This window comes from Polyodon spathula, chromosome 14 (assembly GCF_017654505.1).
Source record: "Polyodon spathula isolate WHYD16114869_AA chromosome 14, ASM1765450v1, whole genome shotgun sequence".
Taxonomy (NCBI): Eukaryota; Metazoa; Chordata; class Actinopteri; order Acipenseriformes; family Polyodontidae; genus Polyodon; species Polyodon spathula.
Window position 1 is genome coordinate 6,119,399 of NC_054547.1, and position 130,794 is coordinate 6,250,192.

Genomic DNA, 130,794 nt, shown 5'->3' on the forward strand with positions numbered 1-130,794 from the left:
TCTGAGAGAAAAAAATGACACCAGTTTGGTGCTGCTTTTATTTGTTTGGTGTGCAAGGTAATCAACCAAATAATCTTCAGGTGTGAAAAAGTTATTGGCCCCCCCATTTATCGCAACCTAGTTAAAGGGATAATTAGGGTCAGCTGTTTGAATACTTTGGTTAACAATCAGGCCTGATTTGGGCCAGCCCTGCCCAATATAAATCTGACTAACTTTGGCCCTTACCATCAGAGTGAAGTTGTCAGCACACAGTCTGGAAAGGGTTACAGAGCCATTTCTAAGACTGAGGCTCCACCAAACCACAATCGGAGCCATATTGTCCAAATGGAGAAAGTTTGGGACAATAGTGAATCTTCCCAGGCGTGGCCGTCCTGCCAAAGTCCCTCGAAGAGCAAGGCGTAAAATCGTCCAGTAAGTCCCAAAGAACCCTAGAACAACATCCAAGGATCTGCAGGCCTCTCGCCTCGGCTAAGGTCAATGTTCATGACTCCACCATCAGAAAGACATTGGGCAAAAGTGGAATTCATGGCAGAGTAGCAAGGCAGAAACCACTGCTCACTAGAACATGAATGCTCGGCTCAAGTTTGCCAAAAATCACCTGGATGATCCTCAAGAGTTCTGGAACAATGTTCTATGGACAGATGAGTCAAGTGTGGAACTTTTTGGAACATGGGTCCCGTTGTGTATGGCGAAAAGCAAACACTGCATTGCACAGTAAGAACCTCATACCAACGGTCAAGCATGGTGGTGGTAGTGTCATGATTTGGGGATGTTTGGCTGCATCAGGACCTGGACAGCTTGCCGTCATTGAAGGAACCATGAATTCTGTTCTGTATCAGAGAATTCTACAGGAGAAAGTCAGGCCATCCGTCCTTGATCTGAGGCTGAAGCGCAGCTGGGTCATGCAGCAAGATAATGATCCGAAGCAAATAAGCAAGTCTACATCATAATGGTTGAAAAACAAGAAATTCAAAGTTTTGGAATGGCCTAGTCAGTCCAGACCCCATAGTTAGTCCTAAACCCCATTGAAATGTTGTGGCAGGACCTGAAATGAGCCGTTTATGCTCGAAAAACCCACAAATGTCATTGAGTTGAAGCAGTTCTGCATGAAGAAGTGGACCAAAATTACTTTTTCCCAATAAATAAAGGAAATAAATATCAAAATTGAGTTATTTGTTCACTCAGGGTTCCGTTTATCTAATATTAGATATTGGTGGAAGATCTGATAACATTCAGTGTCAAAAATATGCAAACGGCCCTTCAGGTGAGAAGTGGAAACTGAGGCAAAAGAAAAGGTTCTCTTACAGGTCAGTTCAGCCTCAGAAAATTAAACTTCTGATGAAGTCTGATGAAATACTGAGACTATAATAATGCGTAAATATCCTCCCCTTGTTCACCACCCCCACCTTTTCAAAATACTTAAGTGATTTGCAGAGTTACTATTGGAAATGTGAGAAGGCTACTTAGCAAAAATGAGTCAAGATGTGAAAAGAAATCATTAAGTGTTGGTGGTGCCCCTTAAAGCCATTTTCAGCTCCAATTGAATTTTATTTCCCATGTTGCCCTTTTGTATCCTTCAAGTTATACATTATAAATATGATTGAAATAGTTGGTGCTGTGGAAAGTGGCCTACTTGCACATAATTGTACAATGTATGAAACAGAATACAAACTGCAAATAAACCTTTCTTGTTTTCAAGAGTAACTTCTATATTTCTAAATTTGACTTGCAGGCAAGTTGCTGTTTTCTTTCATCCCCCTTGCAGGTTCTGCATGGATGCAAGCATGTCAAGCTGTCGGCTTCCTCTACACACAGAGGTGTATTGTGTTCAGCCCACTGAGCACGGTTCAGACAGCCCTCCTATTGGATCAAGGTTGTCAGCAAGGTGCTCTATCCGGTTACATTCTGTCCTTTACCCTTGTAAAGAGCAGCCAAAACTAAAAAGGTGAGACAGAAAAATATTCAATAAATAATAGAAAGTGGCATCTATCAGATATATTGCATGGACACATTGCTTCTAAGCCTTTTCCTTAGTGCCAGGTAGAAATCCTTTGGGATGACTTTTGAGAACTATCAACCAGCAACAAATAACTTCTAATGATTTCACAAAGCATCCCACTGAGACAGGTAGGTAGCTGGAACCAGCTTTTAATTCAAAGCTCTTATTTGATGATCATAGCAGCCGCTGAAGGAAAAAAATAAAAAGGATATTTGTCGAGGAATTTAAGAAATAAAAATGAAATATTTGCGGCTTTCATTGCTGTTGAAATGTTTGTCTACTAGACTAAGAAGTTTTCTTTGATTTTTCTCATATTGTATGATAAAATGGATCGTTGCTGCAGAAGTTAACACTACCACAACAGTGTTAACACTAAAAACTTAGAGTCCAGTTGGCTAAAGCAGAAGGAGCTAGCCCAAGTTGGAAACACATAATCTATTATTACCACTCTCCTGTAGTGAAGCCTGCAATAGCTCCTGTGGAAATATTTGAAGCTTTGCCTGATTTGAATGTCAGATTTGGGGTGGTATTGAAAGCATGTAACATAATCTCTTCGGTCTTCCTCTGTTGACCAGACCTTGCTCAGCTTTAGCCTCTGATTGGCTGCACAGCCACGTCTCTCTGTACTGTCTCATCCTACACTCACACTCAAGGGGCAGCAGAGCACACTGACAGGCTGCTGCCGCTGGCTATGTATTGAACTCCACACCCACCAAGAAGAGGGTCCAAGCTTCAGAAAACGCTTCCTAGAGGAGGGAGGGAAGTCAGTGTGCAGGCTGGATACCATCAGGCAACTGGAATCAAAATCTGCGCACTGAGAACAGTGGAGAATTTGACTTTCCTAAGCAATTTTCTGACATGATTCTGGGATCAGTAAGTTACTAACAACCAAATGAACAAGATGGGCAGAATGGCCTCCTCTCGTTTGTAAGCTTTCTTATGTTCTTGTGGTGCGATTGTCAGAATCATCTGGAACTGCGTGCACCTGTACAGGCAGCGGGTTTGAAGTTTCCTTTCAACACACAGCGTTGGATTGTGCATTCGTAAGTGCTTTAGTTCATTCTACTTACTTAAGTAAAAGCTTGAGGGACTCCTGTCTGGGGTTGGTGATTGTTTTTTTTTTTTATTTTTTTTTTTTTAAATCATTAAGTTGGTGCTGCTGATCCTGGTGTGAATAGTGTTTTTGTGAATGTTAAGGTTCACAGTGCTGGGGAGCAGTGAATGCAGAGTTCCAGTGCCAGGAGAAGCTCTCTGATTTCAGTGTTTCTGTTAAATATGTGGCATGACAGTGCTCAATAACTGAGAATGTGGTGTTTGAGTGCCTAATATGAAGTTGGGTGCAGGAGACATAAAATGCTTTAATACTCATCAGGGCTGGGCGACACTGGGGACTGACAATGGTGTCAAGCAGTTCTGTATGTTGATAATAGTGCTGGATGAGATGACAGAGTGCTCTTCTACTCATTTTGATGTGTGGTAATATGGAAAACAATATGGAGTTGAAAAGTGTTTCCCCATAGGGTTAAACAACTGACAGACATATCTGGCCCCTTTTTAAACGCAAGGGGTAATACAACACACTATGACCAGTACCATGTTTCTTAATTCAGCATGGCCAGCCTTTGTTAGTACTGCTTCTTCTATCCAACACATACATAAAATAGATGCTTCACATTTTTTTAGGAATAAAACATTGAAAGAAAAATAATTATAATAACAGTAGCATATACTAAACAGTAAACATGTTTTATGTTTATATTTGGGGAAAATGACATTTTTGTTTAGAAATTTAAGAGGCGATAAACGTCAGCACAAACAGATTAGGCACATTAATCTAACCTACCCTACCTGATGTGTAATGTTCTTTATACAATTATCAGTAACTTTTTAAATTAACCAACTATGCTATAAGTGAACCAACATTTCCTTGGTCGTTTTGTAAATTGACCCATCAGCTGGTAACTTTATACATGTATTAAATTCTAGAGTAGTTAAGTTTACTATACCTATACTGTAAACATGTTATTTCTTGAAAAGATCAAATACATGCTGTTACTATTTAAAATATATTACTTTGTCCTTTCAAACATTATCAGGAATCTTCATTGACACTGGGAATAAAGATTAGGGCTTCTGTTATCTGATTCTGTTACCGGTATATGTACAGCTGCTAGTAAAGATTTTTTCTGAAGCGCACAGTGCCATAGTTTGAGCTTCTGTGCGAAGAGTGTGTGATTGTGTGACTCAGATTTGATTGATGTTACAGCTGTAACTGGATTGTGGCATTTGTCATATATGGAGATAGTAATTATAGGCCTGGTCTGACTCTTATTTCCAGTAAATCTATGCAGAGTTTGGATACTGATGGTGAAAACAAGACACCCAAACTGACTATTTGCAACCTAAATGGATGGTATAATTTATCATGAGTGAATCTTAATATTAATGAAATACCTTTCGGATGACAGAAGACAGGAGTTTATATTACAATAATCATTTTCTATATATAACAGAAATTAATTAGAACCTGGCAGAAATAAATGGGAGTGGAAAGCATAGGACGTGTTAATACGTTAAGTTAGATATTGATTTGAAATAATGAGTATTGGAAAATGCTTACGATAGTGTTTCATATTAATCAACCCTAAAACTGGCAAAAAACAGAGGTTGTCTTAAAACCTGCTTTAATTGGATTTTGTATGAACATTGAAGAAGGTCAGACTTATTTCAGTCACTATAACACTATGGCATTCTAATATATTAATGATAGCCTGTATTTAGATATAAATAACTGGACCTTCCATTAAAAACTTAAAATATTTATCAATGAAGTAAAATAATATTACAATTTCTAGGAGCAACTGTTATACAGAAGTAACTTAATTAGAAATACATCTTATAATGCCATTTAAAGTTAAACTGTTGAAAGAACATAGTAAAGGTTTATTATAATAGAAGCATGGCACTGACAATATTGCAAACATATTGGTAAGACATTTGAGATAATGTTCATTTAATTAAATCAATTTGAGAATTAGTTCAGTTTCTTTAAACAAAAAGTATTTTAGACATTACAATATCAATTAAACTAAAGAATAGAAATGTTTAGCTTATATAGTATAAAGGTATTTATTTATAGGGAAACTGTAGAGTTTAAAAGTGAAAGAATTAAATGTCTCAGACACACAGTAGAATTCTGGAAGGGCGTTAGACCTTCAAAAGATAAGGCTTGGTCATTGGCACTTCAAAGCAGGATTCAGTGTTGGCTCTTAAAAGTGGGATTTGTCAACCTTGAATGATAACCAACAGAAGGTGAAAGACAGGAGTATGCATCGAATAATGAGAGGTGAGTTATAAAAATTAGGATGTAAGCAGGCTTTTTTTATATATATATAATTATCTGAAAAGAGACCGGTCAGGGTGTCTCTTGAATCGGTCAAAAACTGACTTCATGCAGTGAATTTGGAAAAGTGCTTACAGTGGAGTTTCATATTAATTAAAACACAAGGCTTTGCAAGTAAAGGAGGAGCTTGGAAACCTGCTGGTGCAAGCAAATTTTGAGAAACAGAGAGAGGTCAGGCTTGGTCCAAGCATGGTACAAGTTAATATAAGGCTATTATATTTAACATGTTTATTATAGCTGAAAGGCTTGTGATAAACCCCTACAGTCTTTTTTGTTCCACACTTTGTTAATATACCTGTATCTGAAAGTAAACTAAACTGAAAAGGTGATGAGATGCGTTGCTCAGAGGGAATATATTAGAAAGATGATGTTATATATATATATATATATATATATATATATATATATATATATATATATATATATATATATATATATATACACAGAAACTCAAAGATAAGAACTATCAAGGCAGATTGATGATCAGATTTAATTGGGGCTCCTGATCATACATGAGCTACAAGTTGTGTAGTCCATGCTCTGAAAATCTCTGAAAAATGGATTGCTGTTTGGTTGAAGTCAAGTCTCTGAGAGTGATATATAGAACGTTCTAGAACGTAGCGGTGGGCGCTTTAGGTTTTTGCATTGTATAGCCTGAAGGCTAAGCATATGATAACAATTTGTATTACTGTATTGAAGTATTAATGCCTTTAAACCTGTAAAGGCACTGGAAACGTCCAGGCTCCCTAATAGCAGGGATCCAAAGTGGCTTGCAACCACTTGATCAATTTTTAAAGCATTTAATAAACCGAAAAGAGCACTGCTACTGCTCTGATTCGTTAAAACGTCAAACTAAATGAGTCTGTGTCATTTTCTTGATGATTAAAAAGTTGTCTGGACATATAGCACTCCCATTGCACGAACAAAACCACTGCAGGAGTTGAAAACATCTCTGTCCTCCTAAAAATCTCCCCTGGGTTTAAGAGTGTGCTGATATATATATATATATATGAATGTTGTGTTATCCTTGGCAGCAGATTTGCATGTTACTTACATACCTAGGTCAGTCGCTGAATCTCATTTCTTTTCATCTGTAAAATCTTAGATTCCATGATAGAAATGCTTTTTTTTGTTTTTTTTAAATTATTATTACAGTATGCCTTTTGTAGAATCTGCAGGATTTTTGAAATACACAGCTAACCTTTGCAATTATAGATATAGATCATATTTATACTATGTGTAATGTAATAAATGAGTACTGGACTACTCAAGATCGAAGAGATGAATGGATAGGTATATTCATTGAAAGTGTTACAAACACAAATACAGATGCAAAAGTAAAAACAAACAAAATCCAAACCACAATAAAATAAGTAATAATTGTGGAATAACTGTATAAAAACTGGACTATATCCAAAGAATTAAGCCATTTGTTACCTTCAAACCCAAGGACTTGCTTTTCACATTCACAAAGAAATGCATGAAAATAATTATCTGTTGAGGATGATTCTTTGCACAATTGGTAACCCAACACGTACGGTATAATAGCAGATCTAGCTGAAAAACTGATTCACTCACGGGTTAAGAAATTACCTAGCTATGTTTTCAGATCATCTCTGAAAATATTTCCTTAAATAAAAAAAAACTCTTCCAGACAACCAATGTTGTAACTCCAGCGTTACTGGAAAAGAAACGTCAGAAGATGTGAAAGCACCAACTATGATTCATGTCATTTTCAAAAGCAGTTATTTTACATTTGGGATTAAAATTTACGAATAAAATGATCGTTCAGCAATGGGATAAAAAGTGAGGTATGCATTTTGTCACCACCTGTACGGGTACATGGGAAGAAATATTATTTAGCACATTAGATTAAAAAAAAAAAAAAAAAAAAAACACACATATTTCGAATCTGGACATGGAGAAGAAACTATTTTCCAGTTTCATAAAATAGCAAACAATATCCATTTCTCTAATCCCATTCATGGAAAATGATTATAAAAAACATAAAAGTCAAATCCTAAAAAAGAGAATAATGACATACTCAAGATTCTTAAATTATTAAAAAAATAATTTGGAAACACCTATGACTTCTTTACAATTCAAAAAAAATAAGAAGATATTTCCTTAAAGCTCCAATCATTTTAAAAGATATGCTAATTTAGCAAATATTTACTTTGTAGTAAACACAACTGCAAAAAAAGTTTGTAAATATAATTGTACAGATAAATATGCACAGCCTGAATTGTGCTCAGGCCTTGGGTTAATGTTGGTAAGTGACTGTCTTTAGTGCTGATAGTTTAATTTTAAGTTTTTGGGGTTTTTTTGGGTTTTTTTTTCATAAGAGCACATCCTTGTATTCAAGCTGTCATGTCCCACCATCATGTTCAGTATTACATTTGTTGATGTCTGTTTGCAAAATTTGTACCAATGTCTTCATACTGGGAAAGACTTCTAGTCTTAACTTTTGTATTTTAATTTATAAAGTTTCTTTTACTATTTTCTAACCTCAATAAATGTCATGTTTTAGCAAACAAAGTACAACTTAAATCACATGGGTCATGATGGGATGAAGCTACTTTGCCCCATCACATTTTGGGCACTAAATCACTAAAATATACAGAATCTGTATATAAGAATGTGCAGAGAAAACAGAACATATGTTATGTGCCAAGCTATCTTCAGCAAATGCAATAGCAATGCTTTCTGTAAGCTAACATATAATGTAATAGTATGAGCCATGACAAACTGGGCCACTAAGAATGATATCCTGTTACATCAGCAGTCTTGTAAAGCCTGTAGTCCTACATCAGTGTAAGCTACCACTTAGAATCAGTGATCTGGGTCAGAGACAATACAACAGTCTAATGCTATTACGATAAAGTATAGGAAGAAACATTTTCCTTCATTCCGAGTGAACTTAATAGGGATTAGGGATTTTTATCAGTTCAGTTCCTGGTTCTTCTGTTCTTATATAACATCCCATATGAAAAAATATTTTCTGTAGGTTTATTTTTGGTCATATATATATATATATATATATATATAAATATATATATATATATATATATATATATATATATATATATATATACACTATTCTTATCTGACGTAAAGTATTTCATTCATTTTGCTTAAAATATCCTTGTGGCTTTCATATCTCAGCCCCTGAGATGTTGGTTAATCCTTTAGGCTTATAAATGGATTTTACATATTTCAGCCTGCAGTGTGATTATCACAAGAGACTCACATGCTGCGGTGACTGGGGCTCGCTTGCTCGCAAAGATCAAACTAACTTCACACGCACAGTCTACCATGAGGCCAGCGTTTATTATTTCGAAGTATCATTATACACTGTTTATGTTTTATATAAGGTACAGAATCTCCACAAATGAGGGAAGGCATGTGATGTAAATATCAAAAACTGTAACAGCTAGGTAAATCGTAAAAGTTATCCTTTGGAATTGGGACTAATAACATCATGCGTTTTATTTAGAGTGGAGTAGAGCTCCTTTCCAGTGACTGGTCAAACGGGCAGGACTGTGTACATTTCTGTACAGCCGTGTAAAGATTTACTGGGGTATAACATTGTAAAAGCAAACTACTGTAAACCCACACAGTAAACTAGAGCACTAGCAATTTAAAACAATGGGATGCAAGTCATTTGATGCAGGAATAAGGAGGCAGCCATCCCATCAAAGGGAACCTCACTGGATGGAGGTGGGCCAAGAAGACGCTGCATGACAACTGTGTCTTCACCTCAGAGTAAAACTGGGACAGAAAACAATGCACTCCATTACCTCCCCAGTGCACTCCACTACCTTATATTTTATCTTCATCTTTAATTATATCTTTGTTGTATTTTACTGGATTTTGCTGTATATTTTACTTTTTGCGTTTTTTTTGGGTGGCGGGGGTTTGCAATTTTTTGTGGTAAATAGTGAGACTGTGCAGTTCAAAATGCTTCCTCCATTTTTCACCTGACGAAAACGCAGCCAAAACAACATTTTCTGAGTTTTGCAAGAGAATAGCTGAAATAAATAATTATAGTCATTTATTTTTTGTAACTTTTTTTCCTCATCCAGAAAAGCAAAACTTTTGCTACAAAGATTTTTTTCTAAAGTTCATTGTTTTTGAGAAATTTGTAGAAATTAGAAATTTCCATTGGGGTATGTAAACTTTTGACTACAACTGTATGGTAGCCGTATATGCTTAATAAGCCTGAATAATACATATAAAATAGCACAGTCATACTTACATTGACCTGAGTATTCCTTAAGGGCAGCATGGTTTGGGTAGGAATACTCAGATAGATCAGAGTTTTCAAAATATTATTCTGTATGTCTGCCTGGCTGTCTGTCAAAAAACCTTGTGTCTTGTGTCTACCTTGCTTCATTCCTATCTGTTTTGATACAGAGTATCTGTCTGTATGTTTGTATTTATCTTTCTCTGCTACTGTCTTCTCATCTTTCATTTCATAATATCTTTGTCATCCCCTCCTGTCATGTCCTATCCACATCGTTCTCTCTCTCTCTCCCTGCCCCCCAGTGTCTGTGTTCCTTCAGCTCCCTCTCCACCCCTGTCCCCCTCCTGTCTGTCTGTGGCTACAGGGTTTGATTGAAGAGTTAAGTCAATGCTGAGTGACGCAGAAGGGCTCCAGGACTGGTGCAGGAACACTTCCTAGCAGCGGATTAAAGATTCATTAGCGGAAGACACAGGGACACAAAGGATGAATAGTTTCCCTTTCCCCCTGTGCATTGCTGATTACTCTTCTGGTAAGAGGCAAGAATGTGGAAACAACTGAACACATAGATAACACAAGGATATAGGGTCTGCATAAACAGATACAGTACAGCTAGAACAATACACACACGGTACACAGTGCATGCTCAGAACACACACATGCAGCCATACATTCTTGAATATGATATGATTTTTTCATGAAGCTTGTTATGGTGACGCGCACATGGCAACTTGCTGATACGATTACTGTGGTGTATTCTGTGATGTCAAAGGGCATTTTATTCCTTTATCTCAAGAATGATTATTTAAAGTTTGTCTGTATACTATAATGATCCCCTCCAGAATATCTGTTCTTCAGTGGTGACTGTGTGACGCACAGAGCTGAAAAGGACAGCCCCACTCCACAGTCTCCATCTCCGACACGCAGATCAACTCATTTCACTGCCTCATGAAGTGGCACTTGTGTTCAAAACTGCAGCTTGTCAGAACGCCAGGGAGGCGATTTCACAACGCAGAGCCTCTTCCTATATTACTGGACAGTAGGGAAAGCAGCTTCTTAAACAGAAACACTCAAGCAAAAAATAACTTCAGCTGCTGCTTCATACTGTAATTATTTCTGAAAACAAAACAGTAGTTCCACGCATTGCTTGATTTTTTAATTTATTTTTTAATTAGTTATTTAGCAAGTTGAAATGTAGATGAAGTGTTAATGAAATACTACATTAGTTTGCACGCAAGTCTAAATAACGTTAATTTTGCTTCCTAGATTTGATTCTGTTTAGAGCTTGTAAGCTTTTGCTGAGTTCAAATAATCTTTGTTTAGTGATCAGTGATAATTAGTGGGCTAAATATCCCCTTTCTATGTATTAAACTGGAACATTTGCTCTCTTTGTGCCAAGTATCTTTATGGTTGAAAATAAAAGCACAACACCAGCTAGAATAAAAAGTGAGCAGTGTGTGCTAGTTGGTTCTTTAAAGGCATTTATGGGTCTGGGTCAAGAGGGAATTGAAGCTGCCTTCTGGTTCTTTCTAATCCAAGGCTTCTGGTTTTTAAGATGGATTCTGAGGATCAGTACATTCTAATTCAGTAATGGGATGAGATAGAACACAAGCCCCACCCCCAGCGAGGCCTCAGATTCCTAATGGACCTTTCTGGATTGGCAGAGGATGTGAGCCACAGTTGTAACAAACTCAATGGAAAGGCATCAGTGCAGCTTGATCTTTAAAGTGCCCAATTGTGGGTGTCCTGGAGTGCAGAGGCTGAAAAGAAACTAAGTATACAGAAAATTCAATAGATCTATTCCAAGATCTGTCTGTAAAAAATATATCAACTGCCAGGTTGAGTTCTATTTGAATGACCCGAGTGACAGTGGTATTTAGATCCACGCACATAAAGATAAAGGTAATAAACATTGTGCAATCAGCCTATGTGGCAAGAGATTGCTTGTTAGCCTCTCTCAGCTCAGTAACAAAGCTCCGTGCTCAGGGACTCAGGCAGAGAAGCAGACACAGGGTGTATTGAAATCCATTGCTCCCCCTGTTGAACAGAACTTTGAAATGAATGGCTTCTGTAGCAGATGATACTGAATGAATAATAATTAAAAAAAAAAAAAAAAAAAAAAAGCTTTGAACAGCATTTTGTACTCAAAACAGCTGCAGAAAGGGAACATGAAAACTATGTCTTAGTACCCAAGGAATGCCATGATCTCCTCCATCAGCTTTCATTTTGTTTTGTGATATTACTGGTGTTGGTGAATTTAGTGCTGTGAACGACAAGGGGATCACAAAACTCCAGCTTTATAGTCCTTCGCAAAGTAGCAGCAATAGTACCAAGGCACTGTAATCTTCATCTGAAAGGACACCCATGTTCTGAGTGATTGTTTCACAGTGGTGGTTTTGTGGTGTTTGTCGTTATGGCTGCTGTCTATGTGCAATGTTATAACTGCTGTGCTGAACACATAATGATGCTGCAGTGCGATAAAAACCCAGGGGACTGCATAGAACACAGAACACTCTGAAGAAGACTGCATAGAACACAGAACACTCAGTATGTTTTTAAGGCATGCAAGCACTTTTAATGATTAATTTTTCATACAAACACAAATAACAGAAAGAACACCACTGGTATTAAACACAGAGCCTGAAAGTATTTGGCTAAAGGATGTTCTGTGTTTTTGTAAGTGCATGTGCCTTATATCCTTTAATCAATATGTGAGAATTAAAAATAAATAATAATTAAAAAAAGATGGTCTGCATCATTTTTCATTGACAGTAGTTAGGAACTAAATAATGTAGTTACTGCTTTACAGTTGCCAACTTTTCTTGGGTTTCGTTTTCATAAAGTGGATTGTTTTCAACATGCATGCTTGTGTGTGTGTATGTGTGCATGTGCGGAGGACTTGTACTGTAGAAATAGCTGTTCTCTAGTGTTGACTTCTAGGATAAAACTGCGTTATTTTCAGGAGCAAACCCAAGTGAGTACTGCATCATTCTATTCTGAGTATTATGAGGTCGTATAATTAAAACATTAGCATGCCAGGAACACAAGATAGTTTTGTGGTTCTTATCCTAGGCACGCTAATGCCTGCCTGCCATGTAGGTGGATTCTGTTTGCATTTGTTTTTCAGTCCTGTTCATCTTAAGTCATGAGATAAATGCAGAAAGTATTTAATTTAAAATTATGTTAGTTTGTGGGCCAGATTCTTCAGTTGTGGAGCACTGGAGCCATTACTTTCAAATTTAAATTCAAATTAAATTTTTGCAGTGCTGCAGAAGTCCAGAACAGAGGTAGCAGCATAATGCATTTTTTAACATATACATTTGTCACTCCCTGCCTCAGACTAAACACCTGCTTGAATGAAAATGTTATAAATTGTGCATTTATATTGTAGCAAACAGCTTCATCTGTGTTTAACTATTCTGGGAATACAATGCATTTTGCTTAAAACAGGTTGTACTGTATTTTGGTGAGATTATTTTACATGTGAATGGAAGATAGACAGCATGACATAACCGTGTTAGCAATTTTAATACAATGTTATGGTAAATCTGGTCTCCTGGGCACATTTGGGAGACAATCCGTCTCAAGCATTATAAATTTGATGCCGCTCTATCTTTAATAACAGCAAATAATCTGATGCCAGTCTGTTGAAACATGAGTCTGATATATCTGGAAACCTTTTTTTTTATTAAAACATTCATAAATGTGTGATGCCAGATTATTGCAGATATATATTCTTTATTAAAGGAGCAGTGTGCCCTAATGTAAATGACGTTGTCATTTCTGAGTGTTTTTTATGTCTGCAGACAGATGGACTGAAGTTTCCATATGCCCCCGATTTTTAGTAGTGTCAATAGTTTGGGCTAAAGAATGTCCTAACTTAAGTTTTATAGTATTTGAATAAGCCCTTCTCTAGATATGGCCTTACAATGACACTGATAGATTACCTCTATTTGCAAACATTTGTAATAAATATATGTCAAGCCTCACAGATAAGAATTAAACTTTAAGCCCACCGTAAATCCCCCTGTCGTGAGAGTTTAATTACACTGGAAGCCAGCTGTGCACAAAGTATAATCAGCAGTCTTTTTACTTAACTTACTCCAGGACTGTTGAGTATAATCTAAAATATACATTTAACATGAACTCCTTAAAAGTTATTGATAAGTAACAACAATCATGAAGTAACAGTTCACTAGTGGTTGATCTGTACCTCTGTCAAAGACATGAAGAGTTCTATGTAATCTAGCTGTTATGTTATATGTTATGCATCAAAATAGTCCCAGGCCCTAACCTAAGACCTCAGAACGACCTTTAGATTGATATTCTTTTCTATGGCTGTTCTCTGATAAACGTCTAATCAAATAAACTCTCAGCTGAAACATCTTAAGCTTAAGCCCTTGCATCTATGGTGTGCCCTGCGTGAATGATAATTTTTTGTTGCCTCATGCACATCTTACACCTTTACTGAATGCGATCCAGTGAACCTAAGTGACCCCAACTGACTTTAATTTACACAGTTTTTAATCTCAGCTCAGCCGTTCACTTACAGTGTGTGAGTGTGTGTGTGTGTGTGTGTGTTTTGTGTGTGTGCGTGTGTGTGTGTGTGAGAAAGAGTAAGCTATTTTGCAGGTGAAAAGGGTCTCCATCATCTGTCTCAAGGCATTTACTCCATGTTGTTGTTGGCTACACTCATAGGTCTGTACCATGACTTCTAATTACTGGTCTGGCTTGCATCTTATTCATCTGAATGGACCCTATTGACTTCCCTCTGTTCCCCAGAGGCATAAATGCAAACAGAGCCTCCAAGGATGGGTGGAACTCAAGACTGGCCCTTTCAGTGCTCAATACCAGCATACACAAACATATTAATTTTAAACATAAAAAGGCTAATTCAATTATTACACAGCTTGATTGTGTGGGAATGATGCCCTGTAGAGAATGTCTTCTAACAAAAATGCAGCAGTAGCTCTTTTAGTTATAAACTATTCTCCGGTAAATAAAAATAAAATAAAAATAAAAAAAAAAAACCATAGAAATCTATGAAGTTGACTGAAAATTAGCAGTATCTTTAACATATAATGTTGCCAACAAAGCAGGAACCAAGAAACAATGATAATTCTAACAACTTTTTCTGTTTGTTTTTCATCAAGGTCTTAGCAACTGTGTAGGAGTCAGGAAGTAACCGAGCAGCAAGCAAGCCACGTTATATTTACTCTTTTTGTGAAAGGAGAGTCCGTGTAAATAGACTGAGCAGCTGTGTTGTAAAAACCAGTGTTGCCAGGTCCGCGGTTTCCCCCCCCGGAATTCCGGAATTGGGCTACTTCCGCGGGAAATATTTAGGAGTCGCTGGTTGCTACTTTTTGGGCTAGTTTCAAGAGGTCTCGTTTTGGGATTATATATATATATATATATATATATATATATATATATATATATATATATATATATATATATATATATATATATATATAGCTCAAAGAGCCAGCTGCCCAACGTTTCGATATGTTGTACATATCTTTCTCAAGGGATCCTGTTTTATATAATATATAATATTAACTTTATTAAAATTAACAAACTTTTGCAGCCTAACCGCTGCAGTGCACACAAACAAGGTAAAACTGTGTCTGCCTATAAATAACATGACATAACCGCCACTGCGCATGACCATGCGTGTGGACAGGAGAGACGAACGATTGTGTTAATTGCCAGTGAAAAAACAGCCATTTTAAGAAACGGTAAAAATATCCAAACCGCTAAAAAGCAGGAAAAGTAAAGAAGTTTAAGAAAAGTAAAGAACCAGAGATGCCTGGGAGAAGGAAAAGGGTTAAAAGAGTGGATTAGCGGTGTGCCTGGCTATGACTCAAAAGCAGCGTGCAGGTACTGTAAATGTGAAGTCCGAGCACATCACAGCGACCTGTTAGCTCACTGTAAGACAGTGAAACACATCAGAAATGCGGCTCAATTTTCAAATGCAAGAAGTTTATTTGACACGGGATTAAGAAAAAAGTTGACAATTCCGTTAAAATATGAGTTGAAGCTGGCAGCCCATATTGCTTGCCATTGCAGCATCCTCACTGTAGATCATTTGGGATGCAGTCAGGGAAGTTGCACAGAAGGATATTAGTCTTCATAGAACAAAATGCTCAGCATTTATAAAATCTGTCATCGGGCCCGTTGTGCATCAGGAGATGCTTGGACATCGACAACGAGCCATACTCTAATTGTAGACGAAAGCACAGACATCAGTGCAAACAGGCGACTCTGTGGTGTTAAGGTACTTCTGCAGAAAACTTTGACGTATGGTGACATCGTTTGCCAGGATTGTTAGCTTGCTAGCCAGTGATTCTCACAGCATTGCAACAGCCTTATTCAAATTCTTAAAGGAAAACCAATTGGAAGTGGAAAGATGCATTGGTCTGGCAACAGACTGTTGCAGTACAATGTGTGGGAAGAATAATTCGGTACTAACAAAGTTTAGGTCCCACAGCACTCAGCGTCAAAATAAGTACCGCGATCTCTATACCACGATTAATGTTAGAGAAGCCCCACTGAAGATTTTGCAACTTTCTGACACAAGATGACTCGCAATTATCCAGTGTGTTGAAAAAGTGCTTTCTCACTATGAAGAGCGAAAGTTGCACTTTCAGCTTTCAAAGGACACTGAAATGAACTACAATGCTGAACTACTGTACCAGATGTATTCAGCTAATTAGTCGGTAAAACAAGGCTTAGAAACAGTACGAGAGAACGGGTCCCATTCAAATGCAGTATCGCAACAGTAAGACTGGGATTGTGCTATGCACTAAGGAAAAACTACACAAATTTCCATCGTGAAATGGAGGAACTTGGCTTAGAGAACCCACACAGTCACAAGTTCTATTCAGGGTAAGATGATTTGTTTATATTATTTTTGTCTTTTTTTCCTCTCATTATCTCCGATAATTTGCTTGTTTTCTGTGGCAACGACATGGAGGATAGCGTGCAGGCCTTCGACTTGAAGTGAGTCCTCGGAATTTCCTGCGAACCCAAGCAGAAATATGGGCTGGTGTTGGTTTTAAAGTAAGGCTACATTTGGGTGCGTAAAAACGGCAGTTGTAAACTATTTAAAATACCAAATCAAATAAACAAAAAAGGACACAGATTATTGACAAATAATAGCTATTGTGTTTATTAATATTAGCTTGCTAGTTTAGTTTTAGGAAGGTGTACACTACCCTAATAATCTATAGCCTAAAGTGGTAAATAGAAAAGGGGTTTTAAAAATCGAATCACAATTTTGGAATAATTATATGATTATTTGTTTGTCAGATTTGGTATTTACAAGCATCTGAAGCTGCGGCATATAGTTAACAAATATAACGGAATTTCAAAAGGTTGCAGTGCTGGTTAATTCCGCTAGAGGGCAAACTAACAGTCGTTTCTACCTTTATGAATTGTATTTAAGACACAGACATATCATTTATTTTTTTTCTTCTAATGACCCATCAGCATGCTCAGTATTAGCTTTATATTTTATGCAGCTCGATTAACAGTTAGCAATCGCTGTTTAGCAATAAACAAGTGTGGTACGTGTAGCTAGATACTGAAGTACTGTTTCTTTTTTTCCTGCAGTTTAAAATGTTGACTTAGTCATCTCTTTGTAGTTGTACAGTGTGGGCTATTGGATATATAATGTATAGTCATCGTGGCACAAAAATAAGCTGGTGTATATGGAACGTTTGTAATAAAGTGCCGCCCCCAGTACATGATTAAAATCTATTTTGCTGGCTCGTTACCTGCATTTGGTGTTTGTGTAATTCTGTGTCAATTATTGGTGTCTTAAAGTTCTGCAGCCATGGCCTTCCCTATTGTTCATCATCAGTTTCTTCTGACCCAGTGATGCTTCCTAGGATACAGTACAGTGAGCTGGTAACAACAATACCCAAACTAAAACTTCAGACTGGTAACCTGTTTACTGCCAGAGGGTGTTAGTGCTCTAATAGAAAACCAGGGCTAGCCGTGTCCAGAAACAGAGATGACTCTAAAACCTTGATTCCATGCGCCACTGGGAATCGAGTTAGAAGAGGTTTGAACTCAGCTTTGTGTGTCTCCATCAGCAGCAGAGCAATGTAAGCCCAGATTGAGCTGGCACTCAGAAGTGGCAGCTGCCCCAGTTTGATGTAATGAGATTTAGATGGAGTTTCACAGAACGGCTTCATGTTGCAGATGGAATAGTGCGCAGTTAGCACCATTATTTATTTGAAGAATCAATCAGTACCTTTTTATATGCTAAAATATTTCAAATGATCGTACATGACATGCATGGTATTATTGTAAAGAATTGGAAATAGCTGCATACTGGAATATACATGTCTATTGCAATTATATCTGTTGCAAGAAGCCTTTAATGTACACAAGTCAAACCAGTACACTTCACACTCTAATTCTGATACTGTAGATGGAAATGACCTAATTTGGAACACAGGCGTCATTCTCTGTCAGTCTTGTTCTGAATGTCCCTGGCTGCAGTACTGTTGTTCATTCAGTTCTGGAATGAAGTGCTGATGAGAGTCCTGCTGCATCTGATTGCAAGTACCGTAGTGAATTTGAGTAGCTAGAGCTTTTTTTATAGAACAGTCCGGACTTTGTTTGCCGCAATATGTTGGCAAAGCTTGACAGATGTCCAGAATACAGAAAATGTGATTTACAGTGCTGCTGTTGTAAAACTGTAGTAATATGAGAAGGCTCTGATGAAGAATCACTTGCCAACAAAGGACCCTGGATCGAACCTCTATCACAGTTTGTCCGATCTGCTGCCTTGCCTTTTAAGTCATAAGTCCTTGGTCAAATAAGTCTTGAAATACTGTCTGCGGAATCTGTAATCACTGTACTGTAATGCCAACGCTGTAGGTGTGTTTGACAACCGCTGTCCTCATTTTCTGGAAAATAAAGTATGACTGTAGGCAAACCTTTAGGTAGATGACCTAATTTCCTGTCTTCTGACTAGAGGCAGTCAGACTGATTATGCCCAGATAAAAGGAAAACAAGGGTCTGTGTCAGAATTAGACTTCATTACATCAGAGCTCAAAGCACACCAGGAGACCTGGTCAGTGTTCTATGTAGCAGACTAGTATAGTATGTGTACTTGCTCCTGAACAGATCTTAAAAATCTTAAAATTGGTTTGTAATGTTTTATATAGGGTGTTTCTGCGTTATGTGTTTTATTTTATTAGTTAGTTGTGTATTTGAAATATTTGTAATTTTTCATTTGCTTTTATATGTCTGCTATTTCTCTGAGTATCTTTTTCTTTTTCTATTTTCTTTTTCCTTATATAAAAAACATTTTAAAATTATTATTTTCATATTTTGTTTAATTTTTATAATTTGCTTCGAATGAAAGTATCTGTTAAATAATTATATATTTTTGTGGTGTGTGTTACACCTACATAAGTTATGTTAGCGAGTTCCTTGTTTTAATGTGTTTGAGATACAGTCCTGTTCTGTTCCCTCCCCACTCTAGGTGATGTAGTGTGGATGGTACCATGTGAAAAATGAGTATCCTGATCTTTGCACGAAACCTGCTGCTGGCACTTAGTCTCATGCTGGTTCTGGGCTTCCTCTACTACTCTTCTGGGAAGCTGCACATGCGTGGATGGGGCCAAGAGTCACGTAAGTACCAGCGACTGATCCACCTCTTTAGTGAGTACTTGAGTGGTGATGGCTGATGAGATGCAATGGTGGAAACGCCAGCATTGCACACCACCCAGTGATTTCCAGCAGAATCTTTATATGAGTCATTCAAGGCTATTCGTTTGGCAGTAACCTCTGTTGGCTAACTGCGCCACCTTTTTTTTTTTTTTTTAAATAACTGCCATACTAGTTTTGAAGTCTTGTGTTAAAGTATAATTTAATGCAATTTTTAGGAGTATTCAAAGCAGGTTTTTTTTTTTTTTTTATTAAAAAATAAATAAAAATGAATAATCCTACAATGACAAGCAAATCTAAATACAGAAACTCTCCAGGGCTTCTCGCTTGCAGATGGACTAAAGATTATTTTGTGCTTCATTGTGTTTGTGCAACTGGATAGTGCTCACACTGGGACCTTGTGTTTTTATAGATTATAAACGTAATCCTGTGGGCCTTTGTAGTTCAAGAGATGCAGGCTCGTATCTCTTAAACATAAATAAATCATAAATAAAAACAAAAAACATGCGCAAGATCTTAACCAATCTGTGTTACAGTATGCTGCCATAATAATATTGTTATCAAATACCAATATCTGTGACACCTTTAAACTACCACACAGTACCATTTCACACAGTTATTGTTTTTTAGTTTTATTTTTCCATATCTGATCCATTCCTTTTGTTTATAGAAGATCACAACCATTTTTAATTTTATATACATAAAACAAGTGCACTGGTTTTGCTCAGGTTAGTATTGCATGCAGCTATAGCAAAGCTGGTAGTTGTTACTTTCTAGATTGTACAAGCCTTGCGTGGAGTCTAATCTTGAAGCTCCTAACTGCATTTTAAATGCAACTGTTGATCTGCTTCGCTTACCGTCCATAAATATTGTAGAGCTCTGTAGTTGTCATATATATTGAAACTGTGAGTCTCAGCTCTGCAAATGGTATTGTCATGTATTCACAACAATATTACCACTGGGCCAGCAGGGGGTGATACTTACACACTGCATACTTGGCCCTGGCTCGCAGAAGAGGCAATTCAAAAAAGGGTTCTGCAGCTGTAGACCGTGAACTGTACTGTAGCTTCAGTAGATACTTCCTCTTTAAGAAGTCCAAAAGAAGGACTTCAGCAGGGTTGCAGAATAGTGACGCACATAGTGTTCGCCGAGGGATTTGGTTGGGACCCAGAGATTTTATTCCAGCTATAATTTTTTGGGAGCCAACAGGAACACCCTCATGTCAGCGTCAACATCAGCTGCAGCTGGAAATACCCTTCTTAGCTATTTTTTTCACAGCTAATGAAATCTCTTATTGGATTTGAAGAGAAATAAAAATATTAAGCCTAGCCTATATCTTTTGGCTTTTGTTAATTATAGAGGCATAATTATTTGGTTCTGGTAGTTTTGGAGTCTGTTCCTCTGGCTACATTACTAGAAGAGTATAGTATAGACTCTGTGGACTGCTTATTGAACTCATTCCAGCTAGGACACAGTACAGCCCGTGTTCTCAGAAATGCTGGGTCTAATCAAACAAAGAAAAAAAAGTGAGGTTCTTTCTGTAGGCAGTAGTTCAGTATGAGTCGTTTTTCCACAGCAGAAGGTTATTCTGTTTAATTGACTTAATTATCATGCTGTTTATACTTTGTATATGTACAGTACAGTATGTACACAATTTACATTAAAAAAAACAGAATGCATGGCGATGGTACATAAATATGTGTTTGCATAAGTAGGGCTGTGGCCGTGGTTCAAAATTGGATATATCAGAGATAAGAAAGACAACTCTATTAAAATAGACAGGTGATGCTGCAGTCTGGCTTTTTCTGCAGGTTCATGTTGAATTGATTTGCTGTGAAATGCAGAGCTCTTTTCAAATGCAGGGTACTGGCAGGGGGCCAGCTTCCCTGCGCTTCCAACAAAAACAGAATTGAGTTTCCCTTCTTTGTTATTGTTGTTATTTTCCACTTAGTTGTTTGAATAAAGTGCATGTGTATAAAGGGATTGTTACATTGAGAGCCGCCTGTGTGAGACAAAGCCGGTGCAGAAACCGAAAACCTCACTTATTCAGCAGCTTATTACTGCTAAAGAATCTGGGGATAGATTTACTACATTTTTGCTATATGATATTGGCATACTTTTTGTGGTTTGTGTCAATACACCACATTTCCAGATACAGCACGCAGGAGCTCTGAAGATCTGCCAGAGGTTATATTTGACTCTATTCTAAACTGCAGAGAGGGGTAGAACAGGAGCACTGCTTTCCATTTGTACAGTAGCAGCTCAGTTTGTGAGCTGCTCTGGTTCACTTCACAGGACTGGTTCCAGGACTAAACAATCGGATTAATAATTTTAGTCCTGAATTATTTTTGTTGAGCTGAATAATTCTCCTTTATTTAGTATATATGAGAACATACCTTGAGGTCCCGCACTATGAGAACAAGACTGGAGAGTTTCACAGATGCTGCTTTGCAGTGCATGCAGTTTCTTATACTCCCCACTGGGGGGTGTTCTCTGTTAAGGGAGTTTCTCCTGAAGGTGGAATATACATACCTTTATAAAAACTATTTCTTAACTCTGCAAGTGGAGCCCCTCATTTAACCTTCCACAAAACAATAGATATCCATGCAACAGGTATTGGGTCCCCTAGTGTTCTATGTGCAGCAGAGTGAGTGTGAGACAGTCAAATAAAAATTCTAAAGACTTTGTTTCATTAGTATTATATATATATATATTAAAAGACTATATATATATATATATATATAAGATATTAATTTTATTTAAATCAAGCTTTTATGCATTCTTCGTACATGGAATACCTACAAAGATGTTACCGTTTCTACATGGACAGGAAACCTACTGTAAGTGACTGCAGCAGCTGTTTCACTGCACAGTTTCACACTACGGTGTAAGTGGAGACATTCAGCGAAACCTATTTTCGTAGACGACTTACTGATTTCAGCATTACAGTATTTTCTCCTGAATGACTAAATAATAATAAATAAATAATAAATAATAAAAAATTATTATTACATTTTACATTCAGTTGCTTAATCTAAAAGCAATTCCATAAAAGAGCAGCTACAGTAAATAAAACAGCATTTCAGAATTTTCTTTTGAAAGTCTTTGCTGTGAGTTTAATGATACCAATTATCTGCATGGGAATTGGGTTTCACAGGGACTTTTACCTGCAAACAGTGGGAGAGGTGTTTCCTAGGTGCTGTCAGCTGACTTTCTAAGCAGCCTGTTTTTTGTTTTGTTATTCTTTGGTGGAGAGGCGTTCTGAGCTGTGTCGCTATGTACCCAGTTTGTTTCTACTCTGCCTGGACTAAGCTCTGGTTTAACTGGTCTATTTTGCATGGATGTACATTGTGTAACTATGTACTGGGTATATTTAGGGACAAGCAGCCTCCTTCATAAGTGACAACCCTTCTGCCTCACACACACTTACCATCTAAAGATTCCCCTTAACTGAAGTACTTCACTCTAAGCCTGGGTTGACAGAACTACAGCAACGGGACATGGAGTAGATGCCCTTTAAGAAGACAGAAGCTGATTTCTCACTATCACAGACTTGCTCATTGTAGTTGTCTTTCTGATAGCTCGTCCACAACTATGAATACTCACTCACACTTTCAGTAATTCATAAGTATTTCTGCCACCTCGTTCTCTGCACAATAAATCACCTGTTCCAGACTTTGAAATAAGTGGCCAAGTTAGTCCCAGTTGTTCCTTCAGTTGGCCATTTTTACATTTTGTACCGCATGCTGCATGCCAACAATTTAATTTCGTGATTAATTATTCTGTTACCGTTGTTCACGAGCGCCAATAAACTGATGTGATTAGCGCCCCCTTTGACTCCTTTGCTACTTTGTTAGCCTAATTTTTAGGAGTGTTTTCTTTTCGAGTTCATAAAAACAAGGGCCAGTCAGGGTAGGGACGGTGCTGTTTGGTTTGGGAGAATCACATCTCTCTCCCTGCAGCCAAGTGCTATAAAAAGACAGATAACTCTGCTTTTGGGCTCAGGACCAGTTTAGAGGAAGTGTTATGTACACAGAACAAAACGACAGATTAGATGTACGACGTAGCGCATAAATTGATTGTAAAGATCTAGCTGGAAATAGGTGGCCAGCTGTGGATGCAAAGAGGTGGGGTGTGCACTGATGTTCAAAGGTAATTGGACTACTTCGAATCCAAAAAAAATAAAAAATACAGAGGTGATCAAGAAATCATTTGAAAGATGTTGTCCTTATGAAAATGCTATGTTTTGTTGTTTTTAATGTTATCTCAGCCAGTTCCAGTAGTCAAGGAAGATGGGAGTTCAGCTGTGGATTGGGGTGACATGACATGATTCCTCTTATTCTTGCTACTGTATGTTGTGCATCACAGAAATGGTCTGATCAAAGTATGTGTTTCATATAAATGGGAGCGTATCCCACCTACCCCTGAAGTCACTGATACTGCATATAATCAACATCAAGTACAATAACAAAAACCCATAACTAATTATGTGACCTCCAGGAGTTCTACCCTCTTCACTGGAAGTTTAAGTGGGATGCAGCTTGCTTTGATAACCGCCTGAGCAAGAGCGTGTTCTGCCACGTCGGCAGGCCAAGGGCTCTCGACATGCAGCGTTGAGAGAAGCTCTTTGCCAAGTGCCGCCTTCTGAACACGACGACGCCGACAGCGACTCCTCGAGAAGGCTGTTGATGATGATGATGCTGTTGTTGTTTTTCTCCTACCTGATTTTGAGAACAGGCTGCATTGTTTCCAACCCCTAGTGTCTGTTGTCTTTCATGGAGTTGAACAATTGACCTAGGGTGAAGGGGCTGTAGAGAAATGAAGTGGTGGGGGATAATGCTACTTCACAAGAGGTTTCCCTTCATAACAAAAAAAAAACTTCCAATACAGTTACCCAAGAGCAACTGTTGTAGGCAGTCTTATCTACTCCAAGAGGTTTTACAATGCTATGTACATACACTGCTTTACAAAACTGTGTGGCTTAACACGATACTGACTCATGGCTACCTATTCTATTTACCTGCTTTGCGTAGTCCTGTAAACTGCCATGAATGAGCAATGATGCTGCAATTTTTTGTTTGTTTTGACAGTGGCCTAATCTGAAAGGCATTTTTATAGTTCTTGCCCCTGTGGGTATTATTATACATTAATTGCTCATATCCGTAGAGTTGCTGTTGCTGCACCTTGTTCCTTCAAGGAAAGCATACGGAACAGAAGTCATTTTTGTTTCCTGTTGGCCACCAGTTTAATATTTCAATCTGAAGTTTTGTGTATAGCCTCAAATGAAGTCTATAGGGACCATTGCATTGCATCACAGTGAGACTGAAGTCATCGGGGCCTGCTTCCTTTAACTGTGACGTGAGATCAGGCATCAGGCTGCTTCGTCACCCTCAAAGAATTTACTGGATCTTTTATTGGGGAAGGACTGTCCAATATAAATCCACATCCATACAAGGGTAGGAGCATGCAGGATTTAGTAGATGGAACAATCGGCAGGACAACGAGTCTTGAAGGGATCTTTTTTTATTTATATTTTTTCACACTGTTTACGTCTGGCTCAAGATATCTTTGTAATATAATCCTGATTATTTAAACATGGCTGTACATCACTACAACTAATGATGCACATAGGAAGAAATGTAAAAAAAAAAAAAAATAAACAAGAGCATATGTTATGCAATGAATGGTCTTATTAAAGCAGAAAATATCTGTGACACATTGGGTATGATATCACTACTGTGAGTAAGGTGCCTATGGAGTAGATGATCACCGGGAGTAGCAACATGTTGGGTAGAAACTTGACTGTTCAAGCTATTGGCAACCAGGCACTTCCCTTGAATGAATATAAAGTCACTGACACAGTGGTGCACAGTTGGATCCCTAAATAAGCCTGGACCTCATTTGCTGTACCAGCACATTAGCACTGTGTGTGATGTAGAGGGTAAGCGATATCGCTGTACTGGGGCGCCCAGACATGCTTCAGTCAGCCAGCGTTCATTGGTGTTATTGTGTTGTCATGCTGAGCTGTTAGGGTTTGTGCTTAGGATGCTCTCGTCTGTCTTGTTGTTTTTGTGGGAAAGGTTGCTCGTGTTATCCTAATCCGCAACACAATCTACAGTACCTGTTTTTTTTTTCATTGTGTTGGAAGGTACTGTGTGGTCGGGGGATACTTGGGATACAGTGAAAGCCCTAGCATGCATGTCAGATCATCTTGCTATCAATGTAGGGTAGTGGTAGATTCTGAGGGGGGTGATGTGGGACTCACTAACGCACATTCAGAAATTGTCACCTGGTGGTGGGAGGTTCTCCGATGAGGTGAAAAAACAGAGATTGAAACATGAGCCATCTTTTCAAGGATCAACCAAAATCCAATGTATTGTAAGGGCATATGCAGTCTGTCGAGGCTCGAGTGATGTGCCGCAGGTTTGTTAACATCTTTGTGTGGGTACAGTACCTGCCGTGGCTATCCATTATTTGCAGGGCAGCACATATGCACAGTTTTAGTATGAAACCATGAGACAAGTTTAAGGACAACTCTAAATTGGGTTCTCTTGGTTTGTGATTGGGTCCAGTTAACTGCCAGCTGAATAATGTGCCGAGCTGAATTGCCACTCTTGTGTTGCAGATTCTGAGGGGGATCCATTTGTCTCCGTGGGACGAACAGTAGGCTCAGGTACAGCCCCCCCAAAAAATACCCAAATATATTCAGACCTGGTGGCCATGTTGGGAGGTGATCATGTTCTGTAGGTCCACATCACAAGCATTGTTAAATGTGCTTTTCTCTGTGTACAACCATCTGCACTTTAACCATTGAGGTACAAGCCAGATAAACGTATCTGCCCATCCATGATAGGAAAGATGGATAATAGCTACACTTGTTTTTTATGTATTTTTGGCTACCACATTTTCTCAAGTCTTGTCTAGGCGTGTTTGTTGAATGATGATTATGTTTTGAGTTCATCACTGCATATTGATAAAGCAGCCTTACCTCCCAACATTGCACTGCTACCGCAAATAATATAGCTGGCCTGGCCAACCTAACCGTTGAAAGTTTCAGTGTCCCCTCAATGTTGTTTCATCGTTTTTAATTTTGCAAAAATCTGACCCGAAAGCGTGCATTGAAAGAAGTGTGTTTCCTCACTGAATACTCCTGGTTAAAAGTTCAGTAGTAATGAGGGGTTCATTAGTTTTATTTAATTTTTGATTAGTCTGGCCAGTTTTAAATTACTCTCTTGGCCACCAAGGAACATGTGCTGTTGACAGACATGCTAATGAATTGCTTTTTACTTTTTTTTTTTTTTTTTTTTTTATTATTATTATTATTATTATTATTATCATTTTTATTATGAAAGCAATTTTTCTCCTAGAAACACTGGATAGTACTTTTAAAGTCTTACTAAGTAAAGCTTTGACTGTTTTCTTAAATCGCCTTCTCCTCTTACAAAATGAGACCCTTGTGGGAAACAGGGGACTAGTTATATGACCCCTGATGATAATTCATGTTTAAACAGGATAGCTCATGACTTTTGGGGATAGTGGAGGAGGACATGTTTTATAATTGGGAGTTTGAGCTTAAACTCTGGTGGCTACAGAGTCCTGTTAAATTAAGCTTCTGATTTGTGTATTTTATAGTTTGGAAGCTTTTGTTTTTTGTATGTATTTATGTTAAAAATTCTAAGGCAAAGTTTATATAAGTGTAGAAAAAACTAATTAAATCTATCCCTATGTGTGTTACTATGTCTTACCAGTACTGCTTTTGTAAGGACTTTAAACGGGGACACTGAACCTTCCAATTCTTGCTGTGATAGCTTCTGGCGAAAGGGAACCTCTCGCCCCCATCAACCGCATTGCCTGATCCCTGCTGCAGTTAAACCATGGACCCTATCTATCTGCTGGTTTCACTGTGTGTGGCCACAGTCTGCAGCTAGTACTGCTGCTTAAAAACCTTGTTAACCTCGGCCCAATTTATTTTTATTTTTTTTCTCTGGAGAAATAATTAAAGCTCATCTCGGCACAGATTGGGAACAGTATTTATTTTGATTTGATTAAAACATCATCATCAATAAGGGAGTTCATTCAAACCAATCAAGTAACTATTCATAGCTGCTTGTAATTTCCCGTCCAGGTAAGAAGTTAATTAAAGTTGGTCTGTTTTGGATCCGCAGTATGGTAATGTTGTCTTAAGCTTCCTAGCACTATTTAAATAAAGAATTTAAATGATAGTAGTTTTTTGAATATGATTCTAGTTTGACTGTGAGAATGCAAGTTCATTTAAACCAGGTGCATGCCTGTCTGACTACAATAGTATAGTTTGAATTGTTTAGTAATTTTCCAATCCAAAGATTGGATGTTCTTGTATCCTCACCAGTAAGACTATTGTAATAGTAAAATGTAAGCATTATTATTATTATTATTATTATTATTATTATTATTATTATTATTATTATTATTTAACCTTTTTAAGGAGGAGGTCAGGTAAAGAGATTAGGAAGTTATATGAGAGAGAAATGTAAATGTGACAGAATTATTTTTTAAATATATTCCCTTACTTTAGCACCAGTAAACATATGATACATGTTTTCTGCTGGAAACACAAGTTTTAAGGGGTCAGTCTGAAGAATTTAGTAGTTCCAGAAGAGCAGTGCTTATTGTTTGTGGTTCTGGAATTTTAATGATTCCACTCCATGTATAATAAGGATTATTCCCAGTGTACTGTGTGGTAGAACTTTATTTAATATACCACTGTGTATAACTGGTTTCAGATTTTTTTGATTATTTGTTTAATTTCTATGCAGTTCCAGTTTCTTTTTCTGTACTGACAACAGAATATCAGGGTGTTTTAATAAGTCATTTGTCAGACGAGACCCTTGACCGTAGCTACAAAATTGCTGACTTTGGAGTTTCTTATCTCCTGTTTTAAATGTTGTTGATTTATTTTTATTTGCTCTGATGTACTGTTCCTTGCCTGAAGTGCCAAGAGAGGAAACTGTGGAGATGTTATCCGGCATCGTTTTTCACAGCAGGACATAAAGGAATTAGTAGGAATTTAATGTTGGTTTTCCTTTTGTAGAGAAGCACTGTCTGTTTGGCTGGCTTTGTCCTTAGCCCTGCATGCTTGGCTGGCATAGTGCCAATGCTCTGATTTGCTCTTTCATAGATGGCCAGTGTGTTCCAGACCTGAGGTCTAAGAGGCAGCATAGCCTGGGTGGGGAGGAGCTTTGGCCTAGCATTCAGATATGTGTTGGTTTAAAGCAAACTTTTATTAAGCCTTTAAATAAAAAAAATTAAAAAAAAGTACACTGTCAAGCTGCCAGCTTCCTTAATATTCTACTGAGTTTTGTAGGGAAAAAAATGCACATCTGTATCCTTTGCACAATACTTGCGTTGTAGTGTAAACTAATTTTATTCTTAATTTTTCTTTCCCCAGCGTATGACAAACTAGGCTTCCTGGTGAAACTTGATACTAAACTGTAAGTAAACCCTATATTACACAATATGCCTGCACCTTTTATTTTGTTGCTGTGTGCATGACCCTTTCTACTTGCGAAACCAATAAGATGTGCTTTTTCTACTTTTCTTACATTTCTTACAGTAAACGATATTGTATTTTTCAGACAAATCTGACAAACATCTTTCCAGTCTCTTAGTGGACTCAATCACAGAGCCATCCTTTATTTTAACCATTGCAGTTGAAACATTGAGCGCCCACATTTCTTCTGACAGAAAGCACACAAAGAGTGTATCTCCACCTGGGGCTGTTTCGTGCATCTTCTCTAATGTTTCAGGTGGCAGGGTGATGTGACCTGTGCTAGAAAAGGAACAATACACACTGTGTCGTACACAAGCACGTGGATGCGTTGGATTGCACAGATTTCTCCTTTAGCATGAAAGATGTTGTTTGGCATTTATAGCCACGTGTTACCATTACTTTAGCTACAGGCTTAGTTGCAATTACATTTAACATAAAAAAAAAAAAAAAAAAAAAAAGAAATCAAAGAATATACACACTGTTGTAAATGTACACCAACTGGGCGAAAAATTCATCTAACTGGATTCTGGAGACAAGTAGCAGTAACCAACAGACGCATTACTGCACTCGGACGTAAAAACCGCACTGCTGAAATCGCACAATTCCACATTAAGATATCTAGTGAGTGCCAACAGAGTCCCTCTGTTTGTGCACAGCAGTTACATCATACAGCAATTACATTGGTAATTTATTTTGAACTGCTTACCCTCCATTTACAGTGAATTCTAAAGCCCTGTTTGTTTTGAATGGAATTTGGTGTAATTATTTATTAATCATCTAGTTTTAATCATTCAGGGTAAAAGCGATCTAAAACAAAATTGCTGAGTGTAAAGCACCCTTGTTCGTCAAAATGTAGGTTTAAAGAACACGCGTTTTGGCCAGGTCACTTTTTTTTACCCCCGGCAAAGTTCTCAGGATTCTATGTTCCTGTTTTTTCGTAACACGTCTGCATGGTCAATGTCTCTTGAGGCAGGGTGGTGGGACAGGAACCTCCAGACTGACGGTGTGGATAATGGGTTACACTCCGATTATCACTGATGAAAGAACCAGCTTCATTAAACACAACCTGTCATGAGAGGTGATGGTCTGTGTGGCATGCAGCTATCACACACGTGAAAGAGCGCAGTATAAAACAGAAGTGATTGCCAGTGCAGCATTTACACAGCTTATTAGAATAGTGAAACCATGTAGGCACTGGGTTATGGGACACTCCTAAATGTAAAAGATAAAACGTTCTATTATTTCAATAAAATAAACTCTGCGTATCACTTGAAAGACATAACCACTGCAGCTGACAATATATTGAAGCGCCTTGCTGGATTGTATCTGCAGGATGCGCTTTACTAAGCTTCAGCAAGGGAGAAAGCTTCCAAAACACTATCGTGATATTATCTTTAGTTATATAAATAGAACAATGTTGGTATCCCTGCTACCTTTTTAAGGACAAATTTGTATACTGTAGGGGAGAAGGCCAAATATTGTATTTACTGTACTATCCTCAGTGCGTTTTACAATAAACACTCCCACACACACGTGCATACACAGGTTTTTGAACTAGCACAGGCTCCACACTGAACAGCAGAAGGAATCCTGAGCTTGTTGGATCAGTGGGGAGTTTGAAATGGTTCCAAAGCCAATAATCACTTGATACCAGGTTCGCTTCAGCGGGACTAGAGAGAAGGCAGGAAACCTGAATTACAGGGCGTCTGCCTCTCCGAGCCCTGTTTATTTGAGTTTGACTAATTTTAAGCAGGTTATTAACGAGCAGGTCAAAAGCTGCCTTTTCGAGGAGCAGGAGGAGTTTTTTTTTATGCAGGTCTGACCTCTTTTTACTGAGAGTAAGATTTTGTTATGAGAAATGAGCTGTTGATAAGTGGCAATCCACACCAGGCATTTTTTTTTCTCAGAATTATTTATGCAACATCATATAGACATTTAACTTGACATGAACTCCCACGAAGGAAGATCATAAACAATTACTTCAAAGTAGAACTGCAACATGGAAACATCACCCCCCATCCCCATCCCCATCCCCATCCCCATCCCTTCCTTATATTTTTAAGAAAATTATTCTGTAAACATGATATATAGATAGAAAATATATAAGTGAATATATAGTGAACATTAGTGTATGTCAGGGAGAATGAGTAATAGGTAATGTGGCACTTGGCCAATACTGCACTGCCTCCTAGGATCCCCGGGTCACGTTCAGCAGTGACATAGCCTGGATTTGAACCTGTGATCTCCAGGCTATAGAGGGCATCTTGCACTCCATGCGGAGCGCCTTTACTGGATGCGCCACTCGGGAGTCGCAGGTAGACTCGCATAAGGAAACCTCACTTTGCTGTTGCCTGTGAAAGACACACTTTCCATTTCATTGCCTGTCTAAACCCTTTCTGTTTTATTCTGTTTGTTTTATAGCCCACTAGAGTTAACATACAAATATGGCAATCTCAGCGAGGGAGCCTGTAAGCCTGGGTACGCAGCAGCCAAGATGACGGCCATCTATCCAAAGTAAGCAGTCCCTTTTTGTTCGGTCCGCAGCTGCCTTTTGGAAAATGGTGTGAAACAATCAGTGGTACGTCAGCTAAAGGACTATCAGTGGGTTTAGTGTCATATACAGTAGCTGCAAACATTAAGCGGTATTACTGAAAATCATTTTATGGAGTGTATTTTAAAGTTGTAGATGACACGAGCCAACTGTGCTTGTGTCTGCAACAGGACTAGGTAATTGGCAACAGTCAATTAAAATATTTTGTACTGCTATACTCTTCAAAGCTTTTCCTATATATAGACACCAGAAGTGTTCAGAAAATCTGAAGTTTATTGGTAGAATTTTAGCAGCCAAAATGCGGGTATTTAAAGTAAAATGGGATGCTACACAGAACAGTGAAGAGTTCTAACACAGTTGTCAGATCTTCTCATTCTCAATCATTTGAATGTGGTGAAACCCTTTAACCCTTGTGTAACTGCTGCTGCTGCTCAATGCAGTTTCTCTGTAATGGGCTGTAGGGTTGGGGAGCTTTTGAGAGGCAGCACTGTATGTTACGCTTAAACAACGGAGAGCGATGGCTAATCGTAATGCCTCTTGGATTGTGTAGAATGCCTTTTTCATAAGTGGGAATGTGTAGGTTAATTCATGACCAACTTCCGTCACCACCTACAGAAAAAGAAACCACTTTCAAAACCACACAGTTCTTTGTTTTCCGTTGCTTGCTGAGGACAGGGTGTTGTAGCCACCATCTCTTACACACAATTAGGGTGAAGTGAGTCAACCCGCTCTTAAGCCACAAGGATAAAAAGCTGATTGACTGACTGTGATGTCATTAGCTTTTAAAGCCCCTTTCCAAGACAGTGAGCTACTGGTGCTGAATGCCATTGATCTATACAATAGGCCACAAGTACAGCACTATTAACGATTAACACTAAACGATTGGGATATAAATAGATGTGGTTAAGTTGTGATATAGGGTTTATTATTTCTGATTTGCAAAGGGCAGTGTTTTTTCTGTCCTTTTTACAGCACTGTGTTTTAAGTTTTTTGTGTTGTGCATGTGACTGAATATAACATTGGTGAGGTCAGAATCCGTAATGGCAGCGCCTCACAAAAACGCAGCTCCTTTTATATATGGCATACTGTGATACATAAATGTGTGAATGTGTTGGGATACATATTCGAACAAACACTGCTTGGAATGCATACAGAACAATTGCCATGTTCGTGTTCTTTTCTGTGACAACATTTATGAATGACAAATATCCTGCAAAAATATCCAAAACAAATATTCTGCATAAATGACTTTTGAAATGTGTAACGCACATTCTGCTATACAGAACATCACAATTTAACACCACATGTGCAGAGTGAGGAGGCAGGTGCCAAGAAAAGGTTCACATACCAGGAGATTTGCTAATTACAACTAAAACTAAAGTCAGGTAGCAGAGCTGTTCGACTCTTAATAGTAGTGCATTTTACCACAGATCCAAGGTTCTTTGGCAATTCGGAACACACTTTGATTGTTACTTTAAGCATGACTTCCTGTTATATACATAAATAATGAATAGATTTTTTTTTTCCCCTAAACTTGTGTCGATTAAACTTAATAATACTTGAAACAAACTAGGACATAATATAATTTTAAACTGTGGTATAAAAATTAAAAAGCCTTGCAGATTGGAAATGTGTATCAAAGGAAGCTATTGTGTTTTTCGCTATTCATTCATTCATCGATTCATTGCTCTGTAAAGAGAGAGGTTGGTTTGTGGCATACCGTCTGTGAGTTTTTACATAGTTTTTGGGCTGTCTATGAAAAATACAGTATCTTTACAGTTAGCATTGGTAGTGGGTTACATAATTCCCAGTAAGGGGTCATGTAAAAAATGTAATAGCTGATACACATGCATAACTAATTGGTTCTAATCTTTTAGATCAACCCCATTTGTGTTTCAAATTGGAGCCCCCTCACCCCCACCCCCTTATCATAAATCTGAGGCTGAAAGGAATTCCTTCAGTTTCCCAGTGCAGAAAGACAGTCAAAAGTCTGATTCGCACGGGACTGAAAATCACCACATAAACAGGTGGTTTTGGAATTTTTTACCGAAATCGATGAAATGTAGTCCTGTGCGAACCATAGATTTCTTTCTAGGCCAGATAATTTTGTCAGAGGTCCTCTGACTTTTTTTTACAGGACATCTGGACCTTCTGTTAAATTTCAAACTCAAACGTCCTGTGTTTTTTACTCCCATGCAAATCGACCATGTCAGAGTTATGTTAAATTGATATAGCATTTCTGGGGTATTCGCCTCAAAGCAATGCCAGCTTTCACAGTAAACCATAATATTACATTAAAATTGGTACGACCTGTCATGAGATTATACAGCTACTATTGGGCATGTAGGGACAGGCAAATAGAAAACATTATTGTCCACGCTTAAAAAAATGAATGATTTGAACAGTGCATTTGAAGATTTGTATGGAAATACATATCACTCAGAGAACGAAATGGTTGTTCTTGCCTGTGGAAAAGAAGGTACAACGAAATCAGTTATTTACACCTGGTTCAGTGTTTACAAATCATGCTCAATTTTTAATTTACCGACTTGATTAAAAACTAATCGATGTGTGCTTTTGACCAACTCTTGAGGACACCTGCTTTTTAGTCCTGTGCGACTCGTGCTGAAGTCTACAAGCAGATCTAGATTGATCTCTTCTTTCCGTTCCAAAGCAGACAAATTTAAAATAAATAAAGAAATGTCATGTATTCTGGATTCTGCATCTGACGCTCATTTTAGTGTGCTGCGCCCCACAGCCTTATAGTTAGATCACAGACCAGAAACCATAATAGGGAAATTGCAGAAGGGAATTTTTGATCACTGAGCTAATGGAATAAAATCATTGATACAAGGCTTCAGCTTGAAGTCATTACTTTATATTATAAATCCAACTTTGAATAGATTTTCTAAACATTTAATATAATTATCTTGCTTTTTACTCAACAATAATTACTGAACAAACGAAAACGGAAGGTTTTGCCTTTGGAAAGCAGACTGAAAGGTGATGTTCTCGGACAGACTGTTTGGTGTTATTGGCTCATTTTGTAAATTGATTTTTGTCCTGCACGCTATATGCAGGTTTCATGTTTTTTTAATGTGATGTGCAGTATATTTGGGTTAAGATCTTGTCACGTAATCAAAACAACGCACCAGCAGATTTAAATTTTTCAAGTTTGTTTTTGAGTTCGTATTGATTGAATAACAGGTAGTGTAGGAAAGAGCAGATTTCTATTTTACAGATACAGTATTCTCTGGTGTTTTTGCTACCTGGGTAATATACAAGAGATTCTGCCGGCTGCACAACAGTTGTCAGCCATGCGTGTTTAAATGGAGGTGGACATTATACACGCTATTATGGTAACAGTACCATGTATGGTTTCATTTTGTATTTGTTCATTCAAGACAAAAGCTTTATGTCGGTACTAATCTAGTTTACTCCGAATATAGAGGGCTGAGCTGTAGCGTTAGAGATGCATTGGCTTGAAGTCAGAGCCTAGCAGAGAGATTAAAACCCATGAAAGAAGCCAAGCGACAGACAGTAAGGCAATGCTGATAAGGAGAACTTAAAGTAGTTTATGTGCTAATGTAGTATTGTCTCGCTGTGAATAGTGCTTTATTTATTTATTTATTTAATTTATTGTCAGACAGAAAATTCTGATACTATTAATGAACCAATTCTTTACCACTATCTGATTTGTCCTCGGGATGTTTACTGTTGTTTTTTTTAATTTTTTTAAGTAATTCTAATATGCAGTGCAGACAAGTGAAGTGAGACAGTATTTATGAATGGATTGGAACAAAAGTTACATCAATCCCAGTCAAACCTGCTTAGAGTGTGCTCAGTTCTAGTTATGTTGTGACATAATTGGTCAGGTGTTATATTGTAATCCTATGGGCCTCTTATACTGTCATCAGACCTGTCCATACGGGCCTGCAATTCGATTACACTTCTTGGATCTTGGTGATATTGCAGCCGATGGGCATTGGGTGAAGTGCGGTTTTCCCTGTTTGTTAGATCTGGTGAACCTGATACAGCCAGGCAGCTCTCCTGAATGAAAGAGTGATGGAACAAAGTTAAGAGAGCTGTCATTTAATCAGCCCAACATCAGACAATTCCGATACAGGGAAATGCGATACCACACCAACTGTGTGCTGTAGCACTAGCACTTGAGAAAAAATCAAGTGGTACCAGGACTAGATGGACCCTGAAGCTGCTCCTGCTGTTCTTATATTGCAAATAATTTTTTCACCAGCATGCAATGCAGTGGCGGAATCGGATAGTTCCTCATTCAGTAGGAGACAATGGATGTATTGGAACTAGAAGATTTTAAGAGATAGATGGGTTAAAGAGTCACCCAGCTAGGGGAGGTGGGGGTTGGGGGGTGGAACTTGGAGAAAGAGCTCTAAGAGCAAATTGAATAACTCAGGCTGTGAAAGGGCTCTATGCTATTAAAGTGCTTTACCTGTGTACTGCTGTCAGAATGGATCTCTCACAGATCACGATGGTGTTGTCCTCTGGGAATGGGACAGGCTGTTGATTGGTGTAGAAGCTCATTTTGGCTCAGCCGCTCCCCGGTTTGTCCCTACCTCCCAGTGCGTGAGGCGGCTACGGGTCTTCCTGCTCCCTGGCTCTTGCTGCATGCTGTAGACACGCGATTGTGGAAGCCGCTTGGGGTGCGAGAGAAGCTCTGAACACAACGGAGAGCAGAGAAAATCAACTCCTAAGTTTAACAGGGTTACAGAGCGACAGGCTGGAGTTTGGTGGGAACCTAGAGCCAAGAGTCTGGGAATGGGTTTTACACTGCAGTTCTGGAGGATTACTATTAAATATTTCCCTAAAAGAAAAGTTGGTTGTTGTCATGAAAAGATGTTAGTAGTCACGGAATACACGTTTGTTGAAATATGACATGTTTCAAAATCTGAAAAATGTAAAATTGTGAACGAAGACAGACAAAAAGGTCTCTCTTACAGTGGAGGTTTGGGGACAAGTGGAAACAGGTTAGAAAATAACAGTTGAAAGCTTAGCAGTACCAAGGTATTCTAATTGTACAATTTAATAGCACAAGGGTAGAAATAAGACTCCAATTGCATAGCAGTTTCACCCATTCCAGGTTTTATTACAAGTTTGGTCAGTGAACAAAACTGCAAAAAATGACACCTGGGGTTTAGAAAGTCTTATCAAAGGCTGGGTATCTGTATAAACTTTTATTACTTTATAGCCGGATACAGTAGGAGATGCATATCGCCTGCAACTGGGGTATTATGGAGGCACACGTCATACATCTAATTGTGATGAAATTTGGTAAGCACACTGTCTTGCACAAGTAATTTAAAGTATCATAATCTGTGGAGATAAGGAGAAACCTGTCCGTTTGCCTTCACATACATCACTTATTATTAATTATACATACAGTCTAGTGGATGTAGGACATTCTGATCTACTTTTTCATACAATTTTGTATATACAGTAGAGCCGTGGATGTCATACTTGTGTATAGTATATATGTTGAAGACTGACCTGTGGGTCACAGGCAACATGAGATTCTCATAAACGCAGAAACTTTGCAGAGGACCTTGTTTGTGTGTCTGTGCTATGCGCTCTATTGGTTCCCAGATTTGTGTTGAGGCTAGAGCGTCTGTCTTCTCCAATCGGCCTATTCCCACAGCCCTCGACCCAGGCTGCTGGTCTGGTGCTTTCACATACGGACATTATCTCATCTTTTTGCAGAGCTGGTTTGTAGTTCTCCCTCACCCCCCTCTGAAAGTCTCCCTGTATTTCTTCAAGAGTTTGTAATACTGCGGGAAAGGCTCTCAGATCTGAGTCTTTTGGAGCCCTTTAACGTTCTGCAGAAACGGAAATGGAAGGAATGTGACAGGTTTCTGATTAAGCTGGGAATCTGGGATGTGGAAGTTTGCTTCTCTCCCTGAAAAATTAGGGTCTATGGGCCAGGCACCAGTTAGGTAACAATGTTAAAGTACACAAAATGATTCCAGTATTTAATAAAAGTTAACATAATTTGTTGATCTAATATTTTCCTATATATAAAAAATATAAACATGCATTATTTTTACATGGCTATTAGGGGAACAAAATGACCAAAAAACCAAACCTTTTTGTCCGTTTTTAAAAAAAAAAATTTTTTAATGCAGTCAGTTGTTTCTTGGAATTCTGCTTCATGTAAAAAGATAAATGTGTATTTATTTCTCATATTTATTTTCCGTTACAAGTACTACAGCACCCAGAAGCTTTGCATTTGGCTTGCCTTCCCCCCTGGTGTTCCTTAATGCAACCTCTTGATGTTGAATGTGGTGTACTGGAAGTGTAGCATTGAAGCTTCTGCAGGGGAATGATTTATACATTTTCTACACTAATGGCTTGCGAACATTAAATCGGTTGTGCATCCTGTGTATGTAGGGTAGGAAAATGTCAGTACGTTTGTAGCCCAAGCAGCAGAGGCTGAGATCAGACACTAAATCTGAGAGGTATTCAGACTTATATAGCTGAAGGTTGTCAACTTTAAAATGAAAGACCTGATTGGGATAAGTTTGCATTAACATGGATTTAAAATGCTTAGATTTGTTTTAACCTGGGGTTCCTATAAATTGTGCTCAGGTTGCACAATTCTTTAAAAAGGCAGAAGATCACACAATCTCTATAAAACATCTCCCTAATACACTCCTCTCCCCCCAAACCAAGACCCGGACCATTCAATTATGCATTGCTTGCTACCATATTCAATCCTTTTTCTTATACCCTCAACCTGCTCTGCTTGCCTGCTTTGGTCTTATGTGTCCACTACAATCATAACTGTATCTTTGCAACATGTGGTCTTTTGAAGTCCAAACAAAAGGGGTTTCTTTTAGACTTTGCAACACATCACAAAAACAAAAAAAAGTAAAACTGTAGGGTATCGGACAGTCTGTTGAAGCAGGTTATTGCTGAGCATCCGGAAGCATTCATTTTAAATTCTGTGATTTTATTTGTAACTCCTTAACCTAGTTATTTAAGACTGCCGTAGGAATCGAAGCAGACTAGGACGTAAGAAATAAGAAAGTGATTAAATCCTTCAATTTAATTCTTCAGTATATAAAAGGCAGCTGAGAGCACAAATCTCTAAACCGCAGTGCGTTCTTGCTGTTTTGGCAATAACAACTAACTAACTGAGGGTGCTTTTAAAATCTATATCCAGGGGCCCTTTTACTAATGGTGTAAACAAACAAACAATTTCAGTATCCAGAGCAGTGTGCCCTTTGATCAGAGAGAAAACCCTGTGCTGCAGATTCGATAAGAGATTGGCGAGCCAAAATAGCAATGGAAGCCTATGGAAGTCCCATTCAGCATGCTGTTGAAACCTGAGACAGATCAAAAAATCGAACCAATTCGGACTAATAGTCGTGTGTTTGTTTTTTGTTTTTTTTTAATGTTTTTAAAGCCAACAACCTTCTAAACAGTTTCATAGATTTAATCCATTAAAAAAAAAAAATAATAATTCTCTCCTCTTTCCTGAATGCTGATTTTTTGGCATTGTGGCAATGCTGTTTATTTGGACTCTGTAGTTTTTTTTTTTTTTGTTTGTTTTGTTTTTTTGTTTGTGTAAATACAGTATACAGAAACATGTTCCATGCTAAATTACCGATAATATTCAACATGTGGTAGCTAAAGAAATGTTTAATCAGAGCCACGTACTGTAAAAGATGTGCATTCATCAGGGTACACACACAGAATAAACATAATGAGACTGAATAAAAAATGTTTCTAGTGACCCCGCAAGTCGACAACAAAGCTTGATCGCAGGAACCGAACAGTGACCCCCAAGTACTTCCCCTTTCCACTAGTCTGGTGTGGACAGGAATTGCAGTCAGCCCGTGTTAAACAGAAGGAACAACATGGGTTGCAACATCATCCAGCTTGCTTTCTTTTGCTGGAGCACAAAGGCTGGTGGTGATTAAAAAGAAATGCCTAATCTTAACGTTATGAAACGGAAATACATGCATATTTGCTTTGTCTGTATTAATTGGTTTTCGCAGATTGACTGTATTCCCTTGTTTTTGAAGTGAAACTGAATGTTATGCTACTTTGTGTGCCAGGGACCTCGATTGTAACTTTTAATTTATTTTACAATTTTTTGTATTTTTTATTTTTTTTAAAGAAGACAAAAAAAAAAACCCAAGATTTAAATTAACGTATTTAGGTTCTCACTGAAGAGGTTTGTCTGTGCCTCTGATCTCATGCCATAGCTGTGCTCCACATCCGGAAGTTTCTAGTGGCCATTTGCTTGGCAAAAGTCACAGTGGGTTGCCAGAATTCATTGTCTTTGAGGAATATTTAAATGTTTTAAACTTTTGTTACAGCCTCCTATATGAATTTCACTTCCTAGTATTCATCTTTGTTTGTCGGTATGGGATGCTGTCGCATTTCCCCATGTATGGCTACATTGAGGTTCTCCATCTGTGTTAACAGCTTAACATTTAAAGAAGTTTTTTTTTTTTTTAGACCTCTGAAAAAAGGTTTTATAACACGTTCCAGTGTATCCTGCAACAATTTACATACAGATAAGTAAAACGCAAACATGCAAAAAAACAGGAAGCAGAATTGTATGTGTTGAGAGTGCTGTTAAGTATACAGACTTTTTGCTCCTGGTTTATTAAAACTCCTGTGATTTGTGATCTAAGGCTATATGTGTATTTTTTATTGTTTTATGTTCATTTTAATAGTACATTTGCTCTACTACTGTAGCGCCTGTCCAGCTGTTTACAGATGGCAAAGGGGTTTGGTTGAGAGATGACTCTTTTTAAAGACTGATTCAGATGGACAAGCCCAATGAAAGAGTCCCAGTCCTATGCCCCAGTGATTAATGTCATTCATTCTCTGAAGAAGGGGGACTTGGTGCACTGTCAACATTTTTTGAGACTTTTTAAGTCTGTGGAGCATACAAGCCAGTGATTGATGGAGTAAAGGTAGAATCATTGATTTTGAGGTTTGTTGTAACGATCCTGCTATTTTAGTACCCATTTGTTAGTTTGCTGTGAGTCAGCAGCTCAGAAGCACAACTACTGTGTCCTGCATTCACACAATGCACACTTGCACTGGTGTGGCACCGCCCCAAAAGAGTTCTACCTACTTATAACCCTGTAGTCTGTCTTCATACAAAAGAGCCTGTGCTATAACGAGAATGCAAGTGAAATGGCATTATGTGGAACAGTGTACTGTTTGAAAGGCCATCCTTATTAGGCTACAGCACAGTGTTTTGTACCCTCTATGAATGGTACTGAAGCTGCCAGTTCGCTATGCACAGTTCATGTAACAAGAATTCCCGGTAAAGACTACAGTAAGGAACTTAAGTTTGAGTTAATAAAATCACTGATAAACTGGTTCGTTGCCATAGGTATCGAACTCCTTGAGCATGAATAATAGCCACTGTCCTTGAAAGAAAGAACCGAAGGGGCGCCTGCACTATGGCAGTGTGGAGCAGGATGGAGACAAGTCAGGACACTTTAAGCAGCCCCCTCCCTTTGTTTAAATGTTAACGTTAAGGACAGTGGCCAGTATTCGTGCTCAGGAGTTCTGTACCTATGGCAGCAAACCAGGTCATCAATGATGAATGGATTGCAGTTTTAAATCATATGTCTTATTTCAGCTCAGGCTGACCGGTTACAAAAATATTATCGCCCCCAGTGAGAGATAGCAGTTTTATGGCAGACAGAACCTTGTCAGGTTGCGTAGAATTTTATATGTTTGATCTCGCCCCCACTAAGAAAAAAGGTTTTGCCCTTTTAATTAATGGTACTTTGTTTTGGCACATTTGCTCTGGTTCTTTGGAGGATGATTTAGAGGCCTGGCTTACACCGGTTTCTTAGGGTTTTTAGAAATGGCTAACACTGCTGTTTTAAGCATGTTGCAATTATTTTAATGAACCAAATCCAAATTCTTTCAGCAGAAAATTTTTAGCTACAATGTAAGACCCTAACCCCCCCTCTCCCCCCAAAACCAATTTGTGAACAAATTACCTGTAATTGTATCTCCTGTTTATACAGAGGGCTGTCGGTATTATACATGGGAAAAATCAGCCCCACTCCAAAGTAAATGCCTCTGCAGCCCACAGAGGCATGCTTCACACACAGCTGTTTAATGGTCCTTTCCAAGTTGGATCCTGAAGCTGTGAGACCTTTATGTACTGCTGCTGTCCCTGGTCTCCTAAGCAGCCCTTCAAGGTTAATTACAAAATATTTATCTCCATGGATAAAATAAAGGCTTGCCGACCTCCCCTCCAAAAACAGTAGGATTATGTGAAGAGCTGGCAATATTGGGGGCAGTTTGGCACAGTAGTTAGCAGAGAGGACAGGTTAGAAGGCGTTCACAGTTGGTTCAGTGATGGGGATATTATTTCAAGCTCCATTGAAGTGACAAAGCATACAGTGCAGCTTGGTGCAACATACAAATCTGTACAATTGTAAATATAGAGCATGGTGCCTTCCAACGTGAACGTGTGAGAAACCACTGGACCTGGGGTCAGAGCAATCATCCTAGCTGAGAATGTGAGTGTGTGGTTGATTCACATTACATGCTAGAGGTCTATATGTTTAAAACAAATTATGTGAATATAATTTGACAGAGAAAAGTCTGTAGCGCAGAAGCTTGGAGTCCATGTGTTTTCCAGTGTGTGAACTGCTCTGCACTAGAGTAATCCTCTCCACACCTGCTGAACCCTGTACTACTGTCCTTCCAGGGGAGAAATACCTAAGTGTAATGTGGCCTGTGCAGGTAAACAGCCTGACTGACAGGTAACCTTTTCAGAGAATTTAGAACAGGGACAGTAATTGGCAACCTTCAGGCTCCATTAAACCTCACCGTGTTCCAGTTTGGAGACAGCGAGATTCAACGAAAACCATTCGTCTCGAACCATTAAACTTTTCAGCACTCGTAATTGGGATCTGTCCATCCTGAGTCTTAGTGAGCTCCACAATGAGGCTGCCGGCTAGGGTTGCCAGACTGGGCAAAGGGGCCAAGGGATGAGTTTGAAATGCAGGTTTAAAATTGTAATGCTTGCTAGCGGACTTCTGGCATCGCTGTCTGCCTTTTTCTGTTTTGTTTTATTCCCTTTTTTTTTATGACAAAGTTGAAACATTGTTATATGGTAGGGGTTCATTCATAGGGGTGTGGAATTCAGATTTGGGCTGACATTGACAAAGTCCCTCTGTTATTTACAGGAAAAGCCTGTTAAAGAGAACATCATGTTTGATGCAACACTACAGTAAAACAACATAACAAACGATATGTCCCTCACTGGTCTGGTTTCAGTATCTATAGTTAAAGCCAGCGTGTAAAGCAGTTGATGTATGTGTGTCCAGGGAGATGGTGTAATAAAAAACAATTGCTGTTTACCCTGACACATGCATCACAATTTGCCATCCAGCCGTCTCCATTTCTGAAAGAAATTGCTTCTGTCGCAGATTTAGTGCAGGGCTGTTTCAGCTTGGGTCAGGGCAGCATTCAGAGTTCAGTTTCAGATGGAAGCATCTGTGTGTGTGTGTTGTGTGTCCCTCCGTGGCCAGGAGTTTGAGAGTGTGTTGTACATGTTCTACCCAGGGCTGAGCAAGCTGTTTATACACCTCTGACTCAGACCAAACTGCAAAAGAGCAGAGGGGGCACGGCAAGAATGACTGGTAGCCACTTCTCTCTCCAAATCACTTATCAAAGGGTTTAAGTGCTAGCAGCCCTAAAGCATGTCATTCTTGGGTGATTCAGGTTCAGGGAATTTGGGCCCTGTCTGTCTGGAGGGGTGGGGGTGGATTCAGAGGGCACTGCTAAGACTGCACTTTGTAAATTAAGACAATCATCCTGAGTGAGCAGGTCCCACAGTGATCTTTCGCAGTTTAGGGCAACATAGCACACCTCAGATATGGTAGTGAACATGTTTTAAGTTGTCCTTTACCGTCATAGGTCATAATTACAATCCTGTCTTTTCATACAGCATTCTAAGTCTAACAGAATGTCTGCCTCTGTATGTAAAATTACGCACTTTGAAAAATTAAAAAAAAAATTGAGACATTTTCTATATGAAGAGCACCATCCACAATAATGTAAATATTGCGCCCCTGGAGCCAGAATACTATATTTATATTGCATTTATAGTTTTTATACAACAGTTTGTCTGGCTAATAATTGTATTGCTTCATCCATTAATTCAAACACTAAAATTCTAAAATGATAATGCCTGCCTGTCTGCTTGACTTAATAATTTTCCCTAAGCAGTATTGATTACCAGCAGTATATTGGCTCCAATACTATTGAGATGATGCACTGCTACAGCAGTTCTAAACCTTCTAAAGAACTTCTTTGAAGGGGTTGTCTTGGCATTCTGTGGAGACTTTCTGCTTTGCCACATGAGCAGAATCCTACAGCAGAGCTGAACAGTTCAAAAGAAGTCTCTAAAATATGCAATGCCATGGATGGAAAGTGCCAGTGTGATGACGTCAATCATGTACCTATGACAGTGTACATAGTTTGTCAGCTGATCTCTTGTGTGCTAATGTGTTGGTTTTGTACATGTCTCAATATGTGCCTGTACGCTCTCTGTACCGTAAAGCAGAGCGAAAGAGAGTTGACTAAAAGTAACTAAGAAATATGACAGCGTTGTTTTGGACAAAATATTGCCATGCAGTAAAGTACCTTTTGTTTTTCTTTTCAGGTTCACTAGACCAGCCCCAATGTTTCTAGATCGGAACTTTAAACGACTCTCAAGAATCAGTCATTATTTGCCTCCGTTTGGGGTCAAAACACAAGGTACTGTATTTTTTTCTTTTTTTGTGGCTATACTCACTAGTTAAATGTTTTTTAACTTATTTTTTTATCGATTTGTAAATTACCCGATTTTTGTTTTGACCCAATTAAAAATGCCCAATCGCAAGAACTGGATATTAACAGGTGACTTTCTATCCCACTGTGAAGCCATTTCCCCTTTTTAAAACTCCTCAAGTACCCGATGCTACGAAACTGCTGAGCCCGAATGGAAAGAGCTCAGCCTGGGAAGTTTTCATCTGAACTCATGGGGCACCTGACCAGTAGGGTTTGCTGAAGTGTGATCAGGACAATTTTCCTCCCCAGCCCACAAAAGCACAAAAGCTAGTGTAGACCTTGGTGTGGGCCTCCAGCCAAGATTGGCAACTGCGAAGATCAGGATTTGAACGAGAGAGCTTCTGACCTTTCGCTCCTGCTCGGAAGTGGTTTTACTATATGGGCCATTGGGTATCGCTTATAGAGCAGCACCATCAAAGTGTACTTGCAGTCTACTGAACTCAGCCATAACATACACTCCCAATGGGGATATCATAATTCTCAGCCCAGGGGAGAGATTCGAACTTAAGAACATAAGAAAGTTTACAAACGAGAGGAGGCCATTCGGCCCATCTTGCTTGTTTGGTTGTTAGTAGCTTATTGATCCCAAAATCTCATCAAGCAGCTTCTTGAAGGATCCCAGGGTGTCAGCTTCAACAACATTACTGGGGAGTTGATTCAAGACCCTCACAATTCTCTGTGTAAAAAAGTGCCTCCTATTTTCTGTTCTGAATGCCCCTTTGTCTAAACTCCATTTGTGACCCCTGGTCCTTGTTTCTTTTTTCAGGCTGAAAAAGTTGCTTGGGTTGACACTGTCAGTACCTTTTAGAATTTTGAATGCTTGAATTAGGTCGCCACGTAGTCTTCTTTGTTCAAGACTGAACAGATTCAATTCTTTTAGCCTGTCTGCATATGACATGCCATTTAAGCCCGGTATAATTCTGGTCGCTCTTCTTTGCACTCTTTCTAGAGCAGCAATATTTTTTTTATAGCGAGGTGACCAGAACTGCACACAATATTCAAGATGAGGTCTTACTAGTGCATTGTACAGTTTTAACATTACTTCCCTTGATTTAAATTCAACACTTTTCACAATGTATCCGAGCATCTTGTTAGCCTTTTTTATAGCTTCCCCACATTGTCTAGATGAAGACATTTCTGAGTCAACAAAAAGGTCTTTTTCATAGATTCCTTCTCCAATTTCAGTATCTCCCATATGATATTTATAATGTACATTTTTATTTCCTGCGTGCAGTACCTTACACTTTTCTCTATTAAATGTCTCTATATTAAATGTCATTTGCCATGTGTCTGCCCAGTTCTGAATCTTGTCTAGATCATTTTGAATGACTTTTGCTGCTTAAACGACGTAGTAGAAAATGAACCGCAGAGAAATGTGAAACTTGATAATGAAAACACGGATATAACAGGGGAGATCACAGCATCTCTGAATCTTGAATGATTGATTGTTGCATTAACAACACTTGCATGTGCGTTTGCGCGTCGTGCAAGTCATGCAGAGAAGTGATGGGAAGGCAGTGGTTCGTAAAGTGACAGATGCCAAGTGCCATCTGACCAGTGACATTTAAGGAAGAAAAAAAAACAGCACAGACACACATTTACATATATTACATTTATTAAAAGTGTTACTCATTTTCTAACAATAAGTTTGATTCTGCATTCACACAAAAAAGGTGCAGTATAAATTTCAGTGTAAAGACCTTGATAAATGTGCACTATAGAAAAATCTCCACTAATTGGCGGTTTTCCTCTTTTTCTTCAGTCCCCCGGGGCTATTGATGTGATCAAATAAGATCTGTGATTTTTGTATTTATTATTATTTATTTATTTATTTATTTTTAATCTTTCGTTTTTTAAAGCTGGTGAGGTTCGTATTGAATAAATAAGGCACAGTTTCATTGGCTGTCTTGACAAGGTGCTATTTCGTTGGTCCACAAACTACTGTGAATTAAACAGTTGTGATGCAGTTCAACAGTTCACATTGCAGAAAATGGTAACAAAATTAAGTTAGCATCTATATTTCTTTTCTGTTTCACTTGTGCAGCGAGTGACGTGTAGGGGTGTGTATTGATTGTGGTCATTGTTGACAAAGCCTGTAGACCACCACTCACCTGAAATAATCCACACATTACAGCATAGCTCACCTTCAAACCAGGAGCACTGTCTCTGCCTTTATTATAAATGCTTTCCTGTTAAATAACTAAGTCTGCATTTTTTTATTGGTTCGTATGAGTACCTGCGTACCAGTTATGTGAATTATGGAGGTGTTGGAAAGCCATATTGAAGCATAACGTGTCAACGTTGTGCTTAAAATAAACATTTACAATATTAAATTCTTAGTTTTGCAAATAAGCCCAAACTAGTGGATGACTAGCTCAAGTTCAAGAGTGTGCCTGCACTGAAGGTATTTTGTGTGGCTGCTTTTGTAGTTTCAATTATTATTATTATTATTATTATTATTATTATTGTTGTTTGTTGTTATTATTTGTTATTGTTACTAAAGCTCAAAAAACAGGGGAAAGGAAGGTGCCACAAAAATAGAAATTAACAAGAACATTGAAAGTGTACGTAGTTCTTTTTTGACCTTTAACAATTAAAAGGGAGTGACTTTCTGATCTAAACGAGTTGCATTTGAGATCAACATTAAATGAAAAGACATGCTGTTCAACATTTATTTCAGCCCTTGTGCACAGGTAAGAAAAAGTAGATTTCACTTGATACTAAAGATATATATTTTCCCTCAACTTTATTTGACTTTTATTTAAGTTTCACAGACCCTATTTTACCGTCCTGACAAAAAAATACCTAATTTTGCTTGGCAGGTGCTGTTTTGTTCACTTTCAAGTGTTGGCATCTCTGGGTTTGTGAAAGCAGCAGTTAAAGTTCACTTATTATTTGGTATACATTTTAATTTCAGGTGTAATCTGATTCTTAACTTCATTCGGTTTGTGTTCCTGAGGAAAAAAAATCCAACACAGCAGAGGATTCCAGATTCCTGCCGCTTTTTTTTTTTTTTTTTTTTTTTTTTTTTTTTTTTTTTACACTTGTCACTTTTATCTCTGAATCTTGTCTTTTAAATCTTACTTGACTCATGAATACTGTAGAGCTTGGTTAGCCTCTTAGGCAATGCTATAAAACCTGGGAGAACTAAAGAACTGAACAGAAACTGTATAGGGTTCAACGCTTTTTCTTTTAGAAGCAGTCTTACCTGCCATTAGCAATTCTTTCTCGAATTCCCCCATGGCAGTGTTGCTCTGTGGTAGTGGGAAGGCCCTTCTTATCTTGTGCATTGTTGCTTTTCCATGCTAAGTGGTGGGAGCAGTGGCCTGGCACAATGCTCCTTCTTCACCATAGCTGTCAGCACTAGCCTCCCTCCGTCACGCTCTGAGATTTGTACTTGTTTCTTAATTACTGCACTCCAGACTGCTGTGCCGTGAAAACCCCAAGGACAAGAATGTGAGGAAAGGCAAACTGCACTCTCTGAAGAGCAGAATATGTCTGGATTATTGAATATCTCTGTACTTTAAAACTTATCAGAGTGATAAAGAACACAATTTGTGAAAAAAAATGCCACTATTGATTGGCTTGCTGATTTATAAACACCACACACTTAAAGAATGACTTGCCAAATCAGTTCACATGTGTATTCTGTGGTTCTCTTTACCATATTACCCATTTTTGCAGCACAATTATTTATATCACTGGCCATAGCAATAGTTTAAACATTTGATTATTGATATGGTATAGTGTTTGTGTTGATCCAATAACAATTGTTTTGTGGCCAAAAAATGTTTTCTGCTACTTCCACTTTACAACCACCCTAATTTCCACAGATTCATTTTGCTTTACAAACCATTCTGTTTTACTCCATTTCTAAAATCCATAGGTAAGCTCTCTCTTTATGTGAATGATGGGAAGGGAAGGAGGGATGGCAACGTCAAATGGAACTTCCAATTCTTGTTAAACTAAACAATTTGAACTGTCACAGTCTGTAGTCATTACTGTTTTTTTTTTTATACTTTAATTATTAGCTGAGGGTTCTCACATACTATGTGTCACACATACTGTATGATCAATGTACTGTAATCTCACTTTGTTTAACACAAGTTCCAATGAATTCGAGCTAGATTCTAAATCAGTCATGGAATGAATCAGGGTTGACCACTGGACCAGGACCACTACAGCCTGAGGTTAGTCCAAGCGTCTTTTGAATTGATATGTTTGAAATTGCGTTTCAACCCAAGTCTCACCATACTACCTTCCCGGTTTTATTTTTCTCAACTACATACCAGTGCTTCCCAAAACACAATGGCACACAGCTGTCCTTCCAGTCCACAGTTGTGTCCATTTGGTCAGTCTTTCTCCTGGTCTACTGGAAGTGAAGGGTAGGGATGAGATTCCAGGCCCTCTCTAAGTCCCCCATCCCCTCACATACTCTGCCTATCTGTCTTGAACGGTGAGGTACGAGTAATCCATCAATTTGATCGAATACAAATGCTTCTAAGTGCAGGGAGGTGCTGTAAACAACCTGCAGAATACGGGAATGCCAGTTTCTTGCAACGGTTGTGATGGTGACCAAACGTGTGCGAGTACTGTTGTGTAACAGTGTAGCTTAAAATGAACAGTTGTTTTTAAGAAGTGTGAAAAAATAAAATAAATACACTTAAGGTTTGTGTGTTGCACATGTGCCATTATGACAATGCCCTGGAAACTTAAAATAAATAAAATAATTAATGAATGGCTGTAATGAGGCAGAAAGTTTAACAATTAAACAAAAAAGAAAGTGAAAAGGTTACCGTACCAAACTGAAAAAGTTATCTTTGTGAACTCCAGTTAACTAATGTTATATTTTTATTTTTGTCAAGTTTTGTCAACACAAACTGATTTTTTTCGTCTGTTGCATCTTGCATGTCAAATATAATAGATTTGGTTACGTTGTTTACCATCAGCAGTTTAAGGATGATTTGATTACACAGCAGATTCTGCAGTTAGGTGATGAGCTGATAAAATCTCTGCAGCCAAAGAAGCAAGCATGGGCATTTTAAGACTAACATTACCATAATGAAAAACAGTAATGAGCGAGAGTTTTGTACTAAAGCAGGGTCAGCTGTTGCAGGGAAAACGGAAGTTTATTTCTCAAACTGACCATTTTAACAAATGTGAAAGCAGAACGCATAGAAATACTTTTGACTTAATTCAGACGAGTACTGCTGAAAAAAAAAATGAAGGGTATTAAAAATTAAATGTATTGCAGCTTACTTGATTGTAGTAAAAAAAAAAAAAAAAAAAAAAAAACGCCATTCACTGAATTTAGCTGTCAGATTGTGGTAATGAAATATCTAAAAAATATGACATGGCAATGCTGTGGTGTGTTTAATATTAAAAATAGCAGAACAAACACGCTGCAATTTAAACTGCAATTACTGAAAAATAAATGGTAATGTAGTCATAGAGCTGTCTGAAACATGCTGTCAGATCAGGACTTCACTAACACTGAGCATGGGAGCTGCAGCATGCTGTTTTGCAACTGGACACAATTAAAGGTGCAGTCACCAATTCCATTCACAACACTTGCAAAAAAATTTCAACTATAAACATGCCAAGTTTATTGCTGTCATAAACTGCATAGATTAACCATTCAGCAGAATGAGACAACAAACAAGTGAGTACAGACACAACAACATGGCTGTAATGGGGTAGGTCTCGGCTTTACAAGTCATTTAAGATTGCACATAGGTACTGGTACACCTGGTGGTCCCTGCTGGAAACACTGGTACTTGAGATGAAAAGTTTGAAAACCACTGCTCTAGTTTGAGCCATGTGACACAGAGGCAGGGAATCTCCTTTCTCTGGCAGCAGAGTCAGGAAAACCGTGAATCTGTGTACCTAAACAAACCTGCCTCATAATGGGGTTTACAAGCCAGCATTGGTATTATGCAACACAGTGTGTGCCAGTGGGGATTTTTCAGGACAGCTGCTTTAAGTGGGGTGTGCTTGGTAGGGATTAAGGCAAAGTGAAAAAGGTGAAAGGTTCCAGACTAAGCCAATGGCAGTGTCAGTATTCAAAATCGGGATCTTCTCAGTCCCATCAGGGTGCTGTCTATATACAGTATCTTCTATATATCCTACATATGTCTTCATTGTCTTGGCTGTTTTAGTGCATATGCAGTGTCATGTCAACGTGGTCATGATGTACTACACACTAAATCACAAGGGTGCAAGTTGGGTAGAATAGAAGGACTTTTTTTTTTTTTTTTATGAAAGCAGCATAAGGTTAGCATTAGGTACTTTAAAAAGTTGAGGTAAAACCCTTACTCCTTTGTTTGGTAAAAAGATACAGCAAGTTTTCAAGTCTTCCCATGTTTGTAATGTGTTTTCAATACAGGAAAGCAGCAATGGTATAAAAAATAGACTTTTTATTTTATATAACGCAGTAATTTTACCCCTTTTAAATGTCTAAGGAAACATCACCCCCTAAGGAATAGATTTAAACAAATAGTTCAGTCAAAGTATTGTAAACACATGTTCAGGGGACAGCGGTCCAGCTGTATTCTATAAAACCTACAGCTGTCACCTAAAATTTTAGGATTGAGACACAAAAAATATATATATATATATATATATATATATATATATATATATATATATATATATAAAATATAAAAATAAAAAATAACATTTATAAAATATTTAACATAAATTGTAATCAATAGTTTAGGGATCCAACAAGAGACTGGAAGAGGATGGAATGGATAAGAGCGCAAACAAAAGTATGCAATGTTATTGTAAGAGCAAAAAAACTGAAATGGCAGTGGGCTGGACATGTAGCAAGAAGAACAGACCATCGCTGAACCAAGGAGATACTAGACTAGATCCCAAGAGATATAAAGCGACCAAGAAGAAGACCTCCAGGAAGGCAAGAAATTAGGAAACGTGCCGGAGCAACGTGGATGAGAGACGCAGCAGACAGGCTTTTGTGAAAGAATTTTGGGGGCCTTCATCCAGCAGTGAGGAATTAAAGTCTAGCGGAAGCCATAATTGTAGTACAGTATTTCATGTTAGATTTTGAAATGTCTGATTTTAAAAAAAAAAAAAAAAAAAAAAAAAAAAGTCTGTTTTTCGTTAAGTGTACGGAAAAAAAGTAATTCAATGTTTAACGTAACATTATTTAGCAAGTTTCGTTCGTCTTTATGAAATAAAATGAGTTAATTCTATACGGTGATGCAAAACTTTTGGCAAGAGCTGTTCTGTATACACTTGAGTTTGTGGTTCCAGCCCTGAATACAATTCATCTTTACATCAGTATCAGTTAGTCTCTGTTGCCATATACATTTTGCGTGGGTTAAGAGAAATGCATAGATATGTAAGTCAATAGGTAGTCTGGTTTTGAAAGTAAGCTAAGTGTCGGTTTGGATGAGTGGTTACTGTCAATAGATGCTGATCTGAGGGTTCTTTTGTGCCCACCGTTTGTTATGTTGCACTAGACTTCCATCTTCGTCACTGAACTTGGAAACAATGCACTTTCTTTTTAACAAGATTTCTGATTCAAGGTGTTTTATCAGATGTTATTGAAAGGAAAATTCTTGGCAAGTCATTTAAAAAAACAAAAAAAAAAAAACTGATTTATTTTTAGGCTGGTGAGAGAGATTGTTGCCCGTCGTTGACGTCGGAGTCCAGCCTTCCTTTTTCATCATCTTGTGTTCCCTCTGTTTGTCCTCCTGCCCTTTCATTGAAAGCCTTTTAGTGACGTCTTCTCAGCTAACATTTACTGCCACCAACACTAGACCCAAAAGGCCATTCCTGTGCAATATTACTTTTGTGCCAATTGAAAATCTATTGTGAAAGCTAAGGCTCATTAAGTCTCAATTGACACATATAGATCCATACCAGTTAAAGTGGGCGCCTTTTATTTATTTTATTTTTTTTCAGATTTTGCTGAAGGTTCCTGGAAATTATGTTTCAGTCACCTGTGGCTAAATTCAGTCAAAATAATCCCAGACAAATGTCCAGGAATTTTCATGATGCCTGTCTGTCCAGTCCATTTAAAAAAAAATCTAATTTCAGAATTTCTCTGAGGCTTATATTGATCATTACTCCATCTGGGTTTGATGCAACAAACCTTTGGGGATTATGCTGTGAGACCCAGTGTCTGTCTAGTGGTGTTGCTTTAGCTGTTAAGGGAAATGAATCAAGCAGAGTCCTCAGACACATTTCTCTGAAACTGTTATTGGATGGTTGTTGATTTTGCATAAAAGAAAGATTTCTAGATGGTGTTTTTGTGTTGTACTTGATAAACCTATGGAATGCATTGTATCTTTGTGTTATGCAAGTTGCAGGACAGATTACTGTCGAGTTGATCAAATGTATGCGTTGGATGGAACCATAGAAACCAGAACGTGCGATTTAAATGGCTTATTCTGTTCTAGTAGATAGGCCTACCCGTTCAGCTGCTGAACTGTTAAGAATTAAAGTTTCAGTTTGTTCTTAAGACTAGACTTTTTATTGCAGAAAAGGCCCCTTTTGTAGAGCCGAGATTCCCCACCCTCTGAAACAGTAGCCTGTGTTTGTTCCACTTTACTTTGATTTCTCCACACTTCAATTAGATTGAAGACCTTCTTTACAAATTGCAGTATGGCCTGATTTAAAGTAATTATGCTGTGTAGGAGAATGTGCACTTCCATCTGTTTTTATTTTGTTTGTTTTTATTATCAACTTTCATTCCCATTTCTCCCATTTCCAGAGGGGCCTTGTCAGCTTAGTTGGTTGGGAATGGAAGGCACTTTAAGTACCAGGTCTCAGTGATATTTTAGTTGCTACACATTGATATCACCCATGTCTGTGCAAATAAAGCTGTTTCTGAGGGGTGAGACCCATTGCCACTGCAAACCTGTACTGTATAACAGAAAAGACAGCCCAGTGTAAAACTGCAGAACACTGTTGAAGTATAGGAAAGATAAATGGCTCCACTTAAAATAATTCTAGTTAATCCCCTTGCAGTATATTTTATGCTATCACTTTCCATTCTAAAGAAAGTTGTCAAGATAGCGAAACTGGTGGAATAACAATAAAAAAGACTAATTTACAGTCTTCTAAAGAAATGTTTTACATCTGCTCATATGATGCAGTTTGTGCGATACTATTCGTGTCCTGTGATGCTTTTTAACTTGCCTTATTAATCACACCCTATTGCACAGACAAATGCCCAGCTGTCACTCGTTGAATTTCTTTTTGATGTACATTTGCATTGTAGGAGCCTAGTACATTGTTTGTCTGTAGTTAATATTCTTTCATGCAGACAGCCTACTATTTTAGCAGCTGATACTATACCTTAATGTAGCCAGGTCCTTCTTTTTAAATCAAAGCAGAATGAAAGATGGTGCAACACATTGCTCAAAGCTCTGATCTCAGCTGTGTTCTTGTTAAATCCTATCAAAAATGATCAGTGATACATAGATAAATTCAGCCTCTTGCATAAAGAACTAAGGTGTCTGGACACCAGTGATTTTCAGCAAGAGAAGTTTCTATGCTAATCAAGCAAAACAGACACACTGTATTGTAGCAAGACTTGTTTTATTAGGAATGTAACAGCTACAGCTCATTGTAAATTCCAACAGGCTAGTTACTTGGCAGTCATCTTCTGAATGACCATTTTAAAAGCTCTTGGTCTTTTTAAGGCTTCAAGAAAGTGTGTTAGTTTTTGTTGAAGCTTCATTGTTGTTCTTCCTCTGTTGAAATCCTTTTCTTAACTTTGCAGTGAATATTATCCGCCGGGCCAGTGTTCTGGGATCTAAAGGGTTAACAATTAACTTTTTGTTTGTTTTGTTTTATCAAAGTTTATTAGTTTAGTTTGAGTTGTGTCTAATAGAGAGTATTTACTCTAAATATTTAGTTCCTCTGGGATAAGAGCCCAAGGTCTCTCATAAGCCTAATCGCTGGTATGGATATAATTTAGGGTTTTTGGTTCACGTCTGAGATTAACCATAATAAAAATAACAGAAAGGCCACAGGAAGCTCACACAGTCTGCAATAAACAAAACAGGACCATTGCTAAATGTTCAGGAAAATTAGAAGAATGTGCACCACTGTAGAGCAACTCAAGTGAGCAGTTTAGCAAGGCAGTGACATAACTGCATTCTCACAGTGCTGGAGAATGCGCTTGTTTAAAAATGACATTCCTAACTGAGGGTGTTTTATGGGCTTGTTCCGAAGCATGTAGTGTAACCTCACTGAATTTATGTCTACCACTCATGTTTGGTCCCAAATGGTCCCTTTATCAGATTTGAAATAACAATATTAAAAAAAAAAAGGCACTGATGTTTTCACAACCTGTGCAGTGGTGAAACAGGTAAACCTTTTTGTTTTTGGGTTCATTAGTGTGCAGGGCTGCCTTTCTAGGTTACAGTGAGTGTGTGTTTTTTTTTTTTTTTTTTGTTCAAGTTAACTACTGGAGAACCAAAATGCCTTGACCCTGAAGATGACTGCAGTATGTTTAGAACAATCATCAAGATATTGGGTGTGCTGGTGTGTTGAAAATGATGGATATACTGATCAAAAGTGTCGAAACTTTTTTTTTTTTCCCCCCCCACAGAAAAAGTAATCGACAGTATTTTGGCTCTCACGAAAAACTACGGGCTGTCCTCTGCTCTGGATAGGTAGGTGTGGTTGTGTGTCTGGGAAAGGGTTTTGGAGGGTGGGGAGTTCTGTTGAATGAAATTCTCTTTCCAGAGAGCAAACTGGGGAGAAATTAATAACATTAACTTGGCTTTTCCCCTTGGTTGTGCAGCCTATGTAAGGAGCTTGTTTTGTCTCATCTGAACAGCACATGGGGCTCCCTTTTAGTTATTCACTGTTGAGTACAGAGAGCTCAAGCCAGCTGAATTGTGTTAAGATCCCAAGGGGAACTGAGTAAGTGACATGCTGCTCACAGATCCCTGTGCACCACTGTATCCTACACATAGAGAAACAGAGACACTGATGTTATAAGATGACTACTCAAAGATGTACTGTTTGTGTAGAGTTGCAGTAAGCTCTGATGGCACCCGTGTGTAGCTTTGCATCTTCCATCGTCTGTTGAGGTATCGGCGTGACATAGAGAGCCCTTGTATTCCACTTCAGGGACCTAGCATCGAAAGAGGCCATTCTGTCTAACATACAGAACCACTTACGGGTTTCATTGTCAAGTCTAGATTACTTAACCAGGGAGCAAGTTGAAGTGGTTATTTATAACGGAATTTATTAACCTGGAAATTCCAGAAGCACACTGAGAAAATACCTCTAGACATTGCTTCTAAATTAATTGCTCCAATCCAACAATAATTATTTGGATTTAATGGTAAACCAGTAAAATACTTTGTCCAATACCTGTAGTTTATAAGGTGGTGATAATTACTGCCATCAGTCTGCCACCATACAACCTTGGAGTCTGATTTCTTCAGCCTGAATAATACCACCACCCAGCCTTGCTTAGCTTCAAACAGGTGACAAGCTATTTGTGTGGCTGACTTCTGAGGAAAATCAGGTACTGTTGGTTGCTCCAAGAGGGTACTTTCCCCTTTTGGGCCAGTGAAGTCATTATGTCAACTGTGGACATGAAAGATCTCCTGATACTTGTGGAGAGGAGGAGTGTTAACCCTGGTATCCTGGTTAAATCCCAATACAAATCTGTAACAATCTCGCCTGGTTAAAGCTTCCCTATGCTGGCTTTACCCCTGTATGTAGGCATTTCACCTGACCCTAGGGTGAAGCCAAGTGTAGTTAGAATTGTAATCCAATTATATTAATGTTTGCAAAGGCTAAGAGCATTGCCATCTAGTAGTGGGATATCTGATAACTTATATTGCGACAAGTGTTTCATTGTATTTTTTTGCTGTACAGCTCAGACAGGATAGAGAGGAAAATATTAATAATCAGCACTGCAAACAGACAGCCTGCCAAAGGTAGTAATACCAAATACTATGTTTATAACTTTTTACAAACTGTTCAGTTATTAGCCCCTTCTTCTAAAACTATGTATTTTTGTTACAGTTTATATTTTGCTCACGTTGAAAGTCTTAAGGATATATAAATATATATATATATATATATATATATATATATATATATATATATATATATATATATATATATATATTTTTTTTTTTTTTTTAAATCTTTAGGCAAATAAAACTATTTTGATTTCCCCATATTTAAGTACCCTTTGCTGGTATTAACCTCAGTAAAGTACTCTGTTAAGTGTGCTTATGTGAACCCATATATATGGAACAAATGTATAATATATTCTGCTGTCTGCATTCCCCAAGCCAAGCTTATGAGCAAATATGTTAAGGTAGCAATTGTCTTTTATTTTTGGTCTGGTCTCCTAACAAATATCTGTTGTCTCAATTCCTTATTTTTAAAGAAAGAAAGAACAAAGAGAAGTCGATTTTCCTGTGAACTAACCACCAATTACACAGGCGTTCTTTTCAGCTCAGTGTTTCCAGTCCCAGTCCCTTAGCCTCTGACTTTGGGGTAATTTTTCTGGTAACACTTGACCCTTCTTGGGTTAGTCATATACTAGCTTACATCCCGTGCTTGTAGAAAGCAGTCAGACCTACTGCTCCCAATGCATTTTCTATATTTGTCAGCAGATTAATGTGGGAATATTTTGGGTAAATATGCTTTTCTGTAAACATACAGCCTTAACCTTGTGATCACACTTAGACATTCCGTCTTCCTCCGACTGCTGAGTGGGGGGCTGATTGTTCAGGGGGGAGGATCAGGGTCAAAGGCAAGGGCAGCACGCAGATCAAGGCTGGAATGACCTTCTGGAGTAAGAGCATTAAAAAAAAGAGAAAGGTCCAAACCTGCCCCCCAATCTGTTCTGGAGACCAGATTGGAAAAGTGCAGTGGTGTGAAGCCTCTGAAGTAGTACACATCACTGTGCATTCAGAATCTATGCAAGGCTTGGGTCAGGGTCTTTCTTCTCAAAGACACCAAGTTCAAATCTAATTCCAAAAATTAAATCTAACTATCAAAAAGCCAGTGCCTGCAATCCCTAGTGGGACCTGAGTCTGAAAAGGATGCTATTGTCTACCAGTTTCTTTTAGTTTCACAGTTTTCTTTACAAACTATCGAATACCTTAACATTTCACCCTTTTGATGTAGTGTCTTTCAGATGTGTGTATAAAATAATATCATGTTCTCTAATCAAGATTATTAGTTGAAAGGCTACTTTTTTTCTTTCGCCCTTTTTATCCCTACTGGAATAATGCAATCTGCTGCACCTGGGTTTGTTGCCAGTACCGTGTGTGTGTGTGATGAGATTCTTGCTCTCTCTCTACACTGAGACTCCCTTGAGCCCTGTTGCACTATTAATGGGGTACCTACTGCAATTAAATGAATTCTCTTTTTCTTCCCAAGTATGAACTGTAAAACATGCATCATTGTTGGGAATGGAGGGATCCTTGCCAACAAGTCTTTGGGGTCCCGGATCGACGACTATGATGTTGTTGTACGGTGAGTATGCAGGAGGGTATAATAAAACTGCATGTTTCCAATAAAGGTGGAAAAGACTAGAATGCTTTCCTGTTGTGAACAAAATGTGTAGCGAAAGCATACTAGCATGAAAAAGTACAATTATCCAAGTGAAAAAACTGTAAAATAAGGCACCGATTTGCAAACTGTTCATAGTTGCGGCTTGTTGATAATCCAATTACTTTGTTAAACGCAAGCGTTTTGTTTGATATTATGAAAACCCAGAATTGGATTTGCATTTAGTTGATTCGATGCAGCGATGAACAGATAGGTAAGTGGATGAAGGTGGTATCTAAGTTTGGAGCGACTGATGGACGGACGGACATACAGGTGTGCATGTTTGTAGTTTTGCGCAGTGCTAATCGAAAGCACATGCCTCTCTGTGTGAGCATGGAGAGGGGGCAGCAGCTCCAGCCTCCTGGGGCACGTGAAGCACCATTCCTCTGGAGGCCAGCCTTTCAAGTGCTGTCTCCCTGAGCCTTAGATCTTGGTGTCTGCCTGCCTGACATGGGACTGGGAGCATCACAGTTCTGACCTCCAGACAACTGGAACTAATAAATTCACACAGCCAAAAGGGATCTACTTGCCCCCTAGATCATGATGGGGGGGTGGGGGGGGTGTTATGATGGCGACAGGCTAAAGCCCTTGTGTAGCCACAGTGGCTTAATCGTTAACAGCAGGGTGAATATTAAAATATTACTGCCTTGCTGGTTATCTTTTTCACTCCTATGATTCCTGCTCTCCCTACTAAGCTTTGATTTATTATTCCATTATTCTGTCTGGAAACTGTTTGAGGAAATAGTTTAATTCAGTAACAGTACCTGCTTTTGATGAAATACAGTTCTAAAATCAGGCAGGAGGAAGACACATTCTGGGTGGTGCAAAATTGAAATGAGAACACGTTGAAAAAACTTCTGCAAATGGCGGAAACATGCAGTATGGTCATTCTTGTTTAGCTGAATGAATAAACTGATTTAGTCTGTATGTAAAGTGTAATTTCATGAGAGACCTGGAAATGGATCTGACATGGACTGCCTTTCTGTATAATAAGTAATTATATCTTCTTTTTTTTTTTTTTACTTATTATATATGTAGTATAATTAGCCTATAATGTAAATGTATGTTTGTGAATAATAATGCTCTTTATTAATTAATCTAGTATTGTTACACTGTCAGTGTAACAATTGCTGTCAGTGTTCTAGCATCACCAATAACCCCACTCCCCAGAGCCTCTAGCCAAATAACAATTGTATTACAGGAAGAAGAAGCGGTGCCCTTGGAAATTGCTGTGGGTCTCAAGCCAGGGATTGACACTCAGAAATTGATTTGTTGGGAGGTACAGACTGGCAGCACCTGCTCTGCAGTGTTAGAAACATGTGCTGTCAGCGCCCAGCCAGCCCCGGGTCAATGCAGCTGGGTCTGTTTGTGAATCAATAACATGGAAATTGAGCAGGATTAACAAGGTGACGAGGGGGAGCGAAAGATCAAAGCAGAGAGGGAGATAGCCAGACCAGCACGGAGATGGTAGAAATAAAGGGAGATACGATATCAAGCGACTTTGAATAGGAATGTTTTGTGGTTTTTTTTTGTTTTTTTTCTTTTGTTTCTTTGTTGGTGTATCTCCTGTAAACTAGAAGTTCTTAAGCCACTTCCTGTTTTTTTTTTTGTTGTTTTTTTTAATAAAAAATACATTCTGAAAAATGGAATAAGTTATTTGTACATTCTATTTTACATTTAAATATACAATGATAACTGAATATAATTTTTGTTTTGAAATTGTAAACAAATACAGTATTGTTTGAGCACTTGGAAGACAATCAATGCAGTTTGAGCCGTCAAGGTTAAGTAGAGGCTAAAGACGCACTGACACCATGAGCATCGAAATCAGGCTGGCAGAACACAGCCCGACGACTAGATCTACAGTAGTGCCCACATGGATTTGTTGGCTCCCAGTGCAGCATGCTAATTGGAGTTGTGCAATGCTGGGGCAATTTCTTTTTTGTTTAACCTGCCACTTTTCCCACTTCAGAAACAGCAACACTAAATTGTACAAAAACAATACATGTTTATAGTTGCTGAACAGCTACGAGATGTAGGAAATGGTCGTGCCTGGCTGCAATCGTAATAAAAAAAAAAAATGGGTCTTCAACATTTGAATCTGGTTTTGTGTTTTTCTTGCGGTTGGATTCACAGGTTGCCAAAAGTGGTTGGCTACGTCACACAGCGCAGTGTGCAGAAATTACAGTACAGCACTGTTACATGCATTTCTGTTTTTGTTTATTGCATCTATTGAATCGGCTTTCTAATTCAAATATTAATTGTGTACCGCTTTATTATGAAAAGCCTGTTTCTAAGTACTGCTCTACTAGTACTGGTTCCTGTAAAACAATTAAAACTGCTAAATACTGTCGTTAATCAGCACAAAGATTTTGGAGATTTTAATCTTTTTCTTCTAGATGACAAGATGTATTTTGGTTTAACACGTTTATTTTTTTTTATATGATATGGTGGTATGGTAAGAGCCTTCACTATCCAGGTCATACTTTTATAGTTGATAATGATGCACTCCTTTATCTACAGGTTGAATGAGGCTCCAGTGAAAGGATTTGTGAAAGACGTGGGTTCAAAAACAACAGTAAGGATCACGTACCCTGAAGGAGCCATCCAGAATCCTGATCGCTATGAGAAGGACTCCCTCTTTGTCTTCTCCGCTTTCAAACCCCTTGACTTCAAATGGCTAAAGCAGATTGCATCCAAGGAGAAGTTGGTGAGGGCTGGGGCTTTTGGTGGCTTTGCATGGGTTCCCTGAAAGGTGGTGGTGGGGTGGTGGGGGCCACTGATGAGCTGACGTGGCACTTTATTTTAGTATTACTTAAATGCTTTAAGATTTTCTTAAGGATATTGCTCACCGAAATTAAAACATAAAATGTTCCTTTGGGTGACAGCAGTTTTTACAACTTTAGGTTTGTGTTTATACTTTCATCTGATATCTGCAAGCCAATGTAGTTTTCAATGGTTTTTGCAATGGTTGTGTGTTAATTGATACTATATTAATGCAGTGTAGTGCAGGCGTGCTCATCTCCACAGATTGCTTGCTCCATTGGCGGTGAAGCTCAGCTCTGCAGCACCCAGAGGCTGAAGCGCGGTTTGGGATTATCTGCCTACAGCGGCTGTCTCTAAACTAAACTAACTGCTTTGAATCTGCTTGAATTCTGAAGATTCATTCCAACACCTCCTTCTTTTCCCCTCTTCCGAGTTTAAATTGTGTTTCTGTCCTTTTGTGTGTGACAAATAATAAAATACATCAGTCAAGGTGACTGACAGCTCCTGAATTAGTGCCTAAATTGGCTGGTTTGTTTGACTGACTGACCGTCCTTATCTACCTTCATAAAGCTCAAGCAAAAGTGGGAAAAGTAACGAGGCACTTCTTTGACTTTTTACTGTCATTAAAAAGCTTGGTTGCCCATAGAATGTGGAGCCCAGGTCCAGATATTTCTGTTTAATTCTATGTAAAAGCAGAGAGAGATTTCTATTTTTACTTTCATTTCAGTGTAACACCTTTCATCAAGTTGCATTTTCTTTTGTTTTTGGCTTTTATATATATCAGTGATATACACCCGGAATGGTGTTCTCTACCCAACCTCCTCTTTGGAATCCACTCAGCTCACTTTGTCAGGAGGGGTGAGACTCTTGTCTGAGTACAAAGCAGTGTAGCTCCATGGGCATGTGCTCAGCATCATAAACAGTGATATGAGAGCATCAAATTAGAATCTACTGTTTTTTATGAAATCTTGTTAAAGCAGAAGGAATCATGGTCATGAGAGCTATGGCTGAACTGGGATGTCCTTTCTCGAGATTTTGACTTTGGTTAATCTCCCATTTTCATTGCAGCCTTATCCATTGTTTATAACAGAACCCTGCTCCTTGTAGACAGTAATGCAATTTGGTATTTAGTTTAGTCTTCAAAATAGGCGAAGTTCAGAGAATCCCCTAGCCCTGAAAAAGTGCTTTGGATACTCCATTGGTAGAACGTTTTCGTGAAACCAAATACTGTTTGTAATACAGTTCAAGGAAAACATGCATTATGGCTGCATGAACTTAACAGGTTTGGATGGTATTTCCCTATAAAAATGCACGGTGCAGCATGCTTTAACCACTTTGTTTCTATATATAGAATACATTGTCAGTGCCTTTTGTATATTTTGTATAACTGAAATCTGAGCCACAACTATGCTAGTGTGCACTGGATAAACATAGTATACCAAACCCTGTGGTTTGACCGAGTTGGATTTGATGGGGCTGGTTATTTCAATCTGCCTTCAGTTCTGTAAAGCATCTGGTATGCATAGAAGATACCCCTTACAGTGAATTTGGACCAACATTTTCCATGAGACGAATAGTGCTTTGCACCTGGGCTTAATGTTTCTGTGCCATAATCCCCTTTTGAATAACCTGTCAGGGTTTTCCTAGTTTCAGCTAGCCAGAATGTGCAACATTCATTGGGTCCAACCCACACAACTAATTATGAGATGTCCCTACACTTGGTTAACAGAGGGGATAGTGCTTTAATCTCTGAAGAAAACAAGCAAGCCAATACAACTCCAAATCCCTAGAAGGCTAGTTTGTCATTGTTCTGCTACTTTGATTTGGGTAACAAATTGCCAAAATAGCGTACATGCAGGTGGTCATGGCTCTGTGTAAAAAGCTTTTGCACTTTATCAGCGCACATTAGAAAGTTGTGTTTTAAGAGACGTGTCTGCCGTTTGGTTGGAAATGTAAAGGGAAATGACAAAAGCTCATAATAAAATCCTAATTGTTTTATTGTACTAGAAAAAATATTAAACAAGCAAACAGTCTATTCAGGAAAGGCATGTCTGACTGTAGAGACAATCTGCTTTAGAAAATGACATCTTTTGACTGTGTTTAGTCCAACAATACCCCTCCCTTCTCTCCTTTCAGCAACCAAGAGTAACAAAAACTTTGAACTGTAGCATGTGGGAGCTTTGAAGTATCGGATTCAGAAGTACCCTTTGTGGCGCATTTATGTTTTCTGATGGAAAGAATGTGTGGGGGGGGGGGATTTGAACTCCCAGTATCTTCCTGGTAGACTGTGTATGAAAACCCACCCTCTGGGCCAAACTTTACACAACACTTATTTAAGAGGAGTGGCCCGAGGCCCTTGAGTCTTGCTCTTGTACTTGGTGTGACCAGAAATGGTACTGGTACTGTGTGAAACACAGCAGTCTAAAGCCCTTTCATCCATCTCTAAGAACCCACAATTGAGATGTTGTTTTTTTTTTGTTTTTGCTCTGGTCAGAATAAATTTGGACAGAACACATGATGAGTTCAAGAATATAAAGGACATTTTAACATGTACAGACATTTTAGTATGTACAAACATTACCTATTCATACTTGAAAATGTCATGTGGAAGTGCTCTGTGTGGCTTAAATGGTAGACATAACATAAGAACATAAGAAAGTTTACAAACGAGAGGAGGCCATTCGGCCTATCTTGCTCGTTTGGTTGTTAGTAGCTTATTGATCCCAAAATCTCATCAAGCAGCTTCTTGAAGGATCCCAGGGTGTCAGCTTCAACAACATTACTGGGGAGTTGATTCAAGACCCTCACAATTCTCTGTGTAAAAAGTGCTTCCTATTTTCTGTTCTGAATGCCCCTTTGTCTAATCTCCATTTGTGACCCCTGGTCCTTGTTTCTTTTTTCAGGCTGAAAAAGTCCCTTGGGTCGACACTGTCAATACCTTTTAGAATTTTGAATGCTTGAATTAGGTCGCCACGTAGTCTTCTTTGTTCAAGACTGAACAGATTCAATTCTTTTAGCCTGTCTGCATATGACATGCCTTTTAAGCCCGGAATAATTCTGGTCGCTCTTCTTTGCACTCTTTCTAGAGCAGCAATATCTTTTTTATAGCGAGGTGACCAGAACTGCACACAATATTCAAGATGAGGTCTTACTAGTGCATTGTACAGTTTTAACATTACTTCCCTTGATTTAAATTCAACACTTCACAATGTATCCGAGCATCTTGTTAGCCTTTTTTATAGCTTCCCCACATTGTCTAGATGAAGACATTTCTGAGTCAACAAAAACTCCTAGGTCTTTTTCATAGATTCCTTCTCCAATTTCAGTATCTCCCATATGATATTTATAATGTACATTTTTATTTCCTGCGTGCAGTACCTTACACTTTTCTCTATTAAATGTCATTTGCCATGTGTCTGCCCAGTTCTGAATCTTGTCTAGATCATTTTGAATGACCTTTGCTGCTGCAACAGTGTTTGCCACTCCTCCTACTTTTGTGTCGTCTGCAAATTTAACAAGTTTGCTTACTATACCAGAATCTAAATCATTAATGTAGATTAGGAATAGCAGAGGACCTAATACTGATCCCTGTGGTACACCGCTGGTTACCACACTCCATTCTGAGGTTTTTCCTCTAATCAGTACTTTCTGTTTTCTACATGTTAACCACTCCCTAATCCATGTACATGCGTTTCCTTGAATCCAAACCTCGTTCAGTTTGAGAATTAATCTTTTGTGTGGACTTTGACAAAAGCTTTCTGGAAATCTAAATAAACCATGTCATATGCTTTGCAATTATCCATTATCGATGTTGCATCCTCAAAAAAATCAAGCAAGTTAGTTAGACACGATCTCCCTTTCCTAAAACCATGTTGACTGTCTCCCAGGACCCTGTTACCATATAGGTAATTTTCCATTTTGGATCTTATTATAGTTTCCATAAGTTTGCATATAATAGAAGTCAGGCTTACTGGTCTGTAGTTACCTGGTTCAGTTTTGATTCCCTTTTTGTGGATCGGTATTATGTTTGCAATTTTCCAGTCTGTCGGTACCACCCCTGTGTTAAGAGACTGCTGCATGATCTTGGTTAGCGGTTTGTAAATTACTTCTTTCATTTCTTTGAGTACTACTGGGAGGATCTCATCCGGCCCAGGGGATTTGTTTATTTTAAGAGCTCCTAGTCCCTTTAACACTTCTGCCTCAGTTATGCTAAAGTTATTTAAAACTGGATAGGAACTGGATGACATGTGGGGCATGTTGTCAGTATCTTCCTTTGTAAAAACATTTGCTACTTTTTATTCTTCATCTACGATTTTGCCCTTTGTATCTCTTAAACATTTAATCTCCTCTTTGAATGTTCTCTTGCTGTTGTAATATTGGAAAAACATTTTGGAATTGGTTTTAGCTCCCTTAGCAATGTTCATTTCTATTTCTCTCTTGGCCTTTCTAACTTCCTTTTTGACTTGCGTTTGCAGTTCTGTGTACTCTTTCTGCGTACTTTCTTTTTGGTCCTTTTTTAATGCTCTGTAAAGTGCCTTTTTTCGCTGAATATTTTTTTTAATTGATCTATTAAACCATTTTGGCAATTTAGTTTTACATTTAGATTTGTCTACTTTAGGGATGCAATTGTTTTGCGCCTCTAGTACTACATTTTTGAAGAACAACCATCCTTCTTCTGTGGGTGTTTTCTCTATTTTACTCCAATCTACTTCTGTTAGTCTCTGTTTCATACCTTCAAAGTTTGCTTTTCTAAAATTGTAAACCTTAGCTTTAGTCATTACTTTTGAGGATTTAAAAAACACTTCAAATGAGACCATGTTGTGGTCTGAGTTTGCCAGTGGTTCTCTGACCTCTGTTTTAGTTATTCTATCTTCGTTATTTGAAAAGACTAAATCAAGGCATGCCTCCCCTCTAGTTGGTGCCTTGACAAATTGTGTTAGGAAGCAGTCATTTGTCATTTCCACCATTTCTATTTCATCCTTCGCGCTACCCACCGGGTTTTCCCATTTTATTTGGGGGAAGTTGAAATCCCCCATTAGTATGGCTTCTCCTTTGCTACACGCATTTCTAATGTCATTGTATAACAGATTATTTTGCTCACCGTCTGAATCTGGCGGTCTATAGCATGCTCCTATTATTATGCCCTTTGAATTTTTGTCCGTTATTCTGACCCATATTGATTCGGTTTTATTTTCTTTGTCCAGGTTTAACACCTGGGCTTCAAGACTGTTTCTTATGTATAGCGCTACCCCTCCTCCTCTTCTGTCCTGCCTGTCTTTCCTATACAGTGTATACCCACAAATATTATATTCGTCCCCATCACTCTCAGACAACCAAGTTTCTGTAACACCTATCACATCATAGTTACTTGTTAGTGCAGTAGCTTCAAGTTCTAGAATTTTGTTTCTGATACTTCTAGCATTTAGATAAATTTAATGGTTGTCTTACCTGAGTTGTTGTCCTTGTTTTGATGCGGTCTCCCTTCTGTTTTTTTGTTGATTTCTCCCCCCTTCCTTTCTAGTTTAAATGCTTCTGAACCTGCTCGAGGATCTTTTCTCCAAGTAGACTGGTTCCCTTGTTATTTAAGTGCAGTCCATCCCGTCTATACAGATAGTCCTCGTTGTAGAATGTGGTCCAATGATCAAGATAGGTGAAGCCTTCCCGTGTGCACCACATCTTCAGCCATGCGTTTTGATTAATTATTTCCAGCTGTCCATATGGTCCTTTGCAAGGTGCCGGTAGTATACCAGAAAATACCACAGTTTTGGTTTTCTCTTTTAATTTCCTTCCTAGCTCTCTGAATTTGTTTTGCAGGGATTTTGGTCTGTCTCTTCCAATGTTGTTTGTACCGATGTGGACGACTACTACCGGGTCGTCTCCTGTTCGTTCTAGGAGCCTGTCCATGTTCTCAGTGATGTGCTTGACCGAGGCTCCCGGAAGGCAGCACACTGTTGTAGTAAGGGGGTCCAAACTGCGAATTGAACTTGCTGTGTTTCTCAATATGGAGTCCCCAACAATCATGACCTCCCTTCTTTTTGCTGTCTGGTCACCACTGTCAATAGGGTCCTGGATGTTGTTCCTTTCATTCTCTTGTTGTTGGTTCTGCTCATCAAAATTCTGAAGTGACTCAAATTTGTTGGTTGTTTTGATTTCTGGTGGTTGTGTTTGACGAAGTTTCTTTTTTTCCCTGCTTCTGCCTACCTGAACCCAGCTGTTCTGACCTTCTATCTCCTTGGTGGCTTTCAGTCTGTTAGGGGTGATGCAGACTTCCATGAATTGTGGGTGTGCCAGTTCCTCAAGATCCTGTTGCTATCTCACTTCTTCCAGCTCCATTTCTAGCATACTTACTAGTTTATGCAAATCCTGGATCGCGCAGCACTTTACTCACACTTGGTTTAGCTCCGCTGGGTTTTCTCGGATTTCCCACATCAAGCAGGTGTCGCAGATTACTGACTTGAAGACCATGTTGAGGGTTTTTTTTTTTAAGTTTAGTTTCTTCTGCAGCCGTCAACCTGCTTTCAAACTGCTTCTAAACTGCTCTGTACTTTTCCACGCCTGTACTTCTCCCACTCGCTGTCGCTTCCACTCGCTGTCGCTGGGAAGACTGCCTCGTTTAACTGCGTTGTTCTGCTGTGGTGTTGGCTCCTCCCCTCGCCCGTGTCTCAGAACGGCGCTGAATTTGAATCAGCTGCTCCAAGTTTCAGCTTGTTTGTTATCAGAAAAACACACGCGGCTGTTTGACTTTGAGCTGCTGCTGTGTTTCCCCAATGTCCTCCGTTTTCTGATTAAAGCAATTCAAGATGCAATTTCTCCTTACTGCTTCTAAACTGCTCTGTACTTTTCCACGCCTGTACTTCTCCCACTCGCTGTCGCTTCCACTCGCTGTCGCTGGGAAGACTGAAGATTGAAGTTGAACCTGTTAACTCTTATAACAGTCTTGTAACATTTAAAACTCCAAGCTCGCGTTCTTCAGTGTGGAGTCTAAGAGACTTTCACTAGTGGACTAATTTAGATAAGGTTTTCTTCAGTCATACCATAACACATGCAGGAACCAAGTTGAGGAAGAAATCCTCTGGAATCCAATCCAATAAGTTGTTGGCTGGTGTTCTACTGGAGAGCTGATATATCTAAATATACCGCCATTACCCTTTTTTTTTATATCTGTACCTATGAAATATACTCTTAAAATATAAAAACAGGCACCAATACCTTAAACTGACGTCTCTCTATTTCTCTTAGAAACGGTCACTGTCTGGGCTCTTTTCATTCAGCTTGACATTTACTTGAAGCTTTGTAGTCTTGAACCGAAAGGTCAGGGGATAGAGCCCAGTCTGTGAGCAGCCAGGCATCTCAGGCAAAACTCTTACTGTACTTCCGAACAGCAAGCGCTTTCGCCTTGCCAGTTTCAACCCGAGACAAAACTGTTTTACCGGGGAGAACTCACCTCTGGCAGAAAGTAGGGTTGAGAATTTTCAACCCAGGATAAAGCACTCTCCTCAGGTTGAAAAATTAAAAAGTGAATTCAACAGGGTTATGCTCGGCTCGGGTGGAAAACGGACATGACAGTCGGCAAAACAGGCGTCAAGGGCAAGGTTCACAGATCTGCGTGAGGTTGTAAAAATAAATAAATAAGTAAGTAAATAAAATGGCAAGAACGTTATGGAGCTCCGGGAGTTGCTCAGCCTTTGGGCAAATGAAAATATCCAGCGGCAGCTGGATGGAACAAAAATAAACTTAAAAGAAGCATCCGGGATTGTGATTGTTGTAATGGTAACCTGAAAAGTTTACGTCTGGCACAGAGCACACACTGACAGCGCCTCCTCCTAGCTTGTTGTACACAAGCCCTCTTTTGCAAAATCATCCAAAAAAAACAAATGAGCCATGTCGGAAGCCATATTGGATATTTACTTCCGCCACTTTGGTTTACACAGGATGAAAATATGCATTAAAACAGTCCTGTCCAGCCCTTGGGCAATTCTTAACCCTAGAATTGTAGAGCACGTGTTGTGGTGGTGTAGTGTGATAAGCCCTCGAGTTTGTTTGTTTGTTTGTTTGAAATTTATCTGACTGGGAGCGTTCTAAGACTTTGGGGGGGCTTTTCGGTAGTTGAGGGACAATGACTTCCTGAATTTTGAATCTGCAAGGTTTTTTAACCAATGACAAACCACTGCTGATGGTGGGTCTGTAGCTTAAACTTGCTCTACGCCACTGTCTGGCCTCATTGATATTCCTTTAAGCATGCAAGTGTTTTTCTAAGCACCCAAAGTTTGTTTGAAAACCATGGTAGAGCAGATGAGGTCACTGAGCAGAAAAAAAGAAAAACAGAACTACTTTATACATAATGTTAAACAAGTTAAATAACCCTGAGAAGGGTTAAGAGTTCCTTGCAGTCCCAGATTTGCTGTTACGGTCTTTGGATAATAAGAAAAGCTGCCCCATATTCACAGTTACAGACCCTTTCAGTTTTTAAGCCACAGTATTTGGATCTGAGTCAAGTAAGAATAGAAGCACTTTGTTGGTCCTGAAGGTTGAGAGCAGTGGAAGATGAATCATAGATGGATTTTGGGAGTCTTAATAAAACTGTAATTGAGGTGAGTTTCACTGTGAAGACTTCCAGGGATGGCCGGCCAACTTGGATGTGGGGATCTTAAGAGTCTTAGTGGCTGTAGCTCTTTCTAAAATGGCCTTAAGACGACCCCTATTATGGGGAAATTAAAGGAGACCTTGTGGGTTTTATCTGCTGGAACGGATCACGGGGTCAAAACATTTTAAAAACAGGTGGTCTGTTACGGGATCACGTACTAAACTAGTGGCAGAAGAGGTAATATAAAGGCAGTTGGCTGTTGCTGTTATCTTAATTCCCAGCTAAACGAGGAGAATGGGCTTCTTGTGGAGATGGAACAGCTCTTGTCCACATTGAGGGGCACCCTTCCTGAACAAGCTTTATCAGCCTGCTCTGTGAGACCCCTTGTAATTGTGTTGCTCTCCACTTCCAGACCCCAGGGGGAATGGTGTCCGAATGGGTCTACAAACAAAAGCCTGATGAGAGTTTCCCCCCTGGCTGGGATGGTGTAATAGAGCCTGTGAGAAATGACAGCAGTACAAGATTCTGTTACACCTGGCTGGGTGGGATGTGGTTAGCCAGTAATTAAGAGGTACAATAAATCTGTTGTAAGGTTCTCTACCAGTTTTTTGTTTTGCATGTTTAATTATACTTGCTAGAAATGTCTTTACTGTATTAAACTTATTAATTTGCTTAATTAGACGTTTTTACATGTTTTCAGCTTAAACAGTTGCAGATTTCCAGTAACATTTTATAAGCGACTTCAACTCTGCAAACTATTAAAGGTCTAATTAAACAAATTATCAGTTCGATTAAGGGTCTAGTTAAGTAATTGAGAGCTCATTTGGAATGAAAACCAGCAGACACAGTGGGTCCCCAGGACCAGGATTGGGAAACCCTGGTTTAGACAATCAAAAAGTAATTATGTTGTGTAATTATGTTTTAAAACTACCAGTACAGAATTTGGTTCTACAGATCTGCATATATAAAATAAAGTGCAGACCACTTAAAGCAGTACTGGTAAATCAGACATGCATTTCATTTTTTGGCCCATCATCCATTTTGTCACATGAGTCGTTTTCTAAAAAAAGGCATGTTTTTAAAAGACATGCCCTCATGCCCTGACATGAAGCCACAAAGCTCAAAAGCTGACGATGATCACATGACATGGATCTTGATTAATTAACTGCCATGTGTGTACATGTACATGCTCTGTACTGAGGGGCAGCAGTGCTTTGATCCTTCACCCTTGCAGGAGAAGGGGCTGGTTTATCCAATGGGAATCCTCACAGGCACTCACGCACCATGGCAGACCTGGAATCCTGCAAACTGTCTCTGATCAGGTCTCTGGTCTCCTAGAACAACACTCTTAACAACAGGGTCTGACGGCCTTGTTTTTGAATAGAGTTACAACGACAAAACAGCCAAGGGAAGCTTCTGGATACCGGCCACAAATTGTACTGTGACAATAATCCCTTCATATGACTTGTACCACAGTACAGCCTCACTATAACAAACCTGATGGGATCTAAGCCTTTTGTGTATTTTATCGAGGTGTTTGTTACAGCGAAAGGACAATCAAAATGATCGATACACTGTTGGAGTAAGTTATTGAGATGAGATTGTGAATAAAAGTAGAATTACTTGTACCTGTTCGTCTCATGTATGCAGTATTTTGCCTTTGCTAACCTATTCATTAAAGAATTAAAATGCAGTACAAAAAGCAAAAATCCTGATTTGAAGCTGAACTTATCAAAATCAATCTGACATGAATCGTTTCAAAGAGCACCAACTCTTAATCCAACATGCAAGAATCCCAAACTGAACTTTTATTCCAAGTCAACCCGACATGAAAAGTTTTGTTGTTGTTGTTGTTGTTTTTTCATTAATCAGTTGTGTTTTGCCACATAGTTGCTGAACAAGCCAAAAAACAGTGCTTTTTGACAACCTGTATTCAAGACAGAGATACACCTGTGTTACTCATTTCCAGCTTTGTTGCAACATGGATGTAGTGACAGTCTTTTGTGTGTTATATTATCTTTTTTAAAATGTTTTATTCATTATAGCCAAAGATTTGTTATGATAAAGGGCATTATAGCAAGGGTGTACTGTACTATTACTAATCGCTAAAGTATAGGCAATGCTAAGGCCTATGCATACACTAGTTTTTCATCTTTAGGACACAGTAACAACAAAAGTGTCATTTATCATAGTTTTTGGATTTTTTTTTTTTTTTAAATTCTACAAACACTTCCGTGTACACTACTGTTGACATTTGAATGCTTAAGTGCTGAGGGTTCCCAGAGAAAATCTAAAAACAGACAACTACAAAAAAACGATGTTTTATCATTGTTTTCATTGCGTAGGGTGTTACCACTAAACCTCAAATTACTTAAAAGGCATACCAGAAAGAAATATAGGTAAATGTGATTGCATGTTGATTATGAAATGAGATCCTATCGCTCACCTGACCGTGGATGACCCCAGTTTTAATATTTGCAACATTCCACTGAGGGGTGTGCCGATACTCATTTACAGAGTAGTTAAGATCTACCTTTAAAAAGTATGTGTGTCGATAGGTATTCAATAAGTCAAACCACGCTTATTTATTAAAGTGTTGATTTCAAAGCAAGAAACCAATCCATAACACTTAACTACTGCGGTGAGGCCATAAACGTGACAATGAAAATATGTAGCAAAAAAAATTAAATACTCTTATCAAAAGACTAAAAGAAAGGTAAGACAAACAATCGCTTATAAAATATACATGAATTGCAGTTTGATCACAGCAGGTTCTATTGAATGCCACTGACAAATAGTTATTGATTGATACTCAATAAACAAGTGAAACTGAGGGACCGCTTTGTTTTGAGTTGAGTAATTAACACTGTTTATTCCATTTAATGTATACGTAACAGCTTCAATTTTTTTAAGGGAAAATAGAAGTTTTGGCACAACCCTGTGCCAATGGAGGCAGGATTAATTTAATGCAAGACACAGGCAACATTGGTTACAAACAAATACATGTGAATTCTAAACATTGTGGATGCGTGTGTCATACAGAATCATATGAATAAGATGGAGTGAAAAACCTGAAATAGCAATTTAGACAACAGCTAATAACAGATATCAGGCTTAAAGAGCATTGAAAGCAAGAAAGAACAAGTGGGTCTTGAGTTGATTTGAAGCGGGCGACTATGGGAGCAACATGTACTAAAGCTGGGAGAGAGTTCCATGAAGCTAAAAAAAGCTCTCTTGTCCTCCTATTTGACTTTTGATGACAGGGCATGGTCCCATTGCACCAGTGCCTTATCTTTTTTTTATCACTCAATGTAATTGAACTGATGAATGACCTGTTTTGATTTCAGGTCCATCCAGCTATGTGTGGCATTCCCAGAGTAAACCCATTGTGTTTATTCAGGGGCCAGGCCGGTGCTGTACAATGTGTCCAACACATGTACAGAAGATTCTCTACTGGGTGTGTTGCCCTGCCATTAGTGGTGCATACTTTTGGCATGCCAGCTTAATTATGCACAGCTACCAGCAATGGCAGACCGAATATACAGTGTTGGAAACTGGAGTTTTTCAGCCTCGGTGGGAAAGTTCTGGACAGTGCAAACTAAATAAAGTCTACAGAGTTTGCTTAAAAGTGTTTGCACTAGTTTTATATGCCTTGCATTTAAAAGTAGGGACTTCCATAAGTGCTAGTTGCTTTTAGCCCATTTTTGTGCTTTTACACACTCATGTTTTGTAGTCATTCCCTGTAAAGCACTATTAATTAAGTTGCAAATTATGTCTTCTCGGTCATAAAAATCCTTTCTATTTTTCTCTGCCTTGGGCCCCCAGCCTGCAACATCCACAGTGACCTTCCATCTAAACCTTACTATTAAATGATGTCACTGCTAGATCATTGTTCTTTCAGTGAGCAAATTTGCGGTGTCGTCTCTGCTTGGTTTTGGGCCAAGTCACAGGAATGTGAAAACGCTATTGCTGTCGGGTCATTTGAAATGCTGCCAATGTGATCTGAAGCCAGTTAAAAAGTGTGTTATGAAAAAAGTCTCTTGCAGTTTTAGGCAGAGCCTCTGAAATGACACTTCTGTAGGTGGGGAAGTTTTGATAGTGACTGAAGAGCCCCATGTGCACTGCCTGCTTGCTCCTAGATGGGTTTCTCACTATCTATGTCTTTTGTGAGCCAGGATTAGGTTACCCAGTCTGCTGGCCACCAATGCAGGAAAATAAGAGAGCAAAGATGACTGAATTACAAACCTGGAAAATACCGTGAATTAAGAGACTAAGACTAGGGTGACAGTGTTATGCAAACGCTGAGAGTGCTTCAAGTTCACAAGTGGTAGTAATACCCTTTTTTGGTATCTTCTGATGCACTCTTTGAATGTACACTCATAGCTACCATCATACCCTTTGTACAGTGTATACAGTAGCTCCACTAACCTCTCTTCTTGCTCTAGGTACTCAGATGTTGGTCTGTTTGTAATGTGTTTTTCTTATTCATCCTCCTACTCCTTCTCTGTATCCCATCTTCGCTCTTAGTGTTGCTGTTTGCACTGGACTTGTGTGCCGCATCATATTCCACCGTGTACCCTTCTCAATTCTCTGTCATTCTTGTGACCTTTTCTCTGTTGAAATGACCCTTTCAAACACGCTTTGTAACCATTTGCTGCACTGCCTGTTTGTGCAAGGCTTTCTGAGATAGGGGGAGGGTTGGGTAGCACATCTACTTCATTTTGTGCATCAGTTCTTGTTTATGGAGCAATTAACTCCCTATGGGTTTCGGGTTATTCTAAAGTACCTTATGAGATTATTTATGAAGGTTTGTATTGTTAAGGTATGAAATAACAAGTTCTCAATGAGAGAAAAAAAAATTATATATAAATTGACCTACTTTTTGGAAAGTCAGTACAGTCCTATTAATACTGCTGAGGGGGCTCATACGTTGATACACGTAACTTCACTTCTGTGTGTGTGGTTTTAGCAACTTAGCAATGTCCTTGGACCTAGGGGCTTCTAATAGAAGTTAAGTTACCTATTTAATAAACAGACTGTCAAATAACATTTTGTGTCCCTATTGTCAACCAAACATTTTTTTAGATTTGAACTCGGGGTCTCCGTCTAAAAGCACCTGTTTCTAACGTCTTGGCAATCTTGATCTTATTAGAAATAACCAGATTGCTTTATTGTAAACCCAGGTTTCATGCAGCCTCTTTCATTGTGTAACTTATTTATTTATATTTCTCAACTTGACGTGACTTTTGAAGAGTGTGTTGGCCGCTTCAGACTTAAGAAGAAGAGCGATCAAGATTAATTTTCATTGGTTCTCCCGTCAATGAAAACTGCCTTTCATGTACTAACAGAAACCTTTTAAGCAAACCAAAAAATACAAATAAATTTTAGACTAAAACCAATTGTGAGTGTGCTATTTATCTTTTAACAATAATAAAAATGAAAGACCAACTACTATCAAAACTAAATTAATTGTGTATTTCTGTCTTGCCTTAGGATCTAAACGGTTGTCAGATTTGTACTGGTTTTCTTTTAGTATTTTTAAGTTGTAAATTATGGACAAAGACATTTCTTTCTGTAATTTAGCCACCAGTTGCTGCTCTGGATTCTGTTAAAAGCCCTAATCCAGGAGCCTATAACAGTCAGCGGGATATAAATCCTGCGCTGTAGTGTCTCCAAACAGTTTCCCATAAATATTTTACAGAACGATGGGAGCAAATCTGTCGGAACACCCCAAAGAACTTTAATAGCCCCTTTCTGAGCCTTGGAACAACGGTTTTTCATCCCCCCCCCCCCCCCCCCCCCTCCACTGCTAGGCAGTTAGGGCCTCTATGAGACAGACTCTTGATCCCAATTACTGCAGTCACTGTGTTTTCAAGAGGAAATTAAACAAGTTGCAGTATATTCTAGCCCTTTGTTCTAGTTTTTTTTTTTTGAGGGGGGGGTGGGGGTGGCCAGATGTTCTTGCAATGCTGGACATGCCCTTACTTGGATGATCTATAGTACCATCAGTGGATATCTTATTATTTTTAATGATTGCTCAGCAGTTCAGTGAGGTAGCTGTGGGGACGAGTGATTGGGTTTGGTTCTTGCAGGATGATCAGCTGTTCCAACTTTTTGCATTTCTCTGGTTAATGGCCCAAGCTCTCCTCTTTTTTTTTTTTTTCATTTCCTTTTAGTTTAGGTTTGACTTTTACATAAATGCATTAATTCCGTCTTTGTTTCTAGTGGGATTCCTAGTTTTAAACTAAAGCACTGGCAACATGCTTAAATTCATACATGATGCAGAGATACTAAACAGGAACACCTTTCTTCCACTGGTCCATTGCTTGTCTGATGGCAAATTCACTTTACAGTACAGGATCTTTTGCTTGGATGGGTATTCAGCCATCAGTGCTACAAGCTGGTCACCTACAACAAGGGACATTAAATCAAATCCCTGACTCTGGACAAGGAGAAACCTCAACAATGGATTCAAAAGCAAGAGCACAGAAGAAAAAGAGAAGCTTCACTAATCCCAGTCCTAATGTACTTTTTTTTTTTTGGTTTTGTTGCACAAGTTGCCTTTTTGCCATGTCTTATTAAGGAGATATGCTGTATAATAATATATCTAGCCAACATATCGAAACTCCCACGCCAGTCATTGGTTTATAGGCTTGTTTTTAGAACAAGCAGCCGTTCAGGAAACCTGCAAAGGGAAACATTGAGTTTACTTCCCAGGGGAGCTTTCACAACTGTTTTATTGGGAGATCAGTTACAGGGATGTGGGGTTTGCAGGAGGGAGGGCGGTTGTTACCCTTTCCAAGGGCCACTAGAAGCTTGTTCTTACTAGATGCCCCCTTTAAGCCATTGCAAACCTGTATTGTATGTTCACTTTTATCAAACCAGTCGCAAGACAACTGGTCAACTATAATGGAGAGCAATAGGTTTTTTGTTTTTTTTAATCAGTACTGTTTTTCTAAACTTCTTGGACTGCTTTGCTACTGAGGTTTCCACACTGAAGTCCAGCAGAGCACCTCAATGACATGGGAATCCATCAAGGCAACTAGCCCCTGTTTTCTAGAACTGATCTAACTTTGAAACTGCAAGGCTGTAGTATGCCAAATTTATAAGATAATGCATCTATAAGTCCATCCCTAGTCTATACAATAGTATTTCCAAATAAGTTTATTCATTTGTGGTGCAGTGTTAAACACATTAAGAATAAGAGAGTCTGCACCTGCTCCCTGAACCCTGCTGATTTTTAGAAGCCTGTAACTCATTCTCCTACAGGAACATATATGTGTTCTGCTGGCCTTTTAAAACCACATAAACACAGCCCACATGTGCAGTAAAACTGAAAGAGCAGGGAATGCATCATGGGACCTATCTCGATACCACCTGTATTAAGTACCTGGTGCTGAGGACACAGATTCCACTGTTAGAGCAAAAAGTATGCTTTCCTCTGCTGGGAAAGCTCCCAGCCAGCCAGCTCATAATTGTGTCACCCCTCATCTGTCAGGCTGGGAAATGGGACAACGGTGAAGCGATTCTGATTTCATTCTGCTTGCTGTTTCTGCTGCTAATCTTTGAACACTTGTCAGGGTAGTAGGGTATTTGACTGCTCATGAGGGCTGAGGGACTGACCACACTGAGAATAGCTTTCAGTGCCGTTCAGGGAAGCGTTCACAAAGGCATGAACTTGGTGCCTGTGAAGGACTGACAGCACAGGAGGAAACACATTGTCAGTCCTATCTCTATAGTGCTAGCACAGGGATAAATGTAGTTCCTGACAAAGGTGTGAGACTTGACAGTGCTGTAGGCTGCAAACTCCGCTATCAACAGGGCAGGTACCAGTGCAGGAATGAATTCCGTGACTGACAGCACTGAATTCTGAACCTCAGTCTGTCCACACAACAGGTGCTGCTTGTTTACTATAACTTGACCTTTGCTAGGCAGAATCCCCCTAGCCCGGGGCAACTTTGTGCCAATTCTCGAAGACTGAGGCAAGGTCAATTCCATATCTGCTGCCCCAAAGGCTGTTGCTGAAGTTGCTTTTAGCAACATTATCAATGCCAGTAGACATGGGGTTTAGTAGTGGTGGCAAAACATTTTCTAGCTCCAGAAGGAGAGGGAAGAGTCAAAAGGATGCAAATCTGAAAGGATTCATTCCTAGTTAACAATAAATAATTGATGGTGAGTGCACAGTACATTGTGACAAGCAGTAGTTTTATTTAAACAATAATATTGTCTGACTTTGCACCACACAGGGATTTGAATATATTGAAGAAGCTTTGCAGGTCAAGGAAGACTTTTGTGCCTGTGAAAGATCAGGTGTTACTGATGGCTCAACGCCCAGAAGCCCTCAATCTACATAAGCAGGTGCAGGGCAAGCATTTTTGACAGGTGATGAATTAAAGACGCTGCCCTTGGCCCCCTGAGTGTTTTGTCTTGTCTTGTCTCCCCATGCAACTCTTCCAGTTGAAATCGTTTTTTTGCTTATTGATAATCCCCGGTTGGCCTTTTTCTTCACAAACACACAAGATTTCTAAAGTGGAATTTCTAATCTAATCAGTTACAGTTGTCATGGCCTCCTTTGAAACAAAGTGTTTTAACAACTGGTAATATGTGATTAACTCCCTGCACCATGTATTGTTACTGCTTCCCATCCCCAAACAAGATATTCAAGAGCAGCTAAATAATGTATTCCAGTCTGTGAAAACTATTTTTTTTGACCTGGTCCACCTGTTGTTCTTCTGGTAGTATCTTGCTAGTTGTATACTATTGTCATTATAACATGTTTTAGCGTATTGGTAAAGTTGTTATGAAATGGATGCCTGCTGGATGATCACTCCTTGATATTGTCTGAACAGTAGTTCCAACTTGAACACAAGGCTGAGAAATTAATTTTAATGAAACAAATTGACCACCCTGTTTATCTGTCTCGGATGTTTAGACCTACAGTGTCTCGGACAGATAGATCTCATAGGAAATCAAAACAAACAGCTTTTGACTGATTCCTCTTTAGCAGGAGCCATTTACAAGTGAGGGGTGTGAGATTTATTGTGCCAGGCAGTTGAAAAGGGGAGTACTGTAACTAATTTTGATCCATTACAGTTCTTAAGAAATCTACTGGACAGTTAGTTTAGTAAGAGCAAGTCAGAAGTTTTATTAAACTGAACAGATCCTTAACATGGGCATCCTAAGCTGTAGATTTTCTATTGCAATTTGTTAGAGCCTAATTAAGCAGTTATCATGAATTTCCTGTGACAGATTATTGCTTTGCAACAGAATAAAGCCTGCGCATGTATCTCATGGATGGAGAAAAAAAGATTCCCATTGCATAGCTGTTGGAACCATTTCAGGTTTTGTTGTAAGGCCCATCTGGACTTTTCGTCTCACTGGTTTGCCAAAAACTCAGTTAAAACCTGTATTGTCACCTAGCTATTCTATTCCTGTATTTCTATGGAGACCTGGGTGTTTTTTTGTGGTCTCAACCAAGCCTCAGGAGACTAATCCACAAAACCACTGCACAACTTAGCACAGTTCATCATGACTGGCAGTCTGTTTGAGAGTCAGAGGCAGGCGATGTTCAGGTCAGGAATAAAGAACAATCTGTTGACTAATGTACATGTAGTTTATTTTAGGATGCATGAACCAGTTTTTAATACTGGTGGTTGACATTCCAAGTGGGACCAATTAATAGTGAAGTCCCACTGATTTGTGATTATTAAGTGAACAAATTTAAAAGATATATATATATATATATATATATATATATATATATATATATATATATATATATATAATAATTTTTATGATCTGGCCAAAATCTGAAGTCATCCAGAGACTTGTCATTATTTTAGATTTAGAAGTGATACTTTCCCTTTACTATAGAAGGAACTATTTTGTTCTAACTCCAGTTATTGATACCAGCGGTCTGGTTAAATTGCAAAAGCTCTTGCAGACAAACACCTTTGCCTGTTGGACAGTTACAGACATTTTGGCTAGATGAATATATACAAATATGACTGGTTTAAGCTGAAGTGTTGGAAGGTGTTTAAAATGTAATATCTTTAAATATAACCTTTCAAAATTATCTTGCGTAACCTTTTTGTTGGGGTGAGGGGGATTCTCTGCCTGTATTTGCAAAGTAGTTAACCAGGGGACTAAATGCTTTGCCTTTTCTTTTCACTGCAATTATAAGTAGACTGAGACGCACTTGTAAACAACAACCATTTGTGTGTGTATCCATGTTGGGTGTTTTGTTGTTTCATTCAGTGGACATGTAGAGCAACAGACATTCTGTATTTACCAACCTCAACATCCTACAGATGTTAGTGCGCTGTAATTCAGTTTTTACCAAAGCAAACACCCATAAGAGACTGTCTTGCCTCTATTCCGCAATGTGAAACAGTTCCTTGCAAACTCATTGACGGGAAAGCCTGTTCAAGCCATGGCGTGCCATTGGCACAGATCCAGACCATTTCAAAGCAGCTTGCCGTGCTCAGTGGAAGCTCCCTTTTATTTGTGATATCAAAGGCGGCATTCACTTATTTGTACAGGTGATTTCCATTAAACCCAATAACCTGACCGCCTGTTTACCATCAAGGTTGTTGTCATTTAGCTGTCTCGCTGCTGAATAATAGGAAATCACAATGAAAAGTGAACTGAATAAATGCAGGGTAATTGCTCAGCTGTATTTTTTGCCATTTTCCCCAGTAATTGATATGATGAGGGCCTGTGGCTCTGGGCTCATGGCAGGCTGCAGTGCATAAAGAGGGAGATCATTGCAGGGGTTCACCTTCCCTCACGTCCTCCCCAGGGGAAAGAGTTACGTAGCCCTTTTGAGTGGATGATATTGAAGCTCTTGTGTTTTGTGGTCATTAATCTGTTCATTAAAAAGTGAGGGGGAGTGAAATGTACCTGTTTGCTCAACTGCTTTTATCAGTTGGTTACAGTATATATTAACAAAAATGCACCAGGAAATTCTGCAGTATGTTGTTTTAGTTTAATATCTATAACTATACTACCCCTTAACTGGCCTTAACTTCTGTATGGGGAATATACAGTATGCTCCAGACGATGACTCGACCATTTTAAAGCATTCCGAATTTCATTTATGTGAAGCAGGTCTATTTATAAGAAGTTATGTCAGTAGATGGAACTTTCACCCCCAAAGAGAATATACAATATATAATTTTCTATATGTTTCTGGAAATACAGATGACACTTTGATGAGAAGATCATGCTAATCCATCTGTCTTCCTGTTCCATTTTCAGCGTGGGATAGATGGATTCTGGAAGTCGGTGGCCCTGCAGGTCCCCAAAGCGCCCACAGAGATGCGCATCCTGAACCCCTACTTTTTCCAGGAGGCTGCTTTCCACTTCATCGGACTGCCTCAGAACAATGGGCTCATGGGGAAAGGGGTAAGTTAGCAGGAAGGGGGGTGGAACTTAATGTTCACTGCTAAATGTTAAATGTCTATTGGCACTGTGAAAAAGTACAAGGGCATAGTGCCTTTCAGGACATACCACTCTACCATTGGACTTCAGTGCCTCGTAGTTAGCTCATAATAAAGGTTACAAAGGGGAGGAGGCCATTCGGCCCATTTTGCTTGTTTGGTTGTTAGTAGCTTATTGATCCCAGAATCATATCAAGCAGCATCTTGAAGGATCCCAGGGTGTCGGCTTCAACAACATTACTGGGGAGTTGGTTCCAGACTCTCACAATTCTCTGTATAAAAAAAGTGCCTCCTATTTTCTGGTCTGAATGCCCCTTTATCTAATTTCCATTTGTGACCCCTGGTCCTTGTTTCTTTTTTCAGACATATTTACTTGTATTCATCTCTTAAACAGTTGCAGTTCATGTTACTTTATCAAATGTTTCAGCTAGCTTGAAATATGCAACTGTTCAAGAGCTGAAAACAAGTAAAAAGGTCTAATTAAGCAAATTATCAGTTCAATTAAGGGTCTAGTTAAGTAATTGAGAACTTAACTGAAATGAAAACCACAAGACCAAGTTTGAGAAGCCCTGGTCTAGAAGAAGACATTTCTGAGTCAACATAAACTCCTAGGTCTTTTTCATAGATTCCTTCAATTTCAGTATCTCCCATATTGTATTTATAATGGACGTTTTTCTTGCCTGCGTGCAGTACCTTACACTTTTCTGTATTAAATGTCATTGCCATGTGTCTGCCCAGTTCTGAATGCTGTCTAGATCACCTCTGCTGCTGCAGTAGGTGTTTGCCACCTATTTTTGTGTTGTCTGCAAATTTAACAAGTTTGCTTATGCCAGAATCCAAGTAATTAATGTAGATTAGGAAGAGCAGCTCTGTAGTACTCCACTGGTTACCTCGCTCCATTTTGGGGTTTTTCTTCAATCAGTACTTTCTGTTTTCTACATGTCAACCACTCCCTAATCCATTTTCATGCATTTCCTTGAATCCCTACTGCGTTCAGTTTGAAAATTAATCTTTTTATGCGGGACTTTGCGGGGCTTACTTGAAATCTAAATAAACCATGTCATATGCTTTGCAATTATCCATTGTCGGTATTGCATTCTCCAAAAAACCAAGCAAGTTAGTTAAACACAATCTCCCTTTCCTAAAACCAGGATACTGTTGCCATATAGGTAATTTTCCTTTTTGGATCTTTTTATAGTTTCCGAAACTTTACATATAATAGAAGTCAGACTTATTAGTCTTGGTTATTAGTACCGGACGTGGCTGCTTTTACAGTCCTCCTCTCAAACCACTTAGCCACGTTTTTCACAGTGCATCCATATTGCACCCACCCTGCCACATGGTGTCAGTTACTATTGTCCAGAACAAAATGCAGATCCTATGGAATGACGTGAGCCTCGGAACTAATGTGGGGCGACTGCAGTTTGTAAATCCCTTAATAGCCATTAAATAAGGAGGTGTGTGTGACAAGGTTCAGAGTCCTATAGATGCACTGTATCTCAAACCTACCCCACCCCCAATTTCTGTTTCTAATAAATGGTGAACAAGCAACTTAAAAAAAAAAAAAGAAAGAAATATGTGCAGGATGTTAAACTAATCACAAGAGACAGTTATGAGGTTTGGTAACATTTTTGTTTTATTTTTTCAATGAACATTTGGTACTAGTATGAAAAACAAAATTAAAATCTTTGTTAAAAAACTTTTAAGACATTTTAATCGTGGCCCAGTTTTTAAATATGGGATTGGTTGTAATGATTAGAGAAGTGGGGACTACAGCCACTAAGGCTAAAGAAGGTTGCTACTTTTAGCTGAACACAGCACAACAACCAGGGAACAGCAGTATAAAGAACTGATCACGACGGACACACAGACACATCCTCCACTTCAATAACTTAATTCCTACCAGACAAATCAGGGTTATGGGGCTCTTCTTCCTGGCTGACTAGGAACTTAAGTATCCAGCCAACCAAATGGTCAATGCACAGGTGTTACGAAACCATGCCGCCTTGTGGGTCGAGGGTACATTTATATTTCATAGGGTGTTCTTAAAAATAATTATTAAGATTGCTTTAAATGAGCAAAAATCAGTCTCAAACCCTCATCTCTACAGACCACCACAGTTTGATCTCTTCAGTGAACACTGGTTGTCATTATTTTTTGAGGTTGATACTTGGGTGAAATATCCTTCAAGTCAGTATTTCTGTAAGGCTGCTTCACCCCCCACTACACCCCCCACCCCACTTTCCAGTGAAAGTGTGAATGGGGTTTCCGTGGAGACTGTGCTTACGCTCACTTGGACCTCTCCTATCGAGCCGTAGCACGCCTCTGCCTTATCAGCCTCTCGTCAGGCTCTCCAGACAGGGATTAGTGCTGTCATTCAGAGCGGTACACTGATAAGCCATTGTACAGGAGAGAGTATTAACCTTGGGTTTGGTGCTTGACAGTGACTGCCGCAGAGAATACATTACTGCAACGACCGCTCAGTCCTTCACTGCTTGAAAGCACAATCAGCAATTTTTTCTTTTTTTTGTGCATTTGTCCATTTTCATTTATTTAATTTTTTTCCACTTTCAAAACACTACAGCGATTTAGTTGTACATTACTGTCACCTGTGATTTGAATCTTCTGCTTCCAGGGCATTTACCTGTAGTGTTTACATTCTCTCCGTGCCTATCTCTCCCTTGTCCAGGATTTATTGTCTGTTTCCACCATGACTACTGCCATGTTTTGCCTGTCTTCCCTGTCTCTCTCTCTCTCTCTCTCTCTCTCTCTCTCTCTCTCTCTCTCTCTCTCTCTCTCTCTCTCTCTCTCTCTCTCTCAATTTCTTCACAGTTTCTGATTTAAGCCCTGCTCCACATCATTCTGTCCTGTGCTGTGCTGTGCTTTGCTGCAGGGGTTTGTGTGTGTATGAATGCTGACAGTTCTACCCCTGTCTCTTGCAGAATATTCCCACCCTGGGCACTGTTGCTATAACAATGGCCCTCCATAACTGTGATGAGGTGGCGGTGGCAGGTTTCGGGTATGATATGAACACCCCTTACGCACCTTTGCATTACTACGAGAACATCAAGATGTCTGCCATTAAAGAGGTATTTCCATGCTGCTCCACAGCATTGAGATGTTATAAATAGCTTTAACTTGTTTTAAAAGCTTTTATGTAGTCCACTACCTTTTATATAAATGTATTCTTTAATGGCCATTATTAGCTACCCTATTCATACAGGAATTGCATTAGGTGCCGTTTTGTGTTCTTGGCATACAACACAGAGTTTTAATGGATTTAAATGATACCACAATAATGGTAAGAACTAAGTCTTTGGATAACTGTAAAACAAAAATACTAATAAAAATTACAAAATGGACTGCATGGCTTCAGGTTACTTTGGTTTTGCTAAGGGACTGGCTCTCTAGAAAGCTCACTAGCCATTGTTGTTGGTGATTTAAACTCCTCTGAACACTATTGATAAGGTAATGTCAGCTGTCTGCTAGCTCTCCGAGTAACCAAGGCACGGTTAAGAATACACACAGACACTGTGTCAAAAGGATTTGTACTTGGCTTAAGGCTTACATAAGGGTAACGTTTGTTTTAATCTTACAGTATGAAACAAAAAAAAAAATACCACTGCCTGTTTTGAGTAGAAAGTTTGCTGCTAGAGATTAGTTAGCCCACACTGAAAGATCAATAACAAAGCAATTATATGTAGACATGTGTTCAAAAGTGGAGTGTGCTGCACCTTAATGGAGCATATTTTAAGGTTATATGAAAGAACAGATTGACAAAATTGCATTCTCATGCCCTAATAAGCTACATGCCTTAATATATCTGCACAAAGAGCCTTAAGAAAAAGAAAGAGTGTAATACTTATCTAAATTCAGGCCGGGTCAGTAGTGGAACCCAAATAAAGAAGAACCTTCAGCTTTTCCACAGCTTGTGCCACTGATCCATAAGAAGCCGCTGGCTGACAGTGGGGTAACCCACCTTCCAGTTCTCCCAGCAGGTGTCACTACTTGACAAACCCAGGCCTATATCGCACCATTCATTTCGATAGGGATTTCATTTGGACCCAAAACTAGTGGTGAATTATACAGAATGCCAGTATGTACTCTTTACATATGCAGTGCCTATAGTCTGGAATTAAAATAGTTTTTTTTTTTTTTTTTTTTTTTTTTTTTTTTTTATCTACACATCCTATCCCACAACTTCCAAGTGAAAAAAATATTCTAGAAATTTGTAGAAAATTACAAGAATTTATTAAGAAGTGGAAGGGGTATGACACCACCAAAACCCTGCCTAGATCAGGCCGTCCCTCCAAACTGGATGACCGAGCAACAAGGAGACTGATCAGAGAGGCTACCACGAGGCCAATGGCAACTTTCCAAGAGCTACAGGCTTTTATGGCTAAGACTGGTCAAAGTGTGCATGTGACAACAATATCCCCCAAGCACTCCACAAATCTGGCCTGTATGGTAGGGTGGAAAGAAGGAAGCCATTACTCAAGAAAAGGCCACCTTGAATCCCGTTTGCAAAAAAACACTCTGATTCTGTAGCCATGTGGTAAAAAGTTTTGTGGTCTGACGAAACTAAAATGCAACTTTTTGGCCTAAATGCAAAGCATTATGTTGCAAACCCAACACAGCGCATCACCCAAAGAACACCATCCCTACTGTGAAGCATGGTGGTGGCAGCATCATGTTATGGAGATGTTTCTCATCGGCAGGGACTGGTGACTTGTCAGGATAGAAAGGAAAATGAATGTACAGAGAAGTCCTTGAGGAAAACCTGCCATCCTCTGCAAGAAAGCTGAAACTGGGACGGAAGTTCGCCTTTCAGCATGACAACAAACCAAAACACACAGCCAAAGCTACACTGGCGTAGCTAAGGAACAAAAAGTTAAATGTCCTTGAATGGCCCAGTCAGAGCCCCGACCTAAATCCAATCGAACATTTGTGACATGACTTGAAGATTGCTGTCAATCAACGCTCCTCAAGGAACTTGACAGAGCTTGAACAGTTTTGTAAGAAGAATGGTCAAATATTGCCAAATCTAGGTGTGTAAAGTTGGTAGAGACCTATCCCAACAGATTCACAGCTGTAATTGCTGCCAAAGGTGCTTCCACCAAGTATTAACTCAGAGGGTGGAGACTTTTCCAATTATGAGCTTTCAGTTTTGTATATATATGTATATATTTTTTCTCAATAAAAACTTTTTTTCACCTTAACAGTGTGGAGTATGTTGTGTAGATAAGTGGAAAAAATCATTTAAATGCATGAAACTCTGAGGCACTGACACAACAAAATGTGAAAAAAGTTTAAGGGGGTGTAGACTTTCTGTAGGCACTGTATACGTACATTTTTGAACACAAGCAAACACAACAGTTTCTACCTTTTAATTCAGAATGGTAAATCATTGTCTGAATTTGTTTCTCTTTAATTTGTGCATCTCACGTTACACTACAGTGGGATAGTCCAGGCCTGGTGTTGGGGGGTGATCCTCGCTCTCCGGTCATGCCATCCAATCTTCTCCCTGCAGTTACATTTAGCTCTTGTATTTCAATTTGCTGCTACAAATACTGCGTGCTTGCAGGTGATGAATTATTGAGGGCAGTGTAATTGTTTCTGTGTGACCCGGCAGCAGGATAGGCGAGTGAGGGAGGCAGGTGACGAGATTGTTTTCTGGGCTTCAGTGTTACGGAGAAAAGAAAATTGATTCAATCCTGGAAGTCAGGTTTAGGGCAGCAGGAAACCCTTCCTCCGTCTATGTCTCTCATTTTCTCTGTTTTGATCTGATGTAATTAAGTGAAAAAGATTGATGTCTTCGTTTTCAGAAGGTCAGGTTTGAATCAAGTACAGGTTAGTGACTGGGGGCAGTTCATGTGAAAAATTGCATCATACAGTATCTGGGGAATTAGCTAAGCTGGGCAGCACAAACAACTAATGCCAATAACACTAGCACTGCCATAGCCACTTTTTGAACGGCTTTTGCAGTTAAATATCTCCGCATATGTGAATATCTCATGCAAGTCCTTTCTTAAGTGTTACTACATATTTGAATTAAATACCCATTCGGTCGTTCAGCTGCAGAATTGTAAAAGTGAAGAAGCTGTAAGCACTCGCGTCTTCAACCGCCAGACCCGCAGTTTATGCGGCGTATTGAAATCAATACAATATTGCCGGCAATTTAGTCATACATTTGGAAATAAAATCCTAGTCATTGTTGAGCGCTGAAATACTAATGAAAGTCATTCAACACATCACATGTTATTATTTATTTATTTTATTAGCAGTTTTTTTTTTTTCTCATCTGAATCCGCTCAGCAAGTTTGTCCTTTGTAATTCAATCTTGAGAACATTGCAAACCTAGGTGTTATGATCAGTGCCTCGATCAGTCACCTCATTATCATGTATGCTAATTCTTTTGTATTAGTTGTAGAGCTGGCGACAGGCTGGCTGGTGTTAGCATTTATTCGACTCTGCTGTGGGCACTCCAATTCATCATTATCCGTGTACTGACTGTGAAGACGAGTACTGAATATTGAAGAAGTGATTGAACTGTTACAAAATTTGGCTGAAGGAGGTGCTGATGGCGGGGTGAGTGGTAATGACAGCGACGCATCCTGGGCTGTCGAAACCAGCAGTTCGGACAGTGAGCCGGATTTACCTGCAGGTCAAATGCAACAAATGCCGACCAGGAGAGGGAGAGGTCGTAGCCCTGGCCATGGCAGATCCAGATCCAGTACTGGAGAACCAGCTGCTGGCCCTGCGGCTCCTCCTGAATCTGCCGCTTCAGCGCCACCAGCACCAAGCAATCCGCTTCTCCGTCAGCTGCATCAGCTTCTCCAAGCATAATTCAGGAGACGGGCAAAGGTGGGACAGTTTGGAAAATTATAAATCCTGGTGATGAGGCTTTGAGAAAACGCACATCAGAAAATGTTTTGTTTGAAGCTTCAGGCCCAACGCCGCACGCACAACGAAACATAGATACCCCACTCGGTGCATTTCTGTTGTTGATCTGTATGCAGCTGCTGCTTCACATTCAGCGCTGTACCGTGGCAGAGGCACAGTGGGTACTGAATGTTGACCCCTGGGAACTGTCTTTGGAGGAATTACAAGCTTTCATTGGAATCCTGTATGTGCATGGCACATATGCGGGCAAAAGCATTTATGTGGAGAGCTATTGGTCACAAAAGGAAATCCTGAGATTCATATGTTGTGATTTGAGAACAACAAGAGCAGACCGACTTATTACAAATAAATTTGCCATGGCATCAGAGGTTTTGGACCGCTTCATCACAAATAGCATTGCATGCTATACGCCTGGACCGTGGATGAGCAGCTGTTTCCCACAAAGGCACGCTGTCGCTGGACACAGTACTTGGCCAACAAACCAGACAAGTTTGGCATCAAATTCTGGCTTGCAGCTGACGTGGATTCCAAATACCTTGTAAATGGTTTCCCCTACCTGGGAAAGGACAAAACGCGCTCTGTTGTTGAGAGACGGAGACAGTGTTGTGCTGAGGCTAATGGAGCCGTACTTGGGCAAAGGACGAAATGTCACCACTGACAATTTTCTTTTTCATTTCAAAGCCGTTTTAAAATGGAGCTGCACGTTTTGCAGATGCAGCGATTGTATGTAATCCAAAATCTCTGCAGTTCTAGTGTTAAATAGTACATTTCGAACAATTCTTCATTGTCCTGTAGCTCCTGAAAATAGGCATTAATGGACAAATGTCCCATTTAATATAGATTTAAAAGTCGAATGCATCTTGGAAACCCAGGTTATTAAAGATCTTCCCTAAAACTGGCCAACAATCCTTTTAATATAAAGAACCTGAGACAGATTACTTTGGACAAGCAAGTTCTTGCACGGGCCACTTGTATATTATAGTTTTGCCAGTTCCCACTTGAGGCAGATGAACAACTCGGATGAAATTTGCTGGCCTCTTTGAAATCTGACCTAATGCGGCTCCCCGATTCATCTGACTTGTCGATTTTAGAAACCAAACACATTTAAGAAATTCACTTTCAGTATAATACTTGCTTTTATTGTATTTTTGTCAAATTCTGTTATTGTCAATTTGAAAATCTAAATGTTTTTAATATTTCTAATGAGCTTACAAGCAGGTAGTTCTTGTAAACTGAATCCATGTGCTTGATCTGTCTAAATCGATAAAAAATACAACCAAAATGTGTGTAGAGAGTTACTTACTGGAGCAATATGAAAAGAACATTGCGACACAACTAGGCACTGTCTGACATAGGTGTCTTGAGTAGGAAGAGCTCCTGTGGGTTTAACACCAGGCTTTGAAACCCTTTGAACCCCATTGTGGTTCAAGACAGGTTCCCTGCCAGTGGAAACAGTTTGCATGAAACATTACTTTCACTACCCCTTCCACTCTGCCGATCAGCACAGGTCTGTCCATGTCTTGCTACAGTCATGTCTTGCTACGGCCTCGCACCATGTGTGGGTGGGGTACTATATGGAACAGGGCAAGGTGATTATCCCAGTTTAATCCTGGCTCTGCTGTAAAAATACAGCCTGTGAACTGTACACAGTAAACGCACACAGCTAGGTGCCCCGTGTTGATATGTAGGTCCTTTATCATTGCGCACACACACACGCACACACACACACAGTGTAACAGAATACTCTTCTTGCACTGTGTACAGCCATAGAGGCTGCACTGTGATCAATCTCTGGTCTGTTGTGGTGTCAAGTGCTCTGGATAGACAGGTCCTCTTGAGAGCAGGTGGGCTGAGGAATCCTTGCAATGCAGGCCTGGCCTGTTTAAAAACAGCGCTGGGGCTTATTCAGAACACCTAAGAGGAATCAAGGGCTCTGGTTACAGGCTATTAACATTGCCCTACCATCAGAGAGCTGACCATGAGCATGGCTGTGTGATTTAGGGGATCACCACCCACCTTGGACACACAGGAAAAAGGAGACTAACATGAGAAGCGCACAAGTTTTATCTGGCTTAAAAACTAGAATAAATCACCATTATGTAAATCTAAGGACTTTCCAGTCATGTCTAGTTATGTGCAGGAGATTTCATTGGTCATACTTTCTTTGAAAGCTTGGGAACAAAGCGATTTTATTGCTGGTTTATTAATCATCTCTGATGGCATTCAAAAGTGATAAAGGGTTTTAATTGTTCAGCTATGAAGACCAGTGTGGTTTAGCAAGGGAGAACACTATACATCCAGTTTGCTTTGCATTATAATTGTTTTACAATCTCCTCTCCTTCTCTTTCAGTCTTGGACCCACAACATTGGGAAGGAGAAGGAATTTCTCCGCAAGCTGGTGAAGGGCAAAGTTATCACCGACCTGACAAACGGGATCTGAAACATCTCAGGGTTGGGAAAAAAACCCTTCCAAATGATTAGTAGAAGGGAAGAGAACCCCAGGAGAGGTACCAGACAACAGCTGAGTACAGATAGGACCCCATCTCCATCAAAAAGACGGTGGAAAAGAAAACCGGCAAGGCGGCTGTAGCAAATCCCCAGAGGATCAGACATGCTCAGCTGGCACCTGTGTCGTTGGGTGAAAGTTGCTGTGGAGTGTGGGTGGGTGGGGGTATTTTACTTAGTGTTATTTTTTGTAGCTTCTACAAACTGAAGCATAAGTGTTTTAATTTTTAAAAACAGTGGAAAAAATAGCAGAACAGAAGACAATGTGATGTGCCAAATGTACCTCTGGAGGAGACGTCCTCCGTAATGTGTTTTGAATGTATACAACAACGTTAGACATCAGAGAATCGCCGCCTTCTCTTTTTTCGGTTTTCAGTTGTTTGCATTGCCCTTTCGATAACTACTTCTATGAGAAAGTGTCCGTCCGGGTGTCAACGTACATCTCCTGCTGCTATCGCTGAGAAAGGGCAAGGTGCTCTGTTTTGAGAAGTTACTCCTGTTTTTAAACACCTGACTTACTGGATTATTTATGTGATCTTATTTTCTCTGCTGGAATGAATACTGAAAACACAACAAACACAAACAAAAATGGTCGACGGTTTCAAAATCTCTACAAGTTTAAACAAAGAACAAAGAATTCATCAAGGAAAGATGTTTTTGATATCCATTCGTGCTTCCTAATACCAGAGCCCGGACATGTTTTTTGCCCAGTTGCTTTTGAGGTTTTTGAAATTCAAGCAACCAACTCGTACAGTTTTTCAGTGCTGTTATCATGGAACCTGTTTTTTTTTTTTAGTTTTTGTTTTGTTTAATTTAGGCTTGGATCATGCCTAGGTTGAATGAACTTTAATTTAATATGGATATTGGTAGAATGAAAGTTAAGTATTATTACACCATTTAAGTAATAATATATGAATTTTTGTGTGTGAAGGTGGGCACCTAGGTATCCACAGGGTCTCCAAGAAGTGAAGTGACTAAAAAGTATCTTAGCTAGACAAACAAAATATATTTATTTTTATCTATTTTGCAAGGAGCTCTGGGTTGGAAGTGAGACTACTATTGCTTAATGGTTTGAACCATTCTGGGTTTAACTGACAGATGACAGTTGACTCTCTAACTGGTCTGCAGTGTGGGGTTTGCTTAATAATTACTCACCAGTGAAATGATTCAAACCATTGTGCAATAAGAGTCTTATTTGAATCCATGGGGATATCGCTATAATGAATTACTGTAGGTCAATATTGATGGTCTAGTATTTTCACAGTCATTGAGGAATATTAACAAGGTGTCATTTTTCTTTGATAATGGTTTGTAACGTGAAGTTTGAATCGTATACATATAACAAGTTATGACTGTTACCATATCAACAAATGTGTAACCAACACATACAAATCAGTTGTCAAATAAAGCTTTTAAAAGTCACTAAATATCACTCTGATTTTACACATGTGTGCAAGTTTCAAACATTACAAATCTTATTTATACTGATAAAGAAAGGCAATGGTCAGATTTGTGCACTCAATTGATTTCAATTATGTGTTTGTGTTTAACTTTTTATGTATTTTGTTGGCAGTAAGAGTAAATGGAGGTCATTGATACCTGAGTCGTATTTAGGATTGAAATTTATAACTGCTACACTAGTTGCTTTTTTTTCAGCAGGCAAGTTGCAGGACCCTTGTATATTTTCTTTTTACATAATCCATTTTTTGTTCTGAAACGTTGCTTTTCTTTATGTACTTATCTGTGACATGAATAACAAACGTAGCATCCTTTCTCATGTTTTATATAATAAACTATTCATCACCATCTAGCTAACTAGTGTGTTACACTCCAATGCACTTTTCTTGATTAGTGGTATTCTTAGGTACAGATGGAAGATTATTGTAAACACTAATGGCCTGAATCAATGACTACATCTGTAAACTATCATTCACTGTGCAGTAAGTGTTCACTCATGCCATATTAATACTGAAAGTATATTCTTATGCTGCTTTTATGTATAAAATAGATTTAAAAAAAAACAACTGGGAATATAATTCTAAATATGCAAAATATGTGGCCTCTCCATGGTATAATTAAATGTAAGGTGGATGTGTGTTTTTTTTTTTGTTTTGTTTTTTTTCTTCAGAATTCTGGTGGTAGGCTTTCCTATCAAAATATTTTAGCATAGCAACCATACTAGCTTTTTATCATTAAGAATGTGTACTTAAAAAGCAAATTGCTACCTGCCGGCAGTTTTGTTTAATGCCAATTTGGGTTTTATTTTCAGTATATACCGGTATCTGGGGTTTATTTCAATTTTTCCAAATAGCTGCAGTATTAGAACGAATCAAATGCAATGATATACTGGTTATTAATATCATTACATATAAGAAATACAGTGAGTTCTGCCAAAACAAATCATGTTTATAAATTTCAGTGGCTGATTTAAGATCTGTGATGATTAACATAGACCCCTATATCTATAATGTGAAGTTGTGTTTCAGAAATGTTATATTGCATTTACCTTATAAAGATCTCTCTTTTGTCTTCTGATGTACTGTATGAAGTATATTTTAATGTTTAATGCTTGCAGGTATATCTACATACAGTGTACTGTATGAACAAATTCTGGTTCCCACTGAACAAATAAAAAGGCCACTAGTTATGCTCTCAGAACAAATAGTCTCTCATTTTATTCGGCACTATTGGAATCTGCTCCATCCCTCCCACCATTAACACCACACTCAACATCAGCTTTGGCTAGAAGCTGTATGACCGCCCCCCCACCACCACCACCATTGCACCCTGGAGTAGAACATTGATAGTGCCAAGACAAAAGCCTTTGTGAATGGCAGAACCTGTAAACGTCTGCAGTGCCTTGACTAACTGCTTCTCGCCAGCTGTGTCGCAGAGCAGAATTTCACTCATGTTTTCTTTTTTTTATTATTATGAAAAGATGCTTTATTGCATAAACAAACTCCCAATTAATCTAAGCTCCAGTCACAATTGTACAGTTCATGTTTGTAGGATTGTAAATATGAATATAAAGTTCTGGGTAGCATCAGGAGTCTAAACTGCCCATCCCTGTTAATTTTAATTTTTTTTTTGTTGTTGTTTTTTTTTTTGCTGTAGTCCACTTCAGTTGCCTGCAGTTTAAAAGTGAATACAGTGCATGTGTTTCTTTATGATTTAGAAATGAGAAAGGTACATTGATTTAATCTCGGAGAAGGCTGAAGTCTGTTTTAATCAAGTGAACCGAGCTTGCACATTCACAGACCTCTTCATCAGTATTTTTGTATTCTTTCATTATGTTTGGAGGGAATTAATAAATCACCCAGACACTCTGTTCATTTTTTGGGCAGCTAATAACGTCGCTTTAGCTTTTGTGCTTTTGTCCCGCACTGGGCTAAAATCTGGACTCCATGGAAATCATATTGGGTATCAAAAAATGGATTAATCTGGATGATTCATAAAAAAAAAAAAAAAATAGAAAGAAATTGGAGCACAGCTGACAGGATTTACTAATACTGGAACTATTTAAGATGACCTGAATTACGTTGTAAATACACATGTGCATCTGTACCTTGTGTGTTAGTTTAACGACATGAATTATTAGACTGCCTTCCCAGATTGTAAGAAGATACTGTTGGCCTGGGTACAAAATACATATTTACATTATAGTGTAGTGTGGTAATGTACTGAGAGAAGGAGAAAATTATTAGGATATAGGACCTCCCAGATTTCTGAGAATAGGAAATCCCAGGTTTAAATGATTATGATATTGTTAATGTCTGAATACTGGTCTATTTTAGGTTCTCTGAAAGAGTTTTAGGGAGAACGTGAAATACTGTTTTTAAGGGGGAGGTTGCTGCTCTTGTCAAGATTCTGACAGTTAGACACATTATAATTTTGAATTGGGTGATTAAATGTTAAACTGCCTTAGTCAATGTGTTCACCTGTATGTGCATGGTTAGTAGTCTAAATGTTAATATTACCAGCAGATTACAGATTCACTTTGAATCATTTCTGAATTATTTCTCAATGTGTAGTAGTTGGTTCCCCGGTCTACGTACAGCATCATCAGTGCCATTACAGAATGAATAGCTCACTTTTTTATTATTATTATTATTATGTGCACCTACTTATTATACAGCATTAAAATGGTCAGACGAAGGACGGAGTTTGTTCTCATCCCAGTTAATCGGTACAAACGGTGCAGACAGGTCACAAGATTATAAATGGGGGTTCTGTAATTTGCATCAGTGGGGCTGACATGGAGACAGTAGAACTGCCTCTGGTTGTTCCTACTAAGAATGAATGAGGAATTGGCGTCTGCCCTGCTGCTGATAAACCCTATCCTCCTACTCCTTCGGTACCTGGGAGTTTGTGTCCCAGAAACATGTATAGGACTTGTTTGTTTGATTTATTTTGAGGTGTATTTCAGGTAGCTAAAATTAACAGCTTGGATGTGTATTTCAAAAGGGCAAGACAGAATGTACCAGATTCACTCTTACCAACTGGGAGAGGTGAAATGAATTGCACTTTATCAAGAATCGAGAGGAGGATATGACAGAGATGGTCTGTTTTTTTTTACAGGGCAGTCTGCACAGCCACTCCTATAAAGGACCTTTTTATTGGGCTGTCTGACAGGATTGTGAGTTACAATGGTTGATAACTTTTTTTCAATGTTATTACCATTCTATTGACCTGATCAGATGCACAGGACTATTAATTTATTTATTATTGTTTTCACTAAGCTCATGAAGAAAAAAAAGATACAGAAGTACATTGATCTGGCGTAAGTGTCTGTGTTCTGCTAGCTCCCAACAACAGTGTTCTGAAATGAAGTTGTTGGGATTCACTGTTTCAGCAAAGACAACACCATTTTCACACCAGCCTGATGACCAAAACCTCTCTTGCATGTGCTGAATCGAGTAATGGCCTGTTGTCTAAGGCCAAAATTGTTTTGTACAGCTTGGTGGGTCAGTGGATCCCACTTTAATAACAAAGCTTTTTAACCTTCTAGACCAGATCAGTTGTAACTTAGTCCAGGTATTAATCCATGCACATGAACTGTTTTACTCGCTGTTTTAAATTGGGAGTCCTTCTCTGTCTCTACATTTGGCTTGCATCATGCGATCTAAGGAATCTGGCTCGCAGAGTTTAAATTCTGGCTTTTCTCCAGTACAAAGATCTTCATTCATGGAAACACGGTAGGGTCATCCTTGTTGTTGCTTTCCTGGCTAGCTAGGCTCTGGATACGCTGAATTATACTGACAGTCTTTTTTTACAATACTAAGTTTCATTCCACCAGTAAAGTCAGTTGGCGATAGCTACCACGCACCTTGGGGCGATTGAATATTTATGAATTAATAAAACAGGTCCCCAGCTAGGTGGTCTTTATGAGCCATACAGACAATGCACTGCCTGCTGGTTAGGGCTCATTACTGGTTGCCTTTGTTTCCAATCCCAGCTGACCTTTGGGGCTATGTCACCTGCCTCTATCCCAGCATGCTGTACTATAAATCTGGCAATGAGCAAACAGGGCAAACTGGAAAGGAGCATTTAGCATCACGGTTAGACTGCTTTGTGGCAAGCAATGTTAGAAAGGGTGCCAGTGAACAGACTATGGACAGGTGGCTCTTATTTAAAGAAGGTCCTTGACCTGTACATGTTTGAATCTGGGAGGGAGGGTGAGTGGCAGTGAATCCAGACAGGTGGTCTTTCTATATAGGAGGCCTCCTAGGACTTTTGTTGTTATCATGGACACTTATGATGCACAGGCTAACGTGTGAGACAAGGCATTTGAGAGGTGGGATGGTTTTTAGCTTTGTTTTTCATCTTGTTTGAAATTTGAGCTTCTGTAAAATAATTGCTGTCTTTATACAAGCCTTTAATACCTGCAGGAAGTATGATTTATAAAATTTAAAAAAAGGACTGAAAGTCGATGCCCCTTTTTCTGAGGGGGATCCTGTTTCACACAAGTTGGCCAGGAGAGGGACAGGCATTGCCTTTCAAAAACATGAAAACACAATGAGATTATGAAACAGAAGGGAGCTCGGCAGCTGTTAGGATAATTGGGCATTGGGGGACATTTTTAAAACTCTCAGCTATTTAAAAGACTTGTGGAGAAGTGCATCCGCTATTAAAACTGTGCCAGGGACAAAGGCAGCAGCACACATTGGCTGCAGACCTTCCTTCCATGTTATATTTGGGGTCTGCTAAGGTAAGCAGGCAGTTTATACTGAAACCTCAGTGTTACCCATGATAACAAAATACTGCTTGATGACAAGCCTGGCTACTGAACCAATACGATTGAATTTAAGAATTCGTACTGCTGTAGAACAAGACCAGAGTTCTAACTGCTAACTTTGGTATTGGTAATATGTGTGCTTGCTGTTTCTCCTTGGATAAGAATGCATGTCTTTTACGTGCATGCAGCACATTATGCAAATGCAGTAAGTGAGTGTGCGTGAGCACCAATGAGTATGTGCAGATGTGTGTGTATCTGTACATCTTCATTGAATTATTTTTTTTTATTGCCAGTGACAGGGCTGCTCTGTCTGTTTTTTGGGAGTGTGTGTAGAGTGTTACAGAGAGACAGAGTACCTGCCCTCTTCATGCTACTGTAGGCATTTTCTTTGAGTCAGCAGTGCTCGTGTGATGACAAAGAAGTGGCCATATGGAGGGACATGGGCTCAGTTTTCACTAACAGACACCTGTTAGGTTTATTTTTTACACATCAAGCATTGCCTGTGGCAACTGGAATCCAGCTAGCTGCTCTGTCCTGCTTGACAATGCTTGCAGGAGCATACTGAACGTTAGTAGTTGTTGGGTGGTGACCATGAAGCAGAAGGCTGTAGTTTCAAACCATGGATAGAATTTTTCGGAGGGCGGGTTTAAATAAGGAAAGCAGTAATACGTTCTTAAGTGTGTTTTTTTTTTAAATACTTTCAGTAAATACTGGTAGTGGGAATTTCCCATTGGTGGTAGGTAGTGGAACTGATCTGTGTTTTATAATAGTAACAATAAAGTTAATATTTACACAATATTTATAAACCATCCTTTGCGCAATGTCTTCAGGCAAACATACTTAAAAAAAAAAAAAAATTTTTAAAGTCACAAAAATGTTTTAACAAACCTTGGAGAATGACAATTTCCAAACATTGTAATAACAAACTGGACTAACTAGTAGTAAACCGGCAGGAGCCACTGGAACGTGTTTGCTCAAATTCAAAGGACAGCATATTCCAAAGTGCAGACACTTATACCTCAAAGGCTGTCAGTCCAAAAAAGATTTGGAAAGATCACAGCCTTGTTAGTGGTCCTGTATCAAAGGGGAATAGGGAGGGTATAAAACAGGTGGCTAACCCTGGTCCTTGAGAAGCAGAGTTTTCTGCCTTTCATTCCACCTGAGTTCTCAATTGAACCAATTATTTTTTTTAATTGGTCAACACTAACATGTTTCCTAGGTCTTTGGCCATTGATGATTTCAAAAGACCCAATAAGACAATACGAGATAAAGAGATTTATTTTTTTCATATGGCTGAAATCGAAAATATTCAATGTCTGATGGCAAATAAACACAGGCTATCCAAATCATAGCCATGAAGAATGCAGGGTGTGGGGTGCTGTAAACTGACTGTAGAGCACCTGAATACAGTGGTAAGCAGAGAAGGTTTCCTGTTTTTCACATGTCTATGTCTCTGTTATCCACTTTGGAGTCCTGAAAGCTATTTGTGCTTTGCATCCTGTAGTAACATTAGGTCATGTCGACCATTTCAGTGCAAATGATGATATACAGTATTAAGTAAAAAAGGAGTGAAACCTTTTCTTCTGGTCAATATTCCAAATTATCAAGAGCATATAAGTTTTAACCTGCTGGCATTTGTTTAAGGGTGGTATGTGTAAATCTTAGCTAGACCTGTTTGTGTGACTTTGCCTCACAATTTGTATCACAAACATTGAAGCAGGAACACAAAAAAAACCCATTAAATTAAAATACCACAAAAATAAAGTTTCATTTTTGTTCTTTTCCATTTAGGACTGGGCATCTACAAATGGAAGGCCAGTTATAATTTCTGAATAATGTTCATGTCACTGAGCAACATGGTGCAGTTAACTTATGTTTAAACCAAGCCCTTTTTAAAACCTTAATACACTCAAAATGCCACAACACAGGGATGGCTAATGGAATCCTTCCTTGTAGATGCAATTTTTTTTTTACATTTATTTACTGAAACACTGGCATTTCCATTAAAGGCATTGCCTTACATACAAAAAAAAAAAAAAAAACTTTTAGAAGCTGCGTTGACAACTAATTTACAACCGCTCCTTGTGGTCCAATAAAAAAGGTATTCAAACATTATAAAACAGAATAAAAACAATGTTAACCAGCGAGTGGTACCTAAGAGAATAATTAAAGCCAAAAACGAACATATCCAGGAGGGAGAGATCCATGGCAGGCCTGCAGGATGAAATTCCAGGCGCGTTTGGGACTCTCCGGCATTAAAACTGTCTTTCACATCTGGAGTCCTGCATTCAGTGCTGTTTGGCTCAGGAATGGGCAGCACATTGGTCCAAAGCTCCCCACCTCACATCTGTATTCCACTGTAGTGCAGGTGAGGGAGACTCCCAAACTGTTGGCAGGCTCTGGGCTTTCAATTTACAGCATGACTGTTATTGTCCATAACACGTTTGTACCCAATAATAACCACAGTTTCACTGGTTCAATGTGGTATAAGGAATTTGAGTGCTGGTTTATGATTTTTTGTAAATTCTAAATATTTTTTACAATAAAATGAAATTAGCCAGTAGGAGAGAATAGTTATCCGTTAACTTTGAACACATCTATCATTTTCCAATATAACCTGTGCCTGACTTTTCTATAGCCTTTTACCAGGGTATTCAACTTGTTAACAAGTTTTATTTTATGGACGTTTGAGTACACTCATACTAAAAGAATGTATGTTCATTCAACCCTACTAACAGACCATTTTAAGGTGTTCTTCAGCATGTTAGAACTGGTCTAGATCCTTCAATATATAGTTCAACTAAAAGAAACCCAGTAAACCTGACTCACATTAGGGATGTTCAATGGTACAATTATACCAGGATCTTAAAGGGAAAGGCAATTCCACATAACAACATAAGAAAATTTACATACAAGAAGCAATTCGGCCCATCTTGCTCATTTGGTTGTTAGTAGCTTATTGATCCCACAATCTCATCAAGCAGCTTCTCGAAGCATCCCAGGGTGTCAACTTCAATAACATTAATGGGGAGTTGGTTCCAGACCCTCACAATTCTCTGTGTAAAAAAAAAAGTGCCTCCTATTTTCTGTTCTGAATGTCCCTTTGTCTAATATCCATTTGTGACGCCTAGTCCTTGTTTCTTTTTTCAGGTCGAAAAAGTCCCTTGGGTCAACATTGTCAATACCTTTTAGAATTTTGAATGCTTGAATCAGGTCGCCGCATAGTCTTCTTTGTTCAAGACTGAATAGATTCAATTCTTTTAACCTGTCTGCATATGACATTTATACCTGGAATAATTCTGGTTGCTGTTTTTTGCACTCTTTCTAGAGCAGTAATATCCTTTTTGTAGTGTATGTTCTGCACGTCCAGAATTTGCACCTTTATTTTTAAATCATCTTTTATGTTTGAAAATGTACTTTTAAATGTTAATGGTGGTAATGGTAGTATTGATTTAATTTAATATAAATTAAGAAATGCATCATGTTTGTTTGTAAAGATATCTCTCTGTGTTTTTATTTGCACTAAAACAACATCAATTTGGATCACTCATTGCTCCATTTTTTTTTGTTTTCTTATACAGAACTATAGTCTTATCTTTTAGCCACAGATCCTTTTAACCACTGACGTATCCATGCAATCTCCTAGACAGTTTGCTATCTGCTTCCTTGTGAGCATGACACAAACTATAATAATACCCAACACAGGATCATGGTTACTCTTTTCTTCCATGGCTTTCCGGTTGGTTACTCTCTATTCAATAGCTCCCCACTTTGTCAGTTGATCATTCCAAGGAAGCGGGTTTAAATGTGTTAGGTGTTTTTAAAGACAACAATACTGGGCTTTTTAATAGTTTCTAAACAGGTTACTATATATTAACTAACAATTAACAAAAAATGTAGATGTTAGTAAGGTAGTTGTTAACAGTTTATTTGGTTACACAACACTGTATGACCTGACCTGCACAAGCACTGAATATCTGCCCAATAAACAAATAACAAATGTGGCTTATATATAAGAATTATGGCCACATTTGTTTTATCCATATTTGTGTAGGTGCTGTTGTAAAATATTTGGTGCTTGTGGTGTGATATACTAGTAAGTGAGCCCAAAGAGACTTTAAAACAACAGGAAGCTTGGGAGTTTTATTTTGTGCAGACCTCAATTAAAGCATTAAATATTAATGTTAAATTGCCTACAAACCTGACTAGTAGAGGAGAATTAATGGTGTAGCGGAGATTAAGTTAATTCCCAAGAGATGTCTGCACATACTACAATTCCAATTCTCCTTTGTTAAAAAATGTCCATAGGGTTACAAATATGTTATTTTTTCTTCCTTTCAGTAATAAATATATGAGTAAGGCCCTGTTTGAAGTGGCTTGAAGCGGTTCAATGTTTGAAGTGAAGGGTGAGCTCTGCCTCTGAGCTGTTTGTTCTGCCGGGTGTTTGTCAGTGGATTAAAAGGGGCTGGCTTGGGAAAGCACAGATTCCCCTGAGGAAACAAACCTTGATGAACAAGAACAGCCCTAGTGCAGTAACTGTGCTGGAATATAACGCTAGCCCCTTCCCTACAGGAGCCCAACACCAGACCCAGCAGGAAGGATACCCACCCTGACCTCCCAGAGCAATAGAACAACTGACAACAACTCGCCAGTCTTTAATGATGCAGAAAATGTTGCTATTGTTTGGTTGTTTTTAATAGCCGCTAGAAGGATAATGATTGAAATCACAAAGAACTGTATCTATCTCGCTATTCGGAGCAGGTGTGTGTCAATGTAAGCTGCATGTCGAATTATCTTCCTCCACGCTAGACCACCCTCGAGAGATGTAAGGTGAGAGGTCAGATTAGTCTTCCTATCTCATCCTTTAACACTGTATTACTGTAGGTGGCCAAATTGCAACTAGTGGGGTGTAGAAATGTCTAGAATCTACAATAATTGGACAAGAGCCTTGGAACTTGTACCCCTGAACCACTTTTAGAAGTACAGCTATGAACAAAAGTTGAGCATCACATAGCATTTTAGGGTTAAAAAAATGTGAACATAATTTAGATCTTTTAATTAACATCATGTAATCAAAGAAACTACAAAGTGATATTGGAAGAGTCTACAGGAAGCCATAACAGTATTACAGTATATCATGTTAGATTTCAAAATGTCACATTTTTCAATTTGACAGTTTTTCATTCATTATATGGAAAACTACAAAGCGGTATGTAATTCAATATGTTAACGTAACATTATTCAGTAAGTTTCATTTGACTTTATGAAGCAAAACTCTGACCATGGCTGTAAATGAGATTTGGTTTTGATTTTATGTTAATTTTGTCCCTTCCTTTATAAGACAGGGGTCTCCAATCCTGGTCCTCGAGGGCCGGTGCCACTCTTGGCTTTTGTTCCAACTGTACTCTAAATTAATTCATTGGACCATTTGAGTTTCTACTAAGTACTTAATTGGTCCAATTAAGTAATTTAGGGTATAGTTGGAACAAAAATCAGGAGGGATACCAGCTATCCAGGACCAGGATTTGAGACCCCTACTTTAAGGAGTTGTTTGTTGATGTGTTGAACTGCATTGATCTGCACAATATATGTGTGAGATAAAACAAAACTAAACAAATAGCTAATGGCACATTTTATTTAGTTTTATTTGAGGGAGAAGAAAAAAGATTGTCTTGGCTGTTACTCATGAGCAGCTGGTAAGTTTGTTTGCTGGAAAAGCACTTAATTACACAGTACAATTTGTTATAATTAGTTCAGGCAATTAACCCTTTCACTGAGTAATGCCTTTGTTGTCCGCCAGGATTTGTATTCTTTGTTGCAAGGTAATTGGTGCAATTAAGCAAATGTTCAGAAATGTTACAAGATAAAAAATAAATTAAAATGGAATCAAACATCTTAATAAAATAATTATACATCTTTCCACTTCCTGTGATAAAACATATCACGTGTATTCATTTGAAATATCATTGGAATCCCAGATTCTGTATTTTTCCGTAGATGATACAACTTTTAAAGCGCTGACTGTATACAGCAAGCGGAGAGGTATGAGGAACTGTACACGCATCCAGGCCTTGTGCAGAGCAGGTGTAATCAATGTAAAGGCATGGTATGCACATTGTTCAGCTGGCTCCATGGAATACTTAAGTGGCTTTGTTGTTCAGTTTAATAGGAGAGTCGTTCGGGAAAGTTTTTGCTGGAAGGAACTTTCAGTTTCCTGCATGTTCCAAACTGGTGGGGTTTAGTGTTCGATAATCCTGGTCTCAAATTCTTTGTAAGTTGTGCATGTTTGTGTGAGGTGAGAATTGCAAACCTCTTTCCAGTAAGTTCTTAAACTTATTTTTGTGGTAGACTGCATGCTGGCCTTGTGTAACAGGGACAACAACTTGTTTTCCCACATCCCTTACACCACACATTAGGGGTGTTGTGATTTGTGATGCTTCCTTACATAATATGTTGATGGGATTGGGGTATTTATTGTGCTACCTACAGTCACCTGTAACCCTTCCACATGTTACTGTTATTTAGCAGAATGGTACAAATTGTTCACATTTTCATATCTTTATATGACTGTATAAATCAGTACCAAATGGGTTTTAAATGGTCTCAGCTTGCTAGTAAATCAGGACCAATCCCAAATCCTTTGTGTTTCAATTGATGCTTTATACCATTCTGTTATAAGATGTATAAGTGGTGCTTCTTATCTTACTCATCACTGCGATCTTTATATTATGGTTGAATGATCTTCATTGCACACTAGGGGATTGGATCATTGGCTTAGATTAGTTTATAGAACCCTGACTGGGAAAACCCCACTATATCTGTGTGACTTATTACAGTTCTCTGCTTCAGTTTACAATTTAAGATCAGATTCATTTATTAGAGCGTCCACTGTTTGTGGGTGTAATTAATTTCCGTTTGCCATCGGCTTATGACAGGAATTAATTACAAATCAAATTAAAACGACAGAGTTTTGTTTCACAGGATTGTTTTAATAGGAATCTGAATTCACTACTGTCTGATGCATGTGTGTGTACTTGTTAATGTGTTATTTATTTATTTATTTTTTCTATGTTGTATTTGTTTGCTTTGTGCTGTTGTGATGTTTGCCTCTTGACCAGATCGTTGTTGTAAATGAAAATTTGTTCTCAATCTTCTTACCTGGTTAAAAAATAAATAAATAAAAAGTTTAAATGAAAGTGAAAAATGAAATATTAATATTGTTACTTTCTAATAGTTCAATAGTATAACTTGTAAAGGGTGTTCTGTGGAAGTGTCAGTGATCAATGCCCAACATGTTGGCACCTTCTGAGTGTTTAACCTCTCTCACTAACACTGACCTCGGTCTGCTGAGTTCATAACCCCTGCCCTTCAGTCAGTGGACAGCAACAGTCGCCATCACAGGAGAGCCCAACAGCAGCCGTTGGTTTTAGACAAAGACTATGTTAAGGTAAAGTTGAGTTGGCAGGCCAGTGGCTGCCCCTTCCTTTGTGTGCAGGTCTGCAGAGGGTTGACTCCTGTACTTTCTATGCCGTGTAACATATAATGCTTGCTTCTGTGGAATGTAACATCACTGGAAGGGCCATTAAGAGTCTGTCTGCTCCACTGACATCTTCAGGGTGAGCCAAGAGTCAGAATCAGGCTTGATCTGGGAGCAAGCAAGTGTGGAGAGACTGGGGCCCAGGGTACAACATCAAACCATCTCCTACACATGCCACTTTCATCTTGTTATTAATGGACCATTGTGAAAAAATCACTTTGGATGGAATACATCCTATCTTGCTGGACCACAGCAAAAATGGCAGCATCATAATATTCTATTAAAGTCTTTGTTTTAGCATTTTATATCCGTAAGATTTAAGTTATACATATAATCTATGAGAAAAAGAAAACAAAGCTGCTGGAGAGCATAAATCGGTTTTAGAAACAGCACTGCCAAATGATGCTTACAAACAACTGCATAATACATTTTATTGTACTTTTTAATTTTTAAGGGTTATACTTTCTGAAGCGGACTGCTGAGTAAAAAAATCCTCATATGTGGCCTTAGAGTACATCTGTATTTTAACTTGATTTTCTGCAACATCTCACAAGATCAAAATGGGACTTGTTGATCTTAGCTGTGTGCCCAAAGGGAGTGGTGCATTGGCACCTGTGTTTCCAAGGAGGAAAATTGGATGGGGATAGTTCATCTCCTCTTCACCTGCTGGTCAAGGATCCAGTATTTAGAGATTATTAAAATAATCCCTGTCCAGGTTTCTTGAAAGCCCCCATTACTGAACCACATTCATGTGAGATGTTCCAAAGGGGCTATCCTTCATTGGTTGGTACTCTCTACATTCTGCACGTCAGGGCAGTCAGCCAACCATTACCAATCCTTTGATTGTATTTGATTGTGCTTGATTTTTAGTAGGTTGTACGGACGTAGGGGGATAGATGCATTGCAAGCTAAATGCAGAAAACATCACAACTCACAAAAAGTGCAAACAAATCGACAATTCCTTATGCTCACCAAAGCCAAAGTATAAGTTCCCAAAGTATAAGGCCTTACTAAGTCAAGTTTGACAGCAACCTGGAATATGGGAAAATCAGTATTGTCTTGATAGAAACCCATCAGTTGTGCAAATCGACACGGGTACATTCTACACGGTGTACTATGGTAATTAGGATGTTCTCTGTTAAATTCAGGCAGCTACCGGCTGACTATCTGTACCACACGTCAAAATGATCTGAATGTGCTCCTTTTTACTTGAAGACAATAAAAAAATTAACAATTTTGTCTTTTTAGACCTACTGTAACTAATGCATACTATCATTCATTGACCCTTTGGCTGTACATAACAAACAGAAAGCTGCAGTAAAACTTGAATTAACCAGTTGCTAAAGAGAATAAACTATTACAGCTGGGGTATATGTCTGTTCCACATGATAACATCAGTGAAGGCAGTGCTAAATACCAGTTTGTTTATTTTGAATGGTTGATCCATGAAAGGCCTCAATGATTATCCTGAATGCCTTGTGAAATATATTTCTTTTAACATCAAAACACTTCAATCCAATCAGACAATATATTCATAAAGCATGATTCACTTAAAGCTAAGTTGTGATTGAGTAATTGCATTGTTCAAAATTCCCTTTCAATTAGTCAAAAGCGTGTGCATGGTGAGTAATGTTTGAAGCAAACTTTTTTTTTTTTTCAGAATACGTGAGACAGACTACAAACATGAACAACAAACCAGTGAATACTGGCTCAATATGGTTGTCCTATGTCAGTACTTTTACAACCCCTATACCCACTCCAAATTTTAATCCATGGGGTGAAAACGGTTATTGAACTTCTGTTTAAAATCCTGACAAAATAGAAAACTAACCTACCGCAGAAGTAACTGTATCAAAGTCATGTTGGTACTATACCAGTATAGTCGTAGTAGTAATAATAATAATAATAATAATAATAATATGCGGACTGGTGAAAGCACATCGATATTCACACATACACACACACACGCAGACACAACACCGGTACTGGTGTTAGCATAATTATTAGGAGCAGCGTGCGATCTGGTTTCTCCCGGTGCACGTTTGCCATGTGTATGCCGGCATATTTGTTTACAGGACTAGCCTCAACCCACAGGATACGATTACAAGGTGTTTATTTAGAGAGTGCTGCTAGTGCTTCCATACACGGTGATAGACTGTGAAAATATTAAAAATCCGATCCGTGGGAAAAAACAAAACAAAACAAAACAAAAAGAGAAATAAGCACAGTCGTCGGAGTTGCAAACTCAAACGAAAGACAACACAAAGAAAAGCCAATCGTATATTATATTTAGATATATATATATATATATATATATATATATATATATATATATATATATATATATATATATAAATATTAAACGACCAAAAGTCTTCTTGAAGATTTACCAAATAAATACAAGACTTCGATGCAGCTATTGTACCTCGACCAGAGCGCCTCAGCTTTGTGTTGGATCGTTGAGTCTGGATCATGTGACAGAGAGGCTGGCATTGGACACCAGACCGAAGGTTTCGAAAATGAGAGACGCTCATATCATCCCAAGGAGCCGGAATGGACACATCAGAATCCAGAGTTGTAAAGGGCCAGAAGGCAGCTTCCATTCCAAATTACATTACTGAGAGCTCTGGGATATATGAACGGAGATATATTGGCCACTGCGCCGCACATCAAATATTCTGCAACTAAAATATAACAGAAGAGCCTATTTGCTGGAGGCCATAGATGGGAAAATTATTATTATTATTATTATTATTATTATTATTATTATTATTATTATTATTATTATAACTCCACAGCATCACTCGTGATTCAAAGTAACATCTACGAGTAGGATTAATGTTTTTCAGTATTTGTTATAAAATTGTTTTTAAAATGAATACCGTTTTACCGAAACTGAACCACACGCGTGAGGTGAAAAACTTAAAATAAACTCTGCCTGGGATTCTTTTCAACAAACAATACCTATTTTATACACATACTCTGTATAAAAAAAGATCGTTCCAGGTAAGCAACTTTTGTGTACTATCTGTTAATTGATACAGTTTACAACTGTTTTTATTTAGCTGTGCTTTTTTAATGAATCACCTGTTATAATATGCACGTGCTTTACATATAGGACAAGACGCTTACAATACATAAACACACAAACATTAATCCAGTTGTAACGCACATATCTGAGATTTTTATGAACATATGCAGTATTCTTAAGAGTGTAACACTGTAGGAAAGAAGTCAGCTCTGAATTCTAAAGCAGTGTGTGTTTGGATTTATTTATTTATTTATTTTTAAGATCAAAAAGAAAAATATTTGAACTGGCATCCATTTAGAAATGCTAAACAGGGACTGTGCCGAGAACACAAAAAAAAAACACTAGTTTTAGGGAACTTTGACGATTGATTTAAACCAATTCATATAGCCCGCGGGTATTAAATAATAGGGTTATTTAATTCCATGCAGGTCAGTAAATTGTATGCCAAGCTGCTTTTGAATGGAAATACATTCTCAATACTTTGTAGATTTCAGTTTGGTGTCTAGATCTGAACAAATTAACGCATAGTTTACGTGCGGATGCGTTAAGCTCCTTATGTCTGCTAACAATTTGACACACTTGTGCCTTACAGCTTGAAAAATTCCTTTAAGGTACTTTCATTATGATGAGAACTCTGTGGGGTTAGACTAATGACACAGCCAAGCTGTTTTTTTTATTATTATTATTATTATTATTATTATTATTATTATTATTATTATTATTATTAGCCTTTTATTTCAAGTTTTGTAACTATTAATTCCTTTGTCTTTAAAACGTACTTTTAAAGACGCGTACTACGAGGGTACATGCTGCCGGACCTTGCCTATTTAAAATCATTTCCCTGTTGCTCAAAACATATTTGTTTAATTGCTTTAAAAAGAACAGGAGGGATCTACATGTTTTGTTACTTCACCTCTCTCAGTAGTTGCCCGGCATTCAAAAGAAACAAATGAACCACATGTTTCCAATAACAAATTAAAAACACTTCATTATTTAAAAATAAATAATAAATAAAAAAATACCAAAGCAAAACAAACAAACAAAAAAAAAAACAACCTGCGTGTAGATAGATGGACAGGCAGAACGGATTACACGGGTATTTCAATTGACGAAGATTTTGCCGTGTTTCACAAGGGTTCAAAGGCAGACTATAGTATTTTGAACCTCCCTGGGTAACATGATGTAGTATGCATCGATTATAAGTGAACTGTATGATTCACATATTATATACTGTATATAAACTGTAAAACTTATATTTTTAAATCATTCCTGCTATCATGTACTATAATATGTATCGTAATAAAAGAACTCCAAGCGATTGATCGACTAATTTTCTTTAAGCACCATCCACGTTAGAGACGGTGAATACATTAATTAAACCAGGATTATTATTGTGACAAGGAGGAGGAGGAGGAGGGGGAGGAGGAGGAGGGTATGATTGTTTATTATTTAGCATTTGAAGCTAGCTCTTTTGGTTGTCGTATTTGACCTGTCATTTCGTTTTCCACACATTCATGTAACGCGAACAATACTGTCTCATCCACTGGGACAGACTCCAGTCTCCCCAGGATATCACGAATATCTCTCCTCCAGCATTCTGACTTTGGGGTTTTGTTATTTGTTTCAAAACAGGACGAACTTTATAAGTACAAGAGAAAGTGCTCTTCTTTTAGAAAGGGAAAGGAGACTCAAGACATGTTTGTTGTAGAGGGAGGCGCCTTCAACTTGCCTTGAAACTAAGGACATCCTTGCGACCAAGTTTGAAGACTTTTTGTGCTGCTACAGACCGTACGACCAACCACCGGGGCAAAATACAGAATAACAAACAAACAAACAAACAAAACAAAAAAAAACCAAAAAAAAAAAAACCAAACAAACAAAAAAAACAACTAGGACCGAGATCACGGGGAAACCGTTTTGGAGCGCCTTTGGAGCGGATCAGGACGCTTCGAACCTACGGTAACTGCGGATTACTTTCGGGGAGTAAAATAAGGGGTGCAAGTCAGTTAAATAAGTCAGATACAGTAGCATTAAAAGGTAACCCTGCTTCCCTTTGCATGCGTGTAGAATGAACCGGTGTTGAAGTCCCGGAATGGATATAATGTTGCAAACAGACAGGTACAGTACCTCAGCGTGCACAAATATTCTGCGTAACCATTCTAGCTCAGAAGAGGGCGACAACAAGCGCCTGCTAGGCTAGCATCTTTTAAATAAGTTCACCAATTTATTAATTTTCTTACTTCATGAACCTGGGCCAGAACGAGATGCTGTTTGAGTTTATGTGTGGCTTTAGCGTGAAATGTGAAAATATTGGAACGATGTATTGCATGAGCAGAAGAAGCCAGGATTACTCTGGAGTCCTAGGTCAGACGTGGCAGATTTGTAAACTGGGCACCAGTTCAAAGAAGGAACAAGAGCTCCTTCCCTTGCGAGCTCTGCTGGTTTCTCTCTGGGTGAGCTAAATTCGGTTTTATGTACTGTAACAAAACGACCTACACCTGGTACAGATATCGCCAGGCAAAATGTTTCCAGAGAAAGCACTATATGGTTATAATAAACTCAGCATAATTCTTTCTCTAAAGCTGTGCAATTATGTTTTAAGCACTTTGTTTTCCATAGGGAACTCCGCGTTTAAGACTAGTTGGTGCTCAATGACCTGCAAGCTCTGGTACTTATTTTGAACGTGTTCGGTCACAGATGACAGAGGGAGAAACAAGCTGTTCTGATCAATGAGCTGTTGGGGCACAACACTTCTGTTCCAGGATGGTGGGCTGACTGGACAACTCACACAAACTCAACTCACATTACAGCTCGTCAGACTATTACAACTGTTACCTTAACCAGCTACTTGTCAATAATAATAATAATAATAATAATAATAAAACAAAAAAAAAAAAAAAAAAAAAAAAAAACGTTCTATAGCGCTTTTTCAACAACTACAGCATATACTGTATCTTGCAGATTTGGTTGGTGGCCTTGATCACTCCTTGGCACTGTCTTGGAAGGAAGCCAGTAATCAATGCCAATTCTCCTGAAGCATTATCTCTCTGCTTGGGTTCTCTGTAACAATTCGGTCGTTTTTTTTAAATAGTAAAACCTGTGAATACTGTATTTTGTTGAAACAATAATGTCACGATTTACTGGACAATGTAAGGTGGTATAATATTATTGGCCATTACTGCAATTCATACTGCTTTTATTACATTTTTATTTGAGTTGTATTGAACTTGTTTTGCACAACAGAAACGTTTGTTAATGATGCTTTTCCTTTTGAATGCCATCTGTCAGTGTGGATCAGGTCTCAAGAGTCCAACTGGAAATTGCTTAGATAAAGTAGCCAAAGGGCATGTGGATGTGACCATAAGTTCTTGTATCAGTTTTTGGCCTTTTCTAATTATGGAAGCTGTTGTAAGCATGTGGTACTACATCTGTACACATCTTTTGATGTAATAATATTGGTAAAGTCAAGGTGAGGTTTTATATTGATGGTAATGATATTTCTATATGCTTCTTGATTAGCAGATTTAGACATTAATTTGGTGCAATGTTAGTTAATTATTTTGCCAGGTATCTGCATGATTGTGCAACCAAATAGAATGCAGTAGAACTGTGCATTTATTCACAGCTGCAGACTAAACCCACAGTCCCTGGGTAACAACACATAAATGAGCTCACTTTTGAAATACCGCACAGGTATTTTAAGTTCGAATTAAGCCCAGGTGCCTTTTAAAAAGAATAGTCTATTTTTTGCTAACCCTTCTAATGACAGATATTCAGAAGCTCAGTAAAATATATTTTCCTTGTTTGGTATTTAGAAGGATTGCAGAATGAAAAGTGTTCTGGTAATTATGTGTTAGGGAATCAGCTAAACAGGTTTGCACAATAAACACTCCCTTTGGTGGTTGTGATAAAGCTACTGTACAGCCAGTCAGTGTGAGGCAGGTAATATGTAAGATTGCCTGAAAGCCTTTCTTTGCTATTCAGCCAGCTATACAAAACTGTCCTGTATTGTGTAGTGGTCTTGTGAGGTGGCTGACGTCCATTGTGAGCTTTTGTGAACTTATAAAATCTGAGATGGATTTTACCAAACCCAGACTGGAACTGCTTTGCCACCAATCTGTCTTCAGTGTTGTTCACAGGACCATTCCATGAACATGGTAAATTTGTTAAACCAATAGCAGACCAATGGCAAGCCCAGATTGCTGAGGTGATGGGTTAATCCTGACACACAGAAGATTGATCATTAGAAAGTCTTGGGTTTGCCAGTAGTGTGGTATTTAAGGTTTATCCAGTTTCATAGAATTGCCCAGTGCAGTATTGCATCTGTCATTAAAATAGATGTAATATTAATATCACTAACAGAGGCAACTCTTCAAACCAATAATAAAGTATTTATGAACTTTGTCAAATGATGCACATTACTTCAATAATAATATTTGTTTCTAATGTACAGTAAGTTGTTCATTTAGTACAGACAAAATGACAAGCTTCAGTTTGCTGCATTCCATTTGCGAGGATGCCCTTGATGCATTGAAACATGTTACTGTCCTTTAACTATTACTGACCTCCAGTGAGATGTATTAAATTGCTCCACAGTTTTATTAATAGAATGAAACAAATTTATTAACTAAAATAACTTCATGTAAAGGCTCCTACATGTGCACATTTTTTTTTAATTGTTTTACAAATGAATAAGTGAAGGGTCTTTACTCAGTAAAATATCATTTCAACTTACTGTCGACATCGCTTAACTTTAAATTGTTGAATGGTAAAATAAAAAGAACAAGTGTTCATAAAAATATATACTTTGCACTGGAGCAAAAGCTTAATATATTTTCATTCATTTACCAGGTTTATATTAATAGCTTTTAAAATATTACATCAATCATATAAATCACAGAGAAGAACACTACAAATTATAATTAACCATTGTCAGTCATGGTAAATACACAATACTGTAAGCACTGCAAAATGACTTTGCACATATACCATGGTAAACTTGAAAAGGGTATGACTGAAGGAGCTGATAAAGGAAAAGGAAAGTGTGCCTATTCTAGCTGCAGGATATTGGCTAGAAGTGAGAAACCCCATGGGACTGTGTCTCATTGATTCACTGTGGGGCTGTCAGAGGTGAACATGACTGATGCACATAAATAACCAACTGCATTCTGTGTGCATTAATGCATTCAAACAAACAAGGAGATAAAATAGATGCCTTGTGACTGAGATTTACAACCCAGGCATGCTAGAAGATTCTGAGGGGCGTGCCAGACAGGGTCAGCTTTTTCTGAAGTAAAAGAGGGCATGTGAAGGTACTAAGTATGCAAGCAACCTTTCACTTAGAGCGCAAATCCTTGTCATGTTTTTTTTTTTTCCCCACTTGTAACTGTTGTAGCAGTTACAGTATGCTGCAGGCACTGGAAAAATGTCTGGTATTTTACCATATTTATACACTCATTCAAAAATGATTGTGCTATAAATATACTGTGCATGAATAGAAACTTATCACTATTATAACACATTTATTTAAAAACCAACCAAAAAAAGGTATATAAATGATGGACAATGATGAATTTTTTATTTTTTTTAATCACTCAATCATTCATCCTGGAGTGCCTATGACTGAAGCAGATGCACTTAATCACCTGACTAGTGACACAGTTGATTGGACACTGGATATGGAGTGATTTCAGCTGTTGAATTGCAAGCTTGAATAAAAGCTATAAAGAAAATCACAGAAAAACACCAATATGCCACGTCTGTCAAGAGAGCAGCGCATTCGTGCAATCGGCATGTTGGAGGCTGGACTAGGGCAGCGTACTGTGACTCGTCGTCTTGGGTGCTCACAGCCATCAAGTTTAAACCTGACAAGATGCTAAAACCAACACACTCTGTCAATGACAGGCCACGAACTGGGAGATGTGTGGCTTCTAGGGCTCGGAGACCACAGAACAGGCAGATGCTTATCCAGGCACCACAGGAGGAATGGGCCAGGATTCCACAAGACAATATCTTAAACTTCGCAGATGTACTGCTTGTATTGCTTCCAACAGTGGCCACACATGCTACTAGCCTATGACTTTCACAGTATCCCCCATCCCCCCATAACTTTAGATGGTAAAATGTCAATTGTTAATCGGCCCAATAAAAAGTCACTGCACCTGCTCCAAAACAGAGTTTGTCATTTTTCAATCACATTTACACAATTTTATCCAAATATAAGTGATACATTTCTTTTGATGCTCAAATCTAAGTGATATGTTTATTTTGATGCTCAGTATAGTGTCAGTGTCAGGGTATTGTTTTGTTATAATAGTGTGACATTGTGTGACTTTTCCCCCACCATCATGAAAGTATCGTATCAGTCTACCAGGTTGTTTGAGTCAAAAGTATACATAGAATCAGGCATCCAAATATCCCAAAGAAGAAAACGTAGAGCAATCCAGATAATGGGATTTGGAATCCTAACAAGAGTGAATATGCATTTCGGGTTTTTGTTCACTGTTCCTACACGTACAGTACAAAGATGGGTAAGATGGAAAAAGAATCAGATACATGTGCATTTTATTCAGAGTAAATCCAGCATAAATCTGTGGAATGTTTATTAATGATTTACACATGGTAGAATACAGGTTTTACCACAGTTTATAAACAGTTGCTTAAGCAGATACTGGGAGACGGGTAAGTGGAAAGAGTGATGGGTTGGTAAATTAATTAAGACAAGGTGCAGTATTGGAAACGGGCAGGATATTAATGCAGTCGGAATTAAACAAATCCAGAGGTAAATGGCTTAACAAATAGCCAAGCTGCATGGATGGATGATGAAGGGTTGGTATTTATACTCTACTGGTGTTGCCATGTTCTCTGGGATACAGAGACTCTGCATACAGTACAGACTGAAACTCGATACCTACCCGGCTTGTTCTCTTTTTTTCCATTTAAGGAATAGGAACTGAAGTACATTTGCTCCATTTGTTTTGATGTCACAAAGCCCCTTCTTATTAAGAGGAAAAAAAACTGCAGTATGAATTTCAGAGGAACTGAATTTAGTGTTTAAATTTAGAAGGCATGTTCGAAGCTGAAGGACAGACAGTTACTCTGTTGAATGAAGTTCTCTGACTATCGGCAGTGCCAATGAAAGGTGAGGGAAGTCCATCATCAGTCCACATGGGAGGCAGTGTGCAGCATAAATATGAACCTGAGATTTGTTCTGAGTAAGTTCAGCACCGGGATGGGTTTTATTTCTGTGAAGTCTAAGGGACTGACAGGCACTGTAGCAATGAACCTATCTGCGCAGATAGATGAGGAACTGATGAACGAATAGTTGAAGCTCTCTATACGTCAGCATGCATTGAGTGGTAAAACCACAAAGAGGTGTGATATACAAAATATGCAAACCATGGTTGACCTTTTACTTGATTGGATGCTGTAGGCAATCAAATTAGCTTTTAAAAAGTAATGTTGATAAATAAACCGCCTGAGAGGGAACCACTGAACATTTTTAAGGTTTTATATAATCTATGACTAGATTTACTCTTTACACAGCACTCAAGTGACAGCTTCTTCAGTGACCCATTTTGCCATAGAAACCCAAAGGCTCAATCAAGTCAACTTTTCAGCTGGGAAAAGCCTCAGCCTGTGACCCAAATACCACAAATTGAGATCTATCAGGTCATGTGACATTGAGAATGATTTCCAGGTGAACATGTACTTTCAGGTGTATATGACATGCCAGTATGGTATGCATGGGAGTTCTGAGTTATTGCATTAAAATAACCCAGGAAATGACTCAAGTTCTATATTACGCATTTTGGCATCCGTTATCTAGTATTATTTGAACTAAAAAAAAAAAAAAAATCGTTTCCTGTTTAGGGATATTTGGCCCCCACTAAAGTGTTGGCTGTTGATTTTTTTTCAAGCCAATTTAGGGAATTTCATAAAAACATGAAAAGTACTAGTATTTGTTGGGCTACAGGAGATGTTGTGTGAAAATACCTAAATGGGCATACCAGTTCATGATGGCGATAGTCTTACACTCATAAGTTAAACATTTACATATACTGTAGATGTCTTGCAGTATTCATAAAAAGAGAATGAATCTTATCTTAAAATGTGCTTTATAGTTTTCTTTGAGTTTGTTTGCTTATTGATCGCAATCTCAAACATTACTGTAGTCTGTATTTGATAAATGTTTTACACCACACAATCGAGTTGAGAGCTCTCTTGTGAATATAAAGGTAAACTGTGTAAGAGAGAAAGATCGATACACATACGAATGTGCTGTATATACAATGCGTCCTGGATAGTGGTAGGGCTGGTAATGGAGGAAGAAAAACAGCTGGGCTGAATGTACAACAGAAGATTTGCTCCTGAGGAAGTTGCATGCTAGGGAATGCAAACACTCTGCTTAATTTATGAAGCAAAAAGAAAAACCAATAAATAAATAAAGTGAAGAAGCCACGCAAAGGAGACTGCAACCAGAATGGCGTTTTAGTGCAAACTAGCACAATGTTTTATTGCCAATAATCTAACTGATTTGTAAAAACATTCTGGAACAAACTGAATTGGACCTGGTGCCAATATTATAAACTCTGAATGCCAGGATTGTGCAGGTGCAGCGCAGAATGCCATGGCTGTGCTCTGAATGTGTCTTAGTTCATGGTTTGTTTGCTGTCCAGTGCCAGGATTGAAAGCTGGCCAGTCTTGACCTTGGATGCCAGCCTAACTGTTCTGCCAACGTTGTCCGGAAGAAATACAAAACCAATGGTTCATCTTCGCGGGCATTCAAAATCCTGTTGTTCTTGTACTGAGAATTGAAGAGCATGTTGCCACTATGGAGCCGAAAAAAATCACAGCCAGGAAACTTCAATTACCAAGCTAGCAACAAAGGTAATGCCTGATAATCAGTTTTATTGCAATCAGAAACTGGTTAGAAACTGCTTTGTCGTTTGTGTAAACATTTAACATTTTTAATTTTTAGATCTATTTTCCTTTTAGCTGTTTTGCTGTCCATCCATTTCATGTTCCACGGTCATCTGTTTTGTGGTAGCATCCTGCAGTGGAGCTTTCTGGTTCTTTGGTGAAACTTCTAAGTGTTTAAATGTGTTCCGCCATGCATTAAAGCCAAAATTGTCTATAATGACTGATTGTGTGTAGGAGAGTCACCTTTTAACTTAAGAATGTTTAGGGGTGTATTAGATTGGAATCTCTTTTTAGTACCATTTACCATGACAGCGCTATGCTTGTACTTATCATTGCTGTGCTTTTTCATTAGTATTTTCTAAAGGGTTACTAATCGGAATTCATAGTTGGAGAGGCATCGAGAAGAGGGGATTACATTCTTTCCAAACTCCTCTGTTGCAAGTGGTGATATGGTTTGACAAGGCACAACCCATTAGTTTTCACTTCCCTTTCCAGGTCCCCAGGTAGAGGTAGCCTTTCTGTTAAAGAATACCCAGGCATAGCTTCTTAATATCCTGGTCTAACTGAAATGGAGGTCCTCTTTAGGCAAAGAGCCAGACAAGAATTATATTTGACTTGAAGAATTTGTACAATCCAATCAAAATACACCCAGGAGTCATAGTTCATTAAGAAAAGGTTGAGAAAATTCCCTGGTTGTATAATGAAGCTTGCACAAAAGGGGCACAACCATACTAAACACCCCTATTAAACATCAGAAAATGAACCAAAGATTGATTTCCATATCTATCTATCTATCTATCTGTCTGTCTATCTGTCTCTCTATCTATCTATCTGTCTATCTATCTGTCTATCTGTCTATCTATCTATCTATCTATGAATACTGTTTTGATGTTGCTCTTTGTGAGGTGTCTCGGTCGCTGTCCTAAAAATAACAGCTCTAATCCCCACACTTTTACTTGTTAACTGTTTTCCTTAATAACTGAATCTGCTCATGAGGGGCATTTTCAACTCATGAGTTCATTGCTTGTTAGAATTGTAAATAGCTGTTTATGTATTCTTTTCACACATGTTGTTTTGTATTTTGTATTGTTTTCATTTTTTCATTGCTTGGGCTGCAGCTGCCTGCCAAAAACAATGACTGGAAATCTATGTAATTATTTATTAATGTTTAACTAGAGGGAAGTGCTAAGGGGAGATGTACAATAATAGCTCATTTACAAGAACATCCTGTTGGCGGCAGCATGGTATGGGTATTTAAGTATAAAAATAAAAACAAGCAGAGGCATTTCTAGAGAAGATGGTAAGAACTTTCTGTGCTTACCGCTTTGCATCTGGAATCATCAATCTGTGAGGCCTGCAGTGTGCAACTCCTGCATCTTGAGGCACCAATTCAAACTAGTCACATTTTTTCAAAAACTTGATTAACATGAGGCAGTAGATAGTAAGGAAGTATAGTCTATACAGTTTATCTAGACCGGATGTGAAGCCGGTCTAAATTGTATAGGAAACTGCAATTTACAGTTTGAAGGTTGTTACTCAATCCACATGCTAACAATCCAGTACAAACAGACAGCTCAAACGTTAAATGTATCAATTGCTTTGCTCAGGAACTGTGCCTGTTTGTAAGAAGATGGAGAACCGAAGGGTTAATTAATCTGGCAAGCTAGTGGCTTGATCGTTTCAAACCCCAGAGTAGTAATATTACAGCTAGTTATTAGAGTGCTGTGTGGCACAGACTTGTTTCAGAGAAGTTTACACCCCCCTGGACTAGGTGCTGTACTGTCTAGGGATTCATTCCAGTGGCATTTAAGGACTGTCTCAATACCTGCCGAGGATGACTGCAACATGTTGTTAGAACATAAGAACATAACAAAGTTTACAAACGAGAGGAGGCCATTCAGCTTATCTAGCTTGTTTGGTTGTTAGTAGCTTATTGATCCCAGAATCTCATCAAGCAGCTTCTTGAAGGATCCCAGGGTGTCAGCTTCAACAACATTACTGGGGAGTTAGTTTCCTGCATGTCCAGAACCAATCGACAGCACTAAAATATGACAAACTGCCAAAGCCTTCTGCATCTGTTGTACTGTATGAATTAGTTACAGCAGGTTTGCTGGGACCATTGCGCCTTAGCTGAAGAAACAGCAAGGGGGCATGCTGGAGGTTCTGCATATATAACATATAAACAGCAAGGGTGCATGCTGGAGGTTCTGGATATATAACATATAAACAGCAAGGTGGCATGCTGGAGGTTCTGGATATATAACATATAAACAGCAAGGGGGCATGCTGGAGGTTCTGGATACGTTTCATTCCCATGATAAAGTCCCAGCTGCCTTTGTGCTGTGTGCATTCCCCTTTTACCTGTAAACTCTGGGGTAGGCTTTATCTGGCAGGGAAGGCTATAGTTAGAAGTAGCAGCAGTGAAAGTGATATCAAAAGCATGGAAGAGCTAAACGATAACAATAAAGAGATCAAGTACAGACAAGGAACCAACGCTTGTGTTATCTCAGTGTAGATGTACCCATTTATTTTTAGTCCTTTATGTTTTTTGGGGGGTTTTTTTGCATTGTTTTGTAAGGTAGATTTAGAACTTAATGATTTAACGATGTAATGGTTTCCTATAGTAACCAACCCCTCACAGACATGATTACTAATAATAATACCAATAAGAATAAGAATACACCTCACACTGGAAGTACGCACATAGTTGTATTTTATACATTTTTAATACAGGATTGAAACTTTATATTTTTAAATAGGTGCCAGAGAACTGAGTGTTTACACTAACAGTCTTAATTTAAAAATAAAAGTTTACCATGTGTCAGCATGCAAACAAACCACACAAACTGAGATTAAAGAAGAACTGGTTAGAAAAGCATGGAAGCTGTGTAGTAAGAGTGTGTTAAGTCACCTCGCCATGCAGACCAGTGCCAGGCTGCAGGTTAGGCAGGGATAGCGTCTGCCCAGGAATGCTTTTGAAAAAACCACAGCTCCGGTCCCACCATGCTCCCCATCCTCCCCACCCCCGTTCAGTTTTCAATGCATGACCCTTTCTGTTCACCCAGGGGCTTTTCTTTAATAGGCTGTTAACTAAACCCAGGAGATGGGAAGGGATTACAGAGAAAGCTTTCAGGAGAGAAAAGGGCTGTTAGATGTCTGTAGTTCTGTGTTTGTGAGGAGGGGAGCGCTCTGTCAGGGCAGTCCCAGCCAGTGTGTTTGTGAGGAGGGGAGCGCTCTTGTCAGCACAGTCCCAGCCAGTGTGTTTGTGAGGAGGGGAGGGCTCTATCAGCGCAGTCCCAGCCAGTGTGTCTGTGAGGAGGGGAGCGCTCTATCAGTGCAGTCCCAGCCAGTGGTTCCACCTGACCTCATGCACCACTCACCTCTGTGACCTTCTGAGAACGTTAGCTTAGATGGCTGCTTTCCTTCAAAGGACAGGCAGAGCTAATAGGCGTGTTAGTCACGTTCGCTCTCCTGTGCTAGTGGCTATCCCAGCACACTGTATATCCTTCTCTCTGCCAGGTTCAGAGTTTGCACTCCAGAGTGAAGACTTGTACCTGCTTTGCAACAACTGAATGGAACAATTAACACGAATGCTTAAATGCAATATTCACGTATGAATAATAGCTGTCTTTGATAAAAAAAAGAATTACGGACACTGCGTTTGCTCAAAAAACTTATTGAAAATTAAGATTACAATTACAGATCTTGTTCTACTTTAGTTGTACTTGACAGTTTAATTTTTTATATACTTATTTTCTTTTTAATGTGCTTTAGTATACATTTTTTTGGATATACTCTTTAAAACAATGTACTTATAACACTGAAATGATCTAACATGTTAAAATAATTTTTAAAAAGATAATGCTCTGTGTCATGGGTCATAAGAATTCTGAATATTAGTCATTCTTGAGGCTTCAACAGATGACTGTTTAATTGCAATATATTCTCAAACTGGTCTGTAATTTACTAATGTTTTTGAGGGGGATTAAAAAAAACACTGTTAATGTGACAAAATGAGAGTGTTTCATAGGCCTACAGTAAATGAAACTGCTTAGTCAAGCTTGTCTTATCTGGTGTTCTGCGGTTTCAGAAAGTGTTCATTGTAAAAAGTACTGCATGCTGTCAACAAATAACACAAGAGGATGCTGATAAAGTCAAGAAGGAAATATTGATTCTAACAAGCTGTTTTCTAACAGTCTGCCCGAGCGCTGTACTGTGAGATTTAGTTTGGCAACGGAGCTACGCCTAATACTTTTTTACTAAAGGGCTCCCTCTTGTGGTCAATAAAAGCATAAAACTGTAGAATGCACAGTTTACAACAGCAACGTTATTTTACTGTTAATGCCGATGTTAGATGTGAGGCATAGGTTAGAATGCAAAAATAATAGTCAGTAGAATTTTGAAGGAAATAATATTAATAGACAAAAATAAAAAAAGATGCAAACCTTTCAAAAGCTTAGTAAATGTATTTCTTAAAGCTATACCATTATAAATACACAAGCAAGTGGCAAGTTCAGTGAGGCATAATAAAAGCATAGTAAACCACATATAGGTTTGGGAAAGCTTTGTAAAAATAGATGAGTAACTGTAGGAAAAACATCTGTAAAATTTCCTTGCACAGTTCCAGAGGTATATTTTTCTAAGTGTTGGATCCCGTGTGTGACCCTGGGTAATTACTGTAAGTGGCTTGAATCTGAAGTGCACTAGAACTGAGGAATCACAGTCTGGTCTCACTGTTTAAATCATTTATGAAATAAACAAAGCTAGAATGGGGCTGCATTTGTATTAATAGGAACGTTATCAACTTTCTGTCTGAAGTTTTGTAGGAGCTGTGGAATTTCTATGGTGTTGACAGTTCTTGTAAAACTTTCAATAGAAAAGGCTCTTTAAGAATTTCCATTGAGAGGATTCCTTTACAAGGTGTTGTCACTAAAGTCAAAGTTCTGTAGCATTTTCTGTAAGCTTGCCAACACAAGCTGCCTTGCATCTCTGTGCGTAGAGTATTGTCAAAGCTGTGCTTGATACATATTTGCCATGTAGATGAAATCTCCAGTTTAAAATCTTAGAGAGTTTAGAAAGTATTGACGATTCCTGGAACAGTGGGTTTAGGATTGTGTTCTCAATACTGCAGCGTGGTTGTGTATGAAGGTAACATTTCAGTATGTTCTACTGTATCACTACTTCTGTACTTAAACTAATTACACTAATACATGCTTTTAAAAGAAACTGTTGACATTGTGTAAGCTTTTAAGACTTATGGTAAATGCTTCAGAGAAGTAAGCATTAAAAAAAAAAAGTTAAGTCAAGTTTGTCTCTTGAGATCTGAATTATAATAGGCTCGGGTGAGCTGGTAGAAGTACTGAGGACAGATTATTTATGCATTGATTAATAATTAGTAAATGTTTACACACTAATTGCAGTAAACTAAGCAAGCACCACATAAACAGAGTAAATGATTCAGTGCGATGAAATCTCAAAGAAATACAAATGATGTGCAATCAAAAAAGTAACATCCAGGAATAGTGTTATCACATCGGTAAACAGTGCTTCACAATCGCATTTAGAAAGCAGTAGATAATGTTGCATTTAAATAGATGACCGATTATTAGAGTATCCTAAAGAGAAAGGCATCCCGCTTGGGAAGGGGCACCTCTAACTCGGACCACTTGTTTACACTGCAGACAGGAAGAGTAGACGGAGAGCAGAGGAGGAGGCAAGCTGTGGCTCCACTGACACGAAACCAACCGAGGAGCTGGAAGGTAAGGCCCTGCACAATTAAAACATATTACTGTGTACTGGCCTTTCCACCTCATCACCGTGTCCACAGCTGAATTAGCTTCTTTAGAAGAAACATTATCGATAATGTGTTCACTTTGCATGAGGCTATACTTTACTTCTTTGTCCCAGCTGTGCATTTTATTGAACTGGGCCCTGTGTTGAAATACCTGCACCCTTTACAGATAAATCAACCCTGTTTGTGAGACTTACCCAGCCAGGTTTCTAATCACTCATTTGAACAGGGAGAGTAAGGGAAAGGTCAAGTTTCTAATTATTACATCATTATGTTATGCTTGGCCCTCTGTCCTGGTTTCTATGTACTTTGAAGCTCCCAAAACTTCTGTTCGTCTGTTTTATTTTAGATTGAGTGTGACTGGTGTGTTACTTTTGGTCTTATCACTTCATTTGAGGAAGTGTTGGCTTATCACCTCAGCTTCAATAGGCGAGAGTCCAGGAGTTTCCATCTTATTTACTCAGCAAGTAAATCTGTGACAGTCTGCACTGTGCGTCGCAGTCCAGCACATGCGTGGATAGGATAGAAAAGTACATTCCTGACTTTTGCCATTCTAGTATACCAGCAAAGGTAAAGTCTGAGTATCCTATAGAGGTTTAAACTTCTACAATATTGTCGTGCACTGAAACCTGTGTAAAACCTTTATTTTCAATCAGATAATGAGCTTCAGCACAGTAGTATATATAACTAATAATGTACTGTACATCATTCGCTTATGTTAAATTTTGATGGGAAAAAAAACTGCTGAATATTACACCAGAACTAAAGAGTATTAATATCCTCTTTATACCTAATTTTATAACCAGATGAGATTTCGGCAAAAGGATGGCACTGTTCAAAACACATTAGCGTGCCACTAAACATAAGATAAGAAGCAGCGTTATGAATACAAAGCTTGATCTCCTCTGCTGAAAAAGTCACTCACCCTGCCTTGTGGTTTGCCTGTATTCCCTAAAGGTGATGCTGTTAATCCTGGCCTCTCTGATGATAATTGTGGTCGGGGGGTCTCCCTGGGAGGGCTGGAGCCCCGAGACGAGCCCTGTGACAGAGGGGAGCCCAGGTGAGGCTGGCATGGAGCTGGGCAAGGTGGCAGACTGGCCCTCTCCAGACCATCTGGAGCTGAAGGAGTTGGAGGATAGCAGTGCACTCCCCCTCCAGTCATCCTTGGACAACCTGTTCTGTGAGTGACTTCTTAATGCAGGGCAACTAGGAACCCTGACAATAATGCCTGTCTCAAGGTGCCATTTTATATACCCTGGTGATTTAACCAGGGTGCTTCCTACAGGTCACTGTGGGCCTTCTATGCAGGTGGTCTTTGAAAAAAGAGGTTTGACTATATTACACTTTAAAAATAAAGTACAGAGAATTAAAAAACAGCAAACAGCTCTCTATCCAAGGAGAATCAAGATCCAACAGGATATTCTTCGATCACTAAAAATAATTGATGAATAAACTGACGTCTGTCAAGCTGTTTCTACCAGCTATCTGAAGAAGACGGAAGCTGAAACATTACAGCTAATTATTAAAATAGTGCGTTTTCAGTTGATCAATGACTTTCCTTTATCACACTTTAAAAAGTATATATAAAAAGTCATGAGATTTGACTGTAATTTCCCATGCTTTATAATGGTTATGTGCTTGTGCCTTACCATGCTTTACCCTTCCTCCGGTACATCACACTAAACTGTTATATGTACCATTGATGTATCCGTATCTAATCTCCTTTGTGTTTGGAAACTCACAGACATTTCAAACTCAGCCTATATATCCTTCATGTCATGGATATGTCAGAGTGTACAATGCGCACAATATCCATCTTTTCAAAGCTGGTCTATTAATACTGTTTACCTCAACTTGTACATACAACCAATAGGAAAAAAAAAAAAAGTTTGCATTTGGGGTTTGCAAAGCGGACGGTTTCTTGATTTGATTCTTTGAGTCCAGACTGTTCTACATGATGATCCACCATTATGAACATCCACAGGTAATTCCAGGGTATGCAGCTTCCACACACCAACGGATCAGCCCTGAATTCTGGGACTTTTATCACTGCAAATGTGTCTGATTTTGTAGGAACCAATAACATTGAATAGCAAGAGAAACACAAGCTAGCTCTATAAGTGGCTGACTCAGGGTTGGCTTTAGGGAATCTACTCTGACTACACAGTAACATTAAGTTCCTCTTGAGCTTGCCTAAGAAATTCACACCCTCAGTTGCATTATTCTGAGCAGATCATGTTAATTCTCTTTATTTAGTGACAGTGCATTGAGTATTTACCCTCAATTTTATTAGTAACCTTGAGCAGTATTCCACTCTGTAATCCCAGTAACTTTGCAAAGCTAGTCAACCCCCTTTCTTCAAAATGAACACGTTGACATCTACTCTAAATATTCTGTAGTTCTTTGACAAACTAAAAGAAGAACCTCTAGGGTCTGTGCTTTATGCTACAAAACGGTTATATTGGTGACATGCTGCAGAAGAAAAGTGTAAAGACTAAGAATGTGCTTGTAGCTAACATTAGAATTTCTCACATTCAGTGTGCTAAGTTGTTTCTGTCTTCCTTTCCACAGCGGAGCCCTCTCTCCCTGAATTTTCTGAGGACCATCAAAACCGATGGGAGCGCTCTGCTCCAGTCTCCAGGCAACAGAAAGGGTCCAAGAAGGGACGGAGAAAAAACAAGCCTTCATCCAGGGGGGACTGCAAAATACGGACCCTACACGTCCGGGTTCAAGACCTGGGGCTGGGCTACGATTCAGAAGAGCTTGTGCTCTTCAAGTACTGCGCCGGGTCCTGCCAGCTCGCCCGCTCGAACCACGACGTGACGCTCAGTACACTGCTTCAGAAGAAGATCATCCACGGGGGCCGGGGCGAGGAAAACATCAGTTCTCATCCTTGCTGCCGGCCAACCCGATATGAGCCCATCACATTCATGGACATCCAGAACAGATGGAAGGCCGTGGAGAAGCTCTCGGCTGCAGAGTGCAGCTGCTTGGGTTGACAGACGCATCCACCAACTCCTTTTCTAAGGAGATGATACAGAATATGCAGGGCAGAGCTTCTGTTCAAGAAAATTGTGGAGTTGTGACCAGGGGGTGCCAGGGTTGTAGTTCAGAATGGAAGCAAGCATCTAGCGGCTTCTGTGGTGGCTTTTTACCTCACTGATCATGCATTCAGAAACAACGGTGATGCTTCGTAATGCTGGGACACCTTGAGGACAGGAGGAAAGACCGACCTGGTGGTAGAGGGCTTTATGCATTGCCTGGGCTTCATTTTGACCCCTCCACCCCTCAGTTCTACTGCTTTCTGGGAAGCTGGAAAACATCTTGCCTAAGCCAGTAGTGACAATCCCTGCACCCTGGCACCCATTAAAACAGCCAGGGCAAGGCAGTGCACTTGCCAATGGCTCTAGACATATAGAAATGTTGGGGGGTTATCTGCAAACACTGCCATGGGTCCATTAATGCTTTCAGTTACACGTGCTGGGAAAATTTGCTTGTTTATTCCTTGAAGTTCTGCTATGGCTGCCCTCTGGAGACGACGATCTGTAGATGGTATTGTTTCAAAGGAGCTGATTGGACGCTGAAGGAACCAATAGAAAGGAAGGTGAAGTGGGCCACACATGATGGACAGTTTGTGTGTTAAAGCAGACTGACTTGATCTTTTCAACAAATACACTGCACTGGCAGAAAAGAAAATATACATTTAAAATGCATTGTTTAGAAAGGAAAGCGAGGTCATTTTATAGAATGGAGTGAGTGGATGTTTGGAATGAAAGAAAAGGCTATTTACTATCAAAGCTCTAGTCTCGCTGAAGTGTGCATCAGGGGTTTGGATTATTTGAGACTGTAGACTTGCAGGGCAAGCTTTGTTAGAGGTGCACAAGGGAAGGTGAAGAGAAGACTTTGGGCATTTGCTCATAACCACTAGGACTAGGTTTTTCTCTGAGCTGGCAGCAGAGCTGGAAAGACTAGTGGCAGTCCCTTTTACATTAACAACATCTTCTTTAAAAGCCAACCATCAATGTACACCTTTTTTTTTGTTTGCTATTTATTTTGTATGTATTTACTCAGGATAGCTCAACTGGAAGGCAATGAGAGATGGTGATTAAAGCAAAGGAAGAGCCAAATTCAATAGTAATTCCCTTGCAGTCACTTCCTGTCTCTCCTCAGTCAAGTTTCTGGAACAGTAAATCTGCTTTACAACCTGTGCATAGCATTGGATGCTCTGTGTCTCCATATATTATTGTACTAATGGTTTTGAAACTGGTATCCTAGCTCACTGTCCTTCACCTTTGTTACTTGGTCTGACTCCTTCCCAGAATACCTAAAACCTGGTTTATTAATGCAAACCTGTGCTGCTCAATTGGTTGTCAGGTGCAGCTTGGTTCACTAGTGCTGTGTGAGAACCTAATTGGTACTGTAGAATCCTGGTGGTAGATTCTGTTTGATGTAATAATAATAATAATAATAATATATTTATCTTTTATATAACACCTTCCATAGCAGACCACCATCACAAAGCGCTTTACAAAGGTAGGCTTTGAACTGTGCATTATATGCAGAGTCACTTACAGTAGGACATTGATTCAACATCTCATCTGCAGGATGGAGCACAAGGAGGTTAATTGACTTGCTCAGGGTCACCCATTGAGTCAGTCAGAGGCTGAGGGGATTTGAACCAGTGACCATCTGATTACAAGCCCTGGACTTTAACCACTGGACCACACTGCATCGCAGTGTTTTTTTTTTTTGTTTAACATAGTCACCACACTAACTTTTGGACAATGAAAGTAATCTCAATTTTGATCTGTAATGACATAGCTTAGCAAACATCATAGCTGGATTCTGGGTACTGTGGTTTTTGTTGTTTGTAATGAATGGTGACCCACAATCCTCCACAACCATATGTAGGATCTTTCTGGTTATAAGCGTTCACCACTAGCTTAATCTCTCATTAGATCTAGACTGGGAATTGTAATAGTAATACTTTTTAAAAGTAAAAAAAAATAACATATTATGGGAAACAGAGGTTTGGATGTGGTTAGTAAGGTTTTTTTTTTTTTTTTTTTTTTTTACAAAGGCAATGAATTTCTGTTTACTGGGAGAAGGGGGCTCTCTCTAACTGAAATGGGCTTTCCTTTTATCAGGAAATCTAAAATATTTCTCTTCATGTATTTCAGATAAGTGTGGATGCAGTTGGTGGATTTGTGACAGTTTGCACTGGGGTGCAATTTAGATACATTTCTTTGTGTTGAGAGAGCCCTCTTCATTCCATTCTCCACTGCTTTTAAGCACAAACAGCACCATTGGATGCTATGCATCTCCTTTCATTATTGTTCTATAGGCAAAGTATTTATTACATTTTAAGTTATTTATTTATTTTTTTAATCAAACTTGTTCTTTTAAATACCAGATTTCTATTTATTATAAAGTGGCCATGTATCTTATTTTCAATAAATGCACAGAAGACCTGTTTAGTGAGAACCTAATGGACAACAACAAAAGAAAAAAAAAAAAAAAAAAAGAAAGACCACTAAATAACCCAGGCTGTTATTTCTGGGTTTTCCCAGCAAATTTCCTAAAGGTCTCTTCAGATACCAGGTGATCCCAGTTCTTAGTAAATGGGTTGCAACAGTTCTGACTAATGAGTTGTTTTTTTTTTTTTTATCTCAAACTCAGTGATCTTAAACGTTAAGATGTCAATAATCCTAAACCTCTGTTGCAAAATTAAACCACTGCAATACAGGTTTGAACTTCAGTATTTTAAACCAATGGAAAATGAATTTTGTTAAACAAGAAAGGATTTTATTATTATTATTATTATTATTATTATTATTATTATTATTATTATTATTATTACAATGGTTATTATTATAATTGTTATTCGCATTGTTATTTACATTTAAAACAAAGTTTTCTGAGCTCTATTTTTGTACAATGCCATTTGCTGCGTAGGAATAAAATTTTAACAGATACAGAAATTGCATTGTTGCAGATTCTTTATATAGAAGTAACAAATGTACAGCGCTGTTACCTTACTGTGTGAGGCACTGGTCAGTGAAAAGGGGAAAGGTGTGGGCAGGACTATATTATTTGGCGACCCCAGTTCACAACCACTTCAATTACAGTTTCCCCTGCTCAGAAGAACCAAGGATAGGCCACTGGGGGCTCAAAACCAGGAGCTGAATTTAAATCCATCGACTGGGGGCTCACAAACGAGGAGCTGAATTTAAATCCATTGACTGGGGGCACACAGCGAGGAGCTGAGTTTATCAGGCTGTAATCAGAAAAGGATATAGGATGTTTCAGAAAGCATGTCCTCTCTGTCCTTTGTCAGATCTTAATCTTATCACCTGATTTAGACTCATTTACAGTAGCTTCAGAGGTATTCAAATCTAAACGTCAGGTTACAGACTAAGGACAAGGTCTTCAATCAACCAAGCTCTTTGGTGATTAGGGAGAAATGCAGCCACTGAATCATTTTTACAGATTCCTATAGGTTCATTTCTACCATACCATTCACTTTAGGACTGGTTATAATCCATTCCTATTGCTGTAATACTGCAATAAGACTGTGCTATGACTCATGGCATTGTTAAAAATCCCTACGATGCATTATAAAATGTGAAAAAAGTTACTGGGTGATTCATCTGCTTAAAGTCCACACAACCAATAAAACCATTCTTTAAAATCCTCGCTTTGGTGCTTTGTCATTCTATTTGCGTATCTCAAGGTATAGGGGGTGGAAAGCACACACACTGTGTTAACAGATCATTCCATTGTAAAACAGTGATGAGAAGGAAGCTATTTAAAAAAATTCAATTGCTTACTGTAGGGAACTTAATGATCCTTGTTCTGGATATGTAGTTTATTTTGCGGGAAAGAGCCTTTGAATGGCTTATAAAGTCAGTCAGTCAGTCATTAGTGGCAGCAACTGATTGATTATTAAAAATAAGATAGGATATCATCCGGTCCAAGGGCAGCTTCATAGGGGAAGATGAAAATCCGTGGAAGCTATGCAGTGATGAAAGTTTCCCTGATAGAAGAAAATTAATGTTATGAAATCGCTCTCCTCATGTTCCTTCAAAATAATGTTTTAAAATAAACAATGCATGCTTCCCATAATGTGTGCTTATTTCAAACAGCAGTACACCCTAATGTAAACTTCATGCATAGACAGGGGATGACAATAGTGCAGGTTTGTTTCTTTATAAACGCTGATGTCGGCAATCTACACTTCAATCTTTATTAAACAGAAATCAAAATACTAAGCCACTAAAATGAATTAAAGCAACAGCATTGATTGTAGCTAGGAATGTATCTTTAATAGCTACACTGTAATTGCAATGGACTGTCAAAAAATGTTCTGAACCAAAGATCACCCGATAATGACTCTTGTTTCAAAACTACCATTGTACTTTCAAAAACCCTGCTTTTTTCAAGAGGTTTTGAATACCTTGAAAACTGCACGTCTGCACGCCCTCTTGTCAGTCTGTGAATAAGGTTCCAGACTTCTTAGGGCTTTGATCCCACACTTAAATTGACGCCTCTAGAATTTAATGTGTTTAAGACAGAACGGTCCTGATAGCCTGGGGGTCATGAACAGACTTGGAAAGACACAGCCGGAATTTAAAATGGGCTTTCAGCCGGACCCTGGTTGGTCCAAGCTTCTGCCCGGTGTTGAATATACTGGCGTGGCTGCCCTTGCTCTAGCTGTCCTATGCATTGCGCTCCCCTGGCATTCACTGTTCACACTAACTCAATCAGAAAGTTGTTTTGAAAAGCTGTTCTCTGAAAGGTACGAGATGCATCTTCTGAGCCGCATGTCTCTGTAAACAACCGCTAAGGTATGTTTTGTCCTCTTATCTGAACACCATCGAAGTTTGATTAGCTTTTTCTTTTTTTTTTTCACAGATAAGCAATCTGATGCATGCATTCTGGTTGCAAAAAGCAATGTACAGAAAGTAATACTTCTCGAAGTTAAACCTGATCGCTGTTTACAGAGAGCAGAAATATATAATAATAGCTTTGGCAGCAGGTGGCTAATCAGTTGATGGAAAGCAGTCGCTGCTGTGGTGAAAGAGTCTGCTCCTGACCTCATGAACGTCCCTGGAATGTGCCTGCCTGAATGTACCTTCTATCAGCCTGCTGGAAACAAGCCAGAAGATGCAAACACCATGACCCTTCCACCTGCAGAACTCGCACAGTATAGACCTGTACGAATGGTGTGATTACAAGGGCTATCTATTATACTTAACAGTATTTCAGATATAAAATACTGGACGTGCTGTATACTCTAAACAAAACATTTGTTGGTAGCCTGATAACTTGCAATTTGATTGGCCGAAAACTAGTCTATTGTTATATGTTACAACATATTGCAACATATTTACCAGAAAAATACTGCTGTATATTGTAACATATAGTTTAAAATACAGCTATTTTCCACTTAATATATTTTCAAAAATATATTTTGTATAGATTACATTTCCATAAGCACACAACGGTACCAATCTATATTTAATTAATTAAATTATGTAAAAAGCTGCAGTTCTTTTTGCAAAGAGGTCTATTCATTACCAGGAGCTGAGAAGTACAGTACCAGCAATAGCGACATGTTTTAATTCAGAAAATTACAGTATGAACTGTATCCTCTTTAAGAAGATGAAATATTAGTCTTAGCAAGTCCAGAGACTCCCTCTCGTGAATGGGGAAGATGGCACACTGCCCACACCCTGTGGGAGATGGTAACAAGACTCTTTGGTAAATCTGGCTTTCCAGAATAATCAACAGACCACCTTCAATGTGAAATATGAACAGGGATTTCATGTTATATGTAAGTATGGCAAGTTGGAGAATTTCAGTTGCTAAATAACCCCTTGGCTGCAGGTTGTGCTCAGAGTTGCCAAGAGAAACAGAAGAGTTGTTATTTTTTAGTGCTTGCTAATTTTCCTTAAGTGAAATGAACTTTTTGTTTTGTTTTTAAACAATCATTCAAGTTTTGGACATACTGTAATCCTTAAAATAAAAATAAAAAATGGAACTTTTAAAAACTGTAAGATCATTATTATATAAAAGATATGTTCGTTCTTTCTTTCTAAATATCTGGGGATTCGTTATGCAGGACACAGAACTGAAGCTGGTACACGTGACTGACAAGCTTTCTATTATCATGACTGGCCCTCCATTTAGTGTGCAGAGAATATTTTGGTTCCTAACTAGTTTCTGTTTCATATTTTG

The 130,794-nt window shown here is 38.7% G+C and overlaps 2 protein-coding genes across 6 annotated transcripts; both read left to right on the forward strand.

Annotated features, from left to right (window-relative positions):
* The first annotated feature begins 2,746 nt into the window (after positions 1-2,746).
* Positions 2,747-92,819, forward strand: LOC121326896 (CMP-N-acetylneuraminate-beta-1,4-galactoside alpha-2,3-sialyltransferase-like). Of its 5 annotated transcripts, none has more exons than XM_041270526.1 (12): positions 2,747-3,042; positions 19,148-19,296; positions 25,958-26,005; positions 28,760-28,802; positions 31,283-31,375; positions 44,104-44,198; positions 54,859-54,922; positions 57,669-57,764; positions 60,363-60,549; positions 80,449-80,595; positions 83,573-83,719; positions 89,884-92,819. In XM_041270526.1, exons 2-12 carry the CDS (start codon positions 19,179-19,181, stop codon positions 89,971-89,973), a joined length of 1,128 nt encoding a protein of 375 aa, XP_041126460.1. In that variant the 5' UTR covers positions 2,747-3,042; positions 19,148-19,178; the 3' UTR covers positions 89,974-92,819. The 5 variants fall into 5 exon arrangements, with proteins under 5 accessions (XP_041126460.1, XP_041126462.1, XP_041126463.1 ...); XM_041270525.1 differs by lacking the exon at positions 2,747-3,042 and adding an exon at positions 15,336-16,533; XM_041270527.1 differs by lacking the exons at positions 2,747-3,042; positions 25,958-26,005 and adding an exon at positions 15,337-16,533.
* Positions 92,820-106,699: 13,880 nt separating this feature from the next.
* LOC121326662 (neurturin-like) lies at positions 106,700-126,006 on the forward strand. The gene is made up of 4 exons (XM_041270010.1): positions 106,700-106,816; positions 121,445-121,522; positions 122,512-122,734; positions 124,126-126,006. Exons 3-4 carry the CDS (start codon positions 122,515-122,517, stop codon positions 124,551-124,553), a joined length of 648 nt encoding a protein of 215 aa, XP_041125944.1. The 5' UTR covers positions 106,700-106,816; positions 121,445-121,522; positions 122,512-122,514; the 3' UTR covers positions 124,554-126,006.
* The last annotated feature ends 4,788 nt before the right edge of the window (positions 126,007-130,794 follow it).

Coding starts and splice junctions, on each gene's coding strand:
- LOC121326896 (XM_041270526.1), top strand. CDS start 19,179: ATGAGTATCCTGATCTTTGCACGAAACCTGCTGCTGGCACTTAGTCTC. Junction 26,006..28,759: donor GGGACGAACAGTAGGCTCAG/GTACAGCCCCCC, acceptor TTCTTTCCCCAG/CGTATGACAAACTAGGCTTC. Junction 44,199..54,858: donor GTTTGGGGTCAAAACACAAG/GTACTGTATTTT, acceptor CCCCCCCCACAG/AAAAAGTAATCGACAGTATT.
- LOC121326662 (XM_041270010.1), top strand. CDS start 122,515: ATGCTGTTAATCCTGGCCTCTCTGATGATAATTGTGGTCGGGGGGTCT. Junction 122,735..124,125: donor ATCCTTGGACAACCTGTTCT/GTGAGTGACTTC, acceptor TCCTTTCCACAG/CGGAGCCCTCTCTCCCTGAA.